Source organism: Onychostruthus taczanowskii, unplaced genomic scaffold, assembly GCF_017590055.1.
Source record: "Onychostruthus taczanowskii isolate IOZ18803 unplaced genomic scaffold, ASM1759005v1 scaffold2, whole genome shotgun sequence".
NCBI lineage: Eukaryota > Metazoa > Chordata > Aves > Passeriformes > Passeridae > Onychostruthus > Onychostruthus taczanowskii.
Window position 1 is genome coordinate 8,014,654 of NW_024499239.1, and position 144,179 is coordinate 8,158,832.

General features: G+C 40.0%; 5 protein-coding genes across 12 annotated transcripts in view; 3 read left to right on the plus strand and 2 right to left on the minus strand.

Moving 5' to 3' along the window:
• The window catches only part of TMEM156 (transmembrane protein 156), a 17,211-nt gene extending 9,693 nt beyond the window's left edge, over positions 1-7,518 (plus strand). Inside the window, exons 5-6 of the mRNA XM_041403111.1 lie at positions 2,036-2,143; positions 7,421-7,518. Of these exons, the coding sequence (XP_041259045.1) occupies positions 2,036-2,143; positions 7,421-7,518 (206 nt within the window). The remainder of the gene's footprint in view (positions 1-2,035; positions 2,144-7,420) is intronic.
• A 9,579-nt stretch (positions 7,519-17,097) lies between these two features.
• FAM114A1 (family with sequence similarity 114 member A1) lies at positions 17,098-49,375 on the minus strand. Of its 2 annotated transcripts, XM_041403108.1 has the most exons (14): positions 49,245-49,375; positions 46,411-46,772; positions 45,541-45,628; positions 36,846-36,959; positions 36,583-36,689; positions 34,367-34,501; positions 32,602-32,754; positions 30,182-30,305; positions 28,149-28,234; positions 26,867-27,034; positions 25,496-25,635; positions 24,186-24,258; positions 21,586-21,639; positions 17,098-20,192 (listed from the first exon to the last, which is right to left on the minus strand). In XM_041403108.1, exons 2-14 carry the CDS (start codon positions 46,762-46,764, stop codon positions 20,082-20,084), a joined length of 1,707 nt encoding a protein of 568 aa, XP_041259042.1. In that variant the 5' UTR covers positions 46,765-46,772; positions 49,245-49,375; the 3' UTR covers positions 17,098-20,081. The 2 variants fall into 2 exon arrangements, with proteins under 2 accessions (XP_041259042.1, XP_041259044.1); XM_041403110.1 differs by lacking the exons at positions 46,411-46,772; positions 49,245-49,375 and having other exon boundaries at positions 45,545-45,599.
• Positions 49,376-51,557: 2,182 nt separating this feature from the next.
• On the plus strand, positions 51,558-56,144 carry LOC121335250 (toll-like receptor 1). Its single transcript, XM_041403147.1, has 2 exons — positions 51,558-51,592; positions 54,075-56,144. Exon 2 carries the CDS (start codon positions 54,138-54,140, stop codon positions 56,085-56,087), a length of 1,950 nt encoding a protein of 649 aa, XP_041259081.1. The 5' UTR covers positions 51,558-51,592; positions 54,075-54,137; the 3' UTR covers positions 56,088-56,144.
• A 5,307-nt stretch (positions 56,145-61,451) lies between these two features.
• Positions 61,452-66,989, plus strand: LOC121335249 (toll-like receptor 1). The gene is made up of 2 exons (XM_041403145.1): positions 61,452-61,549; positions 63,415-66,989. The coding sequence occupies exon 2, from the start codon at positions 63,505-63,507 to the stop codon at positions 65,908-65,910; it is 2,406 nt and encodes an 801-aa protein (XP_041259079.1). The 5' UTR covers positions 61,452-61,549; positions 63,415-63,504; the 3' UTR covers positions 65,911-66,989.
• Positions 66,990-70,040: 3,051 nt separating this feature from the next.
• On the minus strand, positions 70,041-98,518 carry KLF3 (Kruppel like factor 3). 7 transcript variants are annotated; one of them, XM_041403151.1, is made up of 8 exons: positions 97,744-98,518; positions 93,868-94,019; positions 93,514-93,552; positions 86,530-86,626; positions 80,659-81,154; positions 79,694-79,844; positions 75,194-75,354; positions 70,041-74,038 (listed from the first exon to the last, which is right to left on the minus strand). In XM_041403151.1, exons 4-8 carry the CDS (start codon positions 86,584-86,586, stop codon positions 73,857-73,859), a joined length of 1,047 nt encoding a protein of 348 aa, XP_041259085.1. In that variant the 5' UTR covers positions 86,587-86,626; positions 93,514-93,552; positions 93,868-94,019; positions 97,744-98,518; the 3' UTR covers positions 70,041-73,856. The 7 variants fall into 7 exon arrangements, with proteins under 7 accessions (XP_041259085.1, XP_041259088.1, XP_041259086.1 ...); XM_041403154.1 differs by having other exon boundaries at positions 86,530-86,629; XM_041403152.1 differs by lacking the exon at positions 97,744-98,518 and adding an exon at positions 96,989-97,289.
• Positions 98,519-144,179: the final 45,661 nt, after the last annotated feature.

Sequence of the window (144,179 nt, forward strand, 5' to 3'; positions counted from 1 at the left end):
CAGACAACCAGCATTTAGTTGCTATTGCCAGGCAGGTTTGTGTTCCCCCTGTAGCTCAGAGGTGCTGAAAGGAGACCCTGGTCACAGGGGTAGTAAAACAAATAATAAGACATATCCATTCCCCTGATCATCCTTACTGTATGCACAGAAGGAGCAATAGAAGTCTAGCTTTAATCATAACTGAACAAAAAGAAAAATAGTGCCCACGCACAAAATATTTCTGCAATTTTTTTGCATAATGTAAATACTTTATGCGTATGTTTTTAATGAATAAGCAAAATAATTGCTTGAGATGTCAAGTCAAACCCTCCCCATCCCAATGAAAGAAACTCCTTACCAGATTACGTTGCTTAAAGTACACAATATTTTACTTGCTTTACTTTACTTATTGCTAGAACCAATTTCTGAGACCTATTTCATGTATATAAAACCTCACTAAGTGTAAATTAGGACTTTATAAGTGGGCTATTAAGTGCTCTAATTTAAAGGACTTTTATTTGTAGTTTGAAAACTACTTATAAATGTCACGTCTCTGATTTTCTATGCTTTGAGTCATAGCATTCTATTTTTAATGTAGAACTGTAAGGAGTGATGATTAATGATTTAGTACCTTTATTCTTAATCATCACTTTTTTATTACAGTCAAGTTTTCAGAATCATTGTGAACACAAACAAGGAGGAAGGGATGCCTTTTGAGGATTCTAATTACTGACTAGCTTCAAAGATATATTTTCTGCTGCTTAAGGAAAAGTGGGTTTATGAGTTAAATTTATAATATACAACGTTATAACCAACACAATTATGTTACTGATAAAAAGACAAGTGCATAAAAAATAAAACTTGAGGTTTATGAGTACATGTTAAGATGCCACATTTCATTGCAAGTCTATACACTATTTTTGTCAGTGGTGCTCAAAGAATAGAGCAGAACTATTAGCTATGTTCCTAAAACATCTGTTCTGAATTTTTCCAGCCATAATTCAGTTAGAAGTTTTTCTCTTCATTTCTGAGCAACACTGAAAGTTGTTAAGAAATGTGGAATTACTCATTTCCTCTTGAGACCTTGCAAGATATTCTGCTAGGTAGACTCTGAGATTCTCTGAATCATTAAGCTATTTTCATGAGTGCATAAAATAAAATATCCAAATAAACTTGGTGGAGGTTGCAATTGATCTATAACAAAGGCCCTAAACTGGAAATTAATTGTTTTGCCTTTTCCCTTCTGCTCTTGTCTCACAAACACTTCCAGAGCCTCTTTTGACATTAACTGTTATGCTTGGAGCTGTAGTGCTTTAGATCTCCAGTGGCTAGCCATAAAAAAAATCATGACCTAAATAATTTTAACTAATGAATTTCTTAGTGTTCTCAAAGGAAAAAGATAAAAATAAATTATGTTACATAGAATTGGAGTGAGTCTGTCACCAGAAGCTGGCTGAGCCCTGGACTGCAGTCATTGCTGAGCAGGGCTAACCACAACAGCTGCACGACCACTTGCAAAAAACCCACTGTGAGCACAGGATTTAGAGAGCAGCAGAAGGATGGAAAGACTGAGAGTTTATGAACTGGGTGCTGAGGAAGAGCCAGAGGTGCCCAATCCAGCTCTAGCTTTGTCAGGGGTGTGGATCTTGCTGTCAGACTGTGCTTTCCAAGATGAACACCCCACACTAGCAAGGAATCTGTCAGCTTCCTAGGATGCCCGTACACTCCATCCTTGCTACTTCACTGTCAGCAGTGAGAGTCCAAACCTGTACTGAAATATGCACTTTTCTTCATATCCTTCCAAAATTTGTTCAAGGTACACAGTTTAGAGAAAGGCAAGGAATAATTTGAAAGGGACAAATCTCAATGAAATTTCTACAAAATGTCATTCAGGAAAATACAAATCATCTGGTGCTTGGTTTTCCTCATCACCTTATTCCAACACCTTCCTGATTTTTTGAACACTTTCCAAGGTGTTCAACAGTTTAATAATAAGGGGTTTACAAGCTTTCCTTTTAGTCAGGGCTGATGCTAACATAAGACATTTTCTTTAAAGCAGATTATAAACAAAGAGTAGCAACATCAGTTTCTATTGTTCTAAGAAGAAAGAGTTCCAGACATGCAAGAAGAACTGTATCTGCTACTAAAATTCATCCTTTTCCTGGTAAGTATATAAAAGTGAAACAAAATTTAACAAATCTTGAAGCATGAGGAGGTCAAGAAGGACCTTTTAAGACTTTCCTGTCAAGAGATGCTTCAGGTTTGTTTCAGCGTTACCATGGTCCTACACAAATTTGATCTGGCTTATGTTAAGGAAACATTTTTTTGTTTTAAAGAAATAAATCTGACAACAAAACTATAAGGAGACTTATATACATAATGTGGAAATGCTTCTCCCAGTCTTCCCAGAGTGTTGTATTAATGACTTTGAACTTTTTAATTTTTGGTCATATTGTGTGCCAGTTTTGAGGTTTGTCACCTGAGTGCTTTGTGTGTGTGAAAAGTATACAGAGATGTACACATGTGTATGTATGCTCTATGTGTTTGTCATTCTTGATAAAATTTGCTACCAAAGCATGGAATGAATGGCTGCAGCAGGACTCAATAAATGGTTTTGCTGGCACTTCATAGCCTATTTCTAGGGTCAAATTCCCACAAAATGCAATTTTTGAGTTTCAGATAGGTAAAAAATTGTGGTCTTTGGACACTGTGGTATGCTTACCACAGATAAATTAAACAGTATGGCTAAACTCAAAGTTTGGATTCTAGAAAATTGGATTTGGCATCAAATACCTGTGTGAGTGCCAATTACCAGGTGTTGCTGTGTTACTGACATTGCTCAAAGAGTGAAATGTTTTAATAAATTTCATGGATTCTGGCTTTGTGAAGGGAGCTATATTTTTAAAAAGATTAACATGAACATATAGAATAATAGCTCTGAATGGCAAGCTAACCTCCCTTCAAAACTATAAAAATACAAAGCTAGCAAATGAAAAAAATGGTTTTAAATATGACTTAAGGCTTAAGTACTTTGCTTTTTGTCTTGTTAGTTCTTTGGGAGTAAGAGGAAACTCAATAATTTATGTCTACAACTCAGTATTTCATGGCATTTCAATTTTACCTAGAAAGGAGAGAATAGCTTCTTGTCTGTCTGAACTCCCCTGTGAGTACAATTTATGCTTCTTGCTCTTAAAGCACTGGCTACCTCTGAGATATATTTATGAGCTCATTATTTTCTTTCTGCAGGGAAGGAATTACTTTTCTGACATCTATTGTCTTGAGTAGCTTCACTAATATCATACGTGTTTAATCACATGTTCAGAATGGCATTTTTAATGTTGTATATCCAAGGCATTTTTGATGATGGGGTCTTATGGAAATTCAAATATGGTTTTACTAGATTTTACTGGAGAGAATAGGAATCCTTATTGGTCTGTCATTCTCACTTTTAAGTGCCTGCCGCTACAATCGATCCATGTAACCAAGGAAAATGCTTAGTTGCATGAACTGCTGTAACGGGGTTTATTTTAATATAAAATTCCTCGGTTTCATACACCATAATTTCAGTCAATCCAATCAATTCCATAGTTTATACCAATTTAATTTAAAATACAATCAAATCCATATGAAGAGTTTATTCTTTGCACAGTTACTAAGCTTAGAATTTGTTACCATGATAATGGACTACAAATAGCTACAGATTACTTTGTTGACAGCCCTTGACAATATTTTCCCTATAATTAGAGCATAGCTTGCAATCTTGAAAGAAACCATTGAGATCCACTGAAGACAATACAATCACCCTGGAAAAACAGTAATGAGTACTTGAGAGGATGTGACAGTACATCTTATAGATGAAAAGATGGATAAGTATTCCTAAAAGGTTATTTGAAGGAAAGAAATTATAATGGAAGAAAAAGACGGAAGCCTATACTTTGTGAATGAGAGTGAATTCTTAGGAGGCTTAGTAAATGACTGGCTTAATGTCACTGTGGTCCTACAAAAAAGTAATTTACAGCATGGATATTAGTTTTCTGAAACTCTTAGTGGCTTTATATCCATGAGTCATTGTCATTAAGTCCGATGACCAGAGGAAAGGGGGAAAAATGTACAGAATGTTCTTTAGGGAAGGATTAAATTTACAACCTTCCAAATTCACAGTACTGCAAGGGATTAAGCACATATAGTGAGGAGAGGGGAGCTTAATAGCATTCTAGTCATAAATGTTGATTAAAGGTTGTGTGGGCTGTAAAGTTAAAAAAGAATGCACTAGACCATGGGTTGCACAAAACATTTTGTGTATTTTCTAGACTTTGGAGCTGGTCCTGCCATTGCATTTATGTATAATAACTGTCCCTTGAATGGTGTGAAATGACAAAAAGGAGTTTCCCTTAAAGGCATCCACAAGACAAGGGAAAGAAGAGAGGGTACTTTTTTTAGTGCAAGGAGTATGCTTTAAGTGGCTGATCTGTATTTCCGGACATAGAGAATTTTCATCAAATAGAACTTGATAGTAATAACACATGGAAAAGAATCCATTAAAGCCACTTCCTTGCTTTGCGTTTACTACAGAGAATCTTAGTGAGATTCCCACACATGAGAATTTTATTGCAAGAATTTCTTTGAAGAGCTTTCTTAAATTGAAGAGGCAGTAGAAGAGGTTTTAGAACAGCTTAATAAATTAATAATGGCAATTAGAAGGACTAGAATGTATTCCCCACAGAGTTTTAAAAGAGCTCAGAAGCTGCTGAATTGCCGTTTGCAGCTTACTGCTTAAATCAGTCACCAATGCAGATTAAAGGAAGAAAGTTATACTTACCCTGCTGTTATTCCTCTTCCTTAGCCCATTTTCCCTAAACCACTTTGGTACCTCTTCCATTACTAGTAACTGACTAAGTGTAGTTATTCTCATGTAGCTGTATCCTAAAAAAAAAGATAATCCTGGGCACATGGTGCAAAATTACTTGTTGGGACCTGGCCAGTGTGTGTGAACTGTATGCTACATTATTAAAAAATAAAAAAAAGAAAAAGCAAGAAGAAGATGTTGAGGAATGAGATTGCATAAATCAGGGCATTTAATAACTAAGCTGAATCTGCCTAGTAGGGTTTGGAATATTCATTAACATAATTAGATGGGTTATAATTAAGTGGGAATTTATATTACTGGAATCTTATCACCATAAACTCCCATTCAGACTTAATTTTCCTAGAGTGAGAACAACATTCCTTGTTTATTTTGATTCTATTTTGAATGTGGCATAAGATGCGTTAGAAGAAAAGGATTGCTCTCATTCCTGTGCTAGAACTGGACAATAGGAATCATATTGTTAAAATCATCATGTTGTTGCTCTACAGTCTGTGTGGGCAGCCTTAGTTCAAGCATAATACCTTGTTCTACATTGCTCAAACAGTATATTCATTTTTAGTGATATTCCATTGGCTCATGGAGTCACAGTTTGGTTCCTTACATGCTTAGGATACAAATACAAGATTCCTTGACTCAATTGTCTGGCTCACAGTAATGCAAAGTTAGTTCTGATGGATGGTAGTTTTATAACTCATCATGAAAGAAGAGCATTGCAGGGTCACGGTGACAACCAGGATTCAGAGAATAAAACCTCAGCTTTCCTGGCTTGCTGTTGCTTCCTGGACTGTTTGGGGTTTGTGACATCCATACTATTTGATACAAGTGGGCTTGACAGCTGTAATTTACACAGAAGAAACAACAAGACAAATTCCCTCTCATTTGAATTCCTGTATTGTTTTCTGTGCTATCCTATTAAAATAATAGTTCCTTTCCCACAAGATTAGAGGAAATAGGGGAAATCCTTCCATATCTCTTATGTGTTGCTAGAGCTTCAGGTTAGTTGACATGTTGGAAATAGAAGCAAATGCTGGCTCAGCAGTGTCAGGGTTGGCATCCCAGCGAGTTCAGACTTACTCCTCCTTGTATTCTGCAATACGTTTTCTTTTTGGCAAAGAGAACAGGCAAGACACATGTTATACAGCAGCAAATAGATGCAAAGAAAGAGAAATTTGTTTAATCTTAGCTAATTGAAACATCACCTATTTGGTGGTCCCTCTCAGTTCCTGACATAGCTGAACAATTATCTTTCCCTCTGCAGCTTACATGAATAATGCTGGCAAAAGCAAAGCTTCTCATAGTATTCAATATTTCACACAGACTCAAATATGTTAAATTTAACATAACCAAGGATGGTTACGTTAAACATAACAAGAAAATTGTGAAGCCTTATTACCACTTTGGAGCTTTTAAAATTTTTTTCATATAAAAAGAAGGATAAAATCTATAGGATGCAGTTAACTTTAGGGAGCTTTTTATAGCCCCTGAATGCTTTTCATAGAGCACCGATGCACGAAATCTTTTCTCTGCTCAGTTTGCATGCATGCAGAGCACTGTTACACAAAGGCACCGAAGGGGATATCAGCCTATATTTCCATTCTCTCCAGATTCATCCTGAGGGTCAAACGAGATCCATTGTTATTTTTTAAAAAAACTTTTTAATTTTTTGACTTTGCTTTTCATACTCAGCTGCTTGAGTGCCAAGATACAAACTCCAATTTTAATTGCATTTGTAAAGAGAGAAGCCCAAATGATGTAGTCAGTGGAGAATGAACATAGCTAGATATAAGTGGCACAGTTTATCCTCTTGTTGTTAGCTCAGAAGAAACCTATCTGTAGTTTACAGAAGTAATGGATAGTCAGGGACAGGATGGACCTAGAGTCAAAATATTATTTGTGTTCTACAACAGTTCTTTGAAAAATGCATTGGATAAACAACTCTGTGTGCATTTGCCTGACAGTGCTATCACTGCATTTCCTTATCTGTATTCCACTGAGACACTGTATCAGGATCTGTGTGCTGAAGGCATCACCTCACCCCTTCCTGCTTCTGAGGTGTATGCTGTCACCTTTGTTGACAACTGGGTGATACCCAGTAGCTCTCCCTGTGTGTATGACAAATGAGTTGAGGCCACACAATGTGTGCCTGTGACAATCTGTGCTGCTCTTACGTGAAAATGAGTCAGGAATTTCACACTCTAAATTTCCATTGTTTCTGCTTAACTGGCTAAATGTATTTTGGGGGACATGTTTGTATTTTGGGGGACATTTACATAACCTCAAATTTGCATGCTTTTGGATTTTCACTACAATTTATTCAAAAATTTATTTCACACAAATTTATTTGCCTACCTTCAAGCTGCTTCCCTAATAGACTTAGAATCAGCACATTGTAATCCTAAAAGTATTAAGAGGAAGTTAAATACCAAACATGATTAGTATTTTCAGTACTGTCCATCTCTGTCTTGTGTTCAGATAGGTCTCAGTTATTTTTCAAACTTGTATATGCAAGTCCAACACTCTGCAGATATGTTTGCTGTTAATAATATGGATAAAAATTATTTTAACTTTCAATAGTGAAAACCAGCAAACAACAGGTTCCACTTCCTGCACAGACCACAAAGATACTGCCTGTAATTCCTGAACAAGAGCACTGTCATGTGGATCAACTCTAGAAGGTAAGTAAACATCTTATAACCCTGATTAGTCTGGTTTGCCTCATATATTTAGGACTAATAGTGTGGATATCTGAACAAAATAAATTATTACCACTTCTAACCAAGAGAATAAGATGAAAAACTGGATAATGTGTATTGTGAGAACTAGGTGGCATGAAAAGAGAATCGGTTTTACTTCTGCTACCAAAAGTGATCTATAATCATATGTGTTAGCCTAATAAATTCTGTGTGTCCCTGCAGACCTTGGTGCAAATTCTGACACCTTTTTTCTGGTGCAAAATATTGTGTCTTAAACTTTAGCACTGTGCTGACATTTGTTTCCTACAAGGGCAGAGAAAAAAGCAATTTGCAAATGATCTCTGAAGAAAATTCCATATTTGAAATGAATAGCTTTTCAGATTTTTGGTTGCTCTGTGAGACAATATATGAGACCCAGGACACTTTGGGCTTAATTTCTCCCTTTCCTTAATCTCTGTGTGAATGACTGAAAGAAAAAGATTAGGTGTCTTGAGAAAGCCCAAAAGCCTTGTTCAGTTCTGTACAGAAGCAGGCTTGCTTTTCCAGATAGTCTTCCTGTCAGAGAGACAGCTGGCAGTGAGGTGAAATCCAGATGTGATATAATGCTGAATACATTGTAAATTGTAATGTTACATGACATTGTGTGGAAATATTAAATAATCGGGCCGCAGAAACTTAGCTCTAGATCTTGTCTTTCATCATGTTTTGTTTTGAATACATTTCTTAAAGGAATACTCTCTCAGAGCTGAATACTCTCTCAGAACAAAATACTCTGTGAAAATAATAAAAACTTTCTGCTTTAGTTTTGCTTTACTTCCTGCAAAAACCCCCTTCTTCTCACTTCATCTGATAAGGTCAGATCCACGTCATTACCACACTGTCTGTGGGTGCCTCAGTTCCAGGAAAGCTTGCTAGCTTGTAGCGCTTGTGGTAACTGAGGCTGGGGAAGGAAATTGTGATCTGCTTTTTGCACGAGTGCTGGGTTTGTCTCTGTGAAGTCTCTAGAATGTGAAGTCTGTAGAATGCTGCTAAAGACTCGTTCGCTCAACGGGGAGAAGCTGTGTTACAAGTACTGCACATGAAAGCTGAGTACTGAGGCTGGAAAAATGCAAAAATAATCAAATTCCCAGAATTGCCAAAGACAGCTCTAGACTACATCAGCTTGATGAAGCGTGGGTTTTTCTCTGAAGTAGGAGGTGGGGTGGAGATGAGAAGTATGTACCAGGGAGCTTCTTGATCAAACCCATCATCTTTGTATCACTGACAGTGCTCCCCTGAAGAGTGTGCATTTCAGACCACTGATACAAGTGCCTCAAATAAGGAAGGGTTTTAGGCAGAGCTAGCGTCCTGAGAGAGCTCCACTGAGGATACTGCTAACATCTGCCCTTCCCTGCCTCAAACCTGGCTTCTGTCTGTTGGTAAGAGTTACTTCAATGCCTGCCCTGAATCAGACAGGCAAGATGAGTTATACTTTTCCTCATCTTCAGCCAGCTGGAGCTGCACTCAGAGAAATCATTAACCACAGCACGGAGTGTTTGATTTCTCTGTCAGGAAACTACCTACACAGCAGCTGTGGTAGGTGTAACAGCAGTTGTGAGGAGGAGGAAATGTAAAAGCAAGGATAACTATGATCACGATCATTGTAGCTAATGAGCTGGAGAACCTGCTGTTAAGGGCCACCTCAGCAGTGGCCCTTAACACAGCACACTGAAAGATGAAAGGCAGAAAAACATTGATTTTAGCCGTGGGAATGGTCTGGAGAGATCTATTTGCCTATTCTTTGCTTTTTGCTCCAATCTGCAACGGTGAAGTATTGCTCTTATTAGTAGATTGAGAAAGATATCAATAATCAATTACGCCTTGCAATTTTCCACTGTTTTTCTTTTTATAACAAGAAAAATACATTTCTTTTTATAAATGTCTTTCTTAAGTCTTTCGATTTTAGACAGTACTGTTGATTATAATATGTAAATATATTGATAAACATATGACTGTACACGTGTTGCCATGTTTATCAATATACTTAGATCCAATTGTGTAGTACATCTATCTGTCTATCTATCTATCTATCTATCTATCTGCATCTATCTATTCTGTGTGTGCACACAGAAATGCACCCAAATGCTTCGTTATTCACTATTGTACTGACAGCTAATTCAGGTAATAAAAAATGTGCCAACTTCTGCACTTGCCTTTGCCAAAGGTGAATCTTTTCAGCATAGATCACTCAATGTCTCTGTATTTTCTTGGTAACTATTACAACTACACTCGAGTACCATAGGTAAGAATCCTCTGTTTCTGCCATCTTTCATTAAACTATGATATCAGCAACTGTGCTGGAAAACAATGAATGAACCATGTCTCTCAGGTGTTGAAACACACTTTACATATGTTGTGGTTTAGGAATGGTATTTTCCAGTTAAGTAGTCCCGCTAAAACCACACTGCAGCTTGCTTCCCCTCTCCTCCCCTCCAATTGGAAGCACAAAAGGCAAAGATTATGGCTTGAGATACGAACAATTTAGTGGAAACAGCAATGAGATAAGAAAATAATAACAAAAGGTATAGGCAAGGAAACAATTTACATGGAAAGCCTGGGACAATACTGACTGGCTCTTCTCTACCACTTTTCTTCCCACTGGAAGGAACACCCTTCTCCTTGGAAACAAGAATCCTGTATCCCTGCTCCTGGCAATGACCTGAGGTAGTACAGAAAAATCTCCTAGCCATGCCCACACAGCTCCAGGCTCATCCCCTCACAGCTACTGCAAAATATTCACTGTGTCCTGGCCAGACCCCAGGACAATGTATGACAACTGTGAATGTATTTCCTTAGTGCTGTGAGAAGATTGCGATATTAATTACCCTAATTTTGTTTAGATTGGAAGCTTGAGCATTTTATTCAAGGCATATATTTGCATTCAAGGCAAATATTTGCATTCAGAGGCAATGCTGTTCAGGTAAGAGCATGCCAGAATAAGGCTGTGGAGGCATGACTTCTCTGTCTCTCCTAATGATACCTCCTTACTAATTTGCATGGTTATAAGAAAGAACTGTTTATCCTCAGCTAAAAGAGAGATTGCATAGTGTTTTTAATGAAGCTTAACTTGCATCAAGTGGTACTTTAAGAACTCTACTTCCATAAACTATTATTTTCAGCAGCTGTAAAATGCTGTGTGATGTATATCTGGTTTGAGAAACCATGAGGACTAGCACTTCTGAATGTGCTTGATTCCGTGGCCGTTCCCTAAACAGTGGGGGCAAAGAATAATTGAAGTAAGAAATTAAACTGGGCAAGTAAGAGCCAAATCACCATACTCATGTGTAAGATGAAGGTGTTGGAGCACTCAGAAATATGGTTTTGTTGATGGTTATGTGAAATCATTGTTGAGTAGGGAAGGTTTTGGCTAAACTTTCCCTTGGAGGCTAAAGAAGCCTGGCTCAAGGAGTGACTTTGTGAGTCCTGCCCCTGTGACAATCTCTCTTTCCCTGGTGGGGCCATGTGGAGTCTGGGCAGACTGTACAGGGCTCACTAGTCTCTCTCACACCAAAGCTGCACTTCAGTCTTAGAGTGGTTGGGGCAGAGTAAAAGGCACGTGTAGCATGAAGAGAAACTGTGAGCCCTCTCCTGCAGTACCGCTGTCCTCTGCCTGTTTAAGGGAAAGGAGCACTGTATTCTCTGAATCAAAGGCAGCATTAATAGATTTCATGAATGGTTAGGGATAGAACAGTGTTCTATTTTGGGAAAATAGGGACAGATAGAGTCATGACAGTTCTTGGATGAAGTGCAGCCATTTTATGAGGAAAGAAAGAAAGAAAGAAAGAAAGAAAGAAAGAAAGAAAGAAAGAAAGAAAGAAAGAAAGAAAGAAAGAAAGAAAGAAAGACGCAGTGTCTTAAAGCCAACTGTTGTGGACTTTTTGTTTTCCTTGAAAGTGCCCAGTGTTACACTCTGAGCTCATGCTAGATCAAATTCATAGAAACTGGTCACTGTTACCCAGACATTTTATTTACTGCATTAATCTCTTTGACAATCCATGCCTCAAGGACAAGATAAAAGAATCTTGGTGTCCTGCATCCTATTAATTCTTATAATAAAACTAGTAGATGCATCAAAGACTGCATAAAACTATGAAAGCTCCACATCAGAAACTGCCAATGATTTTTAGTACACTGCCTTTTGCCATCTGCCTTTGTAAAGGGCTTTGAGATCCTTGAACACCTAAGGTGCTTCATGTGTCTGTAGCTCCTTCTGAATGAAAGTGTAGCTGCACAGTTGAATAAGACAAGTTGGTGTCCAGTGAATATAGAAATTAAGGCACAATCTTATCTTCAGGTGAAATGGAATATAAAACTAGAACATAAGGGACAACACACGGTGTATGGCTAAAAAGATGAAAACCTCTGTCAAAAAAAATTGTAAAATACAAGAATTTGATGGGTCCCTTTCCTCTCTTACAATGAGAAGCATGTGGGCATGAAACCCCCTATGGGTGCAAGGGTTGGCACAAGAGATCAACAAGTGTATGAGAGGCTGTGTCTTACCCAGCAACATTCAGATTATCATCACCATCATTGTTTTCTAATGAAACACTCCCATAGGAAATTAGAAATTTGACTGTGCATATCCCAGTCTAATGCCAGGAAATTTCAGTGCAGGTATACCTGGGGTATTACCTGGGCTTTGGCTCATGCTGCTGCTGCCTTGTGAAGAGGTCTTTAAATGCCATCATTGCTGAACTTAGTAGCACAAACAGAAAGTGCAACTAAAAATATTCTTTGCCTGTTTTCCTTATGTGATTGTGGCTTTACAAAAATGTTTTCACTCTCTCTCTCATCTGTCTTCAAGCAAGGCACCCACACAAACAACAGAAGATAGGAATTATGCAGAGAAAACAGTAAAACTCATAAGATATTCTAGCAAAGGCATGTAACGAGCGAGCTCAGGAGTGAGAGGAAGATTACAGTTAAGATGCTGTCATGCAGGTATTTGTGAAGAACAGTAGGTGTGATTTTAAATTGCTGGGATCCTTCCAATTATCCTTTTGACAGTTTTTCTGAAAAGCATAATTTCAGTGCTCTGAAGTGATAGTACTGTTGTTAAAGTCATCATAAAATTTGGTGTGAAGCTGCTGAAGGGAGAAGTTCCCACTAGTACTGACCTACCGGCTTTGAGGGTTGGCCATTTCTGTAAGACTTCATTTTTTACACTGTAATTCCTATTGATAACTGTGATTCTATGATTTACACCCTCAGGCAGCTTTAAATTGTTTTCAGAACGGTATGCACTCAATTAGGTATTTATTTTTTAAATGTCATGAAAGGTAATTCCTCCTGTTTCTGCTTCCGTAAGAGATTCTAGTCTTAATTACACATTAAAATGACAGCTCCTCTCAGCACAGAAAAGCTCACAGAATCAGATTGCTGAGCACATTCCAGGGTACTTGGCACAATTACTGGTCCTGCACTAAATGCATGCCAGGCTGTGTTTCTCTCCAAAGGAGACACTAAGGGTTTCCAAGGGAAGCACTCCTGCTTGCTGGCAGAGCTGGACTAGAAGGGGCACTGTGCAGGCCATTTAAACCTACTGCTCCATTAGCTGGCATCAATTTTTGATGCAGTCTATCCTGCCTACACTTGCCATTTTCTAGCTCACTCCAGCAGCTGCTGCCTCCAGTATGATTTCACAGCCAAGGAACACTTCTGAACCCAGTTCCTGCCATGTAAAAGAAAATGTGGACAGATGTTGTAATCAGGCCTGCAGCTATGGGAACTACCAGAATGGGTGACAAGCTATATTTGCTTTTTCACTCAATGTGCAAGTTAGAAGTACAGAAATCCTGTACTTCCACTCCACCTCCCTCTTCTCCCTCAGCATTTCATAGTTCCCTAAAAAGACAAGCTTGACTGGAATCTGGGAGCTCTGGGAGCTGCAATCCAAATTCAAAAGTGTCATTGATGGTTAGTGAGAAGCAGTTCAGTTGTGAATATGGGAAAAGCTGCTTTCATTTTATTATTTCCAATTTTGTCCTGCCATATAGCAGTATAGAATGGGAAATGCAGTTGGGAACAGAAGAGCACTTCAGCTAGGTGGATGTGGTGAATGTTTCTGACTCTGCTCACCCTTCCATTGCCAGCTTCCCTGAAGTGGGTGAGGCCTGATGTGCCTTGATCAAGTTCCTGTATCACACTCTCGTGGGGCAGGCACCTCAGCCACTTCTCAGCTGCCAGGTATCAGTCTCAATCTGATGTGCTTCACCTGTTTTGTCCGCCTTTTAGTTACAATGTTGTTTTCTTTGGTAATAAAGAGGAGAATTCATTATTGTGAAAGGCAAAATGATGACATTTGAGATATACTAGAGGACATTTACCCTCCTCTTTTTTTTTTCTCTGATACTATTTTCTTTAGTTTCAGGTATCACCCTATGAAATACCAGCACTTCTGGATGAAAGAAGACACATCATACACCACAGAAGAAAGCATTCCCATTTCCATCTTGGGGGGCTATGTTATCCATCTTTTAATGGGAAATGACAATTATGCATTTTAGTTGACAAGTTCAATTTTTTCCATCATAATTACTTTGTATTAAGAAAATATGAAAGATGAACATGCATGTTTTGCTGCAAAAACAACTTTGATAGCAGAGTATGGGTTTCACATCTATTTTCTGTTCATTCAGGATTCATACTTAATTATATGGTTGTGAGGTAATCCTTGTGATAATTACATATTTTTATCAGGGCAGAAGTTTATTTTATATATTCCATATGATAAGAAGTCTGTATAAAGCTAGGAATTATCCTCTACTTTCAGGAAATGAGCACAATTTTCAAACTACTTAATGCAATACATGACTAAGATGCCTAAAAAATACAGTTTCTGGCTGTTGAGAAGGGTGGCCAAAGTATTACAGAGGGAAAGAATTCTGTAGCAAGAATGTTAGTTTCTGCAGTAAACCAGGAAGACCATGATAATTTGTGCAATATCTTAGTGGATAAAGAAAAAAAAGTGGAAAAATACTAATTTGGCTTCAAATCACGGAATCGTTAATATAGATTTTTAATAACTCATTAAGACATTAAATGGGTTTGTACTTTTTGAGAAATTGCATTTCTGTCTTTTGTTCTAGCTTGGATCATTAGCATTCCAACCCATTATCTCTTGGAACTTTTCCTTACTACTGCTTGGAACATTTACTACTGCTCCTCTGGGTGCAGTGGAGCTGTTTGGGCTGAGCAGGGTCCCAGACTCCTTTGGTGCTAACAAATGATTTATGGGTACAGCTTAGCTATCAGTTACTAGGCAGAGACAGAAACTGCCAGGACTTCAGGCTCCCTTGTGCTAAATCCATCAGGATGAACAGATTGTAAACTGCCCATTGCAAACAGCAGGCAGCAATTTAGCATCCAGTTAATACTTCATTACCTCTATTCCTTACATTTATTCCTTACATTTATTCAGGAGGGAAGCCTTTCCCTCCTGAAGCTTTCTGAAATTGAATTTTCCAGTCTACACTGAGCAGTTCAGATTTAATAGGAATAGTTGTGAATATTAGCTTCTGAATGATTTGAGGGCGTATGGATTTTTTTTTTTTGTATTTTGTTAGATAAGTCTGAAACATTTGTTTCTATTGTTTTTTGTTTGACCATCTTATTAAAAATTAAGAGAAAAATACTTTCTTGATTTGGGGGCTTTTTGTTGTTTGTGGTAATAAGAAAGCTTCTCAGAAGCAGAGTTTTTCAGAAGTAGAGTTTTTAATAAGCTTTTCGGAAGAAGAGTTTTTAGTACAGTCTATAAAGTAAACCTCTCACAATTTGCTTCTTGGTTGTTTTTTCTTCTTATCATAGAGAGCAACTTACAGACAAAGAGACATATTTGTCTCAATTCACTACAGAGTTGCTAAGGCCGTTTTGGTCGGTGTTTAAATGCTTCAAGTGATCACTTTTCTCCTTCAGTAGAGATCTTGATAGGGGCAGCCCTGCTTCTTGTGACCCCAACTTAATTTTCATTCTCCTATAACTCAATTATGTTCTTATTCTTGTTGCCTATAACCTACCTCTTTTCCTTAGACAAATAAACTGTGGTTTGCTATTTTATTACCCAGTTATCCCACAGCTCTCCAAGTGTTTGGTTTTACTACCCTGGAAGGATCCATCTTCTAAGTTACCTTTAAGAGCACCATAAACAAAACCCAAAAGGTTCTTTCAAGCTTTTCTTGTCTGCTGAGTAAAGCTTACCTTGTCTTCTAACTATGATCCAAACTACAGGAAATAATGGAAGAAAGGGAGGACATTGGTGAGGATGGTAACAAAAAATGTGATCCTGAAGTAATTCTGGTTGAGAAGGATTTCAGGTGGTCACTGGTCCAACCTCCTTACACTTGAGGACGGACTGAAAACAACTGGTTTAGTCTTGCCATTTTTTCCTGAAGTTTGGTTTCTCTCCTTCCACATCCTTGTAACTCCTTGTCCTCATCTTTGGCTTTGTCAGAACTGAACATGTCAGGAGAGAAAGAATGTCCTGGAGCAGCCTCTCAAGCACAATATGATGGGCAGGAGGGAAGAGCCTCAGAAATCAGGAAGGGAAAAGAGACATGAAGGTGGACAAGGGCTGTGTGTGTGAACAGAACTGGTGGGGAAGGTGGAACTGATGGAGCAGAGAACTTGCAAAATGGACATGGGACTGAACTGGCAAAAGGAACTGGAGGGAAGGCAGAGACCATCTTAAATGCCAGCACCAGTAAGCTGCTGATACAGCCTGACATCTCAAATGGACGGAAGAGCAGGGCTGCATTTCCCCAAATTTATTAAATGGGTTGAGGAGCTTCTTAAGGTGATTAAAAATTACCTGAATTACCTGGCGTTCTGGTAGGTCCTCAGAAGGCTGTAATGGAAGGCTGTGAAGAGGAGATCAAAGTGGGGAGATTGATAAGGAGCTCTTAGCAAACATGTGCTCAGGGACTTTTGCAGGGCAGCCAACAGAGGGAGAATGAGCACTGCAGATCCACCGTGACCAAATTAACTGTTCCTTCCTACTCTTTTCTTTTTCCTATCTTCTTTCTGTTCTTTCCTTTGAGCTTTTCCTCTTTTAATGTTCCACCTCTGACTACCTTTCAGTTCATGCAGATTTTCATTTTACTTCAGAAGTGCATTATTCCTGTTCTTCTGAGCTAATCAGATGTCATCTCTTGTTTATTCTGAAAAATGCTAAAAAAATATTTTTACAGAGGCTTTTCTCTAATCCAACCTCGAAAATTGTTCTTACTTCCAGAGAGCACATTCTTTGTTTTCTCTTTTGAAAATAATTTTCGCATTGCATCTTTTTAATACAGCTGAATTTTTGCCATTTTATTTTAAATTTTTAATTTTAAAACTGTACACTGTCATCAATATGAATGCTGAAGTAGGAGACAGCATGGAAAATGTATAAGTTGCACAATAAAAGTAGCTTCAGCAACAAACCTGAGACAGAATAAAGTGTTTAAAGTCCAGAGGGCTTGCCAGTCCAACTGTAAGAACTCCAAAGTAGGTCAGACTGGCTGATGGCATCATGTTAAGCCTTACTCCGAGACGGTTTTCGAAAGAACTCAGGAAAGTCCTTTTCCATGCTCTACATTCTTCTGAGACTGGCAGAAAGGATGGGGCTGTCATCTGAAATAGAACTGAATGTCTCAAAGATAATCCTATGAGCTGGGTGAATGGCTGTATGATAAAAACACTTCTGTGAATCAGAAAAAAAGGGGGAAACCTGTATTTGTCATTCAAAATACTGTGGTGTTTCAGGCTCCTTGAAATTGTTATGAATCCTGACTGGTGAGTGACACTGGACATTACTGGTCACACACATCATTAAGAAGCCTCCCCACTGGTAATGACTGTGATTTTGTATTATATGACTGAGGCACATTTTGGAGGAAGATATTAACGGCTTCAGTGGGTGATTTAAGCAGCACGACAGAAAGTGGAAGAGACAGTTCTTTTGTTCAGCTGTCTCTAGCAATGGAAGCTGGAGTGTAGGAGGAACTCATGGGGAAGAGATGTTTACACATGAATAGACTATACCCTGAGAAGCAGTAAACAACCTTCAGCTTGCTTTGCTTTGTTTACCCAAAAAAACCCCAAACTCAAGAAAAAAAGAAGTCAGTATCCTTAATATACAGTGAATTACTTCTTTAACAGTCTAATTCCCGCTCGTTCTTCAGGGATGACCTGTAACTGTGGATCATTTGCAAGGCTGTAGGCATGCAGATATTGTTTTAAGTTTCATCCTGACAAATTTCGAACTTAGTGCACAAGCCTGCCTCCTTTGTCACTGCGTAACAGGGTGGATGTGCTCAAAAGTGAATGGAATGCCATGGAAAACACATCTGCTCAAGAAAACATTTTCATAAGTACTTACAACCTAGTAGTTTGCCAAGTGCCAAGGCTCAGTGTACTAACCTGGAAAAGGGTGGTGATGAAAGAAAGAACACTCTCCATTAAAAGTTTAAAGTAACATCTGATTTTGTCAGTCTCCCAATAAAATCATACTCATTATTCCAAAGGTAAATAAAAAAATCAGAAAGTAAATTATTTCACTGAGAATATACTCCCATCACATTATTCTTCAAACCACTCCCTTTTAGTGTACTGTCTCAGTTCAGTATCTCAAATTATTTATTTGACTGGTGGAAAAATACAAATCAGTGTAAACAAAATATTCTGGCTACATCCATACAGAACTTTTTTACTAAAATATTATTTACCCTAAGTTGATTTAAAGGTATGACATTCAGTTTTCCTAGGACAAGATGACTGAATCTAAGATCAGATGGGAGTATCCCTATGCTTGCATATTGCCCTGTTCCCCTTCCTACCTTGTATGGATGTAAATACTTTAGGTCTCCATGTTACTTTTTATAGCTTCTTTTACTTCAGGGTAAGGTATTTTATTCATAAATGCATAATTTAAGCAAGACAATGAAACCTCTAGTAAGGAGTATCTCAGATAAGCAATCTTTGTCTTAAGAATGCTCCTCAGAGATTTCAAACATTATCCCCTGAGGCTTCTGATATTATATTCAGCATGTACAAATGAATTTGAAGACTGTACATCTTCTACTTACCCAGAAAGATATCTCTATGTCTGTTAAATTACAGGGTGCCAGGAAATAGATTTTGTGTAATAAACCTTATTTATATATATATATAAAACACAAAAAGACCTTTCTGTCCACTTATTTGGACTCAAAGAAGTTACCATGTGCAAAGCAGATACATAGTTTCTCTTTTCTATCAAACACAGAAACTGCCTCATGCTCTACTTAATTATTTTTATGATGTATGAACTATGCTTAAATGTATTAAAATGTTAACTGCAAAAAATAGCATTTAAATACAATTAATGAGTATACCAAGAGAGAAAAATACAAAATAACGGAAAGAAACATAATAAATGACAAAAATTCAAGAGAACAGGCTATGTAAAATACTGGAAGGTTCTTCCTGTCTAAGAGGTAAACTAGCCTAAACAAATTCTTAGGTCCAAAACTCAGTATTTTAAACTACAGATAGGGACAAATTAGCATGGTTGCTAGTGTTATGAAATGTCATTCCTATTGTTTGCTTATGCCTTAACTATTGCCTCAGAAAAAAAATTATTGCTTTGACAGATGACCTCCACACCCAGTGCAATTTTTTCATAACTTCTTGCTACAACTTCTGTTTCTGAAGGTAGGTATCAGTAAACCCCGAAGTGTTAACCTGGTAATACATCTGAGAGAAGGCTGTTTAGCAGGTGTTTCAACTGCCAACCAAAAGGGAAATTTTCTATCTCCTGCATATTTAAAATATTACATTTGTCTCCTCTGTTGTTCAACCATTGAAATGAGGAAATAGACCTAAATTAATATAAACTTACGGGTCAGCAAATATAGAGCTATACCTGTAATCTTAACTGGCTCAGAAAATTTATTTTCAGTATAATTCTTTATGCATAACCTCCATAATTTTCACTTAGTAAAGTTAATACCTATTGCTGTACATCTCCTTCAACACAAAGTGTTATGTTAGTGATACATATTAATATGATGTTATTATTTGCTACTGGAAATAATACTTAACAACCTCAACACTTTGATAATTTGTTCATGTTGGCAAAAAATACTGAAACCATTTTATGAAATACAGTTTTTAAACTGCAGTTACAAATCAAACAATATAAATGGTAATTTGAAGTTAAATGTTTTAAGAAACTTTACATTCCAATTTGTTTCATACATTGTTTATAACTGAAAGGGTCAACATTTAGAATCCATATTTAAATCAATGCTAATATCAATAAACATCTGTTTAAATTAATGCAAAGCATGAACTACACTGGAAAAGAAATGACTCACTTTACTAGTTACTTCTAAAGTCTTAAAGTCTGAAAGAAGTTTTAAAATGTTCAGTACTGTGTGTGCAAAACTGCATTTAGTGTCTTCAAAGAACTCTAGTGGCCAACTTCTCTTGTACCAGCTCTTCTCTTGGCATAGCTCAAGACTTTGGGTCTGTGGTTGCTCTCAAGCTGACAGCTCCTGGGCTTTTGAACAACTGGTCTGGATATGGGAAATTTGCAGAACTGGAAGCAGTAACTGGAAAGCATCTTGAATATAAGTAGTACTGTTGCTGCCCTAATGGGGAGAGAAAACATGTGGTTAATCAGTACAGCTGCCATGTACTTCAGGAATGACACTGGACTTTTCTTTTTCCTTTCTTTTTTTTTTTTCCCACATCTGCATCATGCTGTATTAGCATTGTCTTCACACAAGATTTTAGAATCTGCAGATAGCATAGCCTGAATAAATATAGAAAACTCTGACTGCCGCTAAGTTTGAACTCTAAGACAGTTTTGTTGGTAATATGAGTAGAACAAAATGCCACAGTGTTCAGAAGCAGATTTGACTTTTAAACACAAACCAGCTAGTCTTTCCATCAGCTGAACTAATTTTGAATTTGCTGTAGGTGGGAGAAGTGTCACTGAAATTAACAGTTCAAATTATAATGGTTTTAACATGTAGTACTATTTTTGGAATTTCTAGTACTGAACAATACAGCGCCCTGTAATTCTCCATGATCCTAGACTGCATTAATACATATTTGTATACAACTATGGGATTTATGAAGTACAAAACATTGTATTCCACAAATCGAAATATTCCTAGATTTTGCAGTTCCTGGAGCACAGGAAGGTAAGTCAGGACCTACAGCAAATTTACCCTGTAACAAAAGGAACTGCATGGTAGTCTTCACATCTCTATTCAACTTTCCGTAATTTCCCTTAAAGGTATTGTTAATTCAGTGCAAAATTGCCTATTGTAAAGCAATCCTCTCCTTATTTTTAAGGGAATGCAGATATTAAATGCAGAATGACAATTTATGGTCACTACTATATATTTCTTATGTTTTAAGGGAAGTGTGATCTAACAGAGTTAAAAATTTGTGCTGCAGTTCCTATGAGTTTTAGGACTTTAAGAGGATATTACTTAATCTCAACCTCCTCTTGGTAAAACTGAAGTATGTTTTATTCACTGTTTTATTCAATGTGTTTTTCTGAAGAAAAGTAGAACATGGTGTCAAACAAAAGAAATCACTCATGAACATTTTGATGGTCTGACACATGGTTATCCATGTGCTGACCAACACTGTTGCTAGACTGTCAATCTTTGTAAAAATCTAAACGCCTGCAGATGAGAAACACTGTAGCATACCTACAATCCAAATTTTAAAGGAAAGAATATTCTGAAACTGCAACTTGTTGCTGTGCTCTGACCAATACAGCAGCAGAGTTTCAGAGTGGCCAGCCTCACTTCAGTCATACAGCTCTTAAGAATCCTCAGTAAATGCAACCTGACTACAAGAGTGTTTGTGGGAGAGGCTGAACACAAGATTTATGTTCTGGCACTGAACAACCAGAACGATATTGTCATTACTTTTAAAATAGCTTTGCCTTTCAAAATAAATGTGCCTGTCTCATTTAAAATAATTTTATTAGAACATCTTCTAACGTGAAGAGGTGGAGCTTACCTCTAACAGCACACTGTTGATGATGGGGTTAAGAACCTCTGCCTTCATATTGCTCTGTAAACCAGAAAACAGAATGAAAAGCCAGGTCAAGAAATACACTTAACAGAAATATACTGATATCTGAGATGTCGTTTTATGAATTCTGTAGAGGTCTTCTTTCACCTTGATTCTTAGTCAGACTGTTTATCTCAGTATTGCTAGTAACTGTACACCTCAGTACACCTATGTACTTCTATCACAGAGTACAATGAGCTCTGTGTACAATGAAACCTGAGGCCCAGGGTTTTACTTCTTCATTAATTCATGTACCACAGAGTTTCAAATTGCCTACTTTCCTACAGGTGTGAGGTTTATGTAATGACATTGTTTGTCCATCTGTCTATCAGCGACCTTTTCATATCCCACAAAAATGTTAACCCCTTGCTCATTTTCAAGGACACAAAAAGGAAAAAGACATGTCAGAACAAAAACGAAGGTCTTAGAAGTTATGCAAGTATCTGTGGTTAGGACCAAATGAAAGGTCCAGGGTAGCTCCCCTACAGAAGGAAAACCAGGTGAAACTCAGATCCCCAAACTGGAGGCAGCGTATGTGCTGGGCAGTACAGGTTGGCCAGTGGAACAGCTCAGCATGCATGACATTCTTCTCAACCACCAGAGAGGAAGAAAGATGGATACAATGAGTAGTGACACTACTAGAGGTTAAAAAAAAATCAAGATTCATTAGCTCCTCTACTTTTTAAAATGGCAAAAGTTCTTTCCTTTTTTATTCTCACTGCTCTTCACATTGTGGTTCTTTAGAACAACAGTAACCTCCAGCAAGAGCTGTTTTCTTTCAACACTATATTAGGAATAGTGTGGCCAGCAGGAGCAGGGAGGTCACTTCCCCTGTACTGGGCACTGGTGAGGCCACACCGTGAGAGCTGTGTCCAGTTCTGGTCCCTCAGTTTGGGAAGGACGTTGGGACGCTTGAGCGCGTCCAGAGGAGGCAACGAGTCCGGAGAGGGGCTGGGAACACAAACCCTGTGAGGAACGACTGAGGGAGCTGGGGGTGTTTAGCCTGGAGAAAAGGAGATCAGAGGTGACCTTATCACTCTCTGCAACTTCCTGAAAGGTGGTTGTGCTCAGGTGGGGGTTGGTCTCTTTCACCAGGCAGAAACTGACAGAACCAGAGGACACAGCCTTAACCTGCGCCAAGGGAAATATAGGTTGGATGTTAGAAAAAAGTGTTTTACAGAAAAGGTGATAAAGTACTGGAATGGTCTGCCTGGGGAGGTGGTGGAGTCACCATCCCTGGATGTGTTTAAACAGAGAATGGATATAGCACTCAGTGCCACGGTTTAGTTCAGGTGTCAGGGCATGAGCTGGACTCAAGGATCTTGAATGTCTCTTCCAGCCTGGTGATTCTGTGATTCTGTGATTCTCAACACAATACTGATTAATTTAACTGAGGGATTTCCACTTACAGCCTTGTAGCTCTTGTATTACAGATTTATGGAAACATGAAACTTCTTAATTTTAGTTTTGAGAAAGATGGCAGAAACAGTAAGAGATACTTAGAGAAAGTAAGTACATTTTTACATGTAGTTATAGAAAATCCATTACAATATGCACTGTTTAGTGGGCCAGTTCAATCTTTTGTGTGCAATTTATTTTTATATTTTTGTGCATCCATTCATTTCAAGTGTCCCACAGATATATGGTAAAGCACAATCCCAAAATGCAAAATAAGCATTCCCTATTGGAACTAATTGGAAGTTATGTAAATTATTCATAATAAAAGCAAAGAAATAAATCATGTCCTTTACAAATAACTATGAAAAAACATGCTCAGAGATGTGCTGGAAGGAAAACTGGAAACTGGAAAAATTTCCTTTGAATTACATTCCTGTATTCATGGAACAATCAGGAGAACCAAAATTTGCTCTCCTCTGATGTTTACAGAACAATTTAAGCAACAGCACATTTTTTACCTCTGAATCCTGCTACAACACTGAGATGTCAGTCATCCTTGAAGCATCTTGAAAGGCAGGATACTATTTCTAGCAAAGATGTTCACAGATAAATGGATGTTCTTAAACAGAATATCTTCTGATAGAAGACAGAGTGATTTTTTTTTAAATTGGACCAAACAGATCTCTTAATCTCTTAAACCTTTTGAGAAAACTGCAGTGCTAAGCCTGGGGATCTAGTAAAGGCTAAGAAGACAACTTATGAAAACTTCTTAAGGTACTGCAACTACAATCTGTTAATGACTTTTACACAAATGTGTTCAAAAGGGATAGGCCAAGTCAGAGAAGAAATTATCATCAAGCTGTGTAACTTCAAATGTGGGGCCCTTCAATATGAGAAGTGTTGAGGGGTGATCAGGAAAAACAGGAAGTGGTTTCTAGAAAGAGAGATTTCAAAAGGCAGGGAACTGCTGTCATCTGTCAAGGGGTATAAACTTTCCTGCTGTAGAAATGCTCTGTGCTCTTGATCTGAGGAAAGAAGCGGACTCTTTGCTGATATAAAGCCTCTGGACCCATGTAAGAATTTCTGTTTCAAGAGGTGAACTATGTTAAAAAAAAGCCCAAATGCTACAGAAAATGCTGTCATCTTACCCCAGCTGCTGTTACAGAATCAGAAAACTTCTTTGATAAAGATGAAACTTCATTGCACATAGCACTTGTTAAACTGATTTAAAAAAAAAAGAGACAAATATAAAAATACATCCTTGACCTGTTAATAGATGAAAACCCCATGACAAACTTTATCTTGGAAGCAAAGATGTTCTCAAAGCAATTTTGTTTCTATATATTTTTAAAATATTTATGCATAAACTGTTCCTGATAAAGTTTTTATATTCCTTCACTGAAAAATCCCCTGCTGACTACAGCCGCAATATGATGTGGTGTTGTACACACCAGTCTGTTTTGACAGTGCAATGCTTCACTTGTTTCAATTCTAAACTTCTAGTTTAACTATGGTTTTTCTGATGATTGCAGCAACACAATTTCTGGGAATACTGTTGGAAATAAATCAAACTTGAATGAGAACAGTGAGAAGTTTTCTAAGTGAACAATAAAACATCTACTCTGTGCTAAAGGAGAAAGACCACTTGTGGTTAAAATATGAGAGACCAATTCTGTTCTGAGATCTTTCTTTGTTTTCCTAGACATTCCCAAGTGTATCCCATAGGACCAAATCCTGCAAGGTGCACTGTACCTTAGCTCTGATTCTGAAAAATACTTATTAAGTGCTTTGTTTTAGACTGAAGTGTTCCTATGGACTTTGCTATTCTTAGTAGCATTCTTAAGGACAAGCACTTGGTTAAATATTTTACTTACTTAGGAGTCAACTGTTTAAAATATCTTAACATGAAAACTTACTGAAATCAGTAGACTTAATACCTACAGAGAGCTTGAAATTTGAAATGGAGTCCCACTAGACAGACTGGCTTGAAATTCTGGGTATTTCACTACAGTTAACTACAAAGTTGCTAACAAATGTGGTCTATTGTTCAGAACTACAGATTTATTTTTGTGTATTTTTGGCAGATAAACACTAGATAATGAAACTCTCTTGGCAGATAATAGGACTGCATTATACACTCTAAAAGCAAATTCCATGTATGCAGGCACAGCATCTTCTGCAGAGGAACGGGAAATGCAACCTAAGCTGGCATGCACATTTGATTGCTGGAGCAGAAACAAATTTTAGCCAGCATATAGGTAATGTTTTCGTAAACATACATATGTCAAAGAAGACAGGTAGCCTATAGAACCTGATTTCATGAGAAAATATAGCACCAGGATCCCTAAATACAATGCTGTTTGTTGATCCATGCACTTACTGTGCCTTCAAGCTAAATGGAACTTCATGAGTTCAATGTAAGTGTCAAATGCTCATATATGAAGTACATAATACTCACTTTGTCAGTACTTTTGCTTGATCTTGAGCTGTTTTTTCTACTTCCTGCCCATGTAGAATTAATTCTGCTACTTTATGAAGCTGTTCAATACAACGAGCAGTTACCTCAGCCAGACTTTCAATAGACAGCATGTAGATTTCCTTAAATTAAAAATGGGAATAATATAATCAATAATAACAACACTGATAAATATATTTATAGGTATATACATATAAAAGAATTTCAAACATAGGAACGCTTCCTACCCCAACTGGAAATACCAACACATACATGGTGAAGTAAAATCAGCCATAATGTCATCCTCACAAACAGTACTGGAAAATTAAATACCCACAGACTATAAAATACAGACATTCTACCTGCTCTGAAAAATTAGTAAGATCAAGTCTACCATTTACTTGGCTGGGAACTAGGTCAGGCTCTTGGATTTTCTAACATACCACTTTTAAACCTTGCCCTAACAAACAGAAAGATACTTAAACTCCAGAATAAGTCATAATCATAATTATTTTCATATGGAGGCAAAAGTAATGGGTCATCCTTTAGCTGAATCTCTAGAGCAGAAATAGAATATGCGCCCAATAAAAAATTGGCTTTTATCAACCATTATAGAAATCTTTATGTAGCACTGTGGGGTTACAGCTTTCACAAGCTGATGCCAGCTGGTAATCTGCAATCACATAAAAATCTGTAATATATACAGTGTATATATTCTGTCTGCTTCTTTAGACTTTTTTTGTAAGGAAACACAACGGATAATTTCTAATTAGAAATAATCTCACCAAAGATAGCAACCACATTTAATATTGCCATTAACTTGACAGAAAATACTCAATCACAATTAACCTTATCAGAACTGTCTAAATGAATACTTTTAGCCTTAAGAGCTATCTTTCATAAAGAGAATGAACAGTTGTTAGTTGCCTAAACAATATTTCTGTTTTGTCTGTTTATGATTTAAATTGTTGAAATAGTTTGAACATTTTCCCATGTACTGTCACTGAGAGAAGGAGATACTAAGCAACATTGAGATCCAACTTTCAGTGTGCATGTAATGTTTGACATTACACCTCAGAATCCCTCAGCTCACTGTATGTTGAGTATACACATGCATACACACCAAAACACAGATATAAAACCATAAAAACAATGTGATAAAGAACCTGTTACTTTGATATTTACTTATGGAAACAGAATAACAGTAAGAATATTTATGTAATTTAGTTTTCAACTGGGTCTACAGTGAATAGTTGTGTATTATTATTTCTTATTACTTCCATGAATTTAAAAAATAAGGATGACATATAAAGCCAACACACAAAGAAACAATCTTATCACTTAATGAAACTTATCCTCCAAAAGTTATTTTACCTCCACAGTTTTGCCTTTGTCTATTTCGGTTTTATCACTCTCAATTTTATTGGTTTTTTGAGTCTTTTCTTCACCAGGTTCTTCAGGTTTTTCATTTAGCTCCTCTTCTATGTCTGCTGGGGTGGACAAACTAGCTTCTTCCAGCCATTCATGAGCTTTTTTCCTAGCCTGCCAAACAAAGAACCCAACCCCAAAGGTCAGTTTGAGAAGAGACTATGAGATGACATTCCTGAAGATCAATTAACAATACATTTAATTACTTCCTCTTTATACTCAGAAATTTGAATATATCAAACCTCTGAGAGGCATTTAGTCAAGTGTGCATTTAAGAAACTGTAGGGAGAAGCATTTTGGGCTGTATAGAGATGGATTATCCAGGGATAATTCCCCTAAAGGTATAATATTCCTAACCAACATGTACAGCTGGTGTTAATTCCAAAGTTAATATTTCTGCTTTATCATTCAAATGAATTTACAAAATTTTGTAAGAAATTTTTCTTACACAGTTTCCCAAATAAGCAAATAAGAAGTGTGTATAAAAAAGAAAAGAAAAATTTGAAGAGGTAAGAGAGAGGTATTAAATTCTTAAAGGAAAAATAAATATAAAATCACTGTGTCTTGAGCTGCTTTCCCTGACATGCAGATAGATCAAAGCTGAAGAGTCTTGAGGCTTTATACAACTTCAGACTACTGCTGTGCTTAGTAGGAATTTTATGATGTCTCTTTTTGAACATGAAATCAAATTAAAACACATTAAGACCTAAGCCTAAGCTAGTTATCCATAGTCTATCTACGTAGCTAGAGAGATAAACATTCATTGGAGCTTAAGATCAGAAGATGAACCAGCTTTAAAGTACAGTACAAATGTGACTAGTTATGTGACTAGCTCCTAGACATCTCACTTCTGTGGTAGTAGCTCTCTGGCTACAGAGAGCGGCACACAACTCACTTTTAGAGCAAGAAAAATTATTCTGAACCTGACTTTTGCTCCCAGTATGTAAGATCAAATCTGCTGTTCTCATGAGCCCTGTTCTGCTGAAACACCCCTGATTCGAGCCTTCAACACTGGAAAGGGCTCATCCAACTGCACTGCCTTACTCATCTCACTGTCTTACTCATCTTCTGTGAAAGCTTTTCTGTATTCAGCATTTTAGTCTCCATCTACATACTTCGCTTTCTGAGCTGTCTGAAGTGAACTGGGTACTGCTCTGTGTCAGATTTTAGAACAAAGCCCTCCTTCTTTGCCCAAGAAACTGAAGGCAGCTCAGTAACAGGTGCTAACCTTATTTAGCTTGTCAGGAGTAGCAGCAACATGCAATTCAAAGAGCAGTTCTGTGAGCATGCTGACAAACTCTTCTCCTGTATCTGCTGCAAAAATAACAAGACAGTTTTTGTTAGTGTGTTACTGCTATAGTATTTCATATGATCAAATACATCCAGTGCAATAGTTTCACCAAGTATTCCAGCACTCGAAAAACAGGGACAATGACACAAGAAAGGAATGTGTGGAGGTGTGCATGTATATGCACCAAAATTATTGATAACTGGGATATTCAATTGACTGTTCACTGTGGTTACTGTCTTATTTAACCTCACGTATGAAATTTTTGGTGTTAATAGCTTTGAAAACGTAGGCAAAACCACTTTTTCAAATATTCTCCTCATTATTTCATAAACAACTGAAATTAAGCTGGAGTGAAAAATTCATGAAAAGGCTGCACAATCAAAGTGAGAGGAAACATTAGAGGGAAGGGTATGTGTGTGGCCTTCTGCTACTTGTACCAGAAAACAGTCACAGTTGTTTCCGCAGGCTTAGGAGGAAGGAATGTGTTTCACTGATGAGTGGTTTGCTTTTGCAAGGACAAATCTGCAGAACACTTTGATTTGGTCTCTTTTTTTAAGGTGCTCAGTGCCTAGGTTGCAGCCAATTCAAAACCCCTGTAAATGTTTCAAAGAGCAGGATAAGTACTTGTGATTTACTGAAAAAACTAGAACTTCTGACCTTCAGAGAAAACATCACTTTGTGCAAGAAACAAAGCTTCTCCTGGGAGCTGGTTTCAAAGCAAGGAACTACTTTCCACAGAAGTTATGGAACAACAGACATCTCAGGAATCCTCACTCCTAAGCAGGTAATACATTTTCTTGACTTCTATTTCACACAACTCCATAGAGGTATGGGGCTCAAAGAGCAAGTGAGGGGAAAAAGCTAGCACAACACTTTACCACACTAAGACTTTACAATGAGTTTCCTGTGAGAGGGATCAGGCAAGCTGAGTAAGCACTGCCAGAAAGAGCAGTCTGAGAAGAAATTACTCTCCTCTTAGAACATGTGAATGTTAACACGGTTTTTCTAACTTTTCTGAAGGCTAAAGAAATCTTATCTCACCATCTTGCAAAATGTAGGTTTTATGGGCAAAGTAACCCTGAGAAATCAAGAGGATGTGGAAGAAATATCCTTTTATGTTTCTTTGTTTCCAAAACACAGCAATATGGCATTCAGTGGCATAACCCAGTCTTCAGTCAGGTCAAGAGGATTTTTGCTGTTAGCTCTAAGAGGTTTGGTATGGATCTTACAGGCCAGGAGGCATGAACCATGCTGCCTTTAAGCTGGCTTCTTACCCTTCTGTTCTAACCTGTTTGGGGAACTGCTAACATTTCTGACCTGTTTAAGACACCTATTTTGCCCCTAACCAAAGCACCCACCCATTTTATTGTAATTTTGGGAGCTCGGTCCATTCTCTTCAGTGCTGTGCCATGTCACAGTTATGGAAACACTTATGCTGCTCTAACCTCCTTCCCACACTCCATATGCCACATCTTGCCAAGCAATACCTATAAAGCAGCTTTGCTACTATGTTTCAAAGTCACTTTCATTCAAAAATATTCAGGATTCTTAAATTTCTTTATGATACTCAAATCTTCTCCCCCATCTAGCAGGGGGTGGTGCAGAATGCAGTTGAACTTGCTGAATAGAAAATAATTTCTAAGTACTTCAAAACTTTCAGATGATACAATTTCTGTAAGAAAAGCTCAGTTATAAAAAAAGTTATTATTTTCCATTTTTTGTTTTCATTAATGATATAGCAAAATAATTTAATATTTATTTATGTTTGCATAACTTGAACTTCAGTTAAAATACAAATTCAAAATTAAGCACTGATCAGCTTCCAGAACTTTTAGATTATTAATTTTAGTAAGTACCTTATGAAGACTATTAGGATATCAGAAATTACAGTTTGGACTGGATTTTTTTTTAATTACTGGATAAAGAAGTAGCAATTATTCATATGGTTAAGTCTCTGTATTTCTAATTACCTTTTTGCGCCTGCACCACTTCATCATCTAATTCCTTTGGAACAAAAATCTCTTTTATAGCAATTAAATCATTTTTCACAGTCTCCAACTGTTCTCCATCAAGTGTTGCTAAATGTGACTGAATCTGTAAAAAAAAGGATAGTATTACTAAATGCTAATTTAGAGCCTGAATCCAAAATAGACTAAGAAATGGAAACTTCCATTATGTTCAAATCTTGTCTCTAACCTCCCAGCTTAGACATATTTTTAGATCTTGTCAACAGAATTTGTTGAGTATCACAAAAATTACACTAGCCTTGCCAGATCATCAGGTCCCTTCCTTCCTCCAGAACATGAGTTTTGAACTATAAATCTATGGTTTAACTGCAAACTGTTTTGGGATTTCCTGGATGAAGACAGCAGGCAAAAAGAGCACAGGCATAATGGTTAGTTTGAGCACTAATGGGAAGAGATGGAAAAGGTTGCCTTCAAAGTGCAGCCAAAATTATTGACAATCTACCTGTTCTGAAGAATGTATTGGCAGGTCTTTGCATGTCTCAGCTATCTGCAAGTCCCTGCATATCTAATAGGATGGCATACCTAAGAGGGATGGAAACTGATTCTTTGAATCACTGTTTGTACTGCAGTTATATGGTTCAATTCCTTGAGCAGAGCTCTCCTTCTGCCTATGGAAGCCAAGAGAAATGTCCTTACTCCCTTTGATCCGAACTTTTATCTTTATGTTTGTTTCAAGGGGTTTTTTTAAAGCTTGCTGGACAGATATACATTCTGCCTCAGTGCAAGGCTGGACACAGCTGTTACTTCCTTACTGGTGTGTCCTTGTGTCCAGCTCCTGTGCTCAGGGTTAAAGCCAAGATAAAGCCATGGCACTCAAGTCAGGTTGTGAAGAACTACACAAGGCTTTTTCCTCCCTTTCTACAGCACTATCCATTTCAAGGGCTAACTGGGAACTTCCTTTAATGGAAACTTTTAAAATAAAAGCTTAAACACACTTGTCTTCAGTACCTCTTGCACTCCTCCTGTGGCTTTTGGGCTGTTAGAAGTGGTTTCAAGTACTCTTTCTGTATTCTGCATCTGTGTGTATCTGTGCATGGTAAGTGGAACATTTATCTGAGTATTGGACTTGTTGACCCACACAGTCACCATCAATCCTGTTGGACTGAGCAGGACTATGTGTGTGTCTAGGACATAAATGAAGTGCATCAGAAACCTCATGGTAACAACCTGCACATGTCTGGCTTACCCTGTGGTATTTCACAGTAAAATAAAAATATTGTTGACATATGCAATTAACCTGAACTTGTTATCTATCTATCTATCTATCTATCTATCTATCTATCTATCTATCTCATTCCTGTTTAGTGGGTGGGGGGTTTTGACCATTTTTGGTTTCATTTTTTGCTCCCACAAGCAGACCCCTTGAACCTGACATAAGTGGTTTGAAGCTACAGTTTTTCATCTGCATAATAACAAAAAATAAAAACAACACTGACAGTATGCACCTAACTATTATTAATATAAGCTTCTTTTATTCGTGAAAGCAAATAAAATATTTTAAAACATAAAAGATAATAACAAAAAATAAAAACAACATTGACAGTATGCACCTGTTATTAATATAAGCCTCTTTTATTCGTGAAAGCAAATAAAATATTTTAAAACATAAAGTTTCTCTTAAGAAACTTCTCTTAAGAGGCACCCCACAGGACAAAGACTGCCAATTACAATAACAAACAAAAAAGAAAACTTGTTTTTAAGAAATTTATTTGGAAAACTGTTTCAGTACAAAAATATCACCACTAGGAATCTACAAAACTCTATTTGTCCACTCTCAGTAATCTACTGATGTACTAGCAGAGCAAATAAATTGAGACTTGAAATTGAAATACATATTTATCAGCTAGGCCTTATTACCATTACCATCTTCAGAGAGACATCTGTATACTTCCAGTAACAATGTCTTGGTTTAGTTCTATGTAACTTTAAAAACTAACACAATAAGAACTGAGTAAGTAATCTGGAACTAATTTTAATTCACCAGCCTCCATGTGTAGTAGGTCTGGAATTCCTGAACGTCAGTATATGTACCTGATTGCAACCAAAAGATTTCAACCTCCTTGCAAGGAATTCTGCGAGGAATTTGCAAGACATGTGCAGTGTCACAAGCTGTGTATGGCACACTACATATGGTCTTAACAAAAATGCCTGTCAGTTATGAAGCTTGTTTTGAGTTAATCTTGTAGTTATATTTTAGATATATTGAGTTCTAAAACCCAGAGTTAGCCCATAGGATCAATTCAGCTTTCTCTGAACTTGATGGAAAACTTACTGTTCATTCTACATGCATCTGCAGAATAAAATTAATGTAAAGATAAATTTTTTTACCAACCATATTGATTTATGCTGTCTGCATACTGTACCTGAGCTTCACTTTCATTTGACAGGATTTCCAGAGCTTCAAGATGAGACAAACCTTGGAATTCATCAAAAAGTAGTCCATAATGAGCTGTTCTTTCTACTGTAACTTGCTGGGCCCGCCTCTGTTTCTCTTTTTCTTTGGCTTCTCGCAACAGCTGTAAAAATATACATCATTCCACATTTTATTGATAGTACTGTAAGTGTGACAGATTTTATTACTATCTGCTTCTGTGTGTCTAGAAATAGTAATAAAATTTAGGACTATATCACACCTGCTAAAATTTTAGAGATGAAATAGCTAACTTCTTTTTTGATAATTTTATCTGATATAATATTTATATAGCATTCTAAGCAGGGTTTTCCCAATGATAATGGCTAACCACCTCTCTTTAAAATACAATGAACAAAAAATAAAATCTTGCTTATATTTTCAAAAGGAATGTCAGCTACAGATACCATATAATTAATTTCCCCACCCATTATAATGAAAGAGAAAGGACTATTTCATGTGTAGCCCTAAAGAGCCACGCAATCCTTTCTGCAGACCACAAAATGGGAAAAGTATTATTTTCAGGACTTATTCACCAACTTGCATAAATAATGCACCTAGATAAATATTTTCTATAAAATATTCTTAGCAAATACTGAAGTCAGTTTTATCTGACAGCAGGACTGACAAAAGAGATTGATGACTTATACCAAAGGTGGGGCAGAACTACTCTCTATATACTTGGGTATATTTTGGTAGGCTTTTAATACACTTCTATCAGTGTATAAAAAGGATAGAATAGGATAGGATAGGATATCCAACAGGATCTTCTCCTCCTTCCTTCTATTCCTGGACAAAGTGGCCTCTCATGAATTTCTTACAGTAGAGGTGGCAAATATATCTGAACTACATGTTAGGTCACATACAAGTCTCTGAATGCAGGTGAACTCTGAAAAGCCATAGTGCAACCCTTGAGAACTGATTTATGCTGCACTCTGCCTCAGATTCTATGTGCAAATCCATGCATGTCATTAAAGGAGACATTGTCAAAAGCTCACTTTAACCCTGTGGGTCTTAACAAGAGTTAATTGCTTTTGATCTACTATAAAAGTGTACGTCTTTTAACTCTTCCGATAAAGAAAACGAAAAATAAAATATCTCATTAAAAGACAAATACCTTACTCTTCTCTACAAGGAAGTAAACATGCAGTAAATATACTTTCTTTTCAATGTCTATTGCTTTCCCTCCTTTCAGGGTCTGGAGAAGTAAAATAATTTTGTACCGACAGCATTTATACTTCTGTTTTTATTGCATCTCTGAGATTTAAAGCATATGAATCACAACTGTGTACGGATACCATTAAGTTAGATGGACACTGAGATACAACTTTTTACAGGTTTAATTCCTAATGAAACATATGTTATATTCCAGTTTTGCTGATTTCCAAGGAAAACAGTATAGTAATGTTTATGCTGGAAGATATCTATCTACAGCTGTTACCAAAACACCAACAATTTGATTTTGCCTCCAGAGTGTAATGATTTATCACCACATATACTATCTTATTTAAATCAGCAATTGCATATATGATTATGCAGAAAAGACTATTTTACATTTTCTTTTGTGGTTCTATGAAGAAAAATAAAGTAGAGCAACTGTAAAGACTAATATTTATTTCCATAAGCCCAGCCAACATCTACTGCAATAAATAAAGCCTCTCCCTGAGGCATATGAAATTCTGGAAGAAGAATCTGAGCAGTATTTAAATATATCCAACCTGAGATAGTGAGACTGTTCTTGCCATCAGTGTTTTGGTTCTCTTAAATCCAGGATCACTTTCCGCAAGGACATTCATGGTTGTCTTCCCAATATATTCCAAAGCATCTAAGCCTCCAGATAATACACTTTTGCCCTGTACAAAATAATGCATTGTGGTTATTTTCTTCCCAGTTTAGGCTAATATGAACTGTAAAGAGGAGTGTTTTTGTAGACACTGTCTTTGAACATTCAGATCCCTAAATTTCCTATACTTCAACTAAAAAGAGGATTGATGCATTTACTTTGTTCTGAATACGTTTTCCAGAAAAAAAACCAACCAAAAAAACTATACAAATATTTCCAGTGAATTGAACTAATTACACCAGAGGAAATGTAACAATTGTTGTAAATTTAAAAAAAAAAAAAAAATAACTAAAAAGCCTGGAGCACATCTCCTGTGAAAACAGTCTGAGGAAGTTGGGGCTGTTCAGCCTGTAGAAGAGAATGCTCTGAGGAGACCTTCCAGCAGCCTTCCTGTACCTAAACAGGACCTATAGTTAGGCTTGAGAGGGATGCTTTGCAGGGGCAAGCAGTGTTTGAACAAAAGGGAATGGCTTTACTTTGAAAGAGGATAGATTTAGATTGGATATCAGGAAGAAATTCTTCACTATGAGAATGGTGAAACACTGGAACAGGTTGCCCAGAGAGGTGGTGGATGCTCCACTCCTGGAAGTATTAAAGGCCAGGCTGGATCAGGCTTTGAGAAACCTGGTTTAGTGGAAGGTGTCTATGCCCAAGGCAGGGACATAGGAACTAGATGATCTCTATGTTCCCTTCCAATCCTAACTATTCTGTGTCTCTGTCATTCTACTGTATTCCACTTTACCTTTATCCAATGGCATCTGGTTTGTAGGAACTTGTTTTAGACATGAATACATGGAGCCAAGTCCATCATGAACAGAAGACTCTGCCTTACTGTATTTTTAAAATTTTAACACTTATGATGGCTCTGGAACTGCCTATTTAAATACATATGTTTTTCTGTGTCTTCATATTTTTATGTACACTGAAGAAGAAGTTTCACTGGCTAAAGATTTCCATTTTGATCTGGATTACGTCTGTGTCAGATACTCAAGTGCTGATGTAACATGACATCAGCTTCCAAAGTCTCAAGTGGCATTACTGAGACCTTAAGTGACTCTTTTTGTACCACACTGATCACTGTCGTATAGCAGCCTCTCCAGATTGCCTACAAGCACATTTCTCTTACTTGCAAATCTTGCATAATGCTTGTATAATCCTACTGGTGGCCAGCTCTCACAAGCCATATGATGCTCCAGGTTCTGTAGAAACAGTGTTAGGAATAATCTATAGGAATCTCCTTGTGTTCCCAAAATCTTTGATATTAGAGTGACGAGGCAGTCAGAGCGAACTGGATATACAATAAAAAAGAACTGCCATTTCATAAAACTTGCTCAGTGGGAAATTAATCTTCTATGCTTTTACGGCCAATGTTTAAAGTCTTCTTTAACTTCAAGTGAAACACCATACTTAAAGGTATAAAAAGTTGGGGAAGAAGATGATGCAAAAATTGATTTGGAAATGGTATGGTACAGGATTTTGCAAAATCTGAAACTCAAAAAAAGAGAAAAGGATGAAGTTCAACAGAAAAAAATGTAAGGGCAGTAGGAAAGAACTGTGAACAAAAGATTTTGCCTCACTAAGTTTGCAATCAGACCCCCTTCTGGGAAGACTAATATGAAATGAGAGACTAGATAAAGAGGTGAAGGTAAAAGACAGGAATTAAAAATAGAGAGCTTGGTAAAAGCCTTAAAATAAGTAAATGGAGTATTTTCTTATATTATCTGCCTTCAAAAATGGTAACAAGTCCTATCACACTTTCTCTGGAAGGACTTAACTGTAATAATAAAAAATCAGAAGATGGTACAATTATAAAAAAGATGTTCCAAAAATTTGCAGAATTCTACATAGTTTTGGAGAAGACCATATTTTTTTCACTGAAACTGGTGAAAACATAGTAACTGAGTTAGTCCTGTTTGACTTTTTATTTTTTAATTAGACAGTTTAAGTTTATTTTGGAAAAGACTCTAAACAGAATTACAAAAGAACTGTTTTTACAAAGACCTGTAACTTAATAAACGTGACCTACAGTGAAGTTGAACCTAAAAATAATGAAAAATTGCTAGAGCAGAGAGACCAGCTAAAATGACTCACTGTGTTTTGTACAGCACTAGTGATAGCTGACAGCATGCCACGAGATCCAGATGAAGGAGAAGAAGGAATATTCTCAGAAGAGCTTTGGGCCAGAGAATCTTCTGCTTCTAACAAAAGAAAACAAGCAGGTTACAGCATAATTTCAACCCTGCAAGTCAAAATTACAGTAAACTGGTTTATGTGACCAAAATCTTTAAATTTTGTAATTGGAACTAGTTTGACAGAGTCAGAGTTTTGTCCAATTTCAGTAGACTCGAACTTACGAGTAACTGTTGTTTCAGCTGCAGGAGGCTCTGCTGTTTCCAGAGATGCTGAACTTCCACTATGAATTCGTAGGGTTGTTCCTGCTTTTTCCTTTACTGCTGTTATCCCATGACCTGTAGCAGAGGCATATTTTAGGCTATATGATTTGAAAATTTATTATTATCAGTGCATAGTATTCTTATACTTAATGGATTATGACAAACAAAATATATATTAAACATACCTCAATTGCCTCATTTTCTCTAGGTTAATAATTCACCTCTTCTACCATATTCATATTAACTGCATATAAATTATAAACTTGAAATACAACACAAATTATGCTGGATCTGAAAAGTAAAAGTTATTTCAGTGGCACACATAAGTTTAGATCCCTGCTTTTCAAAATGCTAAATATTCTATTACAATCAGTTTAAATGGAAACTGACAGTCCTCCTAAGGCCATAGGGTATCACCTCACATAGTTTTCAGTATTCTAGAACAATTAACCCAAAGTTAATGGATTGTGTATGACTGCAGGGTTGAGGCAAGGAATTTGTTCTTCAGTTCTCTGCAGAGGTGCAATGTATTTAGGGATGCTGACTCCAGACCCCAAAGTTATTTCAGGATTTAAGCTCCTTAGTTTCTCATTTGAAGTAAAATTCTGAAATGTCTCTCCCCAAAGCTACTATTTAAATACACTTTGTAAAGTCTGCTGATGTCAAATAACACAAGCAGAACTATTGCTCCAGTGGCAGGTGATCTGCAACAGAAATGTTACCACCTTTACATGATTCATATGCCGTGAATATGAATATCCTTAGCCCTCTATTAAAATGGTCTACTTTAAATATAAAGTATAAATGTTGAACAGACAGAATGGGACTGCCTTGCTGGTTTTCCACCCAGAGTTTATTGACACTAGCAGATCACAGGGACTCACCAGTAATCCCACTATAGGATTGGGTAGACTGGCTGGTAGTCAGTCAAGGGGAGGCAATATCTTCCAAATCTGTATCAACTGCAGTTGAAAAATGCTGCCCTTAAAAAAGACTAATCTAAAATTGGCTGCCTATTTTGCTTGGATACGTGTACAAGTATGTCCATGGTACACTTCTCTCATTACAAGCAATCCACCTGTTAATCTTGCTTTGCTGGAAGTTTCTGTGTATCAGCTGAGGTGCAACAGGTGAACAACAAACCAGGTGAGCAATATTTCCTTCCAACACAAAATTAAATAGCTTCAGTGACAGGATTTGATTTTTATCTTGTCCTGTACACTGTTAGTGCATCTTGCATGAAACCCATCACTTCTAGCAACAGGAAATCCAGAGTGCTTCAGCTATCTGCCTAACAACTTATGAGAAATGTTAATGACAATGTCATACTTCTTTGGTTAAACTGAACAGTAAATAGATAAATTATTTCATAAAAGGCATTAATACAGATGATCAGACAGATATCTAAGGTGCAAAGTCATGCATAATGATTGTGTTGTCCACAATTTCCCACAACTGTGTGCATTCTATTAGAGAAGTTCAAAGCTGAGCTACATTAATTACAGCAAAATAGCCTATCACTTGCCAATGCTCTGCAGCATTCTGAATAAACATATACATGTGTGTGTGTGTGTGTGTGTGTGTGGTCAGACAAATATGCTTTTGAACATCTGATTCAAGAAAGATGCAGCAAATCTAGTTGGAGTAGGAAAAAGGAAAGCTTAGATTATGAATATTTATAAAGAAATATACTCTAGAAAACATATGTGAAGCATCACCTCTGAAAGATCACATAGAAGAAAACTGCAGTATCTGGAGGTAAACATAAAGAACAGATATGGCCTATGGAACAGACCTGCAGAGACAAGGAATTTCATAGGCTGCAGAAGGTCCCAATGTTTTGCACTGTAACAGCCTAGGCAGATAAATGCTTTTACCTGTCGAAAGAAAATATGACCTTTATCTATTTTATCTCATGTCTTACAAAAAACAGTAGTGCATCCAACTGTGTGGGACATAGCAGGTTATGCACCACAATGTTTAAGTCATCGATGGATAATTTCCTGACTTTTGCAAAGTCAGTTCCAATGCAGATACTGGAGAGCAGTGTACTGCATGGTCTAATCCCAATCTCACATATATTTCAATGAGCTCAATGAAAATATTAGCACAGATAGATTCTGGAGTCATTTACTTAATCCCCATATTCCTGGGACTCAAATCACTGTTAATTGTGCTTTTACACTAATATAATAGATCCTGCAAGTCATATTCCTTTCCATTGCTTCTGCTCACAACTTTTTAAATGTGCAAGAGTTTTACTCTTTTCATTGACTTAATCAACCTGACTTGGTAACAAAACACTATGGTCCTGTAGTCACATAAAAATCCTATAAATATTGAGCAAAAACTTGAATTGTCTGCAAAAGTTACACATTTTCAGATCAATTTCCCACTTTTTTCCTGTGATTTCTTAATAGCCTTGAATTGGTTCCCACAGTTTGGCAGACAAGCTAACACATTTAAGAAGAGAAAGCACACAGTTGCTGTACTGATATTTACTGACCTACAAAAGGCAGTATTTTCGGGGTTGTGGTTAAATGCACTAGAATAATAAGAAAATACTCCAGGTCAGCTAAGGGTGGCTTTGCTGAACTAAGCTATATGGCATGTATGTTTGACTGCAGCAGCAAAACCAGATCAGATCAGAAGACCACAACTGAAGCAAACATACCTGCACAAACAGGGCAGAAATGCCTGTTGCCTTGGAAATGAAAATGATTATTTGTAATGTCAAAAGGCACAGAAATAAAAGAGGTCATGGCAGAGAAGCCTACAATTTAAAGATGCACTCATTTTGTAACACTGGGTGTGCTAATGCAACTGAGCTGACACCTCTGACATCTCCATTTACTCTTCTGTAACAGCAGTCAGAAGAGCTATGCAATAGGCATTGTTAACTGTGAGCTTTTGGAAGAAAGCTCTCTTTTTTTCCTCTGTGTTGCTGCTTTTGTTTCTCTTGCCTCCATGATTCCTTGCCCTTCTATTGGCTAGCAATTGCCACAGAATATTATTGTTCATGTTCCTAGCTGGGATCTTTCATTTAAAAAGGAAGGTTTTGCTAACACCACCTAACAGCATGACCTGCCTTTTGGTTTGCCTGATCTGCTAAGGCCAGATTACAGCACTCACAAATGCTTTAGTCAGATACTTCCCACTTTGCTGCAAGCTGTCTTATCTTTCACCTCCCAGCTTAGTAGCTTTGGATTCCCTGCAGAGCTGAGAGAGGCAAACAGACACCTCTGGAGGGCAGTTCACTGTGTCTGAAACCTAAACCACTCAGTACAGGAATCACTGATTCCTTGTCCATCTAGTACTCACAGGCAATTGGACTCTCTGATTCAGTGGTACACATGGGGAGGAGTTTGAGATTTTGCCCCTGCCTACCACACTGCCTTTGTGCCCTACCATCAGAGCACATCTAATGAAGAACTGATTAAAATTTAGTCTAGTAACACCAGTGAAGACTCATCTAGCTCAAGCTGAAGATGTAGACTGAGGCCTTAAGTGAGCATCTTTCACCCGATGAGAAACTAAGGAACCTGAAACTGCCTGGAAGAGAATCACTCCACTACATGAAGTATAGAGATGTGGACAATCCAGCCATGCTCTGGTTTTGTACACTAAAAAGTGGGACCCCATGGTGCTCCCTTTTAGGCTATCCTATTGGCACTCCATTCACTTCAAACCTTCACAAAATTTCCTGTCAGTTAAAACAAAAAAACCCCAGGCTCTATTCTTATAACAACTATGATACCTTGTCTATAAATCAGAATCACTCCAATTATCTAGTAAATGAGACTAGATTCAGATCTCCTTATTGCAAACATAAAAGGTTTCAATAATAGCAATAAGCATAAAGGCTGTTATACCATTTTATTGGTTCTCAGTCTCTTCTACACTATGAGCCCATGTTAAAAGACAAAGAAAGCAAAAGAGACTGCCAACCCAAATCCACATTCCCTTCTGTCTGTTACTTCCATTCAGCATTCTTAAAAAGGAATAACTGCAAAGGGCTTTGCTGCTACAGCAGCCGAAAAGTGTTATTTACAAAAGAGTTGTGACCATCATGTGATTCCAACCCAAAGTAGTTTTCCCTTAATCAGACAAATTTATGAAATAAAAAGAAAGTCTGAAGAGATCAACTATCCTCTTTATGACCACATAAAGTACAAGCATAACTGAAGTACAAGCGTAACACCCAGCCTTCTTTTTTAATATTGTACTTTATTTTGCAACAGGGCAATAGTATAGAGAATAGAAAAGACATTTACAATATTTGAATACTTTAGTTTCACATTTTCTGCAGCATTGACATTTCTGTTCCACAGAGAAGTCAACTTAAGCTATGTAATGATGGTTATTACACATACCCATGCGCAACAATATCCAAGCTCAAGAACACAAGTGACATTTTGTTCTCTCATCTAAAGTGACATTTTGTTCTGTCATAGTGAGTGACAAAAAGTGCTTTTCAGCATACCAGGGAGAAGTATGGATGTCTGATATTTTCATGTGCCATTCTCATAGTTGAGGAACTAGATGAGAATATACACAAGAACAAAAGAATTAAGATAGCAGAACATTAATTACAAACAATACATTAGAAAGATGCATTATGCAGCCTTACAGGATGAATTTCAGGGATCATGTGAATCAAACAGCTGGGTTATTTTTTTATTACTTTTATTGTGTGAATGTATTGATGGGTGCTAGTCTTAGCAATGGACCTAAAGGTAAAACACCTTCAACTTACACAGACTGAAGCATTTTTACACAGCATGAAAGAGAACAGACTTTTCTTGGAAATGCAGCTCACTGAGCACCATAACTTCAGCACCTTATGAATGCCATAGCTCATTCAAATCACCACAGCGTATGAAAGGCAAGGCTTGCAGAAGGTAGTCACTTTCATTAAGCTAGCAGATAGATTAGTTGGAAGAAAAACCAAAGACTCAAGCTTTAAAGCACAGAAGATGCTTTAAAAATGCAAGTCACAAGCTGCCAGTACAAACTGAAAATATATTTTGTCTCACATAAAGACTTTGCTGTTACAGCTAAGCTAACCTAATGGCTTCTTGGTGCAGTCATGGGAGGTTCTACTCCTCCACGTGTTCCATGCTTGTCCCTTCTGCTTGCCTCAAAACTGGTCTCAAAGAGTCAGTTCAAGGAACTCAAGAGGCAGAAAATGGATTTTTCTCTCCTTATTCTTACATCAGTTTAGCTTCCTAAACTGGATTAGAGGGAACTCAGAGGAACATGAATGCTGGTACAGGGAGAAGGAAGAAACATGCAAGGAAAAGACAGGTGAGAGACTACACATTTCAGTTGCTGCTACCCATTAATTGATTCATTTAGCTGCAATAGTCACCCTCTCGAGCAGGATAGTTTTATCAACACTGCCAAAAGACTGCATTGTGTAATGGCTGATTTACTAAAAAACACAATTGAAAAGAAAGACACTAAAAAGGTGATAATTAGTACAAGTTGTTCCTCCGTATCACAATGAGCCTTCTCCCATCTCATCATTTCAGCAACTATTTCAGTGGTTCTGCTCCACTGTGGTTCCACAAGGAGGAACCAACTTTCTTGCACCTTTTGAGAAAAAAAGTCTCTTCACCTCATTGATGAAGTTGATTTAATAGTTTGCTTAGTGTGACATCTAGTGTCAAGACCCCAAACATGGTTCAGGCAGTGACTGAAACTCCAAAGGCATTAAAAGAAAGACACTAAAAAGGTGATAATTAGTACAAGTTGTTCCTCCGTATCACAATGAGCCTTCTCCCATCTCATCATTTCAGCAACTATTTCAGTGGTTCTGCTCCACTGTGGTTCCACAAGGAGGAACCAACTTTCTTACACCTTTTGAGAAAAAAAAAATCTCTTCACCTCATTGATGAAGTTGATTTAATAGTTTGCTTAGTGTGACATCTAGTGTCAAGACCCCAAACATGGTTCAGGCAGTGACTGAAACTCCAAAGGCATTACAGCTTCTGTTCTGTAGAGGAGTATCACATCTGTCTTGTCGTGGGGACCTCAATTTAAATAATGTCAAAATCAGTTCGAAGACAACAGATATTTTCTTTGGAATAAAAAACTACCACCAAAACAATCCCAGGCTGTATGTGCAGAGTTACTTAAAGGAGGATGAGATACAAATTATATGGAAACTGAGTTATTATTGGGAACTAAAATCAGCAGTCCTAAATAAATTATAGCCATGCATTAAAAATGCTTATGTGTTTGTGAATTCTCTATCAGTGTCTGAAGGACAATGAAACCGAGATCATCAGAACAACATTTTAACTCAGTCTTAAATAGGTAAGAATGCAAGAAAAATTAATTACAGTGAGAAGAATTACTCACTGGAAAAACCTACCCAGGGATATGGTAAAGTCTCCATTGCTGAAGGTTTTCAACATGTGACTGGACAACATGCCAGATAATATCATCTAGATATTATTAGGCATAAAGCCTTTTCCACAAAACCCCTGACTAGATGACTTTTCAAGATACTGTCCAACCCTGGCTGGTCCACGATACTCTTTGTTAAAAGCAGAATGTATTTGTTTAAGCTTTTAAGATGTTATTTACTACATCTCAAACTGTTTGTACTATTTTTTAAAAGTACAGTTTTGAAGAAAAACATAGGGAATAGTAAATATTGGTCATATTTCACCAGACAAGCAGTTGTGTTGTACAATATGACAACAGAACAACAGAAAAATCACAGACTGAATGTGTTGCTGCTAAGTCTTAACTCCAAGAAGGCAGTTTTACTTACAGCATTTGCTACACTGAAGGAATAGCAACTTTACAATGGACTGGTCCATAGCAAAACTATTTTCTGATGTGGGAGATGAAGTGTTGGTTGAACTGATCAGATATTAAATGGAGTAACTTTAAGGAGAATAATAAATATATAACAATAATAAAGCTTACAGAAATTCCCAATGGCTTTATTTTTTTTTCCATATATATCACTAGGGAACTGTCATACTGAAGGAAATATGTGGTCTATACAGAACTATATCCTGTCCATGACAGTGAGAGACAGTAAGTATTTCAGAGGATCAAGCATGAATTTTTATAATAAACAACTAGGAAAGAAGCCCTCTGTATCAGGAATATAAAATATTACCTGGTGCATTGATTTCCTGTAACAAATCTAAGACTAGCTATTTGGTCTTCCAAGTTACCTTGGGTTCACAAAACATGGAAGAACATAAATTTGATTTTTGCTTAATTCAAAGCCTATTTTGTTAAATAAATTCACACAGTAAGACTCAAAATTATAGATACTAACATGGAAACTCAATCTACCCTGATCCCAGGGTCAGGAAGTCTGTCTATGCTGCAGATTCCAGGAAATAGGAAAACGGGGGGAACTGCTGCTTTATATACATCTGGTTTTAAGTGCTTTCCTAGTTCTTGGTCACTGCCAGAACCTAAACAGCAGGTGGGTCTTCAGCATGAAATAGTGCAATCATTCTGATGTTGAATTGAAATTATTCTAAAATTTTCCTTTTCCTTTTCTGCATGTGGATGCTCTTTTTCCAAGGCAACTTGACTTCCAGCTGTGCTCATTTTTAGACAATAATCCTAAAAATATCTATTCATGGTGACCACATGCCTATTCAGAACAGCCATCACACGACCTTATCAAGTCAGACTGCCTACACAACAAACTTGCTCCACACACCCTAGAAACCCATTCTGAATGTAACTAGAAATGTTAATTGTTGTTGTCTGAAAGAAAATGTAGTTATGTACTTCTGATTGTGGATGTTGATGAAAAAAAACAAAAAGGACAAGGAAACTTCCCTCCTCTGAGAAACAGAGAGAAACCATTTACTGCCCATGAAAAAGAGGAGATAAGGAGGAGAATTATTTAGCCTTGTATGGGATCATAAAAGCAGTATCTCTATTGAACTCATTTTTAGTAACTAGCAATTAATTCCTAGGTTCATCTTTTGAAAGTGTTCTGTGGATCCTTTATGAGAACTGACTAGCTAACAGATTGTTTTGTCACAAAACATTTCTGGTTCGTGAGAAATTATTTCCCACTGGTAACCACATATTTCTATGCTTCGCTTTTTGTCAGTGAGTTTTCAAAGAGCAATAGTTAAGTTTTACCTAAAGTCTTCACAAGGACATTTGGTACTGACCTTCTATTGGAAATGAGAGGGAGTACAGGGCCCATGTTTTAATACATTGTTCTACTGTCTGAAATCCAGTGTGACAGTGTGACAGTTTCACTGGGTGGCAAGAAAAGCTGGTAAGATTTACTAGAAGTGAATTCATGTGTAGGCAGGAGTCAAACCTGGCATACAAACCATTAACACGCATGAGCATGAATCTGGGTTGCTTTGACTTGAGAAACCATAAGCCTTTGGCTGATAGAAACTGTACTGGATTATGGATCCTTTCTATGAAGAAGTCACAATCCAGTAAGTCATTAACTTTACAAATAAGCCTAGTACCTTGTCCATCATTTGAATAATTAGGAAGGTCCATCTTCCTCTTTAAAAAATCATGCTTAACAAGCTTATCAAGGCAAAATTGTCTATGAATCCTTAAGATGCAACACTGATCTGTCTAATGACACATGAAAATTATTAATTATTTCCACACATTTTACCAACTGAACACTTACCCACTGTGGCAGAAGCTGATGACAGGAGAGACTTTCCCCAGGTACCCCAAGCTCCCCATCTACTTGCTTTAGATGAGGAGTCTGCAGCCTATAAGAACAAAAATGTTACTCCACTAAAAATCTTGTTCTCAAGAGGCAGGAGGAAACACAAAGAACCTGTCAGGCAACAAAGTCTGGCATTTAATAGATGACGACAGATTGGGTATTATGTGGAGTTCAAACTTCTGTGCACAAAAAAAGCAGAAGCATAGTTCACATCATCTGTTCCTGGAAGAGCTTTAAACTCCAGAGATGTCTTTACAGATGCCCTAATGTTTCTTCAGGTACCAATCCTATAAAGTCATATAAGTTTATTAGTGCTAATATGAGGGAGAGGTAGGAACCTGTCTCCTTCCTGGGTTGGAGGCAGGAGCCAGAGTTGGAGGCTTCTCATCTGAAGTCTCCTCACATGTGTAATTCAGTAGATGTGCACAGGGAACTCCTAATAACTGAATTCAATAAAAACACAGCCAGAGAAGGTACTGCATACCTTTTACACTAATGGGTAGTGTTAAGCCATTATCCATATTCCATATTTACATCATGTTAAGCAACTGTTGTCTCAAGAATGTGTCCAGTAACATATCAGCTCTACACAATGCAAGTTTCATTGCAACCAGACTTGAAAGACCAAATTAAAATCATGCTGGAAAGTCAAATTAAACTATTATTAGTTTTCAAAAGCTTGGCGTTGCAATTTAATTTATCCCTATGTAGGTTTTCCACATAACTTCCTAGGTTTTTGTGAAAAACAGGACGTACATTATGCAAAATTCCATCTTCACAATGCAAGAAGAGGAGGGCTTTCACAGAAAAGAAAGTATTGCTTACTGGATTGCTTTGCTCATGCGGTGTTTCTTCCAATTCAGGCTCTGCATCAAGGCTTACAGTTTCAATGCACTCGGTGGGCATGTCTTCAGCTGTCTCTTCACTGGAAGGCAGGCTGGAAGGCAGGCTTTCAATGAGTTTTTCAGTCAAAGGGCTTTCATCAATGACTATGTCTCCCTCCTTTCTATTACTAACATTCTGAGTGACCTGTCCATGTTGATCTTGTGAAGACTCATGCAAGATCTCATTTTCTATGAGGTGTGGTACTGATTCATGAGGCAATACCTCATTGCTGGGCATCTCCATTACTTCAGGTTTTTCTTCAGATGGGGTGCCATCAGATATATCTTCAGACATTTTCAGTTCTGAATATAAAAAGTAAAGTCTTTTAGGTGCCATAAACATTTGAGTGTTTATTATAAAATACACAGTGTTTACCGTATGCTACTGCTGAAAAACAATACAACCTTGATGTAAGACCTCCTCAGGCATGGAGCCCTGTGGCACATGCATCACACTGGCACTGGTGTCAGGATAATACTGTAAATATTCCACTCACTCTGCAGGATCCCACTCAAATACAAAGGGCAGCATAACTGTTTTCCAAAATATGGTTTAGTGAGAGTGAAAGGATATTAATTTGTCCGGAGAAGTCAAATGTAAGAGTCGCCACATGGTTAATTTCTATATTCACTATCAGGTGCGTATGAAAGACCATTGCAGAACAAAATAATGCAAGCGGCAATAGCAAGCAGCTCCTGCTCTGCCTTTCATCGCTGCCACACACACAGGTTCCTGCAGCCCGCTGACTGACAGAGGGGAGGATAACTCTGTACCTAAAACTGTGGTGACATTCATGTGCTTGAGAAGGGACATAATCTGTGAACATGACAGGCCATGGGCCCTAGAGCCATTTCACAGACACAGCCATAGCATAGAGTCATTGCTCACACTGTTTGTGTATCACTTGTCCCAAAGTCTTGCCCTCTGGGGAATGTAACACTTCTCATCATCTCCTAAAATTCTAGCTGTCTGATTAGCTTCAATTTTGAAGCCAAGGTAAGCTTGTATGAGGTAGTTACTGATATTTTTTTTTCTAAGTTATGAACCAGTTTTCTCTTATTTATTCCTTATCTTCCAATGTAATTTTGGAGGTATTTTCTACCATTGTGCAGTCATCAGGCTGAGGATGCTGATGGGCAAAGACAAAGCCACAGAGTAAGCTCTGCAGCTGATTAAGGAGTGGCATTGCCAGAGTCCAAAAGGGCTGCTGGTCTGTGATTATTAACACTTATTTGTTGGTAACAACAGTTTACTTGGCACTCAGAAGACAATCCTTGACAGAGAGCTTGCGAAATGTTGAATTGCATGGCATAAAAGACTTGCATGGCATAAAAGTCCTCTCTGTAGATGTTGCCTTTTCATTGACTCCCATATTAATTAAACATGGCTCAAAGGTTTGCATCTGTCAGGAAGAATGGAGGTTGTATGAGAGACTAAAGAACGGGGGGAAAAAAGGCAAAAGGTAAAACATAACTAGGATTTAGGAGAAATCTGCCTGAGAAGCATGTATTTAAATTAATATATTTTATTAAAGTCTATAGAACTGGATACATCTAGCTTTAGTAACCTGTTTATCTAATATGAATGTAGACCACTTGTTTAAATAGTTCCAAGAGTAGGGCTTTGGATCAGTGAACAAGAAACGTAAGTAAAAAAGTAAGCACTTGCTACCACTTATATTACTTCAGCTTACAATGTACCTTAATTATCTTCAGAAAACATGAATTCTGAAGTCAGAATCTTTGCCTTTGACAGTTTTCCATTAAAAATACAGCAAATATTATAAAATACTTTATTGTAAGGAAGTATTGTTATTGTAACAGTACTCACTGTGTGATGGGCAGCATCACCTAACGAAAATTTTTGTATTTGTAAATCAAATTCCATCATGACATATGAGGATCCTCTATTAAAACCTGTAAAACCTTTACACACATACTTCATAATTTTGAATGGGCATTAGCTCTGAGTAAGCCCAACATTTTTTAAAGGATCACACAGACGTGCACGTGGAATTTTGCAGTACTGGGTCATTTTTGGGTACCACTCGGGCCACGGTCCCTGCCGTTGTGTGCTGAACCTTCCTTCCAGGAGCATGGCACAAGACAGCAAATTACCAGAACTCACGTCTGCCAGAACTCACGAGCCGTGCTGCACCCGGGGTCAGCGTCATTCAACCTCTCATCCGTGAGACTGTCCTGATCCAAATCAACTCGGACAGCTCCGCCCAAAGGGAATTACTCTACAGGGAGTTCGTGAGGAAGATGCTAAGGCCAGCCCGGCCCGGTGGCGGGAGAGTGCCCGGCCCGCACAGCCCGGCCGCGCTGAGGGGGCCGCCGGCGGCGGCACCTGCCGAGCCTGTCTGAGGAGTTTCATCTCCCCTAGAAAGCACAGTTCGCCTGCCGCCGGGCCCTTTGGGGCACGAATCACCGTCCCCGACTGGGAGGGAGGAATAACTTTTTTGGCGATAGCATCTTGCTCCCCTCTCGCTCAACGCCCACTGTTGCTTCTCCTCCGCTGCGGGCACGGCGAGCGCAGGGGAACCTCCCCTGGCGCCCGCCGGCGGCAGCTCCCCCTGTCCCGCTGCCCTCTGCCCCCTGCCCCAGGCGGGGCAGGAGCAGCCGGGGCGCCGCTCCCGCAAGCCCGCAGCGGCCACAACTTCCCGCTTCTCCTTCTCTTTTTTTCCCTTTTCGAAATTCCCCTCTGGGACAGAGCTGTGTGGCGCAGCCAGTGTCAAAAGCGGCAGAAAATGCAGAAATCGCCGTGCTCCTTACCGCTCAGCAGTGCCCCGACCGGCGCGCCCCCGGCTCCTTCCCCGCCCCGCCACGTCGGCAGCAGCGGGGGGAGGAGGCAGAGCGGGCCAGGCAACCCGGGCCGGCCCCAGGGAGGAGGGAGGGCTGGCTTTTGTCCCTCTCTCTCCTTCCGGCTGTGTGAGGCTGGCGTTTGTTGTAAAGGGGGCCGAGCAGTCGCCGGGCTCCAGGCTTCTGTGACCCAGCGCGGGGAGTTGCCCCGGCCGCCATGCCCTCCCCTCACTGCCGTCGGCGCGGGGCGCGGGGGATGCGGCGGGGCCCGGCGGGACTCTGCTGGAAGCGCCGGCCCGGAGCGTCGGGCGCGGCTGCAGCAGCGCTTCCCTCAGGGCCGGCGGCACCCCCGCGTCCGCGCTGAGGCGGAAAAGGCGTGAATTTGATAGAATCATAGAATGTGCTGAGTTGGAAGGGACCTGTCTGGATCAACGAGTCCAACTCCTGGCCCTGTGCAGAACACCCCAAGAATCACACCACGTCCTGAGAGCGTTGTGTCCAAACGTTTCTTGGACAAGCTTGGTGCTGTGACTGCTTCGCTGGGAAGCCGGTTCGTTGCTCAAAGTGAGCACTTACAGACGCGTGGGATTGGGGAATTGAAGGGAGATGCAGCTTTTCAGATAGCGCTTGGCACCTCCGTTATGGCTGTGCTTACAGGAAATGCCCCTGACAGACGCCGGCGGTGCCTGCACACATTTCCAGTCAGTTGGTGAAACACTTGGTTGAGCAAAGGGGTTTCAGGCTGTTCCCAACAGCCTGTGGTTCCTGTTTCTGTGTAATTCCTCATACCCGTTCCTCTTTTTGCTACCTCATTTTAAGGCGAGGCATGCCCTTTACAGTGGTAAGAGGCAACACAGCCTCGTTTCTCTCATTAGTCTCTCAACGAGAGAAGTTTTGACACAGGAGACAAACCAGCACATTGTGAGCCACTGAGGAGAGCTACTCCAAGAGGTCACAAAAGTTCTCAGAAGCGTGTTTTACAAATACCGATCATGCTACGTGACTTTACCAGGCATAAGTCTCTGAAGTTTCTCATTAAGGCAGTTGGTAGCAGACCAGATGTTTGTAGCCCTACGTAATAAGTTTCTTTTGAAGGTCTTTCAGTGAGAATTTAAGTGTCAGGGAATGCTGGGTAATTTATTAATGTTAGATATATTTATTGAAAATGAAATCTAGAGTGGCCCTAGGGATTTCCCTCTGCTTCTCAATGGAGCTTGTGGAAGTGTAAGAGCAGTATCTCAGGAGGAATCATGGTAGCTGGAGATTAACCTATGACAGATATTTCTGACTGTAATGTGGATCTTCCACTGTCAGTTTTGCAGATGCTTTAGATAACGATGTATGTCATAGAACTGCAAGATGTTATTAATGACATAACACAAAGTTACCACCTAAGGGTAAAATTAACATTATATGTATATGAATGTGGATGTCTGTCTGTTTGGATATAAGGATGCATACATTTTGTAAGTTCCTAAACTACTTTTTTGAATTTAAGACTATTTCCTCTGCTTCCTGAATCATTGAAATATTAAATCACGAATGTGTTATGATATGCTAACCCAGAAAGGTAGGTTATAGCGTGGCAGTTCTGTATTTAGATCTCAGCGATGGTGGAATTTCTAACCAACATTATACAGAAATAAAGAGAGGCTGGTTTATATCTTTGCCAGGACAATAAGCCTGTGTTTGGGCATTCAGTACCAAAGTCACTGCTCTGTTTTAATTTAAAAAAAAAACAAACCAAACTCTACTCAATGTTTCCATGTTCACTGTTTAACCCAATGACAACACTGCTGGAGCAGGAGAGGGATTATTATTCCATTCCCATTAAATGGAAATTAAACTAAGACAAATGGTACTTTCATAAACCAACCTTGATAAGAGTCTGACAACTAAATTGGTATAGCAAAATGGACAAAAAATTACAATAATGCATAGAGACTTAGATCATTATGAAGTTCAGATAGAAAGGCATTTGAATTTCTTATTCAAAATAGATACTTATTTTCGTATTAATTTAATGAAGGTAGATAGTTGGTAAACAGATTAATTTTTCTCATGTTTAATATATTGCAAAGCATAAAACCACAAAGTTCAATAATAATAGGATAGTAGGGATATTACAGTAATGTTGTATGTGAAAAATACATCTGGAGAAAAGCAAATGCCATTTCACAAGCTGTCAGTAGATGGCACAAACATGTATATAAAAATTTGGGTGTTCCTAAGTATTGTTACTCAGTAGGATAGAGTTACAGGAAGTTTGTTTTTGTCTTCCTGAGAACATTTACTGCTTTTTCGGACAGCAGGGATTTCTGGTGAGAAAAGTTTTAATTTTGTTGACTTTGTACTGTTGCTAGTTAGCTGTAATTGTTTTATATTCTGTATCTTATTTGAAAATGAGACTTGTTTTCCATGGCAAGTGTACGATGTTCTTTCAAGTGTATAGGTAAGCAACGATGGTGAAGTTGCTTGTGTTCGGAATATTTGTCCAAAAAAATTGTCCAAGTAGCAGTCTCTTTTTATTAGCACTATACCCGTAGTTAAGGGGGTGCAGAGTGATTGCAGTAGCTTTTCTGCAGTTTTCTACAGTTCAGGAACTGGTTCTAACCTGATCATGTGTTTCATCCTTGTGAAAGGAATGTTTGTAACATTAGTTTTTTGCTATGTTGGTAATGTGTGAAGTGCATGTCTTAATGCAGAACTGTCTTAGCTAAATGTGTTCTCTATATTTCTTATATGGAAGTTTAGTCAGTTTATATCAGTTTTATATTGGAAAAACTCTTAAAACCTCATTTTTTATCTCTCCCCCTGCTCTTTAAACAACAGGACACTTTCTTGATATGCTCTTGGCTTGCCTACCCTCCTGGATTTCTTTTCTTGATTAAGCTTTTTTTATCAAGTCTGAAGACATGAGGATACTTCTGAATTAAAAGTGATATGACTATGAATGATAATTTTTACAGTATTAGCCTCCAAATCACAGGTTATATGTTATAAAAGTTTTTATTTGTGTTGCTTCATATGATATTCTAAAGAAATTTTGTAGGTACTCATAAATAATTTGACTGAATGCTAGGATATATGAAAGAGAAAGAAAATAAAACAGATGTAGAAGAATCCTATCTTTTTTTTCATCTAGTCCATGGATATTGCTGAAATTTTATCCAAAGAAGGAATAATGATTTAAAGGTAGATTTTTTTCAGATTTCTCTTGAAGCTACGTATTTTGGTTAATTATAAACACATTAGTAGAGTTGCCCAAACAATCAGAAGAACAGCACTGAATATGCCCAAATGCCTTTTGAGGGCTGTGATGCATATACTTTTTCCAAATGATAATTTGGAAAAAGGCTGGAAGAGTTTTGCCGTATTACCCCACTATTTCTAGATGATTTCCAAGCTTAGTTTCATGCATTCGTTGCAAAATAACTCAGCAGGCTTTTTTTTTTTTTTTTTAATGGAATGGTTAATGGTGCCATGAATGTAGTCCTTGAAGTTATAAATCAGTCTGTTAGGTGATAGCTACTGTCTCATTGTAGAGTCATTAGAAATATTACACTCACAATTTAAGCCCTTCAATATCAAGGGAAAGTTGAAGGCCAGTGCAGTCATTAAAAAGCACCACGGGAAACCTCAGGCAACATTATGATTTAAAATTAATGGGAGGGAAGGGGAAAGAAGAGGAAATAAAAAGATATTAGAAATCTGGAAAACAACTTTAAATAAGATTTACACATGTAAAATTGTTAACCAAGTTCTCACCAGTTCCTCTTTTAGCGGGGTGGTCTAATGGATTTATGCAATACCTAAAAGAAGATTTAAGACAGTATTCTCAATGGCTGACTTAAACAAAGGGAGGCTGCCTATCCTAAACTCCTACATTCAGAAAGAAAAAGTGACCTCTAATAGGGAAGACCAAAGCAAAGACACAGTTACGATTTTTTCCCTTTAAAATCTGTTTAAATAAACCTCTCTTTCACAGCAGAGATATTTGAGGTCAGTGTCCTTAGACCAGGGCTAGATTTTGTGTACAGAGCTTCTACATCTATTTTTATGTATATTTTTGTGTAGCCTACAAATATTCCCAGTGTGTGTCTGGTGTTCTCTTTATACACTTGTCAAACCAGATGTGACCACCCCACTTTCAGAGTCTAAATTCAGGAAATGCTTAAACTCAGACAAGAAGTGAACCCTTCTGTGGGCTTTCCCAAGGCATAAATATAGATCATTCTACTCCCACCCCCATTTCCCTAGTTAAAAGAGGCACTGATGATCCAGTCTCAGCTATCTAAAGACATTCAGCTTTTGATTCAGGCTCTTGAACCTCCATCCTATGTTTCAGTCCAAGTGTTACTGTCAAAAGTCCATTTTAAAATAATGTCTCTGAGCCCAGTTCACATCACTTAAGAGAGAATCTGAGGAGAGGATGATGTGTTGACACCAATTATTGTATTTTATAATCAGTGTATTACACAGTTTAGGAAGCCTTCATAATGCACTGTATCACAGCAGTAATTCTGTAAGTAAGCAACAAATTTTAGACACCTATGAAATCAGACATGTTTTGTAAAAAACTGACTCATTATTTGTTAATTACACAGTTTTTGCCAAGTAAAAATTTCAGTGGTCTGCTACTAAAGAAGGTATCTCCTGAATGATTGTAGAAAATCATTGCTTTTTGAATCAGACGGAGAAATGAGAAACTGGAACCTTAAAAATATCACTCTGACTGATGGTTCCTGCACAGCTACTTAATAATGCAATGTGGTTTTGCTTGTGTTTCTTTAATTTCTATAGGATTGGAGCAAAGATGGACAGTTAAGAAAAGTATTGAGCACCTGCAAGGAAAGAAAAAACAGTATGACACTAAATACCAGCTTTCTCAGACACGTTTTTCTGTACAAGTGTCTGTTTGCATTAACTTTTGGGGATCATCTCAGCCTGTCTGTAGAAGATGAACTCTTTATGTCTGTTTCTAACAATTTTCCAGAAGATGATTCTAACCAAAAAATCACAAGTCTGCCACTCCAGTATACAAAGAGTCATCAGCCCAGTTGGGTTGTGATACAAAATACTACAGAAAGCCTGTCATTGTCAGAAATCAAACGTAACGATGCAAAAAAGTTGATAGCTTTGTTATCTAATTTCAGACAAGGATCCAGGTTACAAAATCTGACATTGGCAAATGTGTCAGTGGAGTGGAATGATCTAATGGAGATTTTTCAGACTGTATGGCACTCATCCGTTGAATACTTCAATACATACAATGTAACACAACTGTCAAACGTTGAAAGTTATGACTTTGACTACTCAGGTACTTCTATGAAAGCATTGACAATGAAGAAAATGATAATCACGGACATGTACTTCACACAGGATGACCTATACAAAATATTTGCTGACATGAATATTGAAGACATGACAATAGCTGATTCAGAAATGATTCATATGCTTTGTCCTTCATATAAGAGTCCCTTTAGATACCTGAATTTTTTAAAGAATGAATTAACAGATTTTCTTTTTCAAAAATGTGACAACCTACTTCAGCTGGAGACATTAATCTTGCAGAAGAATAAATTTGAGAGCCTTCGCAAAGTGAGCTTCATGACCAGCCGTATGAAATCACTGAAATACCTGGACATGAGCAGCAACCTGCTGCGCCACGATGGAGCTGACGTGCAATGCCAGTGGGCTGAGTCTCTGACAGAGCTGGACCTGTCCTCCAACCAGTTGGTGGATGCTGTGTTTGAGTGCTTGCCAGTCAACATCAAAAAGCTCAGCCTCCAAAACAATCAGATCAGCAATGTCCCCAGGGGGGTGGCGGAGCTGAAATCCTTGGAGGAGCTGAACCTGGCGTCGAACAGGCTGGCCGACCTGCCGGGGTGCAGCGGCTTTACGTCCCTGCAGTTCCTGAACGTCGAGATGAATTCGATCCTCACCCCATCTGCTGACTTCTTCCAGAGCTGCCCAAGGGTCAGGGAGCTGCAGGCCGGGCACAACCCGTTCAAGTGTTCCTGCGAGCTGCAGGCCTTTATCCGCCTGGAGAGGCGGTCAGGTGGGAAGCTGTTTGGCTGGCCGGCGGCGTACGCGTGCGAGTACCCAGAAGGCTTGCGAGGAACGGAGCTCAAGGACTTCCACCTGAGCCTGCTGGCTTGCAACACGACGCTCCTGCTCGTGACGGCTCTGCTGCTGACGCTGCTGCTGGTGGCCGCGGTGGCCTTTGTGTGCATCTACCTGGATGTGCCGTGGTACGTGCGGATGACGTGGCAGTGGACGCAGACGAAGCGCAGAGCTTGGCACAACCCCCCCGGAGATCTGGGGGCCGTTCTGCAATTCCACGCCTTCATTTCCTACAGCGAGCGCGATTCGCTGTGGGTGAAGAACGAGCTGATCCCGAACCTGGAGAAGGGGGAGGGCTGCGTGCAACTGTGCCAGCATGAGAGAAACTTTATCCCCGGCAAGAGCATTGTGGAGAACATCATTAACTGCATTGAGAAGAGCTACAAGTCGATCTTTGTGTTGTCTCCCAACTTTGTGCAGAGTGAGTGGTGTCACTATGAGCTGTACTTTGCCCATCACAAGTTATTCAGTGAGAATTCCAACAGCTTAATCCTCATTTTACTGGAGCCAATCCCTCCGTACCTTATCCCTGCCAGGTATCACAAGCTGAAAGCTCTCATGGCAAAGCGCACCTACATGGAGTGGCCAAAGGAGAGGAGCAAGCGCACCCTATTCTGGGCTAACCTCAGGGCAGCCATTAACATTAACCTGCCAAAAGCTGATGAAAATTTTCATGAGGAAAGAGATTAAGAAACTTTCTAATACAGTTTCATCTGTTTTTTCTCAGTGAAATAATAAATATGATTTGCATTCATTGTAAATGTGTTTAACTTTTTGTTGCACAATCTTGTTTCCAGCTAGTTGTCTGTGTTGCCTCCTAACTGTAGTCAAAATTCAATTCATCTTATTGCAAATCTCTTGGGATAGCAAATTGCAAATGAATTTGAATGTGGATTTTGAAATACGACTTGAAATATTGTAGTGAGTTTTTCTCAGCAGACTAAAATGTGGAGCAGTTAGTATAGTCATGTGGAAGAGTGCTTCAGCTGCTGGATAGTTTGCAGAGCTGCTTTAATCACAAAATTGATACAGCTTTGTCAAAGGAGATCTTTTGCTAAAATTGGTTCATGTGAAAGAAAATTAAGGATCTTGAGAAGGTGCCTGAAGTCCAGAGCTCAAAATGGTTGCTAAATAGTTTTTGCTTGGGTTTGGTGGAAAAAAGGATAGGATCCAGACACAGAAGTTTGTGAACTTGGAACTTGCCAAAAACAAGGTTTGAGCAAGGAAGATAAGTTTTGTTGTTTTTTGTTTTTTTTTTAAGAAAAAAAAGGGTGAGGTACTTAATAAGTTTTTTTTAGTTTTTTTTTGTTTTGTTTTGTTTTGTTTTTTTTTTTTAAGAAAAAAAAGGGTGCGGTACTTCACTTTTTAGCATGGCATTACAACAAGGGAGAAGCAGTGAACTGACAGAGCTCTGATACCCATAAAGTCCCAGTACCATTTTGATGCATTTTTACTACCCTGACCAGAGAGGGTGGGATGCTCTCTTACTGCATCTGCAGTAACAGAGCTGCCTTCATCATATTGTCTATGTTTTGACAAACTCCTGACATCTCTAAATCATGCATTATTCCCTCTAGCTTTCTACTTTTTGTCTTCTTTGCCATATGTCTTACTTTATGCTTATTATTAAAAGAATCTGTCCTTTTCTGCTGAAACAGTATCTCTTGTAGCATGGCTATGACTTGTTGTCAGAAAGTCAATAACCAGTCAGAGCCTGAAAGAATTTCCCAGATCTTGAGACAGCAGGTAATTTAATGGTTTATTCACCGAGTTAGAAAAACTAACCACATTTACAATATTTACTTTCCTTTACAGAAACATAGCAGGCCCCTCTGTCTGTACTTACACTGTTTTAGCTTGAAGAAAGCCTGCCTGGGCTCAGACAAACATTCACAACTGCTGAAGATGATGACAGCAAGCTTCCTCTTTGCCCCAACAAGGGAAGATTTTTTGAAATACAAGAGCTAGATGACCATCAAGCAGGAAGTTTCCCTTCAAAAATGTTTTTCAACATGTAAATGAGAGAAAAGGAATGTTATGATGAAATCCTCATGTAGTATAGAATATTTACATTTTATCTTATTTCTGTCTTCCATTACTAGCAAAAGGTTTTAATTTTGATTCTTCTTTTTGCCTGAGGTCTAAGCAAGCTGAGATTTCTTGACCTGAAGCCTTGAACTGTGAGTGACTGTTTATGACCTGTAAAAAAAAGGTCAAATTTAACACCTTTAGCTCTCTCATCCCACTTAGCCTCAAAATTAATATAACACACCTGCAAATTGCAGACATTTCATTCAGGACTGTGGAAATAAATGTTTTCTGTGCTTCCTTCTTCCCCTCCCACTATTGCTTCAGTGAACTGAAGATGATTAGTTTGTTTTGCCTATCCCTTTCTCACAACCAGGGACAGCTGGATTATGTGGTACCTTGCTTGAAAATTTTCTTCAAAACCTCAGAGTTTTAGGCCAGTAATTCTTGAAACCTCTGCAATACAATTAACATCCCATTGTATGTAACCTTAAGAACTTATCTGGCTTCTGTTGGCTGGAAGACAGGGAAACACTCTGAAAGTCAGAGAGTTTCCAAGAAACCTTCCTGTTACTCATGTGGGAGCCATAGCCATTAGCAGAAATTAAGGAGTGGAAGGTTTCAGCAAGGCAAGCAAGATTTGTTTGCCACTTTGGAAAGAACTTGGAACTATGTGACCTCTGGGAATGTAGCTGATGTTATCATAAGCAGAAGTATATAAATACAACTCTCTGGTATTACAAGTTTCTGGATTCCAAAATCCTTGAATGAATAAATTGGAAAGGGTGGCTTTTAATGAGCATGGGCATCAATTAAAACTTGTACTTTGGAACCATAAGCCCACATACTATTACCTTTTCTTTTTCTATATGTATCAAAAAATTGATTAAACAGCTAAACGTGCAATGAATTATTAGAGCTAATTTCTCTGATTCCACAAGAGAGAATGAGTTTCTCCAGTGTTATTAGAATATTTCAAACAATTATCTCAGTCTCTGTCATACTCTCAACCCTTTCTATAAAACCAGCTTTAATCCATGAAGAAATTTTTCCGTGTTCATGGGGCCATGTGTAGTCTCCCAACACATGAGCCAGTTTATCTGCACAGTTTGGAAAGGGACTAACCTTTTCTCTGCAGCCTGGTGATGTGTGCCTGCATTTGGTACTGCACTAACTGCTGCTGCACTCTAGTTATCGGGAAAAGGGAGTGTGTAAATGTGTTCTGATATCAGATACTGTATCAGAGCAGATTCCTGGCATTTGATTAGTCATCTTGGTGACTAGCAGGAATGCTATTTTTACATACATAAAAATATCAACATACAAAACTGATAACATGGGAGTTAAACACCCTCCGAAACATCAAAAATGTGCAGAATGAAATTCAAGTGCAAAAATGGAAATGTTTTTATGTCTATTTAAGTAGTGTATAGTATAAAGGAAACTGACAGACAGGCAGACTTGACACAATGTGAGTTGCCTGCTGAGAGCTCAGCTCTTCTTTAGCTTTAGGAATGCTACAAAACACCTTCACTGAACTTTAGCTGCAAAGAGTTAGAGGAAGGAAAGGCACTAAAGGGAAAATAATGGAACTCTGGGGGATTCTGCTGAGAGGAGGGTTCAAAACCTCTGTGAAACCCATGTTTTTACGCAAGGCTTTGGTTAGTCTGTTTTTTCTTTTGGAAATACTTGGTGAGATTAACTATGATGCTCATTTGTAGTCACTGTTTTGTCAAAACAGTATTTGTAATTAGTAAGTGAGAAAATTGTGTGTTCTGCAAGGTGGCTCTGCATTACCAGTTTGATTTCCACAGCTTTGATCCTTGTCTATTTATACCAAAGCAAAATTAACTTGAGCATAAATGTGATAGTGTCTGCTCACTTTGACTTGTGGTGGCATTTAGCCGTTTTTCACCTACTTGACATACAGGTGGCAATGACAATTACAGGTAAAGTCCTTGATGTGACCAAACACCAACGTTGCAAACCTTTAATTATTGTATTAACTTTTCATGAGTGCTTTGGTGAGTTCATCTGCTGTGACTGCTTTAACCCCTGTCTTGCACATGTTAAGTTCCCTTCTGAAGTTCTTGTCAGAGAGATTCTTCACACTTTTGGCATGATGCTGATTCTGAATAGCTTTTCATACCTGGCCAGGGGTAGTTGTGGTTCCTCTCTGGGTAAATACTGATGACATACAGGCAGAAGTGTGAAGTGTCTTTTTGTGAACTCTAATAGAACAAACTGCAAAAAACCCCAGCAATGTAAAATTCAGAAATGGAACAAGGTATCTGCATGAACATGTGTGAGCTGACTACGGAAAAGATGGTATGTAGCTGGTACATTTTGAGATGCATGAACAGAAATACATTGCTTTTAGTTTTTGCCTGTCATGAAAAATGACTGAATCAGTAAACTGAAACCAGCCCCAAACAAAACTTCGCTGAAGTGGTTAGTAAAAATAAATTATGCAAGGTTCCTAATGGTTTAACAGAGGTATTCAGGAGTATCAGTTTTATTTTAACTACCTGCAAATTTTTCTTTAGGGCATACTGTTTATTTGAATGTGTTTTAAAGCTTCATAAAGAAAGGTGGTAACAAAATTAAACATACTACAACTAAAAGGTGGTTTTAATAGTTTTGTGTGCACTACAGTCAGTTCTGATGAAAGCTGATGGTGTTTTTGATTTTAACCATGCAGCAAATTTTTTTCTAGGAATTATATTCAAAGCAAAGCTGCCACTGTTTTGGCTAATTGTGGTATCATTGTTCAGTCGACAAGTGCCTTACTCTATTCAGTATCATGGATTGATTAATGCCTACCAATAGAAGCATCTCTTTTAACTTGGAGTCTAGATGGTACCAGCTGGCAAACACTCTTGCTGCTTTACTGAGAAACATTCATGATCCCTGGTCTTATCTTGGGTCAGAGATGTTGATTGTCTCCCAGGCTCATGTTCCTGGTCACAATATTAACTGAATGGCTGCTTTCTTGGATTCCTTCTGTGGATGCAACAGCCTGGTCAGAGGGCGAGAAAATGGGTTTAGTTTTTCACAGTGGACTTGTGAGACTTTTTAGGGAGTCATAGAAATCATGATAACTTGTTAATATAAACAACCTGCAGGTGGTGTTTTTCTACTCTGTTTTTCTGTTCTTCTCAAAGACTGTTTGTGAGAAAGATGTTTTTGCTAGCTAGCCAATCAAGTAGAATGTGTAAAATCTGTCTATAAAAGAGAGGATTTTTCATATTAAATGCGCTTCTTCTGCAAACCAGCCTTCAAGTGAATTTGTGTCATTTCTGGCTCAACGGTGACATCCTTCAGCCCCAGATTGCCCTATATTGTGCCATATTCTTTGTGGCTTCATTACAGCTGTCTTATAGGGAATATTCTCTGTTAATTTTTATAATTTTTTGGAGGAAGCCACAATGTGAGGTATCCTTGATAAGCATTCTAGTGTAAAGGTGATTGGCCTGTAAAGGTTTTTAACTGTGCCATTTTGCCCCTGTTACTAGCTTTTGAGATATAAGCTCATGTCATCCATCATTGTAGTCCACAATTAATGTAGTGGACTACATTAATTGCTCTCCTTGATGAGCAAAAAATTTTGTAAGAGTAGAGCTCTGCAAGAGATCTTGATATGAGCAAAAGGTGGAGTGAGGGTTCTGCTTCCTCTTTTCTGTGTGTGCAAAGAGGAGATGCAGTTGACGGATTTCTAGAACATCTGTGTAACATCAGAAGCAGACTTGAACTTGAACAGTCTTGCCAAGGGAAATATTCTATACTACAGATAGGTTTATTTCCTCTTAAACCAGCTAGTTATGTAAATATTACAGGAGTAAATGTATTTTTAGTCTGAACTGTTAAAAGTTTCCTTTCGTTGTGCTCTTAATACCTGCATTGTAAGGAGGTATCATTAATTCTTAGAATTGTATCTCTTGTTTAAAAAACACCTGGTTTTTTGGCTTCCCGAGGTAGGTAATTATTGAGGAATCAGCATCTCATGTGATATTCCCCATCCTGAAGATTACATATGTCTGTAATTCTATTTTGAGGATGCTAATCAAGTATGCAGAGGACTTTTGCTGGTTCTTCAACTTGAAGATGAATTCCATGCACAAAAGGTGGGTTGTATTTGCTTCATTATTTATAATAATTTTCTCTCTGATATATGTATATCTTGGACTTCATCAAATCTCAGGTGCTGGTGTTTCTTTGATGTTGGAAGATACTCTTACATTTTGAAGTTTCAGTGGAAACATTCATCTGAATTTCAGCAAAGAGGAAAGGGAGAAAAATAATTTGGTATGGCACTTTTAATTCTCAGCCATCTCTAATTTAATACCATTCTAGAACAGGATTGGAGGGGTAACCCTTGCTCCTAACTATTGCTTTTCTAGATATATTTGCTTTACTCTTTGACTGTCGCACTCTGCAGGGCTATAGAGTGTGGCTTGTCCCTTGTTGCAGTGTCTAGCATAGCATGTACAGTAAATTAAAACTCATCTGGTGCTGGGAGATGGACAGAGAATATATTTCTGGCTTTTTCTCCCTTCAGAACATTTCTTGCTTTATTACTGACATCCCTTTTGCCCAGGAGGAAGTTCCTCCAGATAGTTCTAGATCAAACTTTGATTCAAGAGTTAGATTATCAGCCCGGACTCTGAAGAATAGAGCCAACTGCACTTTGAAGGAGCTGGGTCAGATTTCCTGGTCTTGTTTTGTTGTGCAATTGATACTGTACTTTGACCAACCATCCCAGCTTCATTTCTTTTGTGTCCTCAGATACCCTAGCACAACTTTCTGAAGGTGTAATTTGGCCTCTCTATTGGATTCAATAGAGGTAGAAATACTTCAGTGATTTATTCTTTTAATGCTTTTGGTGATGTTAATTAAGAAAGAAATGGGTTGAGTCTGATAGGAAACTTGGATGGGAAGGGTTGAGTTTTTATATCAGTTAGTCAAATTATTAGGGTCTAGCACATATTATAAGCTAGAACTGAAATAAAAGAGTTTTTGGTTTCTATTTAACAAAAGATTACACAGGGACAGAATTTTAAAATTCTGGGGTTTTAGATCTTTTTAGCAGGGAAAAATCCGAATAGAAAATAAAACTGGGGATGTTTGTCTCCTGAAAATGTTTATGAGTTGTTTATGCTCCATGCAGTTGCTGTTCCCAGGGCTTTTCCCCACTTCTTCACCATGTTATCCCAGAGGCACCACTATGAGCCTCTGGGATAACATGGCGAAGCTATGGATGAGTTTGGCCTTGAACTCAGCTGCTACTGCCTCTATGGAACACAGATGAAGCCTTTAGCAGCTTCTCACAGAAACCAGACCTGTAGTCGCCCTGCTACCAAAACCTTGCCATACAAACCAAATAAAATGGACAGTGTAATTCCTCAGAATTCTTGGCTTATTGGAAAAATGGACTCTTATGTCTTTGTGCTATAGCAAGGAGAAAGCTGATAATCTGACCCTGAGAGGGTGCATGGCAATGTCCAGGGTCTATGAGGTGTGAAGAAGAATATCCTTTGAGTGAAGAGGTTGTTTTTGCACCAGTTCCTGTGAAGGTGGTTTTATTGGAGTTTTGTTCCCAAATTTGTGTGAACTTGGGAAGTATAGAAACAACAGATGGATGTTCTCCTTTATTTTGATGTTTGTTCTCCTTTATTCATAAATGCATTGATGTTGGTTTGTACCAGTTTTGTATTTTTTCATGATTGCTGAGAAATTTGTATTTCTTAACATCTGTGTGTTTTTAACACACTAGTGGCATTCCTCCCATTATAAGAGAATTAATTTATATTTGGCTGAGTCAATAATTAAAAAACTAGAATGAGGATGATTGATAAGAACTGAAAACAGGAGTATGTAAAAATATTTTTTTATTACATAGATTTTATATTGAAGTTTATTTTCACAATAAAAAAAGCAGCCTCAACCATTCAACAGCTTCATTCAATTTCATGTATTTTTTTTTTCATAGAGCTGGACTCATCAGTGGGACATATTGAACAGAAAACAAAGACATGCTTCTGTGTTTCTGTAAAAAACATAGATAAAGCTGGATAGCATAATGAGATTCCTCACAAATATCTATATCTTTACTTGTGCCTTTACATTCACACTATGGAATAATATTCAGCCAACTGTAGAAGATGAATTTATTGCAAATTATTCAAACAGTTTGCTAACTAATGTTCCAAAAAACATTCCAGTCTGTACTCAAGTATTAGATTTATCACATAATAGGATCTCTGGACTTAGTACATCAGAATTTATTCATCTTTCGGACCTTCAAGTACTAAATCTTTCTCATAATCTAATTACGGTGCTTGACTTGAGTGTCTTCATTTTTAATGAAAATTTAGAATACTTGGATTTATCTCATAATAACATTTCAAAAGTTTTCTGTCTAACGCTTGCATATCTTAGACATTTAGATCTTTCTTTCAATAAGTTTACTGCCCTGCCCATCTGTCAGGAATTTGGGAACATGTTTCATTTGGAGTACCTTGGATTAAGTGCTACGATGATAAGAATGTCAGACTTCAGGTATATCAAACACTTGCAGCTGCACACTGTCTTCCTGAACTTGGGAAACTTTTCACTGTATGAGCCTCGGAGTCTGACAGTCTTGACTACAAGGAACCTCCACATCGTTTTTGCAGCAAACCAAAACTTCACTTTTTCCCTCCTGTATGATGGAATGAGCACTTCAGAAAACTTAAAAATAGTTAACTTAAGATATACCTTGAGTTATAAAGACTTCCCCTCTCCACCTTTAATGCTTCTGAAGAAAATCAAGACAACAACTCTCACACTTGATGCTGTGGACTTACAATGGGCTATAATCCTGCAAATTTTTCTTCTTATTTGGTATTCACCTGTGGAACATTTGACTGTGAGAAATTTGACTTTTAGGGGACCCCTGGAGGAGCCAACTGAGTATGCCTTTCTACCCTTATTAAGCTCTGTGGAACAATTAATCTCTTTGGATGGCTCCATGAAAGCATTAACTTTGGAGCATGTTCGTAATAAGGTTTATTATTTCAACCAGGAGATTCTATACAGACAGTTTTCAGAGATGAATATTGCCAATTTGACAATAGCTGATGCATATATGCCACACATGCTTTGTCCCAACAGAACAAGCTCATTTCAGTATTTAAATTTTTCTCACAATGCCCTGACAGATGAGTTGTTCCAGAACTGTGGCACTCTCATGGATCTGAAATTACTTATTTTGCAGAAGAATAAATTTGAGAGCCTTCGCAAAGTGAGCTTCATGACCAGCCGTATGAAATCACTGAAATACCTGGACATGAGCAGCAACCTGCTGCGCCACGATGGAGCTGACGTGCAATGCCAGTGGGCTGAGTCTCTGACAGAGCTGGACCTGTCCTCCAACCAGTTGGTGGATGCTGTGTTTGAGTGCTTGCCAGTCAACATCAAAAAGCTCAGCCTCCAAAACAATCAGATCAGCAATGTCCCCAGGGGGGTGGCGGAGCTGAAATCCTTGGAGGAGCTGAACCTGGCGTCGAACAGGCTGGCCGACCTGCCGGGGTGCAGCGGCTTTACGTCCCTGCAGTTCCTGAACGTCGAGATGAATTCGATCCTCACCCCATCTGCTGACTTCTTCCAGAGCTGCCCAAGGGTCAGGGAGCTGCAGGCCGGGCACAACCCGTTCAAGTGTTCCTGCGAGCTGCAGGCCTTTATCCGCCTGGAGAGGCGGTCAGGTGGGAAGCTGTTTGGCTGGCCGGCGGCGTACGCGTGCGAGTACCCAGAAGGCTTGCGAGGAACGGAGCTCAAGGACTTCCACCTGAGCCTGCTGGCTTGCAACACGACGCTCCTGCTCGTGACGGCTCTGCTGCTGACGCTGCTGCTGGTGGCCGCGGTGGCCTTTGTGTGCATCTACCTGGATGTGCCGTGGTACGTGCGGATGACGTGGCAGTGGACGCAGACGAAGCGCAGAGCTTGGCACAACCCCCCCGGAGATCTGGGGGCCGTTCTGCAATTCCACGCCTTCATTTCCTACAGCGAGCGCGATTCGCTGTGGGTGAAGAACGAGCTGATCCCGAACCTGGAGAAGGGGGAGGGCTGCGTGCAACTGTGCCAGCATGAGAGAAACTTTATCCCCGGCAAGAGCATTGTGGAGAACATCATTAACTGCATTGAGAAGAGCTACAAGTCGATCTTTGTGTTGTCTCCCAACTTTGTGCAGAGTGAGTGGTGTCACTATGAGCTGTACTTTGCCCATCACAAGTTATTCAGTGAGAATTCCAACAGCTTAATCCTCATTTTACTGGAGCCAATCCCTCCGTACCTTATCCCTGCCAGGTATCACAAGCTGAAAGCTCTCATGGCAAAGCGCACCTACATGGAGTGGCCAAAGGAGAGGAGCAAGCGCACCCTATTCTGGGCTAACCTCAGGGCAGCCATTAACATTAACCTGCCAATATCCAGTGAAGCAAATGAGTAGGAGAGTGATGTTACACCTATGAGTAATATAAGTATGTGAATAACTGACTTGACTTTTTTGTATTAAACTCTGTTAATATTTTTTTCTGTTTTCTTACAACATTCCCAGTTTGTTGCAAAATGTGACACATATAGAAATTGCTATTGCTTATTCAAACCATCCAGGTAGTCAGAAGTCATCTGTAGTTGCCCATCACCAACAAAGAGAATGACAGAGAAATTTTCATGATTGACATAATTTTTAAGTTGTGTTTATTTTTCACTTTCCCCATTGAAAGCCATATTTGAAAGTAACAAGAATAGTGGTTTATTTGGTGTAATCAGGCTGCCAAGGCATAATTTAATCTTTGTTCTGATGTGAATGCTGTGAGGTTAAGATTGTAAGGATCTTCTTTCTTGGTTTTAATTAAATAACAGAAAGAAGAAAACTCTTGGTTGAATCCCATCCAGTATGCTGGTACAGTAAGTGTTAAGAGTACAGTATCCACACCCTTTTACCTGTTATCCCTTCCTGCAAATCTTTCCCTTCATCACAGAGAGACTTTCATGGGTATGTGCTGAAAAGTTGAATCCATTAATTCTTGTTTGATGTTCTTCCTTTGCTGTATTAAACATTACCAATTGCCTAGAGACAGATACCCGCCAAGTCATGGGTTCATAGAATTTGCTATTCAGTCTTCAAATGCATAGTTAATACCTGTAGTTATTATTTTTTATAGTATTGTAATATTGCTCCTTTCTGTTGTGATTCTATGAAGCTATACTGGGTTGCATGCTTTTTCTCTTTCCTAGTACTTAGAAACTTGATGTTTGGAGGTGAACCCCTTTTATCTCCAGGCTTCCACTGAACTCTGTTAACTTGCTCATTTAATGAGCAGGTGCTGAGGGTCATCACACAGGTGAAAAAAAGAGTAATTTTCCCTAGGAAATAACTTCTCTGCTAAAATCTTTCTGATTAAACTAATGGTGTTTGTTAGTAGGAGAAATAGTAACTTGCTGTGCTTGGATTCAAGAGTCTAATAAGTATCTAATTCTTTATCTGTTATTAAATTCCATGTGTCATTTCAAAGGTGATGTAGAGTTGTGTCATTGTCCTTACAGCTTAATGGAAATGTGAAGTCCTGAGATCACAACTGTGGGCAGCACATGAGGTGATCAAACTGGTAAGAGGATGTGATCCTTAACACTCACTGTGGTGGCTCACCAAGCACAGACCAGGTGTGGTAGATAGATGAAACAATGAAATTGAAGCTGTGGGAGAGCTTCCTGGTGTCCGGAGATGACACTGCTGGCACCCACCCACCAGTTCAGGTTAACTGGATATGATCGCAGTAGGATGCCAGGTGCCTAGCTCCTGAGTTTTGGAAAGAGCTAAAAATCCCTACTAAATCTTAATTGTCGCTCAATTATTTCCACACTCATTAAATCTGTATCTCTCCAATTTAGAGAGGATGTTGTAGGGGACCATGTCAAAGCCTTATCCTGAAATCAAGATTTAGTAGGGATTAGGGATGCTGCTGGATGAGAGGCTGGACAGGACCCAGCCATGGGTACTCCCAGCCCAGAGAGCCAAACGTGTCCTGGGCTGCATCCAGAGCAGCGTGGGCAGCAGGGGAGGGAGGGGATTCTGTCCCTCTGCTCTGCTCTGCTGAGACCCCACCTGCAGGGCTGCAGCAGCTCTGGGGCCCAGCATAAGGAGAATGTGGACCTGCTGGAGTGAGTCCAGAGGAGGCCACAAAGATGATCAGAAGGGCTCTGATCCTATTAGGACAGACTGAGAGAGCTGGGATTGTTCAGCCTGGAGAAGAGAAGGCTCCATGGAGATCTTGTTGAGGCTTTTCAGTAGTTCAATAGGGCTTATAAGAAAGATGAGAACAGACTTTTCAGCAGGACCTGTTGTGGTAAGACAAGGGGTACTGGTTGTAAACTAAAAGAGAGCTGATTTAGGTTGGATATAAGAAATAATTTTTTATAATGAGGGTGGTGAAACACTGGAAAAGATGGCCCAAAGAAGTTGTGGATGTCCCATCCCTGGAAACATTGAAGGTCAGGTTGGGAAGGGCTCTGAGTGATCTGATCCAGTTGAAGATGTCCCTGCCCATTGCAGGGAGTTGGACTAGATGACCTTTAGAAGTCCCTTCCAACCCAAACTATTTTATGATTCTATGATTTTATGATTTTACAATTTTACCTCTCTTGACACTTCTTGACACTTTAAAGTGGGGAATGCTATCGAGAAGTCTTGTGACCCTTCTTCCTGAAAGCCTTCTCCCCCTCCCAGGCCTTACAGCCTAACATGATTAGCAGTCACACTTAGTGCTCATGGGCTAGAAGGCATGCAGTCTATCCTGTTTACTAGACAAGAAAAGAGGAAGTAAAATTTCTTAATTCAGACTTTCCCGTCTCTGTAAATTTAATGCATCAGCAAACTGGGGGTTATGTCCTAAATAGTGTACAGACTGGGCTGTGGAGGAGTCCCTCACCTTTAAGACTGTTCTGAAATGTAAGTTTTAGGTGGGTGTGAAAGAAATAGTTTCTCAGGTCTGCCATGTATATTGTTTTGGAATATTAATGCTGTAAGAGCCCTTTATACTCTATCCATCCCACCTCACAGATCTTTCATGCAGATGCCAAATATTTTGGTTATGTACATACCATACACTACAGCTTCTTAAAATATATTTCTGAGTTTCTTTGATAAAGCAGACTCATTTTGTTATGGTTTGGTGTGTTGGTTGGTTTTCCTTTCTAAGTAAGCATTTGACACTATTTCTCATCAAGCAACATTGTGTTGGCTTAGTTAGTGTTCAGCCAGGCCAGAGTTTAATTTTAAATTTTTAAATAATTTAAAGCATATTTATGACTAAAAATCGCAGTAAAGACACAGAGATCAGTTTTAAATCCTTGAGCAGATTTCTGTGTATGACCGGATTGAACTCAGTGATAGCAAATAAGACAGAGGGAAGAGCTTAATTTCTCAAGAAATTTCTCATTCAAGAAAATGATTATCTTAAATTACAATCTCATGAATTTAAATTGTGCCTTTTTCTCAGACTAAGAGGGACACCCAGTGGTCGATGAAATTATCACTGCTTCCTGAAAATGACCACTCAGTGTACAATGTATGCAATGCTTTTTGACTCATAGTAGAACAGAGATAAATCTTTTCAGCTGGCAGCTGGAGTAGCCTCTTACAGGTGTGCAGGCTCACGAGGACAGGTCAGGATGAGCTCTTCCCATGGCAGCTGCCACGCTGGGGCAGCGGCCGTGACTCCCCCGTGCCATCGGTCCCTCCTGCCTGGATCTTAGAAGTGAACAGCATGATAATGAGCTGTCTCTGGCTTTGGAATGTGCAGTCCTCATTTTCAAGCAGGAGGCCAAGAAATACAAGCCAGTAATTTACTCATATTCTTATTGCTGTTTGCAGGCTTTAATTTTTGTGCCTCATTCTGCTGTACCTGCTTTCCCTTCTGTACATCCCCATGGCATAGCACAGGTGCTCACCAGGCTGATCTGCAGCATCCCAGGCAGCGAGAGAGAGACCAACATCCTGGTGCAAATACTTCAGCAGAAACGGGAAGTGTTAGAGATGCATAGTGAATTCAGCCAGGCCCCCTCTTCTTAGGCATCTGGTAAGGTGTGAAGAAATAAAACCCCATTCTTCATCATCATCATCACTGTTATCTCAGCACAGCCTGCAGGTGTGTCTGGGGGTGTGCAGGACTCGTGCTGATGCGTCAGCAGCCTCTGGCACCCCGCTCTGGGAGAGGCTGTGGGGAGCAGGCCCAGTCAGTCATCTTGTGAGCGATAAAAAAGGCAAACTCACGTGTTTGGGGCTCCACACCTGCCTATGGGCTAATTAGAATGCCCTAATTAGAATGACCTAATTAGAAGCAAGTACAACATTTTTATGAGCTTGCCACTAGACGTGCTGCAGGCCACAGCTCCTGCAGCACAAATCCCTTGTGCTCCTGCCCTGGGCCCCGAGTGGGGCACACAGCGGAGGTGGCCAGGCCAGGCAGAAGGGCCGCCCAAAGGCCCAGAGCCACAGGGCTCTCCTCCAGGCCGGCCTCTGACCCGAGCTCGGCATCACTGCTTTGTCATCCAGCACGTGACAACATGACCACAAACAACATTCTGAGTGTTTTATTAACAAGTGTAATACATATGCACTGTATACTAAATATACTAAATATACTAAATATAGTATGACGACTGTACAGTACAAATTTATGTTCACAGTTTGACATGACAAAATGTCATTACTGAATTCCCATTGGACTACCAAAGTAGAAACAGTGAAAGTACATTAAACATTCACATCTTTAGTAAGAAAAGATTACCAAAATGTCTCCATATTTGCAAGTTATAGTAATGCACGCTAGAAACCTTTAATTAGCCATTCTGTCTTATTAGCTTATAAAATATATTACATTTTATTTAAAAAATTCTGCATAGTTTATAGATGTATCAAAGTAAATAAAAATCCTTGCTATATTTGCAGGTGAGAGATGCTAAGCAAAAAGATTATTTTGACCCTCTAAAGTACATTAGGTGCTAATATCTGTAAAATATAATGAAAAACGGTCTAGCCCTCTTAAGAGATGTAAAATGCTTTGTAAATTATTTTAGGAAGGATTTGTATTTATCATGTTGCTAACTTTGGCAGAGACAGCATATTTGAACAAGATGTGGCATTAGAAGTATCACTGCAGAATGCCACGTGTATATTTAAATAAACCCCACACAATTAAAAACTAGTAATTTATTATAATCAAATAGCTTAAACAGGCACATTTTAGTAAAACAGTATTACCTGTTACACATGGCACAGTGCAATACTGTTACAGAGAAAGGTGGAAGGGGTTTAAATATACTTATTCTCCAGGATTAGGATTTTCTATCTAAACTAGCTTTTCTTTAGGCCATAGATGGAATAACTGGCTTTGCAAAATTTTAAAATATACTCAGTTTAATTGAGTATATTTTAAAATTGCAAGGTATCCCTCAAATCAAAGTTTGCTAAAATGAACCAATGAGCTGGTTAAGATGTAAATTCACACTCAGCTAGAAGTGTATTTGTTTGTGACCTTTTAGACATCCCACAAAGACACCACAGGCACAACTGAAAAATCCTACAAGGAAGGCATTATCATGTAATAATCTCTAATATTTATATTTAATATTTAAATTTCTGTTGTCCTAATTTGCAAGACACATGGATGAAATTTGAAAGTTCTGCTCAATCTCCACTGTATTGGACCCCATCATTAGCATACTTTCAGGAAAAAGGTACATAAGCTAATGAATTAACATCACAAATAACCTAGCCTAAATTATCTGAAGTAACTCTTAGTTACAAAGAAGTTCTGCTTTTAGGGTTCTGATTTAAAAAATATCAAAAAACATACTAATGACAACATTTTAGGCCTCAAAAGAGAAACAGAGCATTAGAAAGAAATGTTCCTTAAACCTCCTGAATTTTATAAATTTGCATTTTTAAGGTAAAAATGGGACCAGTTGCCATTAAGGTGCTTATTTTCTAGTATCTGTTTTTTCCCTCATCAACAGAACAGAGAATTGTTTTCATTGCAGGGTACTAAATGTCTGTAGACTTGTGACTGTTGCCACAGGACTTCCTCCACACAGCCTCTCAACCAGTGACACACCTGGATTTACAAAATTAAAACCTAATGCAAATTCTGCTACCACTGACCAAAAAAATATAAAATAGAAAGTCCACATTCTGGAACAGCTGCTCATTAGTATCAGTCTCTTTCCTACAAGTTTCTCAATGTCACTAACAATCTGGCCTACCAAGAAAGTAAAAAGAACTATTCATGTGCCAGGTGTTTCAGCACCACAGGTGAGCAGATGAGGGAGAGTTACAAGACACAAGGTGCAGCCCTACCAAGGTGGTGAGGATGTATGGAGCTGGAACAGAGCAATTGCTGTCAGAGCATCTTTCTACAGGAAGTACAGACCTCTCCTTCTCTAATTCCACAGGCATGTGGATGTCAGCAAAGCAGCTGGTAAAGTCCTATCACCAAATAAAGGCTCTTTGCACTCACACTCTTGTATCTCCAAGATTGTTTGGCATTGGGCTCCACTGGTTATAGAAGCACAGGCTACCTGCTCCACAAGCTCAAATATACCCACCTGCAGATGGACACTCCACCTGTCTCCTGCAGAGTTCTATGAAACTCCTCCTCCCCTCACACCTCCATTGTTCACTGGGTTTTTCCATAAGAAAGGAAAAGCCTGCTTCAGTATGTTTAACGTATAGGGAATGGCGGTTACCTTACAGAGGGCAAGGAAAGGAAACGCTCTTGTGTGTGAGTGCAGAGAATACATCCTGTTTCCTCGCAGTGCCACAAACTCTGCCAGCTAATACCGACAGAAACCCTCCTTTCAGAGGGCTCCCAGACAGGAACATTTCTAGGGACAACTGCAGGTTGCTTGAATTCAGTTTCTTTTAGCTACAGTTCTGTTTGCTAATGGGCATGATTTTAATGCAGTAGACATGTCCACAGGGAAGCAGCTGTACCTACCATCGAGACTGCCAGAGTCACAAACCAGAGTTAGGAACTGGACGATTTGGTATACGCTTTTATCCAAAACAGATACATGACTCAATTTATCATCAGAAGTACTTCATATCTGATGCCATCTTCTCATAAAAATATTGTGGATCAATAATTTTAAATACTGTAGTGTATACTGTTGTGAGTGGTACTCACAACAATACAGTTCAGAGCATTTTTGACTTAATGATTGCTATTTTCTGAAGTACAACAAAGAGAAAATATTTAGATGAAATGCGGGGGCATGATTGCAGGGGGGATAATCTATATCCCTGAAATGAGGTGCAGTAGGTTTCTATGAGCCATTTAATGCCAAATTGCAGGAGAGTACCATAGAATCACAGAATCATGGAATATGCTGAGTTGGAAGGGACCCATCAAGATCATCGAGTTCAACTCCTGGCCCTGCACAGGACACCCCAAAAGTCACACCATGTGCCTGAGAGCATTATCCAGATGCTTAACTCAAGACAGGCTTGGTGCTGTGACCACTTCCCTGGGAAGCCTGTTCCAGTGCCCAACCACCCTCTGGGGGAAGAACTTCCTGATGGTAAACCCCTGACTCAGCTTCAAGCCGTTCCATCCATACACTTGCACAGAAACCAGACATACAGAGACATACAGAGTCACACAAAGTCTTCCTTTAACAAATCCACTGGGGCATTATGCAACAAAAACAAGGATGTATACTACACTGTAATACAGATGACAGATGATATTGGCTTAGATGCACAGTATTATGTATGGACCAATTCCTGCCCATTTTTCTTCTTGACTGGGGTAAATGATACTATGACTCAATCTTTCTGTAAAGTAATTACACTGTTTAGATTTATTTCCTCAGTATTACTCACTGTTTGGGCAGAGAGGATTTCTAAATCAGGTGTCTTTCTAAAACTGTTGTATGATCCATATTGCAGAAATCAACACAGCTGGGAGAGTCCATTCATTGCATTGTTGAGCATAAAATCCCTTACAGGGCACATAAATAATAGTCTCTGGCAAGGACTAGCATTTTGGATATTCAGTAACATTTACTATTTTATCAGTATACGCTGGGTTGATTATATGAAGAAACCAACAAAAGCTGTTAGTTTAAAAATTCCCTTATTCACAAATGAAATACAATAAACATACTGAATGCAGAAAGGGTTTGCTTAGCATCCCCAGAAGGAAAAAAGAAGTGTTCACATTCTTTAGGTCTGACCCGTGGCAAGGACATAGAAGGGTTAGAGAACATCTGTTACTGACCATACGTAAGCTTTTAATGGTATAAACTCAGAGATCCAGACCAGCTGAATCCAAATTAAAATGCATGTGTAAAAAACAAAAAAGTGTGGCAGGAGTCAGGGACAGAAGACATTCAGACTAGCATGTGGCGTTTCCTGTGAAGAGCAAGATGGTCCGAGCGTGAAAAGCTGCGGTCACAGTCTGGACACTGGAAGGGTTTGATTCCCGTGTGCTTGCGGAAATGCCGCGTCAGTTCATCAGAACGAGCAAACTTCCACGTGCACCCCTCCCAAGTGCATTTGTATGGTTTTTCTCCTGGAAAAGGAAACAAAGAAGTGGAGATTTTAGACATGAACACATCAGTTCTGATCACGTAAGTTCACACGTAAATCTCATAGATTTATTCTACTGCCTTGCCAAATTTCAGTAAGTACTTCACTGCTTACAGAAAAACCCTCCAAACACCCCAAAGCTGAAGAGTACTCTGCGCTAGAAACTGTGTACTGACCAAAAAATTGTTACTTGCCACGACTTATTTTTTCATTGTCTCTCTGTTCCTCTCTCTGCTATATTAGCACTTGTTTTGTATTATGAAATCCAGAAGGATGAAGGTTTAAGCATTTGTTCAAGCTTTTTCAAAACCGGGATCTCATTTTCTAGCTTTCTGGGGGAAAGGACTGTGCTACCATAAAGCACAACAGGCAGAAATCTTGTGATTTCTGAAATTTAATGCAGTGTAAATGACTGGCATCACTGTGGCAAGTACCTCAACTTAAACTCTCTATCATTACTAATATGTCATCCTCCTCCTCTAACACCACTGTATTGCCCAACAGATAAATGGCTGGCTTGATGCACAACAGCCATGAACTGGGCTCCATTTTTCCTAAAGGATTACCCTTGTAAAAACCTTGGATGTATATATATTCATTCAGCATGCAAAGATGAACATTTCTGTGGAGAGCAAAGATGGGGATATGTTTACTGGAACACTCATTCAGATCAAAAGCACCATTGCACCAAGGTGGTTAGCATACCCATAGAGCAGATGTGATTGCATTTAGCATACAGTCCAGACTTCTGAAAATGGGCTACTCCCATAGAAATTACAGTCAAATTTAAGTGATGTCATAGGTGAGCCAGTGCAATTTGAACTGATTTGGTGTTTACAGGGTGTGCGGATTGAGTAAACTGCAAGCAACTGGACACAAAATGAGTGAAGAGCCAGTCAATGTAACACACATCAGCATGCACTGTGAACCTGTTCTGCCTTACATCTCTTATTGTAGTTTTTTTCTACTATGCCCTCTGTCTTTTGCTCAGCCTATAATTATTTTTGCAACAATGCCAGCTACCTTGTGTCATTTTGTTATTTACACATGTGGTCACCTGGCCATTAGCAGAAGTTACAAGCTTAGCCTACTATTTTACCACAGACTTGATGAAAGAGAAGCATAGCTATGTTCAGACCTGTGTGGGTTCTTCGGTGAGCCTTCAGGTGGGAGCTTTTAGTGTAGACTTTGTTGCAGCCTTCATAATCACATCGGTGTATTCTGCGTTTTCGCTGTGTGTCTGGAGATTCCACAGGTAAAGGTCTCTTTCCTGGCTGAACTATAACTGAAGGGTGATTCCTGCAAAGTTAAATTAATGTTAAAATCAAAAACATCTAGCACAGCAAACTCCAGCTAATATGATTCATAACAGAGCCTTTTATTCACTACCCCTCTGTCTCTTGGCAGAAAGAACAACATTACATGCATGTCGAAAAATTCAACAGGGTTTAGCAAACTTTGTGTATTTTAGAAGCAATATTTTTAAATGTTTACTCACTTTGTGGCATGATGTAGCCATTTTTACTACTTCCTAGCTATTTTTTTAAACTTTCAGAAGAAAAACCCTCTTCAGCTATGTGTTTTTCAGTCAAACTCAGATTTCTTAAATCCTGAGTGAACTTTTCTTGTATTTGCTCACTATTTTTTCCCCTTCAAATACAACTAATTTGATTGTAATTGGAAACAGCTATTCCATATTATTAAAGAAATTGTATCTTTAGGGTTTCAAAGCAGAACTCAATCTTTATTGTTCCAGCCACTCCTTTAAAATGTAATTAAGAATTTCCTGTTTGGTGCTGGCAGCAGGGTGCGGCCTCCCTGACGTCAATTCCTAAAAGTAGAGCTTACCCTGTGTGGCACACCCACAGGATGTCTGAAGTTGTCCCTCCACCTTCTTAAACATAAACTTTAGAGGCCCACAGGTACAGTGCAGGTAAGACACATACAAACTATATTCTGCTACAAACAAACTCATAAATGTTCATGCATGTGAAAACATACAGGCTTCTTAAAAGGTGTCTTCGACTGTTGAATGACACCCCTACTGTAGAACTGGGGACAACCTTGACTCTTTCTTCCACATCAATCTTAAAAAACATATGTTTGTAAAAAAGGTATGTGTAGAATATAATGTGCAGATATTAGCATTCCTTGTTGCAAAACCAGCTCCTCCATGCAACAGAAAGGAACTTTCTAGAACTCCTGTCTTTTCTGAGTTAATGTATTTCACATGTTTTTACCAATCAACTTATGTTTTGTTACACTGGGTTCTATTGGTTACTTACTCCAACTTCCTTTAGGGCCTAATTTTCAGAAACATTGAATTCCTACCTCTCTCAGCAAAATAAGGGGCATGTGCTAAAGACAGAAAATCTTGTGCATGGCTTAAGAAGAAAGATTTTTCTATGACCTCACAGCGTAGGATGGGGATAACTGATGTGGGAAAAGTTGAATTATGTTATTGATTCTTGAGAGTTAGAAGCTGGAAACTGGGAATCAAATTTGCTTTCTTGGGTGGTTCTGTGACTGTTGAGTGATGAACTCTTCAAGTACACATTAAGTCTAGCTAAAAATATTATAATGGCAGGAAACCCCAGATGGTGATGTTAGACAGAGACACACACACACTCTTAAATAAGAAGGCAGGCTTCTAGCTTCCAAAGAAACAGCTCTCCAAAGCAATGCTCAGTTTCAATGCAGTTGCACACCTATCTTTTTGGACAAGCTCAGGCTTAGGACAGCAAGCAGACTTTGTTTAAAATCATTATGTTTGGAGGCTAGTCATGGACATGGTAATATCTGGGAAAAGGGAGAAAAAGGATATTGGCCATACACCCTTTGTGATTTAGATTTTCAATCTACAAGTCTGGAAAAAGCACTGAGAATGTCTTCTTCTCCCTTTATGGGACAGAAGGGTGGCAAGACAACAGAATGCTATCAATAATCAGATAGGGTGTGGCAGTTTTAAAAAATGGTTAGGGTGGTGTCAAATTTAGAGGTAAATATTAAGTAAGTGCGAATAATAAAAGCACAGCCCTAATTCTTTCGTTCCCTCTTCTACAACTAGATATAAGTTCATGTATGTCTAGCATTTGTCACTCTTCAATAGGTAAGAGTACCTTCTAAAAATTACTTTAAAACTTCAACAGCTTTTCCTTCTTTACCACAGACCACCCTCTGCTGACAGCATGAGTTAGACTTTGAAACTTGCATGAAAATATGTTAATGAGGCTCCTTATACTATTACTGTTACCTCAAGTTTGATTTTAGAAAAAACTGAACAGTTAAATCGATTATCAGGCATACTAGAAAGTCCAACCATCCCTCCAGAAACGTCACCAACATTATTTTTATAGATAGATAGACAGATAGATATAGATATCCAGATACAGACAGATATACTGCCAAAAGCTAACACTAAAGCAAAATAAGTCACTTACAAGTCTTAAATAAGTCACTTTACTGAGAAAAAAAGATTTCCCATGCCCCTTTAATGTAGCTTAGGTGTCTGAATAGTACACTCTGGGCAACTGGAACCAATGAGTAGTGATAAAAACTTCAATGCCTAACTACAGCTCATAAACCTGTGAGACAACAACATTTTTTTAAAATAGAAGTTGAAGTATCTCGTCTTGTATTTTGTGTGAGTTGTCTATATATATATTTTTTAATGATAAAAAATACAATTTATAAACTTCTTGTTTTGGATACAGCAGAATGTGAACTTGAAAGGGCTGGCTCCAGGAGCAAGAACTAGAGCTCCACAGGACAGCTACGCAGCAATTTAAGCTGTTACAATGCAAGGACAGAATCTCCATGAACATCACACTCTACATGGGCAAGCTTGTAGAGGAAATGCTTAGGAAACATGGACATACAAATGTTTTCTGTAACAAAGCTATCTACACATTATACCACATTTTATATTCTTTGCTCAGTGAATGGGTTTGCTGGGGAAACTACACCCATTGGGAAATAAATAATGCAAATCACTAATGCAGGTGACAAGTCTGCAGAAGTCTCAGCCCTGGAGGAAGGGTGTGGTACCAGCCAGGAACAGCACTTACTGGTTTGCTCTTGTTAAAGAGACTTAACAAAGACAAAAAATAAACTGAACCATTTGATAGTCCTGACCTAGCAGTAGGTAGTTCCAGCTACATAAAGACATGACTCCCTTGTGTGGTAGGTCCATTAGGGAAGGTAAGTTACCCACTAGTAAACAGGCATGTTTACTATTTTATGTAATAAGCATGTATAAGGTGATTTAAAAGAAACAGTATATAGTTTATAAAAGCTAGCTGGCAACCAATTGCAAAGAGCCTGCAGTCTAGGAGGTGCATCCAGACTGTTTGAAGACAAGAAGGGGTGCCGACAAGAAGGCTGTTGTGGAATGTAGCCAGCCCTGGTGCTGTGGTGTGCTTTTGAACCCAATGGCCATGAGCAGGAGGAAGAGGCAGCGTTCTGGAGGAAACACAGGAGACCCCCCATCCATCCTATGCTTTTCTCTCTCTCTGAACCACACTCACACTGGGTTTTGAATGTCTGACTTGAAGCCCTCTTTCCTTTACTCTATGAGGTGAGGTCAAACACAACCACCTCAAGGATGACAGTGAGCAAGAGGGAGTGCAGAAATGGATTCTGAGGTTTTGTACTGTCAGCCCTGCTCAGCTCCCAACTTCAGCTCCTGCCAGAGCCACGCTGGCAGCCTGCCTGCCTGCCCAGAGCACTGCCTGCTGAAGGATGAGCCTGGCTCTGGGTCATTCCATGGCTTTAGTAAGTTGACAGGATTTTCCCCAGAAAAACAGGAAATGGAAGGGTGCCCATGGCTCCTCAGGTACTTTCTTGAGAATTTTTTTATGTTTTCAGTTAAAAGATTTATGCCCCAGACCTAATTTCTTCTTCTAGCCCTTGTCCTTTCTTCTGCAAACAGCACTGTTTCAAAACCCATTAGATCTGTGATCCAGTTCATGCAGGGGCCCCAGTAACAGCTATGTCAGCACAATGAGTTAATACTGGGATGGAAACAAGTGGCTGTGAGGGAAGAAAGCTTCAAAAACTACTTGAGCTGCCAAAAAAAATCACCCACAGAACAATGGCCTCAGGTAAAAATGCAATTTCACTTATATACACAGAACTTGTAAGGCTGAAGAGGTTCTTCCCACCAAGCAGGCAAAATTTTTGAAAAGACAAAGACGTCCTCCAAGCACAGAAAGTCACAATACTCTTTTTAAAGATAGGTATTTCAAGTAACATGAACAGAAATATCAGTATGAACTCTCTTTTAAGTTTCTTTCCATTTTGCTGCTGGTTTTACATAAGTAGGTTATCACTGGTTTATTTGGAGCCCTATTTTCAGTAAATTGTGGAACTGGGACCTATCATTATTTTAGAAATGCATTATAGAAATGGCAGATCTATTGCAAGGTATAAATATGTATCAACTCCTGTATTGCTGAAGAAGGGGGAAAAGAAAGTTGAAATCACATTTCACAGTGACAGTAGTGGGGGGATGAACATGTATTTTATTACATGTTCTAAGGCATAGCAACAGTCCTTCCCACTCCTGAGAACTGCTAACTGCTGTAGGGAACTGCTTTCCATGCCTCTGCTGATCTTGGGACTCCTGTTAGCTACTTACTCTTGCAACATCACTTGCTGAGGAGACAACGAGGTCATCATTGGAGGTGACATTTGTTCAGGATAGAAGTCAGTCTTTGATGGTTCACTTCCTGGCTCTACTTTGATTGTTTTCTTCAGTGTGGGCTTCTCATAAGACTCAATGACAGGCACTGTATGGCAGAGGGTAGGAGAGGGAAGGCAACACATACAAATTATGAAGAGTTATGGAAATAAATAATACACAGAAAAAAACTATAGTGAAATCCATCAGTTCTACTGTGATAATTTACACTAAATACAACATCTTTCAGTTTTAGTTATCTCCTGATGAACTGTGACTCAAAACATTTCTATTAATTTTCATGAGTCCAATGTTATTATCAGTCCAAATCTCAGTAGATCAATAGTTTATGTAGACACAAACAAGAACAACGGAGCTGGTGAAGGAGAACAAGTCCTGTGAGGAGCAGCTGAGGGAGCTGGGATTGCTTATCCTGGAGAAAATGAGGCTCAGAGGAGCCTCACACTCTCTACAACTGCCTGAAAGGACAAGAGGAAATGGCTTCACGGTGCACCAGGAGAGGTTTAGTTTGGATATTAGTAAGAATTTCTTGCCAGAAAGGCTGATTGGGCATTGGAATGGGCAGCCCAGGGAGGTGGTAGTGTCACCGTCCCTGGAGGTGTTTAAGGCAAGCCTGGATGTGGCACTCAGTGCCGTGGTCTGGTTGAAAAGGTGGTGTTGGGTCACAGCTTGGACTCTGTGATCTCAGAGGTCTTTTCAACCTAATTGATTCTGTGATCCTGTGACCTTGGTAAGTCTGGTAAAATATTTACACAACAAATTCTATGCCTGTTTATTCTGGAAGAACAGAATTTATGTTCCACTTCCTAAAATATCAACAACCCACAGAAACTAAGTGCTTGGATATTTGTCTTATTTTGTGGGGATGAGACAGCATAAAAAGCAATTCTGACAACACCAACCTTGCATGCTACTTGGAGTTTCCATCTCATCTGCGAGAACTGTGGACACCATGATGGGCTGCTGGAGATGGGGAGCATACATGAAAGGAACTGGTTGGACCACAACAGGCTGTATAACCGGGAGTATCCCAGGGCTTCTCAGTCCATGGCGTGAAAGAGCAGCGGCCATGACAGGCGGGATTGTTATTGGCATGGAAAGAGGCTGTACTCCTGGGGGTGACGGTGTGAATTTACTGAGAGGTGAGCTGGGTGAGGACAGAGTCAATCCAGGTGAACTTCTCCTGTGCACAGTCTGAAATTTTAGTGGGGAAGGAGAACTTGCAGTTGAAGGCGGCGAGCTCCGTTTATTTACCGTAAGGTCTACTGGCTCCATCTGGATTCCATTTGATAGTCCTTCAGGGCTGGAGTAGAATTTATTGTGCAACATACTTGGTGTAGAATAAATGACGCTGTATTTGTTTGGCTTCATTTGGTCCATGTAATTGGATGGGTATGACTGTCAGAAGGAGTGGAAAAGAAATACAGAAAATCAAATAATAAATCAACACATGCAAGCAGCTACTGCTGGAAAAGAAAGGCAGCCAATAAAACAGGCAAAATGAAAAAGTTTCAAGACAGCAATTTGATGTAGTTTCTAAATAAAACAGAATTAAATAAAGCCTCAGATTCCCCACACAGGAAGTTAATCAAGTTCTGATTCACTAACTATTTGAGAAGCAATGTAAGACAGATTATTAACACAAATCTTCAAAACTTATTCAACTGCTTTTCTCCCTTTAAAATTGTCTGTCATATATTCATGCCTGTACATTTCTTAACTGACCTGGGAGATACATCTGCTATGCCAAGCATATAACTATGCACTGAGGATCATCAGTTCTGGAAAGAGGGGACCTCAGCTGGGCTTAGAATTGCAAGTGATGGGTCCCAACCAACTGCTAAAGTAATTGAAAAACAATGATCACTAAAGAAAGAAATTATGAATCTGAACCCTATAATCAGTACAAAATACTCAGCTGAACTATGTAAGTAATGGGTGAGTAACCCAAGAATGCAGAAGGTAAAATCTAAACTTTTCTAAATGATTTTTTGAGATATAAAGCAGCTACTTAGGCAGTGTAATTTTGGAAAAAAAGTACAAGGATAAACATTTGGTGTGTTGGAAGAATATTCCTGTTAGTGGTAGCTAGCAGCTCCCATTACATTAGAAACCTCAAAGCTAATCTTGACCTATGTGATGATCTCCACTATTTAGTAATAATTTATATATATTATATATATGTATGTACATGTGTATTATATAAGTAAAACACACATATCTAGGGATTTTTGTAAACAAAGAAGTATTGACATTAGCTGTAGGGTGCAGTATAATTCAACAACTATCCAGACCAATACTGTATTTAAAAACTGTTAAAAACTGATGTTGTTTACTAACAGCTAACTCACAATGGAAACTGATGTGATGCTCTAACACAAAAGTGAGACACAGAAAATGCAATGCACACCAATTTTTAGTTGTGTTGTCAACTTTTTGAAATAAAATGCTATTTTTGGATTTTAGCTGGATAAACTAATATTAAGAAACTAATTACTTCCTTGGCATCAAAAGTATTTTGATGAGTGATATAAAAAAAAAAGTTCAAAATGGTATAAAGTGAAACATCAGAAGAATAAAACTACTGTATTTTTATGAAATTATTTCCATAACACTTCAATTCTTTTTCTGCTGGGGTGAACACTTCTGTCAATACATCTTCCTGGTTTTCTACCTCTGTCTTCTCTGTGAGGGAGCACTTGGTTAATTTTAAATGTCAATGTTAACTGCAGGTATTTTTGCAAAATGACACAAATGTAATTTTCTTCTTTTCAGTTACTGTTTGAAACACTGAGTTTAGAAAATATTAAATTTTCCTCCTGCATTCATTGCACTGTGATAGAACAACAAAGCCGAGTCCCTCAGTCCATAAAACATTCAAATAAAGCAGCACACAAAATGGTGATTAATCTTGAGACAGTAAATATTAAATTAAAATCTCTGCAAGTTATATATTCACTTTATGACTATTCTTACAAATTCCATCTATAGAAATATTCATCTTTGATGGTAATTGGTTCATCAGAATTTTATTAAATGCCATTATTACAAGAAGTGCTGTCTGTAGTCTTGCCAGCACTGCTGAGCCAAGCAATGAAATTATTAGCATTCTAAGTGATGGAGACTACTAAACATTGATATAATTTAATATTCAGCAGCATTTCGTATCTATTAAATTGGATCAAATTATGGGCACAGCCAAAAAATCAAAATTTTAACAGGTAAGGAACATAAATACTTCTGTTAAAACTCCTGTTATTGGTTTACAGTTCAGAGTTCACCCAGCTTTAATGAACTGTAAACATTCCACCACTAAGCATCAGTGCATTTACAGAGCTGCACTTTGTCAGGGATGATCACAATGCCATTGCCTATAAACTTTTCTTCCATTGCAAGAATGCTAAAAAGGAAAAAGCCTGTGAAACTTAAATCTCCAGGTATGCTTTTGGCCAATGAGTCTATTAAAGAACAAGCATTCCTAGATGTAACCTTATCCTGAGAACACCCAGTGGGAATTCAAGGAATAACTGTCTGGATGTTCACATAGCTTCTGCATTCTTTGATGGGGGAGCGATGCTGATCGTGATTTATTTTGGTGCACAGCCTGCAAAAGGGTAGAAATGCTGCTGGAGACTGGGAAAACTGGTCTCCTGAGACTGTGGGAGCTTCCAGATAGATTCCTCCCCTCCCTGGAAGAATACACCCACAGTGAACACTCACTTTTGGATGGGTGAGTAAAAATGCCAAGATTCAGTCACATACAAAGATAAAACCCTGAAGTAATTCCACAGGTGCTTTGAGTTGTGCATTCTGCAAGGTCAAAGACAGTAAACATTGCAAGCTGAATCTGCTTTTTTTAGACCTCAGTATGTTATACACTACATTGGCAATACTGAGATACTGTATTATCAATAAATCTAATCATCATGACCGACATAGTCAGCGTCATACTTCTTAGCACCTGACCAAGTCTTTTCTCTGCTACACAGAAAAAAACTGTTTATTCCAATTCAAACAAAAAACCAACTTGTTTCACCAAATGGTAACTGGTCCAAATGTGTAAGAAGTCCTTTAAGAAGCCCTCACAGCAAACAGGTAGTCCTGTAGGTAGGACTCGGATGACTTTGTCAGTAGTTCATTAAGAACTATCATAATACATGTTCAATAATTCATTTCAATAAATGGCATGAGCTGTTGGTAGAGTGATGAAATAGTGTGGGTGCAAGCTTCAGTCACCTGAGAAGTATAGTTAATCCTTTCAGCCACACACCCTGAAATACAGTGGTGTCAAAACCATTATGAATTTCCTCCTTCCCCTCCAACTACTGTGATGTCTTAGAGACACACAGACTTTACACCTACAATGTAGAGTACACCTACATTCAGAGAGAAGAGCGAGTTATTCCTAAGGGGCTTAATTTAATCTGGCCTCTAATGATTCTATCAGAATGAAAGATGCAATACAAATAATCCTGATGTAGGTTATGTTAGCCCAGTCTGCTCTGCTTAGCACCTCTCAACATCACACTGACAGTTTCTCTCTCATTCCACCTCCTCAAAAGGTGGTCAAGAAAACTAACTCACTCAGTGGCTGCTATCCTTTCCTGTGCTCTCTCCATATCACAATACCTCCCTTTAGAGGTGTCTCCAGAGCAGTTTCTGTTGTGGCACCAGGGCTCCAAGGAAGCCACAAGACCAAGAAGAGCCGGGGAGCTCAAGGGCCTGGGGCTAAGCAGCTGATGTGTGTACAGAAGTTGAAACACACATGGTCCCCAGCCTGAAGGAAAACAAATTCCATCCAGTGATGGAAACTTCACTCAGAAACCATACTTTCCTCTGGACTTTGTGCTTTTTCTTTTCTGCTTTTTTTTCCCCTTATGCAATGGCAAAAAGAAAAACATACAGATGTGGTAAAATGCTCTGAGTCGTCTTTAATAGCTGGTCAGAGTGATTACACTGACTAATGAGAAGACTCCAAAGGTCCAACACATGGAAGGCAACACATCACTAGGAGAAAGATGTGGTACAGAATAACCAATATTTAGAACTCCAGTTTTGAAATGCACTTGGCTCATAAATGCTCCCGTGTTCTTCCCACTGCAGTCTTTCCTTCATCTGCTGGTCTGGGAAAGACTGCTCGCTCCTCTCCTGGTGAGCTTTCTGAGGGACTGACCCTGCCCATCTGGCAGAAGCACACAACTGTTTGGGGCACTTGTGTGTCTCGTGCAGAGCCCCAAACCACTGCACAACCTTCTTTGGGACATGAAGGCAGACGTGCACAAAAGGCAGCCCAAAAAACAGCAATGACTTCTTTTGTAAAACCAGCCTCTTTTCTGATTTTAACAAGACACCATTAGATAATCTTAGATTAGAGCCGATAATCATGACTAATCTTAATATAGCTACACAGTAACTGTGATTAAAGTGACAGACAGGCTGGCCAATACTAAAATTATTTCTTGACCCAAATATTGGAAATCTCATACTTATACCTCCAGTGACAGTTATTTTTCTATCATTACTCTGCAAATAAACCCCATGAAAGTCAAACTGTAATTTTAAAATGCATATAAACTTAACTCACAGAAGTGCTATTAATAGCACTGAAGAAATCAGACTGCTTAGAGATGTATTTAAATTTATGAAAATTACTCTTCATTTTAAATAAAACAGGAAACAAACTTTTCATTGAAAGATGCTATTCAGAGCACAAGTTTAATGCACTCTGAGTTATGTACACTGACTTCACCCTGTTAAAGGATCAGCCTTTCTAGGGGTGTAGTTTCACGTTACACTTAATCTGTTATTGCAGGCTAAAAACTGAAAGGGAAGGTCCTGTTCTCTCATCTTCCCCTGTCCCCTTGCTCTAATATTGAGCAGCTGCACAGAGTGAGTCAGATCAGCTTCCTGATCTGACCAAAAAATGAGTATTTTTGGTGGGTTAGCAATTCTGACCATTCAGGGTCAGAGATCCAAAGGTTCCAAATCATTCTAGAACCACACAATTCTTCTCCACACAAAGCGGACACAAAGCTGGTATGGAGGGAGCAAAGTCAAAACCTTTCCTTTCAGCAGCAACCTGTATCATCACAATTCTCACTGTACTGCTCCCAACTACATGTCCCACTGCTGTTGCTTATCAGACTCTTCTCTGAGATGACCCTATTCTCTGAGTTCATGGAAAATTAACCCAATTTTAAAGAAGTGTCTCCTCTTCCCCTTTTTTCCCCACTGTCCTAGTTCTCATTCCCTTGGTAAAGCAGTGCAACCAGTTTAGCCAGCAAAAAGCCATTGTTGGTTTGGGTTTTTGCAGGATTAATTTCCTGCTGCTTAGTGCAGAGCTAGCCACAGGCACCTGTTACCACAACCAAGAGAAAAACAAAAAAAGGCACAGCAAGAAGCTGTTCACTTAGTTCAAGGGTGTAACATTCAAACCACAGGCTATTGCCACTTCACCATGAAGCGTGGCAAGTTCATTTCAACCCACCTCCATCAGCAGCACGAGCTACAGAGATGATATTTACAGAGCAGTGGCTCAGGGATACATGGATGCTCTCTCCTCTCAGAGGCAACTGGTCAGGTCATTTAAGGCAATAAAAATTAATAAACTACAAAAAGTTTTCCTAGAACGTGAATCTGATTGCACTAAGAGCAAAATATAGCTTCACATGCTTTCCTAAGCTAGTCCAAATCTTAATTACATCTCATTATGAATTTAAAGGTGGAGAAACTAAAAAGTCATCTTTAGGGCAAATATATTTGAAAAGTCTTACCACTGAAACAGGCTCCATGGCTTCTTGCTTGATAGGGACGGGGTCAAACATTAGCATCTTTTTTATTCACCTGTTCTGATGCCTCTGAGGTTCTGTCCTGCTGGGGAAAGACAAGGTATTAGAAATCCACGGGAAATACCTGAATCAACTTTCTGAATCGTAGAGAATTTACTATTTTGTCAGATTAATGCAAATATTTATCCATCTCTAACACAGATTTTTAAATCTTTGACTGAATTTATTACAAGTTTTTTCTTTCCAAATTGCTATTGAAACAAAGGGACATCTGCTCACTTTAATGAAAGTCAAACTGAATTTTTGTTGTGCGTGTCAGCACACCAAGACCACAGAATTTTCACTTTCACTAGCTGTCAAGTGTTTTAACACATCACAGTTTAGACCACGCATTTCTCATCAGCATTACAACCTCAGAATAATCTTGTTTATACAAGTGAACTGATTCTGGAAAGGATCTCTCTTTCACAAGAGTCCCAACAGAAACACTCAGTAGATCACATACAGTGACACTGACATCAATGCAATAAAAAAGATTAAAATTAAAGACTAACTTGGACTACATTCAACATACTACGATGACTTAACAGAAAAAATGCATCAGTTATTATAAGATAATAGATTTACTGACAATTCAACAACTATTTGTGCTAACTGTGCAAAATAAAATCACTTTTAAAAAATCTGCTTGCATTCTGTGTAGCTTCAGGGTTTTTTTCCTATAGTGTTCAATCTTACTTGGCCAATCTCTAAACACCTGAAATAAAAGTATTTAGCATAAAGCATGTCATAGCTGTCATACTACACATTTGCCATGGTCATCTTGGAAAGATACTGGGAGGGAAAGGAGATACCCCTTCTGGGTAAAGCCATAAGGGTACACAGAGAAACCAAGGGGAAGCAAAGGGAATTTGCTCGCAATGACATTTAGATGTTGCCAAGCTGTTTATAAATCACTCGAGGTTATACATTATATGACCGATGTCAAAGGAGCAAGTTCTGACCGTACACCGCAGGCTTCACAGCCCAGCCTGGAGGCGGTACGACCTCTTTTAGGATGCGAGGACAAAGGCAAATGACACAAATTCATTTGGCCAGTAGATGGCACTGGAAAGAAGCGAATGCAGCCGGACTCCAGCACCGGCAATTCACCCGCAGGACAGGCTGAAGGCTCACCAACAGATTTCCCAAGGCTGGGAAATTCTCCCAGAAATGTAAACGAACATTTAAAGATGTACCTGTTCAAATTAAAACGCTTCTAATAAGCCTACGCTAATGAACAACTTTGCAGTTAACATGCGTTTATAGATCAAAATTTGTTAAGAGAGACAGCATGAGTTGTTGAAAGTCTACCATTAGTTATTCAGATTCATAAATAAAGTTTAAAGACTTTTGGAAATACATTACAACAGTGTGCACTTTGAATAATGGAAATAAACAAGCAGCAGAGTAAATTATAGTATCTGCATAATTCACCTCATAAAAGTTGAAGGCCTGACAAAAAAATTGCAAAACTAAAGTGAAACAAATGATGCAGCTTAATGAAATTTCCAGTTTAAACTCAGTATGTAGTTTTAGTTTGGGAGAAGCAGTGAGATAGCACCATGTGATGAAAGTTGTGGTAATTCCATAAATACCTTAAGCATGTCCGTGAGAAGGTTATTAATTATACTATTTTCTTTGAATGATTATCATTTAGATAACTGCTACCTAGTTATCTTTTTCAGGTTTCAACAAGCCACATAGCTAGAACTAACATTTCAGAATACTGACTTCCCAGAAATATATCCACAAATCTATGCATCACCCATATTCTCACACATTCATCTGCATTGTGAAAACAGAGAAGTTGTACTTTTAGACATGAAAAAAGTTAACAGTAAAATGGAACCACTCAGAGCTCCGATATAGGATTTTGGAACTAATTCCGTTCAGGTTTCCAGAAACTTTTGATTTTTAGCTTGTATGTGCATAGATAAAGTAACATGCCAATCTGTACTTCAGTGAAGGAAGAAAGGAGGAAAGGAAAGGAAAGGAAAGGAAAGGCAAGAGAAGGGAACGGAAGGGAAAGGAAAGGAAAGGAAAGGAAAGGCAAGAGAAGGGAACGGAAGGGAAAGGAAAGGAAAGGAAAGGAAAGGCAAGAGAAGGGAACGGAAGGGAAAGGAAAGGAAAGGAAAGGAAAGGCAAGAGAAGGGAACGGAAGGGAAAGGAAAGGAAAGGAAAGGAAAGGCAAGAGAAGGGAACGGAAGGGAAAGGAAAGGAAAGGAAAGGAAAGGCAAGAGAAGGGAACGGAAGGGAAAGGAAAGGAAAGGAAAGGAAAGGCAAGAGAAGGGAACGGAAGGGAAAGGAAAGGAAAGGAAAGGAAAGGGAGGAAGGAAGGAAGGAAGGAAGGTTATTCTAAGTAAATGGAATGATGCTCATCCTTTGTGTAATTTTTGTAATTATAAAACCGTATTTTCTTCAGTTTAAGAATTACTCCTTTTAATCTTTTGCTCCAAGAAAGTGTGTGAAAAGACACTTGATACACATTTCACATGTCATGCTCCAGATTTCAGTGTTTCCTGAGACAGCTCTAAATCACTGTGCAGGAATTAAACTGACATAGACAACAGGAAGTGTACTACCCTGAACAAAAGTGAAAAGTAATTCTCAATCTTTCCTAAGTGCAGTCATCTAAGAACAGCAGACGAAAACTTTACTTTTGTATAAGTTTACTATGCTGCACCAAAGTATCAAGCACTTCTTTAGCATGTTACTCTTAAGCAGGTTTCTTTTCCCCATTTTATAGTGACTGGAAACCAATTTTCAAGAATGGCAAATTAATTAAGATGCAACACTTGGTCCTGTAGGACTGCTACAGAGTCAATACAAGTCAGCTTTGGGCCTGGCATTTAAAATTTAGCTCAAAATTATGTATTTCTAAGGCTGTAAATAAAATCATAACAAGACTCCTCTTTGTATTTAAAAATAATGCTCCAAACTGATAGCTTGGACCACACTCATGGGCAAATATGTGCATGTACACTCACACAAATAAAGCATGGTACTTCTACTAAGAAGTAGGTAGAGTTTTTCCCAGTATATTTGTAAAATCATGCCTAATAACTCCAAACTTCTCAGTTTTTCTCTCCTAAACATTTGAGAAGGGGGCAATAGGGAAGGTAAACAGTCTTATCTGTTTCTATTACAGAGGAATGAAAAAACAGTCGGGTTCTACTTTACAGAGTGATTTCAGAATCTACTTGTTTGAAAGCCTGCAAATTGTTCAGCATATACAAATAATTTCTGGAAAATCAAAATACCATCTTCTCATTCCTGAGGGGCTCTGGAAAAACTGGTGAGGTGACAATATATTCATGTTAAATGTATTAAAAAATGAGAACTTTTGTCTCTGACTTTATTAGGTAAACTATTTTGCATTAAAGGGTTTTCTCATGCGAGGTAAAAGAATTTAATATGAATGTAATCTGAAACTAAACAATTAACTGCAATCCGGTAAGCAAACATTCCACCCTCTCTTTTTTTTTGCTCTGCCTCTTTTTTTCTGCTAACAAGCCACCCAGTTTTACTTTCTTGCCTCCTCCCTTTCACCCCACCCTGTGGATCTCTGCCAAGCCAGTCCAACTTGTCCAAACAGGACCCGGCTTTTGATAAGATTTTGCTCACGCCCTGTACTTCAGAAAGACAAATGAAGCAACTGGGTTTTGTATGCAAATAAGGACAGGTGCAAGGTAAAGTCCACGCAAAGTCCCTCAGTATTCCCCTACCTGAAGTCCAGTGAAGACTGCAAGCCAGAAACAACACAAACTCTGCCCTTATGATCCAATGTACAGCAAGGCATCCATTCCAGAAGAGAAGTTCATTATCATTAGAGCTCATCACCTTGTCAGGATTGAACACTTGTCAATATTAACTTCCTGACAGGTGTATGGTTTATTGTTTCAGAGACATAATTAAGATTAAATGAAAGCTGAAAGGTACTTAAACGTGTATTCTGACAACAAGGGCTTGTATGGATTATTTACCCTGGATGAAATGTGCAGAGTGGTTAAAGAATGCACTCAGACTACACATCTGCACTGCAGAGCAGCTGGAAAAGGGCAACCGCAGTGCAGCTACTCCCAGCAGCCCCGCGCATCTACCTTCAAGGTCCACCAACTCTGCAGACCTGTTATGAAAGGAAAGGGTGGGGTGGAGGGCCAGTTTTGACTGTGCACATCCAACAACAAAGGTTTATTCTAACATAAAGCTGGTGCTCACATTAAATACCTGGAAGAGCAGGTGACTGACTTTTGCTGCAGACAGGGGGGTGGTGACCATACATTCTACCCCCTCCACTCCGCCTGAGAACACATAAGGATTTATTTCCTCAATCTTTGTGCCCGGGGGAAGCAAAGGAATGCTGCCCCACGTACAGCAAGTCTTTATCTAGAAGCTTCAAGGTATGATTGTTATTGTCAGTATAATTACAGAATAATGTAATGGTATCTGCTAAATTAGCACTGCATGAGTGCCCTCTGCAAGGAACTGCAGCTCTTGCAGCACTGTTTGAATCTAGCAGCAAACATCATCATGTTGCAAAAGCTCTTCAGCCCAAGCACTTTGGGACTCAGACCTGTTGCTGTGAACCTCAAGTCAAACTTCTCTGATACAAGGGAGAAACAATAGTATCAGAGGATTCTTCACTGATGAAACCCAAAAGGGAAGGGAGGTTTTCTGAACCCCCAGGTGAAAAGTCATCTTCAGTGAAACCTCCAAAGAGTCTTACAGAAAGGAACCAGTTTTTGAGACAAACATTCCCTGAGGAAGGTAAAAAAGCTGTTTTCCAGAGCTCATAAGGTATTTGCACTTTACTGTACCAGCTGCTCAGCAAGACCTGAGTCAGCAAAGAAGTGTTTCTAATGTTCCATTAACTTTAACGGGAAGTAAGCAAGTGCTTAACTGCACTTGACCCCAAAATAGCAACAGGCAAAGAAGCTCTCCAGCTCAGCACAGCCGTCAGACTCAGCCAAAGCACCAAAAGGTCTAGACGTGGTGCTGTGGGAAGAGACCAGAGCAGCCAGATCATGAGGAACAGAGCAGAAGGAGAATCAGGAAGAACCAGCACGCCACAAAAATGTTCTTCTGATCAACAGCTTTCTGTGTTTATTTGCTGGATTCCCACTGGGTAACAATAATAAGTGTAGAAAAAGTTAGATTTTTTTGTAAAAGAAAATGGTACCTAGGGAAAAATTTTTTCCTCAAAGTTTCATTGATAGGCATTAAGAAAAAGAGGATTTCTAGAGAATTCTGGCATTTAGTATTTCAAACTTTTTTTTTTTTTTCTTAGCAAAGACTTGAAAATCTTTTATCTTCCTCCTTTTCAGGACTGCAAGCAGGCTGAAAAACTTGTGGTTTTGCACAACTTGTGCATCATAACTTTGTGGATGTCACCTTGTTTGACCTAGAACTGCTTTGACATGTAGCACACTAATCAGTACTTCAATTAAATTTCTGATAGTACTGTTGCAGGCTCTTTGAAGCCATGTGTGTGGAAATGGCTTTCTTGTATGTGAAAATCTTGGGGAAAAACGTTCTTGAAGTGCTTGTTAAGAAAGTGTCTTCTTTAGCAAGGAAAAACTGAGCCCATGTAAAGCCTCTTCAACCTTCAGTTCTATACTCACTAAACCTAAGAGGAGAACCTCTTGAGGCACCTCCATTAGACAATATTCTCCCTTATCAGGGCAGACTGCTGTCTGGTTTCCTGTCTCAGGCTACTTCTTAGAAGGAGAAACAGTCTAGTAAGGATAAAAGATCAGACTTTTGAAAACAAATGAAGTATGTGGAATGGTATGATAATCTTTCCCTTCCAAACTGAGCTCTGCTTTTCTTGCTGTGTTTTTCTCAAGAGGTTAATTTTTAAGATAATTTGAAAGAAGAAATATTAAACTTTTTAATTATGAGGGGAAAATGACAGAAAATACTGTTCTCTTATGTGAAGGGTTCTGCTGTTTCAGGAAATGTGAAAAAGAGATTCAACATTTTTATAGCATGGGAAAGGAGAAAGAAAATCTAATCCTAGGGAAAGGAAGTACGCATTTATGAGTAATGATAGATTTGAACAAGAATCTGAATACAGGGCAAATGCTGATGAACTTCTACGAATCTATGGAAACGAAAAAAAAAATAACTAGGGAAAAGATGTGGACAGTGTAGGGGGTACAAATGTGACACTGATCAAAGCAACTCAGACTCCTTAAAAGTGGAAACTCTGTCATGTCTTCATGGATCAAGTTGGTTGGAAACACACACGGACTGCATGACAGACAGACCATGCGTTTGGTTGGAGGCTTTTTCCCTTCTGAGTTAGTTTAGTATTTAAAACCTGCTGGAGCTTTGTCTTTCCATATGCTGATCTGCACTTACACTTCCTTCCCCTGGGAGATATCACCTACAGCCACAAAACCCTCAAAGGAAGCTTTGGCATCAAGTGAATGCTTTGCAGGGAAGAGTTAAATCTCTCCTAAAACCAGCTCTGCCAAACTTCATATTCTGGATTGGAAGCAACTAGCCTCGGAATGAAAACACAAAGATTGAATGCTGACAGCATAAAAGAACTCTAAAAGACCTCCTGTTAGCGGTGTTAATTAATATTTAAAAGTTGGTTTACAAAAATTATTGTAATTTTAACCTCAGTTCCCTACTTTACAGAACTTCTGGCTACAAAAAGGTGTGAACCACAAAATTTACTGCATTTATTATACAGCAGTTTCCAATATTAAACACAGTTAAATGCAACTCTTTTCCTCTGTCACTGGAAAAAAAAAAAGATTAACTGCTTGAAATCTTGGGCAAATTAACAGCACAAGAATTAAAATATATAATTGCATTCTAATGGGTAAACTCATCCATGGTGTTCTAAAACAAACAGAAAAAACAACACAAAAACAACTGAGAGCAACACATTAAAATAATCAATAAACAACTTACCAAAACTGTGTAGCCAGATACTTCTTTTTACCTGGATTTCTGAACAGACAAAAAACAGTTTACTGTTAATATGTGCACACAATGCAATAAAAGTTTTTTGCACATACAATTAAGCTCTGAAAGAAGTTTAAAGTGTGTACTTTAGCTACTTCCTAAAGATACCTTCAGTAATCTCAACCAGCTAATTTGTAGCATCCCGAAGAGCAAGAGCAGGAACTAAAAAGACTACTTTAAAAATGACTGGAGGGGAAAAAAAAAAGAGCAAAATGAAAGGGTGGAAGTATTTCTGTGTGTACAGTAACCATGCATATTTCAGCCTGTAAGAAACACACAAGAATAAATACTCCATCTTGCATTTTCATCTAGGGCACACTGAAATAAATGCAAGTTTTTCTCTTGATTTCAGTGAGCTTTGGCTTGGGTCCTTCAGCTCTTCTTCTGTCAGATTCAAAGTAACAGAAACACTTATGTTTTTCTCGATCTCCTCTCAATTTCTCACTGTTTGCCTGCAACAGGGTGAGGGGGAAAAATAAATATAAAAACAGGAGCATATATATATATATATATATATATATATATACAATTACTTTTATACCTTCAAAAACGCAAAATGTACTTATTAAGCAGTACATATTACAGCAGTACTTATTAACGCCAAAGAAAAGTTAAGACAGCAGTGCCTCATTTTCTGTATTACATCTGGAAGACAATGAACCTTCTACCCTGTATCAGGGGAAAATACCTACTTCTTTGGAAATACAAAATGCTTGTAGTGAGCCATTCAGGTTGAGTAAGGGCTGAAGTCAAAACCCTTTCACAACTACGAGCCTACAGAAGTGGGCTTTCTTCTCCCATATACTCTTTATAGATCAGTGCAACTCTGTGACTTTAATGGAGCTATTCCAGATCAGCTGATGAGCAAGTGAGAGCAGAAAACTGGCTCACGACTTTCTGGAGACCGGAGTTCAAGTTTTCAGCGAACAGAGCTAAAAACTCCAGTTCACCCCCAGAAGTGCATTGGAGTGGAAGGGGCGTGTTAAAGGTTAACTTGGAAACCTCGTTATGACATAACACAGGCATCTTAAGCAATCCTGAGTGTGTAGAGACATGATAACTCATCGGGTGGGGATTGGGAGTTGAGGGGCAGTGACAAGGGGCCTGGACGAGGCTACCGAACTGCCAGAAAACAGCCTGAAACAGGAAAGAGCACCACATATGCCACTTGGAATGTGTGACGCAAACCCCAGCCTTGAAACAAAGAACAGGAAACAGCTCTGCTGGCTGTGCTGGGGAGAAAGCACAGAGAAACATTTAGGCGGCCCTCCCTGACCCTATATTCATGAGCAGCTGGAGTCTTTTAAAACAACAACAGTGGGTGGAGGTGTTTGTTCATTGGGTGTGAATAAAAACACTGTCCTTATACAGGGGACCTGCCCTATTTACAAACAGGCTCCCTCAGCATGAGGGAACAGGAGATTTTAAGACACCACGGGTCAGGAGGATTTGCTGAAACCTTCCCTTAGACCAGTTGGTTTATTACTGTATTTATGCCAGTAGCTAAACAGAGCTCAGGCTTCATGACATCAGAGGCAGCACCCAGCCTGGCAAAGCACCTTCTTCCCAGACAGAGCTGGGGGATGAGAATTGCAGGAAGGATTTCTAAAGCTTGGGGCTGCTCCCGGACAGTGGCTCACTCATGCTCAATACTGCTCCACAGCTGAGAACCAACGTCACTCAGAGCACCCAAGAATATTTTTCTAAGCCATCACATGCTTAGCCTAACACATCTCTGTTTTCATATGCACTCAGAATATGCACTTTATTTCAGAATCTGATTTCCCATGAATTTACTAAGTTTATTTTTTAAGCATCCACATATAAAGCTGAATAAATGAAGTAAGCTGAAGCAGAGGAACAGCACAACTTGTCTGGATTTCATGCAGTAGAATAACTTCAACACTTGTTTTCCTTCAAAGCTGTGGTTTCGAATACTCTCGCTTTTCTTAGATACCTTACATCAGTTATTTATACACCATGGACATAAAATATTATCAAATGTGAGAATGTTACAGCAAATTACATGGATGAATACCACAGCAACACCAGTGAATGCTGCGGGGTTCCAAGGTTGGAGTTTAATAATGAACATGGGGTAAAAACTGGCTAGTGCAGCATCTACACATCAAGGTGTGGGTTTTATGCCAATAGTATCAGTTCCTGACTTCTTCATACTGAATAACTGCAAATATAGGTAATTTGGTGATTGTATAACATCTTTATTATCGCTGAGTCTTCAACTCATCTCACTCACACTGACATCTTTATTTATGTGAAGGCTTTTGCTTTTGGCTAAACAGATGTTGACTAGGTCAAATGTTCACAGTACCTAAGGGCTCCCTTGCAGCTCTGCAACTTAGAGGAAGTTCTGCTTGGATTCTTAGGACAGGGAAAGACCATTTAGCATTCTTTCCTGCCCCTACCCCTCATCCTTACCCCAAGTCTCTCTTGTGATCCTCTGTACCATAGCTATAACAGCGTGTGCAGGGAAAAAAACACCCAGGAACATTTGCCTGCTTGTGAAAAAAAGGCTAATCAAGTCAGTTTCGGGTTTTTTCTATTTTGATACTAGACAGTAACAATAAAGTCTTAAAAATACAAGGTAAAAGCTAATTTGAAATAGGAGTTTTCTGGGTCAGGTGTGATTATCAAATCCAGATGCAATTCCTCTCACACAAGCACCAGCTACTCACATGATTATCACATCAGTATCTTAAAAGTATTTGATGGAAAAGTCACTAGTCAGCAGCCATGTAAGTCTTTCTTTTCGATACAGGTAATATATGTTTATGAATATTAGTTTAAATGAAGTCAAGTCTTCAGAGCTCTCCTATCCGCCACTCAAATTCAGCTTTTCCCAACAATTAAACCTTTAGAGTTCAGTTCCACAAACAGTGACACTTCCTGAATTCTCAGAGGTGAGGAAGTGAATAAAACAGTGGACGATGCATGTACAGTACCTGAAGCAAAAGGGAAGTGCACAAAACATCTTTGAGACATTTTTTAATGTAACTCCGGAATGACCACTTAAGCTACCCTGACCTAGGTCTTTCTCCCAAGCTCCAGGTAGGTGCTGTGATCTCCCAGCGCAGGCTCGCGTTGCTGAGCCTTCCTTTGCCAGGGCTGCCCTAGCTGTGCCAGGCACTCACCTGACAGCAGTCCGAGGCAAGTAACTCCTATTCCCACTTCGGTTAAAAACAAACAAATAAACAAAAAAAATTTAAAAAAGAAACAAAAACCCCAAAACAAACAAAACAAAAAAACAAACCAAACAAACAAACAAGCAAAAACCCCAAAACAAACAAAGCAAAAAAAATTAAAAAAAAGAAGAAAAAAAACCCCACCAACAAAAGACATCTAGCAAAGGAAAGGTTATTTCTAACTCCACACTTCGCTGCTGTGCTGTCCCACGTTTTACCTTCTCCTGCATGGCGGCCAAGCGGTGCTAAGGTGACGTGACAATAAGACGGGCAGGCTTTCGGGAGCCGATTTCATCCTAGACTTCACCAGGAGTTAAACGGGGACATGGCGCTTGCCGAGCAGCTCCGCGCTACGGGAGGAACAGGGCCCGAACGCGAGCTCCTGCCCTGGCATCCAGCCCGTCGCCCGCGGAACCGAGCGAGCCCGCTATACTTTCCACCTCGGTTTGGCCGGGCACGGTATCCCGCCCGGGATCCGATGGCACTTCAGCCTCTACCCGAGGACGCGCCTGTCCCGCCCCGGAGAGAGGCCAGGGGCTGCGGCGGCGCTGGGCGGGAGAGCGGCCCCGAGGGGCGGGCGGCCCGCGGGCCCTCCCGCCGGGGCCAGGCGGGGGGAGGGCACGGGGGAAGGCGCCCCCCGAGCGGCCCCGCCGGCCACACAGGTGCGCTGCCCGCCCGGCGGGCGCGGCGGACAGCGGCGGCCCTCCGCCCCCGGCTGCCGCCGGCCGCACAGCGACATTCCCGGGCGCCACGGAGGGAACCCCCGCGGCGAGTTCTGTTCCCCCTTCCCCGCAACTGCGGCCTGACGGAGACCCGGTTCCCGCCACCCCCGGCGTGGCCGCGGCTCCCGCGGCATCACCTTGCCGCCTCGGGCTCCGCGCTGCTCGCAGCGCCAGGAAACTTTCCTCCTCCGGCACCTCCATCCCGCAGTCGGCACAGCCGGCCCCCGCATTACCCCCGCCCTCACACTTACGCTGGGCAGGCGGTGCGGAGCGCGCCGCGATTTTCCGTCGGCTCCCGCAGCGCGGTAGGGAGCGGGGGCGCTCCGGTGGGAGCGAGGTGCGAGGCCGGCGTGTCCCGCGTCCCCGCGGCTAAGGCGCCTCGGCGGTGTCTCCGGGTCTGTGTGCGAGGAGGAGCTGCCCGCTCCCGCCCTCCGCCCGCTCGCCTTCCCCCCGGGCTCCTGGCACCGGGCCGCGCTGTCACATGACGCCGGCGCCGCTCGCCCTGCCAGGCTCCCCGGGCCGGCGGGGTGAGTGGCGGTGGGAGGGTCACGGCAGGGAGCGCGGCCGGGCGGGTCCCCGCCCGCGGGGTGGAGGCTCCGCCGAGGGGCCGGGGCGAGTCACCGCTCACAAACAGCCGGGCACGCACTGACTGCGCGCCCGCCCTGCCTCCCGGGGGCAGACAGCCTCGCACAGACACTAATTATCCCCAGCAGCCCGGGGAGGAGAGGGGAGGGGAGCGGGGCCGCCCCACCGACAAACCTGCCCGTCCAGCTCCTCCTCCCCGCCCGTGTTTCAGGCAGAGGCGTGCACCTGGCAGCGGCCCTGCGGCGGGGCGCACCCCTCCCTGCTTCCCTCCCTGCGCGTCCACCCCGGCCGACCTGCGGCGGCAGCAAAACAACAGCAACACCCAGCGCTCGGGGGGAAGGAAGGGAGGTGCTCACGCTGGGCCGCTGCCGCCGAGCTGGCTTCGCCGGCGGGGGCTGGGAAAGGGCGCGGGGCGGCGCGGAGCCGGGCGGCGGCTCCCCGGCCCTGGGCGGGAGCGCGGCGGGCGTGGGGCAGAGGTGTCGGCCCGGCTCCGCCCCGGCTTGGCGGCTGGCCCGCCGGGACCGCCGGCTGCTGAGGCCCGTGCCGGGGTGGTTTTTATGGCTGCGCTCAGGCCGTCGTGCCTCAGGTGCGCTCCCGCCGGAGCGAAAAGAGGCTGGGGGGATAGGTGCTGCCAGCTTGCCTCGACTCGACCCCCGTCGCCAGAGGCGGTTCCCTCCCTCTCCCCCCACCCGTGCCGCCCCTGCCTGCCCAGCCTTGCGTCTGGCACCGCCCGGGGCAGGTGTGTGTGCTTGACCCAGCCCGCCCCTCCTGCGGGCTCCGCTCGCCGCGGGAGGGGCCGCGCTGCGGGGCCGCTCCCGCACGGGGCTGCGGGTACGGCGTTGGCTCTGCCCCGGGACTGCGCTTGCTGCTCCAGACAGCGTTCAGCGGAGCGCACTGCCCGCGCCCTCTGTAAAATGGGAGGCACAGCCACAGAAGGAGACCCAGGGGCTTCACTGAGAGCAGTACATTTAAAAAAAAATGTATCTTGGCTGACTGTATCAGTTCCACTGGTTAATGAAAAGTGCTGCCACTTATTCACTGGAATACAGTGTGCTTACAATGCCACATGAAATAATGTTCTCTCCTCACTGATGTACCTAACCACGAGACCAAGGAAGAGGCAACTGCAGTGCTTGGCAAGGCCCTGTCCAGTGCTAATGGCGTGGACAGATGAAAAGCCAATTATATTTATTGTGGATAGACAGGTTACCTGGCAGGTCTTCATTTCCATGCTTTGTTTTGTGGGTAAAGTCACTGGAAGGGGCCGAGTATTTCTGGCTCTGCAGGACCAGTCTGTATATAACTGTCTTAATAGGACCCTAGTGTAACATACCCATTTGGGTGTTTGGGTTGAAATTTCTGTTCACTTTGATTCTTGTTGACCCAATCGATAACGCTGTAAAAACAAAGCAAATAAGGAAGGGGGAAGGATGGGGAAAGTATTTTCACACACAAGGCTGTGCACACATGTTCAGACGATGTCTTTATTCCGAGGATGTTTTAATAAATCCCTTTACTTAGCTTGCTAGTCTCTATGGCTTTAAAAAAGCAAATTAAGACACCAATCTGAAGCCCTGAAGGGTATGACTCAGTGACATAACAATAAATTGTAATATCTCCTGCTAAGTAATTACACCATATCATGTCACAACAAGGTATTGTTGAAATACTATCATGTAGCTCATAAAATGTTGTTTCTTTATTATAAACCTATAAAATAAACAGAATGCTGTGTTACACACATGGGCACAAAATATTTCATTAGGGCTGTGAAAAGGAGCTGCTGTAGTTTTCTTGCAGGAACATGCTCAAGATAAAGTAGGGATGTCCCAGTTTGCATTCTTTTATCCTGGGAACTAGCAGAAGTTAAACAGCTAACTGAAACCCTTAGGTCAGAGGCAGAGCTGTTGTGATGTCAAATCGTGAGAAATGCCAGAATACTTAGTAGTAGCCAGCATGCTGCTCCTGGTGAAGTCACTGGCTTTTCTTGCTATTATCTAGTTTTGCCTCAGATGAACCTGTTTTAATCTGCTGTCATTTTACTGTCTTCTTGTGAAGTGGCAGAGGAGAGGGAGGATTGAGAATGTTGCTTTTGCACTGTCAAGACTGTATACCTTTCAGCATTTTGTTGCCTTCCTGTGTTTGTTTTTGGCAAGTCCAAGTTCTGAAGGGAGCAGAATCTGACTGATTTTAGTGGGAATTGAAAAACCATAAGGGAGAAGCTGGAAGCAGAGAGAGTCCTTGCCATCTGGTTAGCAGACCCAGCAGTTTTAACCATGTCTGGAAGTATTTCTAGATCAAAGGACTGGTTGATGGCAGCCCTTAACATCTTCCACACAATACCTCTTCCATCTCTGCTCTACCCATCATCCCCACAGAATGACTTCTGTCTCAAAACAGAAGGAAGAGGAATGGTATGTAAGTCCTTGGTATTGAAAAAAGAAAGAATGCTGCTTTGGTTTGTAGCACCTGCCATGAGCCCTTGCAGCAAGATGGAGCATTTCACATGATGGGTCCTGGAGGATCCATAATCCCAAGCATTAGGAAGAGTGTTGGCAACATGTTACAAGTTTCTGATAAAAGCAGACGGGAGGTGTTACCTAGAGTGTGTTGAGGGGAACGCATGGATCTCTGGTGTGAATAAGTATTGAAATGTTAAATGAATGGGTATAATATGTTCAGATGTCTGTTGAAAGACCAAATCCTGCCATTTGTTGAAATGAACCCTTGCTACGTTCAGCCAAATTGCCACTGTGATAAATGTGATTGTTCTGTCATGTTTCTGACATATTCTGCTTCCCAAAAATCAGTTAAAATATAAAGGAAATACTTAAGAATTCTGTGTACTTTTTCAGTCCTAAATTCAGCTTCAGGTTATGAGGCGAATTGGAAGTAGTCTGCTGGATCCAAGCGGTACAATTGTTAAGCTGGCATTTCTTCCAAGTTGGTCTGTGTTACAAAATGTACTCTATATATAGTCAGTGAGTGTTATTTATGCAGGGAAAATGTCCACTGGAACCAGTGGGTTTTTTCCTTAGTCTACAGATACATGTTTGAGGGGTTTGGATATCTGTGTATAAACTTATTGTGTTCTGCAGAGTTTCAGGTCAGATAGTCACCTCATACATCTCGTACTCATTGAACAGCTGCTGGAAGGAATGAGGGACAGATCATCACATAGCCAGCAATATTCATTACTTTTGTTAAACACAGTTCACATTTTGGAAGAACCATAAATTTTACAATTAAAATGCTATTAATTTATTGCACCCCAAATGTTTAATCTCCACTGTACAGCAAGGATGCATGCTATAAATCCAAGTTGTTAAAAGCATAGAAATTGAGGCAGTAAGAATTTGAATTGAAGGTTGAAGTACTTAAAAGCTTAGGTATGTTTATGCTGCAGTGATGTACATGCCTGAGCTGGTGTAAAACTAGTCAGCTGGGGAGCTGGTAGCAATCTGGCTGTGGCAGTGTGGACCCTGTAGCTATCTGGAAAACATGCCCAAAAAGCTGGGTAAATACTTGAGTGGTTAGGCTGGCCTGAGCTCAATGGCCAAACTACTACCAGTGCCCAAGACAAGTAATTTAAAGCTTGCCTGGCAGTGTGTCCACAGCATTGCAGTCACATCACTTGTGACTAGCACAGACATACCCTTCTGTGAATTCTGTGACTCAGCCTTGTCTTCTGGCAGATGATTCCCAAGCTCTTCTGGGAGTTCTGTGGCTAGTATCGATTCAGTGGTCCATGGGAAAGGCCTTTGCAGGTGTTAAAAACCCCACAGCACAGCATAAGATGCACCTTTATGGCACTGAAACGTGCTGTGTTGTAACGGTGGGCTCTCGTAGCCACGTGAGCAGCTTGTGAGTCAATCTATGTGTTTGCATAATTGGGTCCTTCTTGTTTGCTTGGGGCAAGGGCAAGGCAGTGAGTAGCCAGGCTTCCTGGCTCTGTCATGCAGGTGTGGACAAGAGGAAACCACTGGAGGAGCTTGGGCAGAGCTGGTATTGAGGTGCATGGGGCCTAGGGCAGAGGCTACTGGGTGAGCCCCTCCCTGCCTCTCTCCTGCCCACACAGGGATGACAAGTCTTGCTGCCTAACCTAGCCCATGTTCATCCTCCTGCCTGTCCCTTCCTGTGGCCCATGGACCAAGACAATTACTGAAGTTCCTCACCCCTGAAATGAATTAACATTTTGTGCAGAAACAAATTTCAAACACCACAAGGTTCTTCTGTGTTCACCACCTCACACAAGGAAAGGACGGATGGCTGCTCTTTCTAGTTAAAACCAACAAGTCACACATGACTGCTTTTAACAAAAATCAGCTCTCTGAGCGCCAGCCCTCAAGTCCATTGCAGCAATCAGAATTACAGAGGCAATTTGTGGGGACTGGGATGTGTGTGTGTTGAATTCCTTGTCATATGTTTATGTTTTTAAGAACAGGCATGATTTTGTCGCAGGTGTAATGACTACTGAAGGCTGCTAAGCTTGAATTTCATTATTTGAAGTGTAGAACGATGGTTGAATTTAGTAGTGATGCCCTTGATGCGGTTGAGGGACACTTGAAGTTTCCATAGCAGGAAGAATAACAAGAATTTTGGAAGCAAGGACAGATACATATGTGTGAAGATGGATTGGTTTGAGACCAAATCTTCATCAAGTATATGCTGATGTGAACTCATGACAATGTGTGGATGATGTTGTAATTGAGAATGACCTTGAGTAGGTGCCCTGTCTCTTAATACTGTTCTTGAGATTTCTATTTCTATAATGGTGTTTTCCTCAGTACTGGGGCTGCAATTTCTCTTCAGAATGCACAACAGGAAACAGAAAGATGACATGGTTCTCTCACACAAAAATATATGCAGTCAGTGGTTTTGTTATAAAAGGTCTGTTGCTTTCAGTCTATATTCACTGTTCCTTCCCAACAGAAAACAATGGAAAACACATGGATAAAAAGTGAGTTACTCTGTTGACTTTCACTGTATAAGGATTTGTTCTGTGCTCTGGAAGCCTTGAAATGATGGTATGTTGGGTTTGCATGGCCAGGTTTTGGTAGCAGGGGGCTAAAGCTGTGGCTTCTGTGAGAAGCTGCCAGAAGCTTCCCCTGTGTCCAGCAGAGCCAATGCCAGATGGCTCCAGGACAGCCGTGCTGCTGGCCAAGGCTGGGCCAGTTAGAAATGGTGGCAGTGACTCTGTGGTAACATATCTAAGAAGGAAGAAAGTTATTGTGCAGATTTAACTGTGGCCAGAGAACAGTGAGACAAGAATACATGAAAGGAACAACTCTGCAAACACCCAGGTCAGTGGAGAAGGAGGTGCAGGAGGTGCTCCCGGCACCAGCACTGAGATTCCCCTGCAGCTGTGAGGTGAAGCAGCTGTGGCCCTGCAGCCTGCGGAGGACCATGGTGATGCTGAGATCCACCTGCAGCCTGTGGAGGGGTCCCACCCTGCAGCAGGTGGAAGCCTGAGATGAAGCTGTGATCCCGTGGGAGACCTGTCTGGAGCAGGGTCCTGGGAGAGATCTGCAGAGCCATGGAGAAAGGAGCCCATGCTAGATCAGGTTTGCTGGTAGGACTTGTGAGCCTTTGGGGAACAGCCTATCCTTGAAGGACTGAGTTTGTGGAGAACTGTTGCCTGTGGGATGGACTCTGCATTGGACAACTGTCTCCTGTGGGAGGGAGCAGGGGAAGGACTGCTCTCCCTGAGCAGTGGCAGAAACAATATGAGATGAACTGACCATAATCCACCATTCCCTGTCTGTCTATGCTACGGGGGAAGGAGGTAGAGCTGGGAAGAAGGGCAGGGTAAGGGAATGTGTTTTTAAGGTCTTACTTTACTTCTAATTATCCTGCTCTGATTTTGTTAACAATAAATTCAGTTAACATCTCTAATTCAAGCCTGTTTTGCCTGTGACAGTATTTGGTGAGCAATCTCTCTCTGTCCTTAACTCATGAGCCCTTCATGGTATTTTCTCTCCCTTGTCCAGATGTGGATAGAACAGCTGTGATGGAACAGCTTTGGTGGGTGCCTGGCATCCAGTCAGGGTCAACCTGTGGTAGATGGGAAATCAAGAGAAGTAATTCTGCTGTTTGTTATTCTCAGAAAATCTTGTAATGCACCAGTTAGATAAAAAGTGGAATTGTTAACAGATGGAAGTTGACTTTGCTACGCAAAAAAGTAATTTAGATGTGTCAGTTTATGTCTGTTTAGGGTCCGTATCACGTAAAAGTCATTTGACTTTGCTCAGTTAAGCAACTCAGTGGAGTAATGCCAGGTTACTCCTAGGGGAAAACTAGGTCTTGATCTTCCAGGAGATAGTTAAGACTAACTATAGTGGCCTATAGTTAAAGCTTCTAGACCTTCAGTTATTCTTTATTTGCTTGAGTGATGGGAAAATAGATAAATTTTAAGAATTTTGTTGAGGTTTTTTTTTGTTTCATTTAAGAATTTATTTCCCCATTTTGTATGGCTTTATATAACTTGAGTAGGAGACAGATTGATCTTTGGAGGTTTCATATATCCAGAGATCACAGGTTTTTGTGTGTCCTGCAAGAATGGAGGTTTTGGGTTTAATATGGGTGATTGAGAGCTGTCTTAAAATATGGAGGATGTTAACACTCCTATCACATCTGGGGACATTGCTTGCTTGTGTAGTTTAGGATGTACTGTCAGGAATTAAAGAGTCCAGTTCAGGTCTGACGTAACTCCATTGACTTACTGGAATTTCCACAGTCACAAATGACTCATAATGCTCAATATTCAAAAACAGACTCCAAAAGCATGCAATTTTGGGAAACAATGTTTGGTTTGGTTTGTTGTTTTGGGTTTTCTTCCCTTGCAAAGCTGGTATTGTATGAAAAAGATACACTGGAAGAAATTGAAAAGTTAATGTAGAACTAAAAAATGTATCTCTTTAATGTTATTGAATACTTACTGAAAAGTTAGCACATTTCTTTGCTGAATTGTGAGACCCTGAAAAGACTTATCAGACAAAATGTAGAATATAATACATTTGACTGAAGAATATACTGAAAATTGGTAAGATATTGGTTCATTTTCTTGCTGTTTGAAAAAGCTCTGCAGGCTCTGACCAGTTTGAACTAGCTGCCATCTTTAGCAGATTTTCATAAATTAAAAATATCACTATATGAAAAAAGTATTTCAGTAAAGGCTGTGACAGCCTGGAGAAGAGATGGTGTCAGGAGACCTAAGAGCAGCCTCCTGAGCACTGGAGGTTACTGAGGAGGTGAAACTGAAGCTGAGGAGCACAGTGTGGAAATGGGAGACAGTGGTTTCCTAAAAATGAGGAAATGGGAGAGGGGAATTCTAGCCAAAACAAGGATAAATGTTGTTTTGTTTTGAAGTTTTGGAACAAGTTGCCCAGAGAAGCTCTGAAATGTTTTCAAAAGGTTTTCAGGATCTGACTGGACACAGTCTAGACAAATCCATTCTAAACTCAGGACCTGTTCTGAAGGGGAGTTTGGACTAAATGACCTCCTGAGGTCCCTTCCAGCCTCACCAACACTGTGATTTCTTTGCTTCTGCATTAAGTACCACTGCTGGGGGAAGATAAGGATCATTATATACTTTAAAATCAGGCTGTTCATGGCAACTTCTAGCTATAAAATGCTGTGCTTGTTAAAAACAAAACCTGAATGAGAACAAATTGCAAGTTAAAATTATCATAATGCAGGCATTAAGAACAAAGTAAAGGAATAGCCAGTGGCTACCACCTTACATACCTCTATGTGTACTGTATACTCCAGCAAGAATGGCATCTGTTGGTTAAAAACTGAGAACAAGTGCTGTTCCCTATTTTAACCAGCAATAACATTTTTTAAAATTACTGCATATTCTAAGTATTAAAGGCAAAAAAATCTAGGAAAATACATAATATCAAAACTTTAAAAAAATTATATCAGCGCGTCTATTTTTTTAAGCATAACTGCTGTTTTCATGATACTTCCAAACTACTTTTGTAAAGCAATGATATTTAGAATTTCAGTGTATATTAAAAAATGATTAATGGGGTGATATCAGCTGTAGTGTGAAATATAGACCTCTTCTATGAAATTTAATTTCTTTGCTTTCTACACAGATATCTAATAATGTCATTATTGATCCACCTATTTTAATGAAAAGTGATTTGACAGAAAATTTTAATTGCGTACTTAGCAATGCAGTTCCTGCAGTAAGAAAAATATATCTCTCTATCTGCAGAGCAATATTCTATACTCATAAATTAATGGGAGAAAACGCCTGTTTGATGACTATTGCTTTCACCACCTGTGCCTCACATGTCCAACTACAGTATGAATGCTAGATGAAATTTCACTTATTCAATATGAGGATATTCTTTGGGACAGTACAGCCAGCAGAAACTTGAGATGAAGATTATCTTGTAGGTCTGGTTTTTCGAACTAGCTAGGGTGTGTTACCTTAATATGTAAGCCAAATAATTACTTATTTACAGAGTCAGCAAATAGTAAGGTCACACTGGCATTTCTGAGCAAAGAATGACACTGAACTGATCGGTTAAAGTGGCCTGAATTTATTTGACGTACTCCATCAGTAGTTATAATTCAAGCAAAGCCCTATGGAATTGTAAAAGCAAAAGTACTGAAATAGAAGGGGATGTGGCATTCAGAACATGGGGGTTACTACATAGGTACCCTGCTTACAGCTCAGTTTATGGTTCAGGATTTCATCCAGAAAGTGAGTGACATTAAAATTATGTGAAAGTAAAGAAACTATTTCACAATACGTGCAAGTCTTTCAGTTGTGCTCATAGTTTCTTCAATGCAATAGGAAAGCGTTTGTACAGTACGTTTTGCCAAACAGCTTCAAAATTTTTCATGAATCAGATAAAACCATCACCAGAAAAACATCTTGCAGTCTAAGCTTTGGGGGAAAACTCACCATTTCTGTTCCTTAATCTACATCACTTCATACCAGTACTACATTTTCAAAAAAGACAAAGTCCTTTTTAAGTCCTCAGGTTTTCAGAATGCATCTTGAAACAGTTTTGAAGGAATCAGGTTGTTCAGAAGAGGAGTCATGGTTCAAACCCAGCTGGTAACTAAGTGTGACACAGCTGCTTGCTGCAACCTGGCCCCCAGTGTGATTGGAGAAGAATTGGGGGAAAAAAGGTTGTAGGTTGAGATAAGAACAGCTTAATCATAGGAATAAAATATAATAATAACACTACTGTAGTAATTTAAATGAAAAGGGATGCAAAAAAAAAAAACCCAAAAACCAAAACAATAAAAACCCCAGCAAAATAAACCCCAGGAAACACAGGTGATGAACACTGTAATTGTTCATCACCCACTGACAAATGCCAGGCCTGTCCCTGAGCAGTGATTGACCTCTCCCCCACCCAATTTCTACACGGAGTGTGACACTCTGTGGTATGGAACATCTCTTTGGCCTCTTTGGGCCAACTGTCCTGGCCATGCTCCCTCTGTGCTTCCTGAGGACCACCTTGCTGGCAGAGGATGGGCAGCTGAAAAGTCCTCGACTTAGAGTATGCATGCTCAGCAACAACTAAAACATCAGTGTTTTATCAACATTATTATCATACTAAATCCAAAACCCAGCCCTGTACCAGCTACTAGGGAAAAAATTCAACTCTCCCAGCCAAAACCTGGGCAGTAGGGGAGTCAGTACGTCATAGAAATTGTTCTTTATTGGCATTTCTCAAGGCAAACTGAGCTTTTTAAAATTTCTTTGTTTGTTTTGTAAGTTTTTTTTTTTGTGAGGAATTTCATTTCATTTCATTTCATTTCATTTCATGTTTCTAACAGAAGGTGGAAAAAGAATTGAAATGTCTGTATATTTAAATATATATCTATGCAGTACAAGCACTGGACTCAGGGCCTCCTGCTTGCCTTGTCAGTGCTGGATCATTTACTATCCCTCTTTGTGGTTACATAAATCCTGTTTTTTTAAATGTAGAGATGCAGTGGACCTGTGTCTGACCTGTTTTACATGCTTTGGGGAACATCTACTAACTTAAGTGTGCACTTTTTTCAAATGGTGTTGGAGACTTTCAAGTACAGCACTATACTCATAGCTTGTGAAGAGTATCTAAATGGCCTTTATTTAATTAAAAGCTACATATGGGTTAAAAGCTCTGGTATCAGTATAATTGGCAGTAAGACAGAGTTGTGAGATATCAAACTGGGGTAGCAGGTATATGCAGGGAAGGTGAAACAAGGCTTCTGTTCCCAAAATCTGCTTGCCTGTATTATTGCCATGTGATGTTGATTAATTCTTACTTCTGGTCCTAAATGTCTGTGCCTGATGTCTCTGTCTCGTTGAGCTCTCTCCTTGTTTCACTAAAGAAGCAGCAGCATCTGCACTGGTTGAAGAGGGGGCATTTGCAGCAGTTGCCAACAAAGGCAAGATTACAATGGCAAGACCCTAACTTAAATAAAAAGCATTTGGCCATTTTATATGCCTGGGATGCAGGGATTTTCTATTTCAGCTTTTCAGTCCTTTCCTTTAGACTTTGGTGACAAGCATCACATACTTGCTAAGGAAATTTCTTTGCTCCAGCTCTGTGAAATAGGGAAGCATGATCACAATTTTCAGGAAACTGGTAGTGTGAGCAGGGAAGTGTGAAAATTACAGTGTCTGAATTAGTAGATACTGTGTTAAATGTTCAAATGTCTGTCTCCGCTCAGAATTGTGGATTTAGGCTTCAATGTTTCAAGAGGTCAAGAGATGAGCCTGGCTTTGTTGAAAACATTGGGAAAGGAGTGCACCATCCTTCCCTCTGACATGCAGGTGTCCACTTGGAGTTCAGTTGTATTTGGTGGAGCAATAGAGAATTTCTGGGCTTTGAGGGTAGTGGACTTTTCCTAAGCAATTTCCTAATTTATGAACAGGATGAAAAAGCCAAATTATTGTATAAGTTGGTTCAGAAACGTCTTTTTCCCAACCATATGACAAAGAAATATTCATGAGTAATAGAAAAATGCCTGAGGCCATGAGCATACTACCATGGCAACATTGCTCAGTTTGCTTTCAGAAAACTGGTGATTTTTGAACTGTGTTTATCCAGCCATCACCACAGATCTTGGGCACAGAGACAGCAGTGACACAACAACTGACTAGCTCTGTTTTTTGGGCTAATTAGCTGGTGTGCTTGGCCACTCCAACACCCTGGGCCTGACTTAGCTTCTTCCAAGGTTGGTTTCTGTACACATCACTGTCCTGAACAGTCCAGACAAACACAAAGTACTTTCATTCCTGTTTCCAAGCTGTGGAGTGTCTGCTGGTGTGTTGCTGTCTCTGTCTGAGCAGTATCTGCTGTTACCCTTTCAATATTTTTTATGACTGTCCTATGACTCGTTTCACCCAGTTGTTCCCAGATGCTTCAGCCATGTTCTGTCCCTTTTGGGCCTCAGGGCAGGCACACAGTGTCCCAGACCTGGAGAGAGGAGTGAAGGGTACCTTCCCCTCCCAGCCCTTTTGCACCAAATGCTCTGTGTGTCAGATTTGCACAGGAGGGTGTTATGTCCCACCAGACACCCTTGCCCTCGCCTCTGCAGAGGCTGGTTATGTAACTTTGTAAGGCTAAGTTCCAGTATCTATAGTAACATTTAAACAGAAATAAAACAGTTCCCAAAACAGGAAAAATTACTGAAAACTATCCAGAAATGAGATTTTACCTCTCCTGGGTCACATCAAAACATGGGTTGTTGGATCTATACAAACTGTAGATGAAAACCTTATCCTTACTGTGTCCTTTGACAAGAGAGATGGAAGAGAGGAAAAGGTCTTTAAAGAGGATACAGTTGACCTGGAGCAGGAACAGGCATAGCCAAGTGGCACTTTCCAAAGCTCCAAAGATGCTTTCAGAAACTTGGTAAGAGGTTTTTAGTAGGGATGAGTGTGGGAAGAGTCATGGAATGTTAATAATGGCTGCCTTTTGAAGTGTGTTGGTGCTGGGAGAGCACTGCTGCTCATGTGCACGTGGAAGATTTGTCGGGGATGTCTGAATTACATGGGACAAAGATGAACAAGATTAGGAGCACATGAAGAAGGCTTTTCAATTTACTCTCCTCTGTCTGCACTGAAGGCATGCTCTCCTCAGGCTTCTTTGGATCCCTTATGAACAGCAAAGTTATTCCTGTAGTGAGCACCTCTCAAAGGAACTGCTTCAGCAAAACCTCACCAGTGAGGCATGGCAAAAGTATGTTCACATCCCAGCCTTTGGTGAACACTTACTGGGAAATACCATCATAAAAATCTGCTGTAGAAATCCTGAAGCTTATTTTTAAAAAGAAATAAAAGTTGTATTTACAAATAAAATACTTTATCAATAAATATGCTGTATTTATTTCTGCAGGCATCAAATCTGTTCTGTCATCTCTTCAGGCCAAACAATGTCCAAAGTCTTCCTTTAGCCTCTTCCATTGTGCCTGTTGCCATTTCTCCTGTTTATGAAGCAGTTGCGGAGTACATCTAGAGAGGGCAATATATTGTGCATACTCCTAATAAAAGACCTGGACAATCTGCTACAGGTATTCAATGAATAGCTGAAAATGTAGAGTTTGGGGTTTGTGGAATCTCCAGTTTTGTACAGAATATATGTATTTTTCTTGGGTAATACTAATGGCTCTTCTAATGCAATTTTCAACTTTTTGGTTTTTTTCTTCTATGCTTGAATAGCATTATATTCTGGTACAAAGTTTCATCTCTTTTTTGAGTGTTCTTGTGGCAAGCAAGAACTATAAATTCATAATACAGAAGTCTCAAATCAGAGCTTTACTTATTGGGTTCCAGAGAGGATTGTAAAATGCATCAGTTATTTAAGATGTAATGTGAAAATAGAAAAGGTACTTTAATTTAAGAATCAAGCTATCAAGCTTAAGGAAATACTATTTTAAAAAATAAGAGAGGTAAAGTAACATTCATTTTCAAAAGCAGCTGAGTTTTATTACCTTAGGGAAATAATTATATAACTCAAAATACAAATTAATGTTTCTCTCAAAAAAAAAAAAAAAAAAAAAAAGCTTTAGCATTTGCCACTAAGTCTGAAATGTTTAAACTCTCAAATCTTCCAGAGAAAATTGTTGCAAACACCAGTCCTTTGGAGGTAGAAGTTCTCAGAAATATGCACTTTGGAAAGTTAGAACCTTTTATATGGACATCATCAGCTAAGAGAAGCCCTCAGTGACATGCATTTTCCCCAGTACTCCAGAAATCAAGACCTACTCAGTTAATAAACTAGTTTTTAGTTACGTGAATAATTAATAAAAACATCATCAATACATTTAAACTTTTTCAAGCAGCTGTGATCAGGGCTGGGGAAGAGAGTTAAAGGCAAATAGAAAAAGGATCAGATGTGGAATACTTTGACCATAAAGGTTATAAATCTTTCTTCAGGTGTACAAAAAACCAAACGTAACAATAGCAATCTTGGCAGGTAGTAATGAAGAATTGGGAGGATCAGAAATTCTAGAGTGGAAAATCAACATACGCACCCACTGGACCAAATTCACCCATGTGCTAATAGCCAGCAACAGCCCAATTCATGCATATAAATCCTATTTACATCCTTAAGTTGGAATAGAAGTATAGGCATAATTTCAAAGATACTTCAGGAGAGAGAGTTTCAGTCTTTGTGAAGTCTCCTAGATTGTACAAAGGCTTGTGTATGAGCCTAACCCAATATACTGCATATATTTCTGGTATAATAATTGATAATGTGTAAACTTAAAATGCTGGCTGTAAAGGTTAGGAAGAATTGGAACCTAAGCAAAGAAACATAAGACATGAATAATAAATCATAAAGCCTGTCTTTTAAGTATGTATCAACAGTAATGGAGTAGTTAGTGTAGGCACAAGGCTCTATATATCAAAACCACTGTATGAACAATGGCCTAGATTCTAAAGCCAGTATGTCAGTGCTTCCAAGGAAATGCAAGGGGCTGCTTTGATAGGGTTTCTCTTCACTAAGCTTTACATGTAAGAGAGTCACCTCTGTTATTACCTCCTGTAGTTTACAGATGAAACAGCATGATGGGGTAAGACCAGCAGAACATTCAGTTCTTAATTCTGCAATAATTAGACACAAATCTTGAAAAAGCATTGATTCTGTGAACATAGTCATTTCAGCTGTGCTGCGTCAAGAAGTTATTTGCCCCTGCATATTTAGCAGAAGATATCCTCGGGTGTGTGCAGTGATAATTGTAATTGAGAGAGAGCAAAGCAACACAGGTGCCTTTTTATGGCAGTGGCTCGCAGGCTGAGGAACCTTGAAAACTCTCTTGTTTCACATAGGCTATCTGTGGAATTCCTGCCATCTATGTGCAATGAATTCAGACAGATCTTAATACTGGCTTCTTTCAATCGAGTTTTGTTATGCACTTGGCATGCTTTCACACCCCAACCTCCCATCTGCAGCCTGCACCTGCATTGCTCAATATTTAACTCAAAGATCTCTGAACTTCCTGGACCATTAAGGTGTCTCTTGCTTTGTGGCTTGCTGGTATGGCTGTTGCTTACCATGAGAAGGGAGTTTAAATGCAGTAAAACAGTGTAGTTTTCCAGTTTCCCCAGTTTTGTTTGAAAAGAGCTCCTGTCTGGCATGCTGCAGCTTTTCCGCAGCACGAAGCATGGGGCACGGAGAGCAGAGTGTAGCATTTACAACCTGAAATGAAAATGCTATTGCTTTGCATTCTCATATTTTCTCTTTCTATACAGTAGCAGAGTGAGTGCAGGGTGTAGTGCTGTCCTTATCACAAACAAACCCACTATTTTCTGCTCTCAGCTACTGAACTGTTTGAAAAAGAGCAATTCCTTTTTCTTATGACTCTTTCTGATAAGCTGGCAATAAAAATTCAGGACTCCATGCAGCCTCTGGTATGACACTCTCCATAACATGCTCTCCACATCCAGCAGCTCCATGGGTTAGAGATACAGTAGGTATTTGCCCAGTGATTTTACAACTACATTGCACCACAAATTATTCACCCTGGCTTTATAGCCATACCTCTCCCTTCCTGATCTGCTCAGTCTTTTCAGAAGGCTAAGTCCAGCATGATAAAGTGAAAGATAGCTCTTTGGAGTTCCCCTATAGGTGCATACAAATTACTGTTGAGCTGCATACTTCATTAGTAAGAACAAGTATTTCAGAATCAAGAGTTACTCCTAAAAATGATAAAATTGTGTGTGTGCTCATCCAAACACTTCTTGAGAATGAGTATATTTGAGTGTACCCACTTAAGAGTGGGTGCACTCAAATATACATAAATGTGTATGTTATCACGGACACACACATAGTGGCTTGGATAACCTAAAACTTGAAGGTTCACTGGCCTGACTTTTATGTGTGGAAGGTGACATAGTCCTTGTGAAGACCTGAGGTCTAATTTACTCTGGAAAATATTTTGGAGCTGGCAAGCCTTCCACAGTTAAGGTCAGAGGAAAGATTGCTTTTGATCATATCCCTTCTTTCCTGGGGAAAAAAAAAAGCCCCAGAAATCAACCAACACTTTTCTGGTACAACTGTGTCTCCACTGGAATTTTACTGAATCTGAAGCAGGAAGTATCACTTAGAATGGCTCTGGATGTGGAACCAGACTGAACTTCAAGCTGGCTTGAAGGGGTTAAGGGGCATGGACTGTCTACCTAGTTACAGAAAATCCTTTATGTGTTACCACACTATTCTAGGCAAGGCACTGCAAGCAATTACTAACCCATGTAAAACTGCTGTTGATGTTTGCAGGCAACAAGTAAAAAGGTGTTTGTTGAAAGAGGCATGGTTTAATGGTCTTAGCACAGGATTGTGACTGAGGATGTCCTGTCTTCATCTTGTGACTGACAGTGATTGCCAGTCTGTCTTTTGACAGGCCAGATGTTCTCTATGTGCTTCTATTTACCTTCTCTGAAATGGTCTACAAAGTTTTACTTAGCTTTTAAGAGCCAGAAATAATTCATTTCTGTTACAAAATACTCTCAAGATATAAACCATCAATCATCAGACTCATATACCTTTTGTTTCTGAGTGTTAAGTGTTCTGGACATGTATTTAATGGAGAGAGACCTTCCCAAAGGCTAAGACCTCATCACATGCCAGTGTAAGAGACATCTTCCTTCTAAAAGAAATTTCTCCTTTCCAACCATTATAGAGATAATCTAAATTATTGACTTAGGCTGACTTTTCAATGGCTAAGGTGAAGTGAAATGGACTCCATCCTAGAAGTTACAGTTGTTTATAAACTGTGCAAAGGAGAAAAGTTTGTGCTTCACATCTCTGGCCTCTGAAATCAAAAGAGCTGCATGAGTGAGAGTGATGAGTGTTTCACACAGGAACTGGATAAGAAGGATTCTAACCCAAAATCAAAACGATTTAAATAAAATCTTCCAGCAAAGCTAAGTTGTTTCCGTGAATTACGGGGAATGGTCTGCAGGGCTGCTTGGACCTTTTGAGTAGAATGGGAACACAGTAAAGCATTTCAACAACTCTGGTGGCTGGCTAGGGAAGATACAAGGCAAGGAAAATAGCAGTTATAGATATTATCACTGCTAGAGAGCAAGGCCAGTGCAATAGTCCAACTGTAAGCCTGCTACATCATTGGGAAGCTGACCAGAGGGAGAGAGTTTTAGGCCATCTGTCCGAGTGGACCAGTAGGGACTCAGAAGTGCTCAGAAGTGACCTCAGCTGCAGGAGGCAGAATGCCAGCCACATTACTAACACAGACTCCTTTGCCAGCTGAGCTTTTTGGCAGTGCTGGTGTCAGCAAAGCAAACATGGCTTAATGAGATTGCAGGGGGAATGACAGGCGATGGCTGTAGGTGGGCAAAACTTCTTTTCAGTTTAATAATAGCTGCAGTTTCACCTTGTGGTGACAAAGTTGCAGATACACCAGAGAGTGACCCCTGGGTGGGACCACCCCATTCAACAGAAAAATGGTCTTTTATGAAAACAGGCTGAAGTCAAAAAGCCAGGCTTGGAATGCTCCAGGATCCACAGTTCATGTTAACAAACTGTCCTCTTACTGAAAGCCAAAATTTCCAAATCCTGGCTGCTTCAATACAGCTAGTCCCTCCCACAGTCCTCTAGGTTTACTGTGTGCTCCATGCAGGGTTTCCAGCTCCCTGAGTGCTTGTGCTCAGTGCAAGGCAGCTTGCAGCAGGGCTGTGTCACTGGGCAGCACTCGGCAGAGGAGCCCACGCAGCACAGTCTGGCTAACCTGTGTTCTGGAAGCTGCTTTTAGCAGGGACAGCCACTGGCTGCACGTTTGTAGCCATAGCAAACAGGAGAGATTTCAGGAAAATGCTAAACGTGAGTTAACATTGCTTGAGAGCTCTCAATTTAAATTTAGAAGTGATTTTGAAGTGGTAGTACCTGTCAGGTAGGACCGGTCTTCTATGCATGGCTGGACCCCATTAAACATATGGGTTATACCATACCTACAGGATTAAAACCTATTAGGTAGGATGATACAATTCAAAACGACATTTTGGATGATCAAGTCTCTGTCTCTCCTGTAGCAGACAACTGTATCATACCTCTCACAATTTGTGTCTCTCTGTAAAGCAATTAGGTTTCTATTTTCATTTAGCGTCTAATTCAGAAATGTATTTCTTTGCTGGTTAGCTACCTACATTATTGTTAAAATGTCAGAATCCCAATTTCCATCAAATGTCAGCATCATGCAATAGCTGAAGAAGTTATTTTAGCTTTTTGGTGTTATGCTCGATTCCATTTTCACTAATGACCTTCACTAGGTTAAACAAATGAGCCTATTGTATTTTCATGTATGGTACCTATCCATTCTTTGGCTCATGCCAGTCATCTGCACTGCTTTTACATCCAGAATTCATCCCTTCTGAACAATGAGTGACCAGAATTATACACAAAATACTTCAGATTTAGGTGAAGCAATGCATATTTCCATGAATATTGTTCCATTTCTAGAGGAAACATTTTATGTGAAATATCCCAGGACCACATTACTTAGCTCATAATTACTTTTGGGTCTAATGGGTTTCCTGTGGTCTTGGTGTCCTCTGTTTTCTCTTCTGTGGTTTTAGTTGATAACCTCCACCAGGCTGCAGGAATCCTTGGTTCTAATCCCTAAACAAAGGAATTAATATTACATTTCATTTATTTTTAACCTACAGGAACACTTTGTTCAATGGTGCATTTGTGAAGTACTTAATTAAGTGTCTCTGACCAATATCAATACAGACAGATAATGAATTCATTATTGGTTTTATTTCACATTAAAAAAAACAAACAACAAACAAAAAAGGATGTACTCAGAGTGTGTGTTGCTTAATTTATGAGACCATTAACATTTGGGTGGGTTAAAAAAGGATAGTAGTAATAATACTGAGTACTAAAAGGAGATCTTTAGAAATTCTTATACCGAAGATATACAGTTTTACTAAATTTGAGTTCTATAGTTTGTCCCTCTGCAGCAAGGAGTATGTATCTACTGCATTCTTCATTAAGAATTTAGCAAGTTCTCTTCACAGTTTAGTTAGACAAAACAATCCTTTTCTAGCCTGAGAACCAAGGACACCTTGCAGCTTCAGGCCCAAAAAGTGTAAACAACAGTGAACAGTGAGTGCAATCTGGGAGGATGCATCACCTGAAGCTGTAACTGGACAATTAACCCCAACTTGTAAATGGACCAAAGCTTATAAAAGTGTGGAAACTTGTGAGCAGACATCCATCTTGTGTCCATCTTGTGTCCATCTTGTGTCCATCTTGGGTAGAGACCTGGCCAGGCTCTTATACTGCCCAAGGTGTATCCTTTGAAGGCCTTTTAATGAATACCTGCTTTATTCCTTTAACTCTGTCTAGCCTCTGTTCCAGGTAGTCTATCCAGGCGTCACAAACACATTCAATAACTTTTCCCCTGATAAAACCATACCTTCATTGTGCAAGGATAACTGAGCAATAAGGCAGTTCAACCAAAGTTAGATTAATTAATACACTTTTGCAATTCAAATATTACAGACTTACAGAGAACTAGCTGAGGTGAAGTTCTACAGCCTATAGATGTTCAAGGGCCAAACATTACTTTTGGTGAAGGATAATATGTTGAGTTGGACAAAAAATGGTTTTATGGTTTTAGCGCTCTTGGAATCACCAATATTTCTCTTTATTTCTATAACAAATCAAATATTTTAGAATAAATATAGAAGGGTAAAGTTCAGGGATAGCATTTTATTTTAAGACTGTGTTTCCCTGCCTTTGAATGCTTGTTATCTCAACTCTGTGGTTCCACTGATGGTATTCTTTTTCTTGACATCTCTATGTATGTTTTGTATACATACCATTCATGAAGATGCAAAAATATTACATACAGTGCAAGAAAGGCTTATCCATTGTCTTTTTATTACTGTCAGTTCTTGAGAAATGGAAAACATTGCTTGCTTTCTTTTTCATTCTTTTTAATTTTTTGCTCTATTTCAAGCCTACAGAGATGGGGCCTTTGGGAGCTATGACATTGTTTTTCCTACTTTGAGGAAAATGTAACTGTCATCCAGCAGTGCCTTATCTGCCACATTTCTCTGCCTGCAGCAAAGTTTTATAGAACAACTTGTTTATATGTGTGGAGGATCTTTGGCTACCACATGCCCTCTGGCTTAAATAGTTATTCCTGGGAATCAGACCAGTCATACTTCTTTAAAAATAAAAGCTGTCAGGTCATTTTGGTGCTAGCACTGTTTGAAAAACAAGATAAAAAGCTTTACAAAAAGAAATATTAACCAGACCAAAACAATGCCATAGTCTCCAGAAACATTTCATGCTCCAGGTGAGTTTGATGTTCACAAGAGAAGGACAAGCCTATGGGTAAATAAGGAACTTTATTTTTTTTCCCCCAGCTTTCAGTGTAGCAGATAACCAAAACGATCCCAATGTCTCAAGGGTCATACCATGTCTTTGCTCTGCCTCCAGTGGACTTTGTGTTGTGATTTTGGTTTACTTTATCTTCTTGGACCTCTGGGATCTGTTGTATGCAAATACCAATTGTCTTATTTTGGGTATTAAAAGAGTTACTATAAAAGTTGTCATATATTAATACTGGTTTGGATTTTCAAAGACAGGAAAATGAGGTAGATCCCCATAAGTAGCAAGGTCCACTAAAGGCCATGGGAAATTTAACTATTAAAACCAGCTATCCTTGCTACTGTATAAAGATGCATATGTAAGTTAAAATATATCATGTATAGTATGCTAATAGTTAAATCCATAAATGTCAGCTGGTGCAGCACTCAGGAGAATAAGGAAATTGTGGAAAATATATCTACAACCTTTGATAAGAATTAAAATCTTTCTTTTAATATGCCTTGCTGAAGAGGATCACAGACTTTTAAAAGAGGATTTACAATCAGAGACAGGGAAAAAGCAGGGGCTGACTTGCCAGCTAACCCTCTGCTGCTCTAAAGACATGCAATTTTAAGTTAAAAATCAGAAGTAGATTCCTTATAGTTGAAGTCGGTGTTGTAGCTTGAAAAGAAAGAATGAAGAAATTTTTTTCTGCAGTAGTGACACATCCAGTTTCTCAAACTTTGAGCTAACTTGTACTGTTTTTGCAGGTATGGTGCCCATATCTGAAAATATCACTCCACACTTTCGGATAAGCTATAAGCAAGCCACAATCCTGGAGGCCAGTCTGTGGGAATGAACTTTGGTGTCTCTGCGACAGAGCTCAGAGGCTAAGAAAAAGAGTAAGATAGAAGTGCCCAAGGATAAGAACTAATTTTGCCAAGAGCAGCAAAAGAAACTGTAATATTTAAACCAAAAATTAAATTTGAATAGCAGACATTTCTATTGAGCAATTGTACAGAGTCCAAAACAAAGTGATCTCTGTGTTTGCCCTCCCCTTTTTATGATTCTCTTTGAAGTTTATTTTCTGTTTAAATGAACTTGCTTACTTCCCAGAAATTCATTCCTCTTTCTATAAGTAGATTCATGAAGCAGAAATTATGTCTTCATGTTACACAAACTCCACACCCTTTGTGTTTTATTGCACTACCGGTAGTTTGGTTTTGTTCAGATGTTTGCTTGCAAAGGAGATACGGGGCTCTGGTTTTGATAGTAGTTTATTACCTGTTTTATTGTTGCCATTTGGCCTATAATTTTAAAGGTAACCTGAAATGTTTTCTTAAGGAAAGTTTAGCCTTGGACTTGTGTGCCCAGCCCTTTGGGATGCTCAACAGCCCCAAACTCTTGTGTGAGCACCAAGTACACTTAAATAATGTTGGGGTTGAGACAAATGTTGAACGTCTCACAGAAAGGAAAAGGAAAACCAAGACAGCTTCACCTCAATTTAACTTTTTCCACATGTGTCAAAAATTATTAATGTTTTAAGTTGGAAGATACTTCCCAGCAATTGCTGTGTGGGTAACTATTCAGTGCACTATGTGAGTCGTCATCAACAAATTGCGTTGTAGGAGGCATGGAATTAAAAATGCACTGTGGGTCCCAGTCTAATGCTCCAGAGACAAGATTTAATTTCTGGACTATGCCATCAATTAGGGGAATACATCCTTTAAAAAAGCTAAGTGTACTTTGAGCACAGGCTGTGCCCAGAGTCTGCATGTGCCCACACTCACAGGTGCAAGAGCCCAGGTCAGATTTGTCATTATTGCTCCTTGGCCCACTGCAATGACCAACCAAAAAGTCCTAAAAATACATTCCAGAATGGTTAAAGAGGAATATGATCAGTTAAGCAGCTGTCTAGAGAAAATGGTGGTGCTGTGCAAGCTACAGGCACCCTAGCAGCAGTGTGTGCCATGAGAAGCAGGGAATATACCCCTGCTGGCAGCTGATCTCTGGCTGCACCCCTTCATCTCTGCTCTCTTCTGCTTACCAAATTAATTTCTCTTCCGGGATTTTTTGCTGCATAATGCAAACAAGTTTTTAACTTTTCCACCTTAAAGAAAATCTCTATCTTTGATCTCAATTTCTTCTAACTACTGCTTTTGCTTTCTCCTTTTCACAGAATTTTTAACACTGCTAAGATTTCCTCTCTTTTTTATGAGAGAACCCATTCAGTCTGCTGTTCACTGCAGCCCCATGCAAGTCTCAGCTGAGTTTTGCAACCACCCTACAATTTCAAACTTCTTTATCCTATCAGGCTTCTCTGGCATGTAGTTTGGGCTCCCTTTCCATGCATGGCCCTGCTCTTACCCCTGAGTGTTTCTGCAGTACAATCATCACTGCCCTGTGTGGGTCTTATGGAACCTGCACTTGGTCCATGTGTGCCAAAGCTTTGCAGAGAGTGTGCAAAACAGTACAGCAACAACTGCAGCCGAGGCTGGATGCACAGTTTCACACATGCACAGGATAAATTGGCAAACAGAAATGTGGATAATGATAAGGACAAAACCCACAATATCATGTTGAGTGTCACACGATAATTTTGTTGGGTTTCTGCAATGTCACTGCCCTTCTAAAGGCAGTTGTAAGATGCTTTTTGCGTGTCACTTTGAGTGTTCGTTTCTTGTCTGAATAATGACCTTTTCGGGTCTGTGCAGCACCTAGGGGAATTACTTTCAATGATGAGCACAAGAGAGAGAGTGAGCACTAACACACAACAGTTTCTGCCAAGTTCACCAGCCTGTGAGGATCTTGCTGACCAAGGGGACACCCTGTGTCAGGAGGTTTATACCTTTGGTCTCACCGAGAATGAAAAAGGGTTTTATTTCTTACCAGCTTTTACATACATCTCAGGCTGTGCTTGCACTGCAAGTGGTCACTTAGTGTTTTTCCCTCTGTCTTTCTGAGTACAGAGCAAGCAAGGATTTGTGGTTTCCTTCTCTATCAAGAATAGCAAAACCGAAACAGTGATATTCTACATGTGTCTCCATTTATGGAAATGACCTTCTCAGGGCTGAAGAAAAAATTTTACCATTTCAGTTTAGAAGAAACCATATTTAAAATAAGAGTTTAATTTTAATATAAAGGTCTTTCACCATTGAAGAGATGTCACTGGTACTAAGTTACTTCTCCTTGGTTCTGTTACCCCATATTCATGTCATTTCTACAGCATCATGCCAGTGTGTCAGCAATCTAAAATACTAAATACCTTCTCACAGGGTGAAAGCAGTCAGATGCCATAATTTCCAAGAGAGATACAAGTCAGTTCCAGTCGTAGATCTGCATCAGTGCTTAGAATAGGAATATTCTCATTCCAGGAAGAACCTGAAAACCAAGATTTATTATAATATAGATATTTCATGCTATCTCCACAGCCTCCACACTAGAACTGACTATGTCCTACATGATGGAAGCGTGAACAGAGCCATGAAATAGTGTCCCCTTCTTTCCCCTCTCTTGGCAGTCAGCTGGTCTCCTTTTCCTTCTGATTTTCACCCTTGTGTTTTCCACTTACTCCAGGTATCCTAATTTCTCCAAATGTTTCCAGTGTATGAACCTGAACTTCACCATAGAACTTCAGAATCAGTTTAACTGAGGTTGAGATTCCTAGAAATTAGGACAAATTTGGATTTAAATGCCATAAATTGGGTAACTCATTTTCAGTAGAGTTGAGTCTGAATTGAGATTTTGGGTCTGGGCCTGAATTTGTGTTAGATCAAATCTGGACATAGTTTTGAAAAACCTACAAAAATGGAAAAATTAGATTCAAGTCCAAAGTCCTAAGCCCTGGATTTAAGTGCTCTTGTATCCAAGGTTCTATTTTCCCACAGCAGATAGATACAAAACTCAGATCTATAATTTTGGCTGTGGCTTATCTCATAGTTCTGTTTCACAGCTCAAATTTACATCCTGGTAATACACATTAATAGTGCTCTCTGTCCTTCTGCAAAGACATCAGATTTCAGCTCTTTAACCAATGATGCTGGGTGTGCCACCTTGCTCTGTACATCCCTGTGCTTGTCACACTCACCCTGGATCGTGTGCTTAGTGCTGAGCTCCTGGGTATAGCAGCTGCAGGTCTGATTCTTCATATGCCACACTCCCAAACAGCCAGCAGTAAATACAAGCTCACCTGTGAACATCATTCATGAGATTTGGGGGCTGATTTGATCCCACCAAAATCATGGCAAAAAGCTCCTCTGATTGATGTAGGACCAGAACTATCAGTCTCAATGTTTGTCCAATTATAAAATTGCACAAAACACCTCATTTTTTTTTTCCTAGAAATAAAATAGTCAGACCTTTGGGAAAATTCAGCGTCTAGGACAGTAAACCATGGCAGAAAAATAAGGGTTTTCCACGTCACTATAGTCTTAGGACATGATGTTTAACAGGCAAATTCCTGTTGTGGACTACACCCCTGGGTGTGCAGTCATTAGAAATGCCAGACTGTGGTCATAGCCTGTGTCTGGTGTGGAACGGACAGCAGTGATGTCTGAAGGGAAAAGAGATTAGGTGATGGAGAGATGGTAAAGAGGAGAAATGAGGAGTTAAAACCTGCCATCTTGGTAAGTTTGGCTCAGCCATTCAGCCTAAGCTTGGTTATGTGAATAACACTTAAATCCTGAATTTTGGGACTCGTACAGAAAAATCTCTGTGGAGCACCAGACACTGATGAAGAACATCACAGTCTTGCTGTATGCATATCAGTCTCTGCTGAAATCTAAACCCTGGAGCTCTTTAAACATTTTTATTTGTTCATGATTGAAACTACACTGAGGATTAATTAACCTTCTACACTGAGGATTAATTAACCTTTTTGCTTTCCAGCAAGATATCTGGAATTTTGCCACATTGTCCTCATTTAACATTTATCTACAGAAATGCATGAATTAGGAGACTGTATTCTGTTTAAAAGTGCAAATTTGTCATGGAATAGGTTCATTGAACAACTCCTTGGATTTACTAGAGACATATTTTTAAAGGATTTTCCAATGTAAAAACTGACTGGCTTGACTTCGTTTGAGGGCAAGGGAAATGGGTTGCTCCTTAGCTGAGACCGAGCAAGCTAGATTTTACCCTTGATTGAATTGGGAAAGCCCAGTGATCAAGAGCTATAGATAGTACTTATAAGGAAAGAACTTGGGCAGCCAGCACAGCTTACTCAAAGGCTACATGAAAATTCATGGCTACTACGGTGAAAACTGGGCTAAGAAAAACAATACTGGATCCACTTTGATAATTGGAATTATGATTAGCAAAATGAGAGACTGCTTTCCATTCCCTTGGCCCATAAAGGCCCCTCCCATCAGGAGTAATTGGCACAGCCATCAGTGAACCAGCCAGCTAAGGCATGGCACACCAGGAACTTCGGGCACTCAGACACCAACAGAGGTCACTGATTTTGGGAGAGGTGCTGATTAGGCAGGGCTAGAATTAGGAAGGGAGAGAAAGTGGAGTTCAAAACATAGACAGACAGTAGGAATAGATGGTGAAGTGAATTTTTGCCATATAGTTAGAAAATATGTGATAATATCAGAAAAGGGTTTCACAATTTTCCTTTGGAAAGTATTTATCTTTTCCTGAATGTAGGTGTCTTCTGCAGGCTCTTCTCTCAGAAGTGGAGCTTTCTGTTACAAGTGTCTTGGTTGCTCTAAGATCAAAGCTGGCCCTGGGCCCTGACACTGTAAGCACAACTTTTTGGAGAAGTTCCCCTGTTCAGCTGAGCTCTGAAGCACACACAGCCTCTCTCTCCCAAGTTACTCATCAGCTGAACAAGTACAATGTAGAGAGCTAAACCAGTGCTGCTTGTGTGAGTACCCACTGCATAGTTCATGTAGTATAGCTGCCTATAAAAAAAGACTGGGAGTCCCTGTGAGTGCTGTGCATAGGAATTACAGGCAGAACACATGATTGAAAATGGCATATCCCATGGGCTAGCACAGCACTGAAATTGGGTGGCCTAAAATAGGTGTCTGTCTGCTTGCAAGAGCTGGAGGGACCCATCTGCATTAATAGTTTGGCTGGGGATTTTCTTTCTCAGCTGGGGAATTTTCTTCCTCAGTTCTGCTGTAGTTTTTGTACGTGTTCAAAAAGCAATTATATGAAGTTTCACTCCTTGAAAATGATGGAAACATTGCCAGCCATGCCACTAGCAGTGCCTCTGCCACATCAGTTTTGCCATCTGATTTGTGTATGTAGACACAAGCCAAATGAACATCTCCATGCGCACGCAGCCAAGACCTACAGAAAGACTGAGATTTCAAAATTCCATGCAAATTCCTAAAAGATGTGGCACTCTCGCATAAATGTGTTTTTCCACATTTTCACATTATCATTCAAGTTATGGTAACAAAAATTTTGTTCTCCTGCTATTGTTTACCTAATAAAGGCTATTTATGTTATTGAGCAGATTTTTATATAAATCCTTAGAACATACCCCCCCTTATTTGTATAGCTGTGTGAGAGTATGAAACTGACTGGAAGTCCAGTAATGTGTAAGTTATTGATGCCCCTGGGTCATAGACTATGAACAGAACTACAACACTTCCTGGAGAAATGGGTCTGCTACTGAGAAAGTTTTCGGTTCACAGAAACGGCAAATTTGTACATCCACATTTTCACAGATGAAAGTTCAGGCAGTTCATTCACAAAAGGATACAGGCCTTCATTGAAGACATTTAATTCTGATGGTTGAGCTCCTACTAGTTATGATATACAGATGATTCTTCTTACATGATTAAAAAAAAAAAGGAAGAATGTAAGAGAAGCCTTTTAAGCCTTGGAGAAAGGCTGAAAAGGGGAAAAAAAGACCATCCCTGCAGCTCTTGAAGTCTGCTGAGTTTAAAGATCTTAGTGAAGTACATGAAGATTGTCACGGGAAAACAAGAGAAGATCTGCAAAAAAAGCTGATGACACACAGATCTGAAACTGAATCATCAGAAAAAGGGACTTAGCTTGATGCTGTTGAGGTGAATAAATCCCTGAGGCAATTAACTTTTTGAGTTCAGTGTTGTGAATGAGTCAGATTTTTTTGGGAGAGGTAGCATCTTTTGCTCAAACAGAACATGATATTGCAAACTGGGGATGGAACCACAAAGGTAAGAGAAAAAAGTAGGAATGAGAGCAGGGAGAAGGGGAATGTAATGTTCACTGAAAGAATAGGGTAAGCAGGGCTGGGAATCAACAGCAAGCAGCAAACACAATCTTTTCTGAGAACCATTGGGAGTGAGGGCTGAGGATGTAGTGAGCTGGCAGTGAACCAACAGCTGAGGAAATGGTGGAAGAAAGAAGGGTTGAATTCGTGGAAAATTAGTTTTCTTTCTCTGGGAAAGAGGTTGTTTTGTTTTTGACAGTCTTATTTGAACAGAAAGAGGAATTTGCCATCTGTGTAGACATCACTTCCAGAAAATCTTAACCTTTTCCTGACTGACTGTGGAGCAGCAGCTGCTTCAGACACTAACTGTGCAGTAGCCCCAGTCACTCTCATTTTTTACTACCATGAATTTGCAACATCATGGGTCTTTATAACCTTGTGATACAGAGACTTTCAGTTCTTCTGACATAACCTTTAGTGGCATTGTACCACTGGAAGCACAAATCTCCTTTCTGGGCCATAACTCACATCCATAAATGTTATATGCTTACACCCAGGGACATAATGCATAGTGTCACAGCTTTTAATATAGTGAGGACTGATTGCTAGGATCTCTGGGAAGATAATTTCATTACCTGTCCTCCATACTTTGAAGTAAGAAAGTTACATTAATTATGTCCTTTTTGTTCGTCAGCACTTGGGGTATCAATTAGCCTGAGTGATGAGGGCTTGGAGGGAAATCAATAAGTTTTATTTGTGCCACAGAGTCAGGTGTGCAGTGCAGCAAGCTAATAGTTAAACTTGAATTGCAGTAAATCATGCTAGGGTGGCACAGGAAAATAAAAGCCAGCAAGAAGGGCTAATTCTAAAAATAAAGCAGAAGTTGTTTGTTAGGGTGGTCTGGAAAGAACCAGGGCAGTAGAATCTGTAGCTGTCATTTTGTGAAACATTACAGGAATGTGTAGCAAACGTGAAGAATTCACTGCTTTATTGTGATGAAAGGAAAACTGTGGCTCAGGAAAACAGGAGTTGTATTCCTCATATTCCTCAAAGATACTGGCTCTTAGAGGAATAGCGGAAGAGAACTAATGTGAAGTTTTGAAACTGAACTTTCTCTTTGTAAAATGCTGCTCCAGAGGGTACAAGATGTATTTCACAATGAAGAATGTTGAAAACAAATGGCTTTTTCCATGGGAAAATTTCAAAGAAATTCAAAATTGAATTGTGATATTCTACTTGGATATTCTCTCCTTTTTTTTTATTTTGATTCCCCTGCATCACTTTTCCTGAAGTTTTAGTGGTGGTATTTTTGTTGTATTTCCATATGTATTTATATTTTATTTGTGATCATGCATGTATGTGCATGTCTGTATTGTGTGATGATCCTTTAACACTATTAACATTTTTTAAAAATTGAAATATTTTGGATTATTCCTGTAAAACATATTATCTGCATTTTTCATCTCAAATCTGGTTAAAACCACACTCTAGAATGCTGGAAATTCCCCATGTCTTAGTGAACTCCATTTCCTGAGAAGCTGTGCTGCCAACTGATAATTTGGTTGGAAAGCATCTCTCCAACATCTACATTTCTGTTCTCTTATTTAAATATGTAATGGTTATTTTTTTCTTGGTACTTCCACTGGATAGTTACAGTGATGTGAAAAACCCTCAAAACTTGTTAACTAGTGCTCCTTCAACTGCAATATAGTAACTGGCCATAAACTCACAGCACCACAGGGTAATTGAGGAGGGACCTCTGGACACTGGGTAGTCCACCCCCCTTCCCCTGCTCAGAGCAGGCCAGCTGGAGCTGGTTGCTCAGACCATGTTTAAATACCTCCAAGGATGGAGACTCCATAGCCTCCCTGGGCAGCCTGTGCTGGTGCTTGGCTCCCTTCATAGTGCCAGCAATTTCCTTGTATCTAGTTGGAATGTCCTGTGTTGGAGCACATCTCTATCGATCTGTCACTGTGCATCTCCAAGGAGAGCCTGATTCTGTCCTCTCTCACACTCCCATGCAACAGCTGCTGTTTTCACTGGGCATCTCAACCAGTTAGCTGCACCCAGAGTGTACTCTGCTGCCTTGCATCCTGCACAGCAGCTACAGCTCAGGGCTGTGCTGACAGGTGTGGAGTGGCAGCTTATGAAATACAATAATATGATTGTAAACACTTGCTGGATCATATCATCAGCTCTGCTTTTATCTCTTACAAGATAATAAAAGATAAACTTTTATCCGTGGTTCCAATCAATGGATTTGTACCCAGTATGGATGAAGGATTTCAGATGGTGCCGTGTGTTTTGCAAACACAGTAGGTCTGTCTCTGCTCAGAGAGTACTGTGGTTTACTATCTGGATGAAGTCATGGGGCTTCTGGAGGAACCTACAAGCTTATGCAAAAAATATTTTTAACCAGACAATGATTATCTATATCTATATTTTTAATCGAGGGGGGTTGGTTTGGTAATTCAGGAAAAGTGCACTTGACCCAAAAGAAAATATTTGTATGGTAAGGATTCTAACAGTTATCACACCCAACTGATCTTCTAATTTGTCAGTTTATGAAATATTTGGATTATAAAAGGGGCACAACCATTTTGTGCTGGCTGGCAAAAGGCTTTGCTGGGCTGAGGATTATGTGGAGTCCTGAAGAAGAGGAATGGTGCAATGGCAGCAGAGATAGGTGCAGACTGAACAACAGGAGGGGTGGTTGGCAGGAAGGGCTGTCCCCGGAGTGCTGATTCATCAGCCAGGAGCTTATTGTGCAAGAGGAATGGCACTTTTAAGGTGTTTACATTCTCTTATCAGACCTGTCAGTGTAAATAATGCTTTTGTCAGCAGTATGGCTGTGACCAAAAAGCTTGCAAATGCAGTATAAGGACTGTCTGGACCTCCAATAGGAAGGTAAATCATGCTGTTTGAGCCTTTGCAAGTCCTTTGAAAAGGGACAGTAGAGATATGATTTTGCCATGGTCAGAAAGTTGCTTCATCCTATTTCATCTGATTTCAGCCTTTGTGGCTCTGTCACCTTCAGAGAACCTATGCTGATTAAAGATATTGTTCAAAGTACCCAAATTCTCTATGATAAGAAGTGCTGCAGTTATGCATTATACCCTTGTATATAGGCTTGTATACAACCAGTTTCATCAGGGGAAAAATCTTCCTTACTGTGTGACCATTAAAATTATATATGTATGTATATTTGCATTATAGAGCTCTCTAGGAACCTCTTTTAGGCCAGTTACAGCAACAGGTTGTGTCTTCTAGGATACTTCTAGGAGGAGCAAACAGAAAATGCCAGTTAAAAAAAAAAAAAAAAAAAAGAGACAGAGAGAAGATTTGTGATTTTAAATGTTTTATCTTATAAGATAAGGAGTTTTCATTCCTGCTCCAGTCTCACATAGGAATCTGGAGAGAGAAGGAAACAAAAATATTACACTTCTTTTTCAACCAGGGATGAGTTTTCAAACAGAATCTAAGCACCTGAGTGTCCTCTTACAAAATATTTAGCATTATAAGCTAAGCTTCAAAAATACTTAGCATTATAAGCTCCAGGAGGACAATTAGATTCCCCAAATCAGTAATTAGTCTTTAGAAATTTAAGCTTGAATATGAGTCCCAGAACCAGTGTGAAGTGACTGAAGTTATAAAGATTTACATTTCCTTTTTAGTCTTTATGCATCTTTTCAAAATGCAATTAAACTAGCAGCTGAAGATACTAAATTGCTTGCAGTAATAAATCTACCCCACTGTATAAATCTATGATACACCCTGCTCTGAATAGTGTGCTCTTCTCAAAAAGGGTACAGTCACATTATAAAAGGTGAGGAAATATCACTTAAGACATGGAATAGCTTTCATATCAGAAACACTTCAGTAGACCAAGATCCCTAAGCCCAAGGAGAAGTAATGACGGAGGATAAACTAGGAATTGATAAATGGAGTGGAAGGGAGAAAATGCATGTGAGTTGAACTGCTTACTGTTTCTTATGTTACAAGGCTTAGGTAGGATGAAAAGAAATCATCAAGTGGGAAATTTAAACAAATGAATAAAAGGAGATGAAACCATGTAACATGTTGTTAAAATAGAATTAATTTGCATTGGGTATTGTGGATACTGGGGGCCTCTGGGGTTTCAAAAACAGATTAAATTAAACTAGAAAGTTAAGCATCAAGTACACTGAGAGCTCTGAAAGGATACTGCAAGCCAAAGCAATACTGAAGCAATTAAATTTATTCAGTACAGAACTTTTAAACATCATTTTCAGTAACACATTTATTCTGTTTTCTCTTTTTTTAACATTACACTTACATCCTGTTTTTAAATTGAGCTGCTAGAACACAGACTATCCTGCATGTTTGTTCAATACTTCTGAATTGGTGTTCTGTAGAGTGACAAGTATTTTTGTGGTGCTTTCTAAGTGATAAGCAATACTGATCAGTCTCCCCACTAGTGCCTGATTGGTGTGTACTTGGTTGTTTTCAGAAGGAAAATAGCTTAAGTAAAAATACCTTGAGTCGAATCAACAGTACATCCAATAAACAGCGATGATGTCGCTGCTATGCTTGTCTTCTTTGCATGTCCTGCTGACATCTCGATGTGCAGGGAGGTGACTGAACAGAAAAGGTGTCACTGTGGCTTATACAATAAGAGTGAACCATTATGCCAAATGCAAATAAGTACCTTTGCAAATTTTGCTATAATAACAGCAAGAGAGTGGAGCTATAAACCTTGCCACACAGATGGAAAAACTTTGAAGAGAAAGGTATCAGTTTTAGAGAAGCTGAATTTCTACACGAGCCACAGAATCTCTCAAGGCTAGGTACAGATTATTACTGCTGAGGTGCCTGTGGCAGTTTGGCAGTTTGGGTGGCAGACACAGAGAGCATCTCCTGGATGCCACTGACACAAATAAGCAGCCGGAGAAGCTGTGCAAGCCCTCTCCTGTGGCAGCTGCCTACCTGTCACAGACAACGTCAATGAGTGGGGGTGAGCTACACCTCTTCAAAAAGCTTTCTTGAAACAAACAAAGTGTCTATAACTTGCACACTACCAACTTGCACTTACCAGGTAAGCCTGGGGAAACAATTTGTGTAAGAGAAAATGTTCTAAATGAACCCCAACAGCTTAACCTCATTTTTTGTAGTTGTTTATCAAGAGCCTTGTGGATGTACTATTGAGGAAGATTAAAGGATATGTTTTCACCCCCAAATTAGGTGATTCTTTGATTGAAAAGGCTAAGGAAATAGTTTTAGATTTAAGGACTTTCAGCTCTCATAATGGTGAGCAAGCTCCAGTGCAGAGATCTGGCTGCCTATGTTCTATGCCTGTGTTCTATGATCTGCCTGTTCTATGGCAGACAAGGTCTTCAACTACTGTATTGAGCCATGGCAGCCATAACAATAAAGTTCAGGCACTAAAACCTGCTTACGTTGGTGCCACCTCAACAGTCTAGTGTTGTACCTGGCTCCTGGAAAGGCCTAAGCATTTTTTAAATGTCAACAGAAGTCCTCCCCCTGAGCAGACAAATCCCCTTACCCCTCCCCCAAGTTTTATTTTTAAGTGCCAGCAAATAACTTGTAATTATCAATGAATAGAAGCATTACTGAAAGACAGTATGTTGCTTCCTTGAAGGTAAATAATTTACTGAAATCTTGGCTTTAGGCAGATGACTTTATAAACTGCTCCTGCTATTTCTTCAGTACAGTATATGCAGATTAGCTGTGGTTTGTAATCTGCAAAGGCGTTATTGTTTGCATTATCCACGTAAATCTTCCAGCATCTGTGTATTTCATAAGGGTAAAAACATCCCTGCCTATTACAAGAACACGACTATTGTAATAAACTCATGTTATGACAGACTGTAATTACTGCGAGCAGTCTCCCAAAGCCTACAGCCAGGGTGTTGCACTGAAAGAAGAATATTTCCAGCAGCCCAGAGAGAATCGGCAGATCTCGATCAGGCTGCGCAACAAGGCGCATTCGCTGTCGGCGCTGCCGGGCCGCAGGGAGGGGTGAGCAGCAGCCCAGCTGCCCAGGGCTAGGTTGGCTGCCTTTTGCCCAGCGCCTGTGAGCGGGCCAGGGCGGAGCCGTGCCCGCGGGGCTGCTGCCAGGGAGGGACGGGATGCGCAATCCCTGCGGCGCACACGCCCGCAGCAGCCGGCCGCGCCCGCTCTGCCCGCAGTGGGCACAAACAAGCTCCCACCGACCCGCTGGGACACGAAGCGCTAAGCGGTGAAGCTGAACGTTTCCAAAATCTCTCCCCAGAGCGTTATGAAGTTTTCGGAATGATTCTCTGAATTGCCAGCGTAGGAACTCGGCGCACACAGGCGTCTTGCAGAGATCTGCAAAGATCTGTGCTAGTGCTTGATAATTGCACCAGATCGAACCAGGAAACTGCTCTGATCTCAGTTAAAATCTTAGAGGGGTTATTGTGGCGTGCAATTAGTGAGCAGAAAGGTTAGCTGCGTGATTTATGCTCAGCCATGAAGTTCTGTGATATGTATGGTAGTTAGACTTCAATTTGATAGCATTATCTCTCCCCCTACACTTCCAAATTAAAAACTGGGCTAAGAATTTCCTCCCCCAGACAATTGTTAGACTTCTGAAAAGCACTTTTCCCCGTGACATGGATTAAAAAAAGTGCCTGACAGAAAAACAGTAAAACCTGACTGTATTAAATGAATTAAAATTTAATAGTTCTGGAAGAACACGATTTTAAAGTCTTTATTATGTAAAGAAGCCATTTGCAATACTGATTGGCTTCACCTTCAATTTCCATGAATCTGTGACTGTTTCCTGGACCTGTAGTCTTTTCTCTGGAAACTTCTCAGGCTGTAAATTCATGACTACTAACACTGGATCCATGCTTGACTGGATCTCCCAGAAATACATGTTTGATTCAGGTCAGGCGTGGCACAGGATCACATTTCTGTGTAATCACCCCAAGCACATTTCTGCTGGCTCTCTGTGCTGGCCTGGCTGGTGAAAATCTAGAGGGGTCAGGCATAGATCCTTCAGACCAGTCAAAGTGAACTCATCAGGGATTTTTTGGTTCTACCTGAATTGTCAGAGTGCGTTCATACTATATCACTGCTTTGCAGATGGGTTTCTGGAGTTTGCGATCCCAATCAATGTGCTTCAAATCCAGATATACACAGCTCTTCTCAAACCAGCAGTAACAGCTTTCAGTGTAAAGGCTGTATTTCTCAGCCCTCTGACCTCAGGGCAGGTGTATTGCTTTGTCCTGCCACAGCAAGCTTGTACAGGAAAAAGCCCCCCACCAATATAACCCTGTGCTGCTGCTTGATACTGTGAGTGAAGTACTACAAAGAATATAGAAAGAAGGATATTTCCTTTTTGCTTATTTTTGTTTTATTCAATTTTTATTATGTGGGACTATATCTTTGAAATACCATTGAGTCAGCTCTTTTCCCTTACTGCTCCCAGAATAACAATGAGGGAAAATAAAACAACATCCCCCATGAGGGGTTTGATTCTCCAGCAGAGGAAATGTTTTATATATGTTTCATGTATACTACATTCCACTGCTGTTCAGCTAAGTGACACACAAAAGACACACCACTGACACAGGAATGGGAGTGGACTAAGCAGGAAAGAAGCAGAAGAGGACAGGAGTGATGGATAAAAGTTAACTTGCTTCTAATGAAAGCTGGGGACTGGGTTTTGTGCACTGGTTTCAGCAGAAGCTCTTTTTGCCCACTGGACTTCGTTGCAAGCTCTAACTCTGTGTGGTGAAGTGGCTCACGTGACCCCAGACTGGTTCTGGAGGGTGACTGAAGAGGTTGAGAGAGGACCAGGAACCCCAGGGTGTGCTAAATCAGAAGCTGGCACAGGTGCTGACCTGCCCTGTGCAGGAGGCTGGGAGCACACAGCTGCCCACAGTCACCCACACCTGCCATTGGAGAGGCATTGCTGCAGCTGGGAGCTGAACTGAGTTCATCCACCCTCTTTTTATAATAGCTACATGTCCCTCCTCAGTACTGTGATGTGCCACTTGTTCTATTGCTGCGTGCAATGTGAGCTGCTCCTTGCCTCTCCTGCTCCAAAGTGTTTTATAGGCCTATCAACAAATTGTGATAAAAAAATCAATCCCACACCAAGAGGAAATTTTATCAAAGCAATGAGGGGTGCTGGTCCTGAACCAAGCAAATAAAATATCTCTTATGTAGTTCTAGGGAGATAGAGCAGAGGAGCTAAGCCAAGGTGACAGTAATATTGCACAGATATGAATCCTTAAGCAATTGCTTAAAGGAAATTTATAAGGTAGAATGAATATTATTATGTTTTTAAAAAATTGAAGACTATCAGAGTTGGTTTTCTTTGGGGAGACATAAGTTAGGAGACTCCAGCCTTCATAAATATATTTTTTCTTTTTATGTTGTCATGGTTGTACTGACTAAGGATTACTGAGAAGTTTTACTGTTGGTGTATGTATATGAAAGACATTTTGGATAATGACATACATTTATGTACCAAGACATTCATTATGCAGTCTAATTATGAAATTCAAATAATAATTATACTATTCATGATGCAATTATACAATGACATTTATTCAATATACATGCATCTATCTATCTATCTATCTATCTATCTATCTATCTATGTCAAAGAGACTTTTTTTTAACTGCCAAAATGAACATTTTGGACAGTAAGTAGTAATTTCTTCTATGAACCTATGTCAGACCCAACCACAATCAGTGATATTAAAGAATGCTCTGCCTATTTAAAGTTGGCTTCCTGAGAAGAAACAAAAGAAGACATAAAAAACATAACTGAGATTCTCTTGCGGCTGAAATATAATTAAATCCACAACTGCTACTGGTGTCTAAACAAAGTGAAAGACAGATCTATGTTCTGTCATACCACACCACACTGGAACTGCAAGGAGAACCAAATTTCTTCTGTTTCAAGGGAAAAGCTGAGTCATGTTTGTATTCACTCAGGAAGGGCTCTGTCTGGGAAAGAGCCAAGGCAAATGCAAGCTGGAGTGGCTTCCTACAGCTGAAAGACTTCTTACAGTGGGTATAGGGAAGTGAACTTGAGCTGGTGTGAATACAGATGAGCTTTTAGATATTTCCCCTGCTGGCCTGACTGATGGCACCAGCAGCATGTCACAGCCTAGCAGAAGAGACTGTCTCCCAGGTGAGGAGGATGCTGTAAGAAACTGGCACTACAGATGCATAACAATTTCAGATGTTGAGGTCCGTGACAAGTCAAACGGCCGTGAAGGAAAGGGGCACTGTGTGCACTGGGGGGTCACTGAGGGGGGTGGCTGTTGGTTTCAGCCTTGTGCTCCCTGCAGGTGTGCATGAGCTCTGCCTTGCCCCAGCTGAGCCGGGCTGCGGGAGCTGCTCGGTGACACGGGCACAAAGGTGGCAGCATTCCTGATGGGAGGTATCCTGCTGGTGTGTGGCTCCTCGCTGACTCCCATACAAGGATCTCCATTTCCCTGCAAATGCACACAGGCATGCAAAGCCATGCTGCGAGCAAGATGCCCTCAGCTTTACTGCAGTGCATAAAGGTTTTATGTGCTTTATCCATAAATCTCTCTTTTCAGTTCTCTCTCTTTTCAGTTCTCTGTGGGGGAAGACTGCCTGGCAGTCATGCTGCAGAACACTTGTAGCAGTACAATAAACTAAAATTTCTGCCTCTTTGAGAAGCTGGTTATTTCAGTATTTTTAAGGTACCAAAATATTTTCCCACACAATCTTTTTGTTTAGGAAGTCAAAGCATTTCACCTGTAGCTAGAGAAGGTATACTGTAGTATGTCTGTATTGGATACCACACAAAAAGAAAGAAGGGTTTGGATCTGAATCTTGGTTGAAATGGCAGGAACTTGAGCTGACATTTCAGTAACTAATTCTTAAAACCCTATATTTTTAATGATTTTTTTTAAACTGGATTAAATTTCTGATGGCACTGTACTGTGAAACTTGATTGGCAAATTGATAAAGTAAGTAGAGAAATATGAAGTTTCATAACAGGAACAAAGACTCCATGTTAAAGAAGAAGTTAGAGAATGAGTTAGAAAAAAGGCTGTTTCCAGCTCAGTAAGACTTTGATTTATTTTGGTGTGATTTATTACCTGGATAAATTTGATGCCTGATATTAAACTCATCTGTTCACCACACTGTTAATACAGACACAAAACTCCCTTTCTTTTGCTGCCTGTTAGCTGTCAATTGCACTTGGATTGCCACATTCATAAAAATTCTCAGATCTGTGCTTCAGCTATATGACTATATATGGGCCCTTCTCCCAAACAGGAGCACAGCACTTTAACATGTAGGGACATGAAAACAGCATGGATGTGGCAGATGTTGCTGAAGAAGACAAGATGAATGTCAGTTGCATTTTCCCACAACACCCTCTTCTGTATGCCCTACATATTGACAAAAAACTTGGTGAATTGTTTCAAATATATTTATCTTACTAGAACCCTGCTGGATAAAAAAAAAGTAATGCAATATTTGCAAATTCTCAATTGTTTCTTTTTCCATTCCTTTCAGACTTGCAGTTGACAGAAATATGAATCACCTTATGTTTCACAGGAGGAGAACAGATTGTGGAAGGCACCACTTAACCATATCACTGATTATCCATTCTACACATTTGAATTCTAATATTCTTAGCTAAAATTCAGCATTTCAATTGGCATCCTTGTTGTGTTTGGTGTGTTTGTGTACAATGACATTTTCTGGAGATAAGTGACAAAGGCAAAATCTTATCCTGATTATTTTAATGAGGGAAAAGATTGCATATGAACCTTAGGGACTCAAAAAATCAGATGAAAAATACAAAGAACAAAAACGTCATTTTGCTTTGTAATCCTGTGATTCTTTGATAATTGACTTGTGGCTGTGCTATGCTAGGACTTGGCAATGATGTGATTGTTCATTTCTTCCTCCCTATTCTCCATTCTGTGCTTCTCAGAAGTGTTTCCAGGAAAGAACTTCTACTTTTCCACTTTCGCTTTGTCAGATCAACTTTCCTGCCTATACCCCATTTTGGTGGCCACGGTGGCCCCACATGACCATGTTCATCCTCACAGTGCTGCTGGTAGGAGGATGATCACAGCTACTGCAAGTGGAGCAGAAGCAGTGGGCCTGTGAGTACTCCACCCCCAGGCCAAGGGCTCCAGGGTGGGCTGGAGCAGTGGTTCTCTGACAGCACAGCATCTGAGTTCTCCTCTTGCTTGTAGCTGGCCTGAACTCAAATAGCTCACAAGTCCCATCTGCACCTGTGGCAAGAGACATTTCTATCTCACTCCAGGTGTTATTATCCACCTGAGAAAGGTCACAGGATACGTTTGCACAGGCAAACAGGCCAGGCAGAGACTTCACAGAGACACAGGGCCATGCACTGCATGGGAATAAGTGTGCCCTTGAGTGCACTTCAATGCGTTTGGGTGCACATAAAGTTCATCCCTGTGAGTACCAGCTGGGCTGCCCTAGAACATGCCCTGAAGGTACTTCTGCAGGCAAGTCAGATGGACAGGAGGTGGATATGGCCTGGAGCCTTGTCTTTGTGATACTGCTGTTCCACAGTGGAGTTGAATTCCAGAGACTAAGAGCTAGACTGATATTTAGGCTGGTATCTGGCTAACCTGACCTGGCATATTTCTGAGATCATCAGAACCTCCTGCACAAGGTCTGCTTAGCTTGAGAGGCACTTGATTGCCCTTTGGCATTGATGATGACAAAAGTAAAGGCTATAATGCACCTACATTTTTGCTGTCAGCATGCATACAATCCTTCCTCCTAAATGTCTCTGAGCTGCTAATACCTGCTTACTGAGTGCATTCACAGCTCCAAGTGTCTCCACCTTGCCACACAATCTGAGACCACATCTTCTGCATTGCACCTGTCCTGAAACATGAGAAAACTAAACCCCCCCCCCCAAATAAACAAAACCAAACCCCCCAAACCTCACATAGAGATGCTAGAAATTTAAATCCTGATTCCTCCGGGTTTAAACCCAGTTCTCTTGTAAAAAGTGCACAATTCAATAGAGAAGAGGATATTCTCTAGTGGGAATCAGCTCTCTCAGTTTCTATAAAGTACTTAATCGTTCACTAGATGAGGGCTGGACTGTTCATCCCAGATTGGTGCTTTCTGGGCATGATCTTAGACCAGGATGAGACAGTAGGGCTTTTTCCTCTCTGGCCAAAGAAGCGTTAAAAAATTCTGTGCAAAGCAGTGCCACTGATACTGAGAGCCTGCGTGGCTTTCTTGTTTAGGAGACCGAAGACCTGAAGTTAAATCCCTGTTCTAAGTCAGGCAGAAGAGAAGGTATCCAAACCTGAATCTTCCACCTCCACGGTGAGTTCTCTTGCCATTGGGCTACTGGGTGTCATCTCTGCCACTACCTCCTCCTCCTCCTCCTCCTCCTCTTTTCCGTGTACAGTCACTGACCTGGTTTACTTGCCTCTGATTGGAAGAAGGAATCTGCATCCTGGACTCAGGCATCAGAGCTTTAGGAGAAGTCTAACTTACTACTCATCCCTCTCCTGGCATTTCCTAGGTCATGTTCAGCATCTTTGCACCTGTGCTGCACAAGCATCTCTATCTCCTCATGGGGCAAACAAAGAACTTGTAAAAGACAGTGGGGTGCCTCCATGCCAAAGGGTGAGAACGAAACCTAGACATTACATATTTATTCCTCAGCATTTTGCCTAAGCCACAAAGCATGTGTCTGAAAGTGGAGGGAATTCTAAAAGTTCTCACAGATCCCATCTGAAACAGGACCATCTGGCTCTCACCATTTTTATATCACCATTATTACTATTGACATAACCTGATTTCAACAGGACCTGATGGACTCTTCTGGTTATGCTGAAGTTCTTGCAGGATAGGGCTGTGCATAATAAGTACATATGGCCACTTACTCACTTGAAGTTGGCTGATTACCACGTCCATCCTGTAATCTCTTGGTCGTCCCACATACCTTTATTTGGCAGAAGCAGAGCTATTGTTAGCCAGTCAATATTGCTCCACACAATATCATAAATACAAGATTTCTCATGAAACTTCAGCATTTCTGCTTCTGAAGACAATCCTGAATCAACCCTCACAAGCAAAAGGGCTACATTTCAACCCAAAGATTTCTGGTGTGGCGAAGAAACCTAATGAGATGGGAGATAGGCTATATAGGGTAGGGCGTCTGTCTCACTGTCTCTTAGGGAAGGGAGGATTGATGTCCCAGCGCCAAAAGCAATGATTTATTGAGTGAGCCATGGCTGCAGGGGCTGTGAATGATGTGCAGCCTCCATGGATTCATCATATGTCTTTAAGTACTGTTTGTGAAAGACATCTCAGGCAAAAGGAACTTGGTATTAAGGACACCTAACTTCTGGTGGTATGTAGAGCAGGGGAGAGAGAAAACTCCTCATGGCTTCCTCCCTAACATCTGTCATGATCAGGAGAGCCTAAAAGCAGTGTTCTGGAGGGTGGCCTTGTACTACAAACACCAACTAAAATCAGAGGGGAAGGATTGGTTTGAGTAGATTTTCTCTTCCAGGGAGTGACAGATGCTGAGTACTGATATACAAAATCAGTTTATTTTTTTTGTGCAATAACTGGAATTCAAAACACACTGGTTGTCTGGAGACCAAAAGGCAGAACTGTTTGCAGCAGGAAAGCCCGTAGGATTGATGGTGAAAAATTTAAAGCAGATTTTGCAACTGGTAGTGAGACAGTTACAGGTTTTCTCACAAGCTTGAAATTGGCATGATGATTTTAATTTTTAAGGTCAGTTACCAAAATGCAATGCTGGCTACTAAGCTTTCTTTCAAAACTAACTGGCATTTGGCAGAGGGAAAAAAATGCTAAAAAGATTTATCTTCTGTTTACTGCAATGCTAAAGGCAGAAATATCAGTTGTCCTTTTTCAGTGATGTTTTGGGAATGTCAGTCCGCTGCCTATACTGGCAGATGGTGTAGGTGGAAAGAGGGACATTGGTGTTTGGCTCTGCAAATCTACACAAATATAAATATGTGTGGAAGTGTGTGGAGACAGCGAAGAAAAGGCAGTGTCTCGTTGACTGAAAAAGAGTAGGCAAGAAAAAAAGTCAGAATTCTTGGAATTCATTTGCATTGTATCGGCCAGCAAAACAGATAAGATTTGGGCTATGCATGACAAATGGGACTTTTTGATATGCATGTTAACACCACGTCGTGCTAAGTCGTTCTGAATCGCATACTATTCATTGACAAGGGTTTTAGCCACAGAAAGAGCAGGAAGTGTCCCAGTCACGCTGTTTTCCCCGCGGAAGGCCCTCAGGAGAGCAGCCAGGCAGCGCCCGCCGCCGCGGGCTGGGGGAGGCCGGGCCGAGCGAGGCCGGGCCGCCCGGGGGAGGCAGGGCGGGGCAGGGCGGGACAAGGACAGGGACAGGCACGGGGACAAAGCGCCCCGGGGCCGGGCTGTTCCCGGGCAGGAGGAGGGCGCGGGCGGTGCCTCAGCGCCGGGCGGGCCCCGCCAACCCCGGCCCCGGCCCCGGCCCCCGCCCGCGGCTGCAGCGCCGGCCCCGCCCGGCCTGGCCCAGTCCCGGCGCGGAGGCTCCAGGATCGCCTCGCTTGGCAGCGTTCAGGGCTGCGGGGAGGCAGTTCTGTGCTCTCAGGAACTGGAGGAGAAGTTAAACATTAAAAACAAGCCACCCGGCTAACTGCGTTCAAGCTGCTTAGCGGAGTCCTTCTGAAGAGTGGCTAATTGCTCGCGTGTTCGGGGATTCCTGAAACTCCGGAAGAGCTGGAAGTGCAGAATAAGTTTAGGTAGATAGACTAGGGCCTATTGCAAATAAGGCAAAAGAACGACTGGCTCATTAGGGCTAAATTAACGAAAAATAAAGGAGAAAAATACAAGTAATGCTAGTCATCATTACTGTATGGGAAATAAATTGATACTGGAAATCTTACTTGCCACCTTTTTTATGCAAAGGTGTATTAGTTTGATAAATGTGATGGAAATTACCAAATTTGATCTAACATCACGTGAGACAGCAGTTAAGAATGCCGAGCGATATAAAATTAACATGGCACGAATTAGACCGATTGAAAGCTGGCCAGCTGACAGGTCTTGGAGTGCAAATGTAGAATCACCACGGAATCATTTGGGTTGAAAGTACCTCTGTGGTTCATGTAGTCCAGCCCCTTCCTCAAAGCAGTACTAGTGGCAGCAGATTAAGGTGCTTGGGGTCTTGTTCAGCTGACTTTGCAATGACTGCACAGGTGCAAACTTGCACAATCTGTTACTTAGTGTGAAAGTTCCTCTTCCTTAAACAGATTTGTTATACCAAAGTTTTTTTGAGAAATTGTTCTGATGACACACAGAACTAGTGCAAATGGAATTTTCAGAGGACGTTAATGGTGAAGAAACTAACAAAATGTCAAAGCAGTAGTATTATAATTCAAGTGACCTTTGATTGCTTGTTTTAACGAGGTTGAATATACAGTCATTGGAGAGAGAACAAAAATCTTAGGTCATACAGATGGCATGGACAAATCTGCGCTGGGGAGTAGTGATGTTCAGAGGGACATGGTAAACAGGGTGAATAACTGTCTGAGCATGAGTTGGCGGTGTGGGTCACTGAAAAACAAACTTCTGTGACACTTGAACTTAAAAATATGAGGAAATTGATTGGAGAAGTTTATAAAATCTATGTCTATGCTAATCAGTAAAGTGGGCCAGGTTCAGTTCTCTGTCTTTCTAGACAATTGAAATAGCACAACTTGCCTCCATACACCTGGATTCCCTTGCACAAAGTGGCCTCACCCATACTTGAACAACTTGCACCAACATACCCCTCAAACCATGCTAAGGCATTGGCTAACAGAGGGCTGGTTCACATATTCCCAAAATGTGCTGTGGAACTAACCATGACATAGTGTGAACAAATGTGTACTTGTGTCCGTTTTTTGTTTTCTCATGCAGACACTGCCATTAGTCTCATGCTTAGCAGTGGTTTAACAACTACTAGTGTCCAGTGTTCTGATGGCCAGAAGCTGAATTAAAACAAGTTTTGACATGAACAAACAACTCAGTTTCATAGTTCTACTCTTACAAGTAGGTGTATTCCTTGTAGATGTTCTGTAGCTTAAGATGGGATTCATGCAAATCCTATGGACTGTGCTATGTAGGGGGGCAGGGCAGATGATCCCAACAGATACATAACTTTGGAATCTTTGAATTCATTAACAAGATTTTGAGATATGAATGAAAGTTTGATCCTTGAATTCTGTTGTTTTGCCAAACAGGGGGACTGATAGAGCTTGAAGGCTTCACCATTCATCATTACCTTATATGACTATATACCAACTGGGATGGTTCCCAGCACAGAATAGAAAGATTTAGTTAACACTTCTTCCTTTTGTATACTGCTTCTGATAATTTACTGTTCTCATCTCACAATATGTTATAGAGACACTGTAGAATCTATCCACTATAGAAGTTTTTCTTCTTCACAACATACTACTTTTTGGTCATTGTGCTTTTATTTCTCTATTAGTCCCTATCTTCTAGTTGGTAATAATTATTATCAGCTTCCTTTTCCTTTCATAGCAGTTAATGTAATACTGCCCTCATATTTCCTTCCTATGGAAGGAAAGAATGGTTGCCCTTAGCACTTTAAAACTGTGGCTTATTGAATATCTACTACAATCTACAATCTACAATTTCTCAAGAATTTCACAGAATCATTTACTCATTTGTTCTTTTGTATCACAAGCTGAATAGATTACTGGTTTGGACTTCACAGTCTTTAAATGCAAGTCATGGGATAGAATCCCTTGTGCCAAAAATACAGTTTTGTCATCAAACTCTCTTCAATCCAGTTCTAGTATAGATTTATTTAATTTTTAAATTAGGAACTAGCTTGTACTTTTGCATTTGTTTAGTGGCAACAGAAGACATCCAGCCTACTTCATTCAGCTAGAAGATCCGAGTTAGAATGTGTTTTTCTACTCTGGCACCACAGATAGCTCATTATGGCTCTAGTAATCTGATTTGATTTGATAGTCTGCAAAATGACCACCTCTTCACTTATCTTGAACTTCATAAGTAACAGTATTCATTCATGGCCTTTCAAAATAATTTTCTTCCCTAGTTCCAGCAACTTGGAGAGTAGCTGTAGGAGGGCACGCCTTTAACAGGTCTGCAAAGAGATCATCGTGGTTGCAGAGAGCATGCAGCAGTGGCTGGGCTGAGCACACAAACTGAGTGGGCAGATCTTTGCCAAGCTTTCCAGTTGTGAGGGTTTTGAACTGCACACATGCAGTGATGCACCTTACATGACGTGCAAGGCCATCTCTCCTGTTCCCTGTGTCTATGCAGATCCTGGCAATTTGCTTTAACATACTTACCATGCTGGGTTCTGTAACACATTGCTTCTAGTTGTGTAACTCCAGTCCCTCATCTGTTATCCAGCTCTTGATGCTGATGATTAGGCAATTATGTTTTTCTTCTTTTTGTGTTCTTTAGGCTCATGACTAATTTTGTTCTCAACATCTTGATTTTGATGACTGTTCTTTGAGTCTCCATTTTCACTCTCTTTTTTTTATCAGTTTTCAGCCTTCCTATCTCATACAGTGCACTTTTCTCCTAAGTTTTTCTGAGGTGTAGAGGCCAGCTAAATGCTCTGCCTCTTCTGTCTCTGTTCCAGTTTCAAGCCCACTTATTATTTACCTCTGTAGAAATTAGGAATCTGTTTATTGTCTGTTCTCCTGTGAGCATTATTTGACAAGAATTTCTGAAAATACAACCTACTCTGTTTTTTCCATCTTTTGTAAAACTACCTGAACTGACAGCAGGTCAGTCCTTTTAAGATGTGGCAATGAGAATTGCTGGTAATTACTGCTTGCAAGTGTAAACAATCATGCCCATGTGCTGTAGGGACCAAACTAATGTCAGCCAATTATAAGCAATGAGAAGAAAATCATAGTTGCTGGGCTGGTGTGAATGCTGGCAGCCAGGTAAACACAACACTTCACCTGGAAGAACTGAGCTGACTAACTCTCCCTTTGCTCATGTTACATGGCCTCTTTTGAATGCTTTCAGGTCTTCAAAGGGAGTCACAATCCACAATTTGAGAAACATTGCTGGAGTATGATGAGCTTCATGGGAGACTTGTCATTAGTAGGAGAAAACATATCAAAGAGGTGGCTCAGTGCTTGTTAAGGAAATTATGTTTCTGAAATCCTTCTGGATCATAAATCATCAAAGGACAGTTTGAAACAGACCCATTTGTCTCTTCACACACAACTGACAATAATGTCCCATATATGCTGATAGAGCTCTCTTTTATCCTGGAAAGATACTAAAAGCCATCTGCACTGCATTAATGAAGTGCCAGTCTTACTCCAGTTAAAGAAAGACAATGGCAGCTCTTCTGTTAGGTGGAAGTTTGCAGTGGTTTATAATTTTTAAAGCATTAGGATCCCACAGTGGAAGATATGCTTTATAGGTTAAACTTTCTGAATGGAAAGCACATGAAACAGAGCAGAAGGCTTTCCTTAGCTTTGTTGGATAAAAGAAGCTTGGAGGAAACCCTAGGCCAGTGTACACTTCTGTTGGCACTAACAATTTTTGAGGATGGCATAATTAAAAGAGGAATCCTAGAGTGGAAGTGCACATGACCATTTCTCATCAAAGCTTTTCAGATGGGTCCCACACTGCTGAAATCAATGGGACATTCACAGGACAGGATGGAGCTTTAGTGGTTTTTTGGCTGCAGTTCTCCATTGACATTTTTCTGGGGCTGCCTGAGGTCAGTGCAGTAACTAAGGATAAAGAGCAGCAAACTTCAGCTATCTAAGTAGTAAACTCAGTTACATTTTACTGCAAAACTTTTTAATACTGAAAATTTAGAGGAATTGTGCACAGATTGTGAGTAAAGTTTTTGCTCAACAAATGAATTCCTTGAACTGTTGCTAGGTGTGGTTTCAAAACAGTTCTAATTCTACCAATACATCCTCTTAAATAACAATAAAACATGACTCTTCAAGGAATTAGAAATGTGTTTCAACAGTATCCCTTCTGCTGGCATAGCTTTGTTGGTTTGCTATGTTTTGTATTAGTACTTTACATAGATACAAGAAAAATATTCTACTTAATAAAAATA

Excerpts from the sequence above, each read along its gene's own strand:
- LOC121335249 (XM_041403145.1), top strand. The coding sequence starts at position 63,505 with ATGAGATTCCTCACAAATATCTATATCTTTACTTGTGCCTTTACATTC.
- FAM114A1 (XM_041403108.1), bottom strand. The coding sequence starts at position 46,764 with ATGTCTGAAGATATATCTGATGGCACCCCATCTGAAGAAAAACCTGAA. Across the intron at positions 28,235-30,181 it reads AGTGGTGCAGGCGCAAAAAG|CAGATACAGGAGAAGAGTTT; the intron begins GTAATTAGAAAT and ends TTATTTTTGCAG. Across the intron at positions 27,035-28,148 it reads CTCCTGACAAGCTAAATAAG|GCTAGGAAAAAAGCTCATGA; the intron begins GTTAGCACCTGT and ends TTTGTTTGGCAG.
- KLF3 (XM_041403148.1), bottom strand. The coding sequence starts at position 86,586 with ATGCTAATGTTTGACCCCGTCCCTATCAAGCAAGAAGCCATGGAGCCT. Across the intron at positions 79,845-80,658 it reads AACTCCAAGTAGCATGCAAG|TGCCTGTCATTGAGTCTTAT; the intron begins GTTGGTGTTGTC and ends TCTGCCATACAG. Across the intron at positions 74,039-75,193 it reads TCACCGAAGAACCCACACAG|GAGAAAAACCATACAAATGC; the intron begins GTCTGAACATAG and ends TTCCTTTTCCAG.
- LOC121335250 (XM_041403147.1), top strand. The coding sequence starts at position 54,138 with ATGACACTAAATACCAGCTTTCTCAGACACGTTTTTCTGTACAAGTGT.